This window comes from Bufo bufo, chromosome 8 (assembly GCF_905171765.1).
Source record: "Bufo bufo chromosome 8, aBufBuf1.1, whole genome shotgun sequence".
Classification (NCBI taxonomy): Eukaryota; Metazoa; Chordata; class Amphibia; order Anura; family Bufonidae; genus Bufo; species Bufo bufo.
The window spans coordinates 32,569,077-32,713,255 of NC_053396.1; positions in this window are offsets into that span (position 1 = coordinate 32,569,077).

Sequence of the window (144,179 nt, forward strand, 5' to 3'; positions counted from 1 at the left end):
AACCAAGAAATATTTGTAATTATTTCCAGGTCAGAGGTGTAGCTATAAGGAGTCATAGAGGTAGCAGTGGGACTTGGGCTGTGTGCCTGGTATCATAGGTGCGGACTCTATTATAAAATTTTACATTGAGCCCAGGAGCTTCAAGCTTTTGGGTCCAGGAGCTTCAAGCTAAGCTTCTTCTCAGGACAGCACATGACCTAAGAAGTAGGAAAAGTCCTGATATATAGGTATGCAGGAAATATCCTACAAAAGGTCCAGACTCTTTCTCACTTTGATCTATTGTATTTAGAGTCCTGGATGCCCTTCATGAGAAGCTACCATATATCATACTATCAAATTTCATGGGAATTTGTAATCATGGACCTTCTTCGTAAGCAGATACTGTACATATCAACCAAACATTCTAATGACCATTTCACGGTAACTTGGCCGCTACTGGGGGTAATTCTTTTACCCTTGTAGTTTTGCATCAGTGGAGACTTCTGACTCTGTTAGCTACAAGAAGCATTATAACTAATCTGAGTAGATATTCATGAGAGTTATCTTACACATAAGATACGCACAGATAGCCGAGATAAAATTGACTGTGATAACATGTCAGTGTTATCTCGTGAAAAAAGCCATTGAAATCCTTTGTAAAAGTCAATATTTTCTTGCCATTGTTTACTTAATTCGCTAACTAGGCTTGAGCGAATCCTAGATCCAAAGTCAATTCGTTCAAAAACTTTGTTTTTAATGCTGTTTCCATACAGCATTAAAATGTATTGCGCGAGGCTTCGGTGAATGAGTACGGTATTCCTATCTCCGTATTTAAAAACAATATAAAATGGGAATCCGAAATGGGCTTTGGTATCGAAGTACCAGCTAGTACCAAAGCCCACTTTGGATTCCTATTTAAAAATGTTTTTAAATATGCAGATAGGAATACAGTAGCAATTCTACGAAGTCTAACGCAATACATTTTAATGCTGTACGGAAACAACATTAAAAATGAAGTTATGGGCTATGCTGCAGTTCACTGCACAGCAGGTGTCCAGGCATACCCTGTATTGGGCTAACTGTGCACTTTCTGCCCTTCATTCTGATTATTGTCAGGACCCCCACAGATCAGGAGGTAACGGCACATCATACTAATATGCCATCCATTTATTCTAACATGTATGGTCATATTTACTCTCTTCACCAGTATAACAGACTTCAGGGGCGTAGCTATAGGGGGCGTAGTCGCTACCGGGCCCAGGATCCTGAGGGACACAAAGACCATTGTGCTTCATAAGAAGACACCAGTATTATAGAAAGTGCATTCTGGTCAAGTTACACCTCTGGTTGGAGGAAAGTGGTTAGGTCAAGAATTTGTCATGAGGTGAAGGGGTCGAAGGGGGGGGGGGGGTGCCGTTTCAGTTTTTGCCTTAGGCAGCATGATGGCTATGTGTTTCCTTGCCCCTGGCCACAAAGCCCTGAGGTAAGGGGGCCCAAGCTGAACTCTTTCACCAGGACCCATGAGCCTTTAGCTACGGCCCTGACAGACTGCAATTCTTATGGTCTCCTTTATAGCAATAGGGGAGCAAACCTCAGGGAACCAGTCACTACCATAATGGCCACTCAACCACCCAGAGTGCCTCACATCTCTGGTCATCTTGTTCCCAATTATGTTTTCGGGTATTTCATGAATATGATAAGTTAGCCGCAAAACCACTTAATTCCCTCCACAAATGGACTATTTGAAGTCAAGAGGACGGCGGACTTGAAGCTCCAAATCAAGTTTGCTGCCCCCCATCTTGTCTCTTCACTCTTCCTGAACATCTCTGAGCCTGTGCATGTCAGATGGGATCTTAGGAGCATCACGCCTGTTGTACACATGCTCAAAGGGCGCGCAAGCTTGACTTAGAGCATGGGGGGAATAAAGTGGTTTTACAAGTTATTCATAGGAAGAACAAGCCAAAAACATTATTGGTGCTGACAGATTCCCATTAAAGCTTTTCCTTGCTTGAATGAACCTAAAGGATTTTAAGGCCATGTACCTGTGTAGATCCTTCTAGGTTGAATTTATAGTAGTAGCATTTTTTAACCTTGTGTCTATAGCAATATGTTATTTGTAGGATCTATTCCTTTAGGAATAATCACACATTTCAATTCTCCTGAGGAATCTGTCAGCAGACTCCTGGCTGCAGTTTATTACAGTAGGTAGTATGGTAGGGAGCTTGAACATTGGGCGGCATACAGTGCCACAGCCTCACAGTGTTTTGAATAGTTTTTATAATAGGAAGCAGTTTTGTGTTTCTTGAAGTTCTGACGGGTCTTTCCCCAGGGCAAAACAGATTATTATAGTTACATTGCTGCCAATTGTAGTTTTTATATTGACTTAAATGAAGACTAATGGCTTTGCAAGTCTGACAGCTAGTAGATTACAGCATTGAAGAAAGTTTGAAGAATCTCCAAAATCTGTGACTGTTCATCTGTTGCTGCATAGCCAGTGATCTATAAATCCATCCTAACACCAGGGGGCGCAGTGAGGCTAATATATTCCATTTGAGTAACGGTTATGACCGGAAATCACAGACCAGGCGGGCAATGTAGAGTTGTGTCTTTTTTTTTTGTTTTGTGACATCCAAATAGGAAATATTCTAATGTTATCTCTTCCTTCACCATTTCCTTCTCTATAAATACCTATTTCCTTTCAGCCTTCCACCCCCAAAGTAGGTCAGACACATCCACCTCACACAGCCATCCCACACTTTAGCAGGTCCAAATCTGCAACACTATACTATAGCGGGGAAGACTAAAATCACATTACAGTCTTGGGAGTTTAGACACGGCAACGTTTCCAGAGGTCACAAGCAGTCTTCCAACACTTCAATATGACAAATACATCAACCCCATCCCCACCACATCTGGGCAGATGAGACCCATTCTTCATTCTTCCAGGTCAGACCCATCCAACTCATATGCCGGCAGACCAAACCCAACCAGACCTCTTTGACACATCAGCCACCCAACTTTTTCACAAGTCCAAGGTTAGGCATACCGCCACTCTAGAAGGTCAATTGTCCATGATTGTCTGGCAGTCTTACCTTGCTCTAAAGTCAGTGCTCCGATCCCATCCCTTGGTCTTACTGGGATCCTTATTTGACAGGGAATGAATTTCAAAGTTAGCCTCCAAACGGATCTATCATAACCTTAGAATTAGATGAGCATACCATTTTACCTAGAAGCACATACAAGTTTTTCTCATGGATTTTGTCAAAAGATCAATTGTACATCATATTACAGAAGTATTCTTCAGTAGAAACAGAAAATGATGACAGAGGAACCACGTTGCATCTGAAAAGTGCCTATAGGTTCATAATATGGATCCATGAGGACTCTCTGTGTCATAGTACAGGACCTCCGGTCACTGGAGGTATTGTTTTTCATGTGTCTATATAGTGGAGCTTGGGGTGGGAATTGGAATGACGGCTATTATCTGAGACAGGTTTTTGACATGTTCACAGATTTTTCGACTGAAATTGAGAAAATTATCGGCGTCTACCAGCAGAAGATAGACGACTGCCAGCTTGGGAACAACTCCAATAACTCTCCATTTTCTACCACTTTCAACTCAGGTTATTGTACAGGGTGGGCCATTTATATGGATACACCTTAATAAAATGGGAATGGTTGGTGATATTAACTTCCTGTTTGTGGCACATTAGTATATGTGAGGGGGGAAACTTTTCAAGATGGGTGGTGACCATGGTGGCCATTTTGAAGTCGGCCATTTTGAATCCAACATTTTTTTTTCAATAGGAAGAGGGTCATGTGACACATCAAACTTATTGGGAATTTCACAAGAAAAACAATGGTGTGCTTGGTTTTAACGTAACTTTATTCTTTCATGAGTTATTTACAAGTTTCTGACCACTTATAAAATGTGTTCAATGTGCTGCCCATTGTGTTGGATTGTCAATGCAACCCTCTTCTCCCACTCTTCACACACTGATAGCAACACCGCAGGATAAATGCTAGCACAGGCTTCCAGTATCCGTAGTTTCAGGTGCTGCACATCTCGTATCTTCACAGCATAGACGATTGCCTTCAGATGATACGAGATGTGCAGCACCTGAAACTACGGATACTGGAAGCCTGTGCTAGCATTTCTCCTGCGGTGTTGCTATCAGTGTGTTAAGAGTGGGAGAAGAGGGTTACATTGACAATCCAACACAATGGGCAGCACATTGAACACATTTTATAAGTGGTCAGAAACTTGTAAATAACTCATGAAAGAATAAAGTTACGTTAAAACCAAGCACACCATTGTTTTTCTTGAGAAATTCCCAATAAGTTTGATGTGTCACATGACCCTCTTCCTATTGAAAAAACAAAAGTTGGATTCAAAATGGCTGACTTCAAAATGGCCGCCATGGTCACCACCCATCTTGAAAAGTTTCCCCCCTCACATATACTAATGTGCCACAAACAGGAAGTTAATATCACCAACCATTCCCATTTTATTAAGGTGTATCCATATAAATGGCCCACCCTGTATATCCTTTAACAGTTATTTGCTTCTACAATTTTCTTCTTTTTTTTTTACACGTGAACCTGTAGTGTGGACACAATAAAAGGAAAATTCAGTAGGAACATCCATTGTTTTGTCTGCATACACGTCGCGCCATCAGAGACAATGCATCTGGTGTCAATGCTGGTGATGAGAGATTAACTGTTGTATAAAGAAAAGTGTCACAGAATGGATCTCATGTCTTGTTACCTTTGGCATCAGTCAGCGGAATATCATCATCATCATGTCACATTAGAGATTTGCTGTGGTTTTCTATAAGTTCTTTCCTAGTTAGTGCAGTAATGGAGCAAAACTGGGGCAATTCAGATACAAATAATAAAGCAAGTATTCCATGATGGAGTCTTTTCTGTACTATATTATTTACATATCATATATTACATTAGTCTATCTAGTGCAGGACTGGCACATATTATACCAAAACTGCCATCACCACTACCAGTAGGGTAGCTTTTGTGGTGCAGTTTCTGAACATGCCCCCACTGCTACTAAAGCTATTAGTTTTTGAGGCAAAAAGTGCCCATATAAAAAATATGCATACAGTCTCATATGTGTATTCAACTGCACTATGTGGGCTTGTGTAGTCAAAGCTTTACATGTTTTAATGGGGTTGTTCAGCTTTGGGACTTTGTTTAAGGAGCATTCCCACCTAGAACAATGATGGCATATCGCTAGGATATGCCATCAATTTCAGATAGGTGAAGGTCCCAGAGGTGGGACCTGCACCTATCTCCAGAACGAGACACCTGAAGTGAACAGAGTGCAGTCTTATGTGCGCGGCCAAACACTGTTCACCTTTTTGGGAGTTGTGAAAATAGCCGAGCGGTGGCTGGGACCCACACCTGTCTGACATTGATGGCACATCCTAGCGATATGCCACCATTGTCCCAGATGAGCCAACCTCTTTAACTGTTTGCAGCAGTGTGTTGTACATGTTGAACCAAAATCACCTGCTTCCCACCACTCCGTTCTAGCACTCTAGTTTCCTTCAATGGTCTTCTGTTCCATGTCCTGTAAAGTTCCAGATGGATAAGGTCGTGTGCTACTGCAGCCAATGACTGGCCTTAGTGGTGTCATGTCACGTGGCACATCACTGCTGGGCTATGTGCCACTTGGGGACCTAGCATTGCTGCTGTGACACATGTGACCCCGTTCCTCCGGAAGTTTGCAGAATGAGGACCATAAGACCAGTGGAGGGAGCCAGAATGGAGCATCAGGATGCAGGTACAACACACTGCTGACCACAGTTAAAAAAGTCCCACGGCTGGACAATCCCTTTAAAGTTGATTGTGGGTCCTACAGACAATATTTTCTTTCTGTAGCCCCCAGCATGGAGAGATAAAATTCCTATATAGATTCGGGATCCCACTGTCAGGTTACTGCTGTCGTTAGGGGAAGATGTTATCTGAAGGGTAATCCTCATGATAGTAATAGGTGTATAATTGGGGTAACAGTGTAGGGTGTCTGACTTGTTTTCCCTCACTGGCAGCAGGATCTGTGAAGCTAAATCTTGCTGATCATTCTGCTGTCTAGACTTCTGAAGCATCTTCGAAACAGTGTTTTTGATTCTGTCAATCTCCTGGAGTGAAAGTCTCACAGGAGAACTGGATATGGTCCCTTGGAGAAGGAGCTCTCCCATGTGCCTCCTTCCTCCACTCTGTCTGGACTCCAACTCTCCCTTGTGGCAGGAAGTAGAACAAGTCCACTTCTACCAAGGGGGGAGTAACAGGATGGTTAGCCCTGTTCCTGACAACCATTGTCAGCCATTACCTCCCCTGCTGGAGTGCGTACCGTCAATATAGGCAGACCACGCACTGGCTATGGGGCCCGTGAGGTTAGGGGGCCCGGCCAGTCTGCATGGCTCCGCCCCCTTTCCGACCTGAATACACGCTGCATTAGTTTACTGGCAATGGGGCGTTTGGGTCGGCAGCCCTGGGCCCAAACGCCCCAGTGCCATTACATATTTACATTTTCATTTGGCATTATGCACAGCGCTAGTGCTGCGCTGACAACAGCAGGAGGGAAGGAGCAGGGAGAGTGAGCAGGCGATTCCTCCAATCAGGAAGCAGCTCACTGCCTGATGTGCCCGCCCCTCTGTGAGGTCTTTGGTGGAAGTTTGCTCCCACAGCTAGCAGAGCGGTAAGTGCCAGCCCTGCATTTACTGTTCTCAGCAGTGATGTCCCACATGCTGACCCTCCTCTGGGTCCTCCTGCCCTTCTCTATGCTTGTTAACCCCCAGCACTGCCTTTACTATTCCTAGGCTGTGTGAGAGGGCAGAAGGAAGCAGAAGCGCTCTGCATGATGGAGCTGACAGGAAGACGGTCTGTTTGCTGCAGCAGTGGGACTGTACTTACAGCTGTCAGGGTCAGACAGGAGGCTCTGCTCACTGTAGGGCATATGTATTCTTTCATATGGGACCTGGCATGTCCTGGATGCTCCAGATAGACTACCTCTGAGGTAAAAGGATGGGACATGACTAAAATTGCTCAGCTCTGCTCCCTGTTAATAATAAAGGGAGAAGTTGAGCTGTGAGACAGATCTAATGCTGTGGACCTGCAGAAGATCTGTCCCAGGGGTCACATTGACCAATGTGGACAGTCCTGCTGCAGTAATTAAAGGGGTTATCCCACTTTGCGTTTTTATACTTACCTGCTGCCACCGCGCGTTCACTTCCTGGATTCTGGCTGGGGGCGGGCTTCATCTTGATTGAAGTCTTCTCCCGGCCGGGCCGCGCACTGGACTGAACGCGCACGCCGCTGCGCATGCGCCATGTGACTTATTTCTGGCCAGTATAGTACAGAGCCGGCGTGCGCGTTCGCAGCTCTGTACTATTCTGGCCGGGAAGAAGTCACCGTCGCGCATGCGCGGCAGCGTGCGCGTTCAGGACAGCGAGTGGCCCGGCCGGGAGAAAAGAAGGAGTCTTCTGGGCAAGCGCGACCATCGGGATTTTGCAGAAGAGCGGTGGTCGTAACCAGGGGAGACCGAGTCACAGCAATAAGGTAAGTGGGGATGAATTTTATCCTAATCGGTGGGAATTTGTTAATAAAGTATATTTACAAAAATGATCACTGTCAAATCATTAACAGATTTAACAGTGATCATTATGATGGGATAACCCCTTTAACCCTATAGGCTCTCCTCTGATTTACACCTATCATAAAATAAATAAAACTTAAAGGGTAAGGCCGAGTTCATGTCCCGTTTTTTCCATCCGTTTCATGTATACATACAGTGGCATCCTTCATCATAGCGTTTGAAAGAAAAATGTATATGTTAACCTATACGTTTTTTCTACTGGACTCTGCAGGATAGAAAAGCATAGGGTGCAGCACTTTTTCCCCCCCCCCCCCCCCCCAACATATAAGTAAAAACAGATGGCAAAAACGTGATGTGACCACAGCCTAACCTTTTATTTAGCTCCTAATGTACCCCGCACCTTCTCTAATCAGCTTTAATTATTAAACTTTTTATTGGGGGGGGGGGGGGGGGGGGGCCCAATTCTGAGTTTCGCTATGGGGCCCCATGATTTCTATGTACGCCCCTGGCTGGAATTAATGGCATAAAACATAATAATACATTTAAAGCAATATAAAACATTTGCAGATAACCTCAGGTCTGGGGTATTGCAGATGTTTTAAGGAATAAAACCGTAGCTTCTACCACGTCCGTAGACCAAGAAAATGAAGGGGTCACAATAAAACACTTTCTATAATCCCGCTCTTAACCCAGCCAGCTCCCCATAAGGAGAAATAATTGTAGGTATTATTGTAAGTCCTAAACCTTTTGTACTTCAAGTGCATCCCACACAAATACTTGATGCTAGGCTGAATGTCTACAGGGGAAATCATAGCTCAGCTCAAAGCCTCTCTTAAAGTTTCTTCTCTTTGTGGGAGACTTGGATCTGAATTAACCACAGAATCTAGAGGGATTCATCTGATCTAATACCTTGAAATAAAATAAAGCTATTCCATATGGGATGCTGCTTCACTTTAATCTGTCCCGATATCTGGGCTGGGATTTTACAGAGTGAATACATACGTGATGGAATATCTCCAGATTTAGAACTAAAACAATATCTAAACCTCATTAATTACAGAGAATTTGCATTTCTATGTTTAAAATAATTGTGTTCCCTCTAACTTAACTTTTTTTTAATCAGTTACCTGCACCTTCCATTGAAATGAATGGAACCCTCAAATTTTAAGTCTCATTCAAACATTCATATCTCTGATAACATCCAGGACAATATAGTCAGTGGTTCATCCGTAAAGATGTCCAAGAAGAATCCATGTTTGGCCTGTGTTTTTGTGTGTCATCTGCATGGTCTTCACAGACCCATAGACTATAATGTGCGTGAGGAATCCATAATTCCATGATCCATGGAAAACCATTGATGTGTGAATACACACGTTAAAGTCAATGAGTACGTGTGCTGGTCACACATGTCCACACACTGCGGACCACACATGTCTGTGATTCAGTGACGTGTGAAATAGGCCTTATGGTCACCAGTTCCTGGGGACGTGTAGAACAGGGGTTGGCAACCTGTGGCACGTGTGTCAGAGGTGACACGCAGACAGTGTTCTGCTGCCACACCAGCTGTCGTCAAACGATGGCAAGACTTTCCAGTCTTGTTGCCATTTGTTAGTTGCCCCTTTGCCACGCTGTACCAAAAGAAACCTTCAGATGCGTCACACATGATGCGTCTGCTAGGCCTGTCTCTCACATATCCTGCCCCGACCGCCAAAGAGGAGCAATAGCAGAGAGTGGGACTTTGCTACGCTACTGTCTGCCTGCGTACTTCAGGACGACCACTGATTAAAAGGTATGTGAATGGACTAGGGGTTAGGAGGGGGATGGTGAGCTTGGGAGAATGAGCACTGTGACCAGATTGGGAGTTAAAAGGACATGGAAAGGATGGGAGAATGACCACTGTAACCAGTTTGGGGGTGAGGGGAGAAAGATGACCTTGGGGGGATGTGGGAACAAGCATTGTGACCAGATTGGTGGTGGGGGGAAGATGGTGAGCTTGAGGGGATGGAGGAATTAGCACTGTGACAAGTTTGGGGGTGGAGAGGGTGGGGGCATGAGCACTGTGACAAGTTTAGGGAAGGGAATGGTGTAATGAGCACTGTAACCAGATAGGGGGTGGGGGGAGGATCATGAGCTTGGAGAGATGGGGGAACTAGCACTGTGGCCAGTTTGGAGTGGAGAGGACAGAGAACTTGGGAAGGTGGGGGAATGAGCATGTTGACTAGTTTAGAGGTGGGATGGCTGGGTAACGAACAGTGTGACTGGTTTGGGGAGGATAGTGAGCCTGCAGGTAACTGTTGAGGGGATGATAAAGAGCCGACTTTCTGACTACCTTGGGGATGGTGGTGGTGGAGGGGATCGTGATTGCTGTGGGGATGATGAGATGCAAGCTTTCTGACTACTTGGGAGGTGGAGGGCATGGTAAGTGTCACGGATGATGTTGCAGATAGCTGGAAGTTATGAATAAGCATCCGACTGGCTTGATCCCAAACTAAGGAGCATAAAGGTGACCCCTATAAAACCCTAAGAGCTCACCCTGACTGCTAAGCACATACAAGGGTCTCAGAGGTAGACGATTTCATGCCCTCGTACCTAGACTGTGTGACACCTGAAAACCCTATAATAGTGAGGGGACACGACCACCGGCTCCCTGCACTTAATACGGAGGGAGTCAGGGTCACCTAGAATCAAGCCTGCAAGGAAACACAATACATGAAAGGACTTATCTGAACAAGCAGCAACAGAAATCTCCAGCAGTGAACACTTCAATCCAGGAAGTAGTATAAACCGCAAAGTGAGGCAGTATGGGAGGGAATATAAAGGAAAGAGGATTAGTCTAAATAGGTGACACCTGGGAGAAGGAAATGAGATGACAAAGTGAAACCAAAACAAAGAACATCATGCAAGAGGTAGAAAAGGACGTCTGTCAGACCTTCTCACAGAAGTGGCGGTTACAGTAAGCCTGCATGTGATTGTTGGGGAAAAGGATGTGGCGGGAGGATAGTGAGCCTGAACGTGATTGCTGGGGAGATAGGGGAGGCTAGTTATGAAGGAAACAAGCTTTCTGATTACTTTGAAGGATTTGGGGGAAGGGGGGGGTTCTGAAAATCCTTTGGGGGTAGGGATGGTGAGTCTGAATGTGATTATTCTGTGTGTGTGGGGGGGGGGGGGGTGTGAGATCTGGATGTGATTGGTGCATGTGATGGGGGATGAGCTTTGATTGTTACTATTGTGGAGGTGACCAATATGGGGCACCGATGTATGGAGAACAGTGGTGGGAGGGGGCTGCTCACCCACCACCGTCAGTTGGTGGGACAGTCCCCCATTTACAGTACTTGTCCCCCATAAATTGGTCCCTTAGGCAGATTCAGTGGAACAGAGACATATTTTATTATCCATATATTTGCCTGTAGGCAATTTGTCTAAAAAGTTGGAAACCTCTTTAACCTGTGTGAGTCAAGCAGTGTTAAGAGTTTTAGGATGTAGCTAGTAAGTACCTGGTTTATGTCATGTTTGTGTTATATGACTTTCCTGTATGGCATGGCACACTGAGCACCTTAGCTTTTTTAAAAAAAAATTATTTGCACTCTGTACAAAAAAGGTTGCCGACCCCCAGGGGCAGACTGGGAACTTAAAGTGGCCCTGGAAAAAATACTAAAAGCGGTCCTGTTTTATAATCGGGTCCAATAAAAGTAGGCGGGGCCAGCAATACCATATTGTGGCACATTATACCACCCCAACAGAGTCAAATACCACAGTCCATCACAAAATACTGCCTGCAGCACACAATACATCCCCAAAAACTTAGATTGGCTGGCTGTGAGGAGGGCTCAGGCGGCCCCCTGGGCATTGGCCCACCGGCCCACATCGATGTAAAACAGTAAAATAAACACAATTCACCTACATATCAAGAGTAGGTTAAGAGGAGAGCAAAGACGTGCTTCTATATGTTCTTATGCAGGTGTGTGATTGAGTGACCAAAATACTCCAAAGTCCATAGCTAAAAAATGGCTAATAAGTCTGGGGGTACACAGCCATCTTGACATGACCACAGATCATGGTGTAGCAGTGCAGCCATTGAACTGAATAGAGTCGCAGCATGACTCGCAAGTTGCCACAACTGTAACCGCAGAATCGCAAAAATAAATCCAGGCATGGTGTGTTTTTCATGATCCTGGGGTCACAGCAACATGCACCTCAGGTTGCAACTGCCTTCAGTTCAATGGCTGCTCTGCTACTCAGTGTCATGTCCAAGATTGTGGTGTAGCCGCAGCCTAAAGGTTGTGACCCTCTCCTGAGTTAGGCCCCTTTCAGACGAGCATTGCACCCGCACATGAATGCATTGCACCCGCACTGAATCCTAACCCATTCATTTCAATGCATCTGTGTACATGAGCATTTATTTTTTCACGAATCAGTTCTGCGTTGCGTTAAAAACGCAACATGTTCTATATTCTGCAATTGTCACGCAGCCCTGGCCCCATAAAGGTGAATGCGCGTGTGAAAAAGGCCTAACAGGTAAAATGCTGTGCAGAATAGGAGAAGATGTACACATAAGTTAGGTTTCATTATAATGGGCATATTCAATAATTAGACATTTCTATAGGATTCAAGTACTAGATGTTCACATTATTTTGGCCTCTACATAACTCCGGAGGATCCACCGCCAGTTCAGGGGCTTATTAGGACCGGCGTCTAAAACGCAGATCTTAATAATTGTGCCCCTATGTCTGCATACGATAACTGCCGGAATATAGCTTTCTCCAAAGGAAATCACTTTCAATCCATGTGATAGACCATATCTGTGTCGGTTTCCACTTCCTCGCAATTATATCCTCCCGGTTTGCTGATCCCTCTATTTCCACAAGAAGAAGACAATGGGAAAGAGGGATTTTCCCTTAAAGGGAATGTCCCATGAAATATATTTAGAAGTTTTCAAACTAGCACTGGATCTGAATACTTTTGTAATTGAATGTACAGTAATAAAAATTTTTGTAAGGCCACTGAGTTATTCAATAAAATGTATCTGCATAGCGCCACCTGCTGTTTGTTCTTTTTCCTATTTCTCTGACCATCTTGCTGAGGTGGATGCACATGCTCATCCTTCAGCTGCCTCCTGAGCTGTAATAAGAAGAGATACCAAACAATAAAGATGGTGATTTCATCATGGAATTTTGGGTCAAGTACCTTTTGTTTAACAATATACACATACAAATAAAAGGTCAAATCACCAAATGTAATGCAGGCAATTGCCACATGTAAAGTGCAAATCTCTACAAAAATACTGCAGCAAGGCTCACCCATAGGGGCTTGTCGTTTGGTTTTTGTAATAGAGAGAGAACTGCAGCAGAAAGGACATGCCCCCTGAACTGCAGCAGAAAGGACATGCCCCCTGAACTGCAGCAGAAAGGGCATGCCCCCTGAGATGCAGCAGAAAGGACATGCTCCCTGACATGCAGCAGAAAGGACATGCCCCTGAGCTGCAGCAGAAAGGTCATGCCCCCTGAACTGCAGCAGAAAGGACATGCCCCTTGAGATGCAGCAGAAAGGACATGCCCCCTGAGCTGCAGCAGAAAGGACATGCCCCCTGAACTGCAGCAGAAAGGACATGCCTCCTGAGCTGCAGCTGAAAGGACATGCCCCATGAGCTGCCAGCTTGATTTAAATCTAGTAGAGCAACTGGAGCAATAAATGTGGAGATCTCTGGATCCATGTGAGGTACAGGGCTGGTTGTAGCTTTGTTAGAAAGAGGTTGTCATGTACGATATGATGTCTAATTTTCATTTTTTACACTAATCAGGGGTGGATTGGCCATAGAACTTACAGGGAAATTTCTCAGTGGAAAGATGCCCAGAGGGCCGCCTGAGCCCTCTTCATAGCTGACCAGTGAAAGTTTTTGGGGATGTATTTTGTGTTGTTGGCAGCAGTATTTTGTGATGGACTGTGGTATTTGGCTCTGTTGGGATGGTATAATGTGCCACAATATGGTATTGCTGGCCCTGCCTTCCATCAATTTGGACCCGACTACAAAACAGGGCCACTTTTAGTATTTATTCCAGGGTCACTTTAAGTTCCAAGTCCGTCCCTGACATTAATCATGGGATAACCCCTCTAACGGACACTGCAAATTGCAAGAGTGACTAGACATAGTATAAAACCCAACATAGAATCAGTTTTTTATTGTACTCACAAAAAGTAAAAAGAGGCATGGCGCCGCTGCACTACAGTAATACACTCGTATAGATCATATGAGTATATTACTATAGTGCAGCGGCGGCATGACGCGCACGCCGTCATAGCAACCAATGACGCCATGCGCTCCTGCTCTCAGCAGGAATCCAGTCAAACACGGCCGTGTGCATTCGGCTTTAGAGAGCATGACCAATTCAGTACTACATGGACCTGGCCTAAGGGTACTTCTACATGTGCCATTGATGCAGTTTTTGAAGCCAATGCCCTGGTGGATTTTAAAGGAAGGGGAAGTGCAACGGGCGGCCTCCCCCTAGGGCCCTATATATACTTGTCGTCCCAAGTGTAGGAATGCCGAGTGGTATAATGCGGCCTAAGGCTACTTTCACACTTGCGTTAGGTGCGGATCCGTCTGCACAGACGGATCCGCACCTATAATGCAAATGCTTGCATCCTTTCAGAACGGATCCGTCTGCATAACAACTTTTTTAGATCTGAGTTTTCACAATCGTGAAAACTCAGATCCGACAGTATATTCTAACACAGAGGAGTTCCCATGGTAATGGGGACGCTTCAAGTTAGAATATACTAAGAACTGTGTACATAACTGCCCCCTGCTGCCTGGCAGCACCCGATTAGGGGGCTGTGATCCACACAATTAACCCCTCCAGATCCCCCTCCCTCCCCAGTATTAAAGCAATGGTGGCCAGTGCGGCCCCCCCCTCCCTCCCTCCCTCCCCAGTATTAAAAGCATTGGTTGTCAGTACGGCCCCCCCTCCCTCTCCAGTATTAAAAGCATTGGTGGCCAGTGCGGCCCCCCCTCCCTCCCTCCCCAGGCTTTGGCTCTGAAGCAATAAATGGGGGGGGGGGGGGGAATAAGTGGAATTTGAAGAAATAATGGAGTCCAGACATTGTAAAAAGTTGACCAGCAGCTTTACTTTGCATAAACTTTCATCAGAAACAGTCTTCAAGCTTTGTCTTGGTCCCAGCAGGCTTTAGCATTAAAACTGGCAGGCAAACTCGACTCTGCTACCTCTGTTTCTTTCTGGCTCTGCTGTACTGACAGGCTGACTGTATGGATTTGCTTCCTCTTGTATGCTGCACTTCTCGTTGTCTCTAGATGAGGCCAGGGAACTTTCCTCCTGGCTCCTGAGGCTCTAAGCTTTGGCCTCCATAGCCAGCAGAGCTGAGGGTGATATGGCTGGCTTGGGCGCGTCCAGCAGAGACATGTTCCCCCTGCACACCTGTCCCCTAGCAGGGGTAAGCTAGACAGTCCTCTAACTAGTCCCCACCCTTCCTGCAGGAAGTAGGACTAGTCCACTTCTCCACAGAGGGGGGTTAGAATGGAATGGAAGGCTCCATTCTATCTAACTGTAGCTCTGCCTTGTTTGCTCCCACCTGCTGGTGAACTAGGCACATTACATATGAACAGTTACACAACAAAATAGGAAGGCACATTGTGGAGGACCTGGAATAAATACATAAGATGACATGGAGTTAGACCAATAAAGATAGTAGCAAGGTACAGAAGTGGTAACACCACTCTGGGGTGTTGCAGAAGTATCTAGGAAAGACTCCACTTCTCCTTCTACTCCTTTATGAATTCACTCACCACTTTTTGAAGCATAAAAAAATTGCATCAAAATAAAAGCACTCCCACAAAAATAATCCCCCCCCCCTCCTTATGTATTTAAGTATGCGGCATAAAAAATGATGTGGTTAAAAAACTTGCTTAGTGATAGACTAACGTATTTGATATAACACAAGGTGACTAGTGTTGAGCGAAGCGAAGCATCTGAAGAGGAATTCGGTCCAAATTATAAAAATTTGATTCGCCACGAAGTTGAATTTTCTAGCGTTTTGTGGTAACTAATCATTTTTCCTAATATGTCCGCTGGAGTTGTCTTAAAAATTTTGGTGGGGCTCAGTGGGTCCTGGGTTCGAATCCGACTAAGGAAAACATCTGCATGGAGTTTGTATGTTCTCCCCGTGTTTGCGTCGGTTTCCTCCGGATACTCCGGTTTCCTCCCACACTCCAAAGACCTACTGATAGGGAGCTTAGATTGTGAGCCCCATTGGAGACAGCCTGATGCTAATGTCTGTAAAGTGCTGCGGAATATAGTAGCGCTATATAAGTGCATTAAATAAGTAAATAAATAATAAAATTAAGAACGGATAAAAAATCTCATCCACTTGCTCGCACAGAAAAGGACTTGCGCTGAGTGTGATAACAGCATGATGACATCATCACGTTCAGTGCAGGTCCTTCGGCAGGTCTTTTCCACTTAAGAAAGGAGCGGACTGCAAGTCGATGAGGTGAGTGACCCAAAAGGCCATATTGCACTAGCGTATTACCGTTTATAACGCCCGTTAGACGGGTGCACTTCTATCTAAGGGTGGGTTCACATCATGTTTTTTGCCATTCGTTTGATGTATACATTGGGGAAATAAAGGATACGAAAGTGTAACACACCACGCTTTTCCATCCTGCCCGGTAAAAAAACGTATACGTTAACGTGTACTTTTTTTTTCTTCAATGGAACTTCATGGTAAAGGGATGCCACTGTATGGCATCAGTCTGAGGCATCCGTTAATGTATTGTTTTTTTGTATACGCAAAAATGTGATCTGAACCCAGCGTTAGCAGCCGTTAAAAAACGGTCCCATTGATTGATAGGCTGATTAGGGTTTTAACATAACCATTCATGGCAAATTATCTCGTAACGAATCAAATTTCTTGTCAAACTTCGTCGAAGCTGCAAATTTTTCAAAACTTCATTCATCTCTAAACGTGAGCCCCGATTACACTGGATCCCACTGTGTGGGCCTGTGATGAGCCTAATGAGGTGGAGCCGATCACCCGAAGAATAAGTGAAGTGCTCGTTCATTGGGTGGAACAGTTGTGCGGGCAACTAAACTATCGCAGTAGCGATGGCTCGTTCTCATATTGTGGAGGTGATCGCTGTATGTAAACGAGCAGCTGACTGTTGGGAAGGAACGCTTTCTTCCTGATAATCGGATTCTCCTCGGAGCACGTAAACCCCTCATTAGTCATGTGATAATCACACACAGCTTGTTGCAAATGTACGTCTAATAGCTGTACTGTAATACAATGTATTATACAATAAAATGTAAAACGTATTATACAATGTATACCATTTGACAATGTTAGCTCAGTGTAAAGACATTTGTACTGCCTTTATTTCTTGTTATAGTGTATAGTCTATAGTTGTATTCGTTCGCCTGATCCGTCAGGAGAAGAGAAAAAAAACGGATCCTTTATTTTGAGCATCCGTTGTGCTCATTTTGCATCCGTTCCGTCATACATCCGTTATTTTTGCCGGGAGAAAAAGTTCTGCATGCAGGATTCAGAAGAATGGAAACCAAAATCGTGATGTGAACAAAGCCATAGTATAAGTTATCCTTCTACACGAACCGATGCCGAGTAGTAAAAGAACACCAATCGACGATATACAAGTCGATCAACGCTTGTTTAAAGTGCCTTTCACACGGCCTGATGCTAAAAGAGGTGAACAAAGATCATTATCACAATCATTCATTCCCCATTTAGGCCTCTTGCACATGACCGTATGCCCTCCGATACATACGGTCCGTGAGCGGGCCATATGTCCCAGGGCGGCATTGATTGTGCGCACCGGAGTACACAGCATCATAGATTACAATGATGCTGTGTACGTCAGGCCACCCGCGGGGCTATTGTCCCGCACTCCTAAGTTCATATGAGTACGGGACAATAGCCCCGCGGGTGGCCCGACGTACACAGCATCATTGTAATCTATGCGCACGATCAATGCCACTCCGGGACATATGGCCCGCTCATGGACTGTATGTATCGGAGGGCATACGGTTGTGTGCAAGAGGCCTTACTTTGCATGTGGCCAGCAGCACATCCTATTAACAGGGGCAGACTGGGAACTTAAAATGGTCCTAGAAAAAATATATAAAAATGTTGTAGGTGGGTGCAAACTGACAGATGGTGGTGAAACACAAGTAGATGGGGCCAATACAAGTTGGTAGGGTCAGTAGTACCATAGTGCAGCACAGAATACCTGCCCAGAAGCTTCTCCCTCTGTTATTGCCATCAAAAGCTCCCATGTTCTGCCCTCCTCCAATTGTCTCTAATACAGGGAGTGCAGAATTATTAGGCAAGTTGTATTTTTGAGGATTAATTTTATTATTGAACAACAACCATGTTCTCAATTAACCCAAAAAACTCAATATTTTATATTAATATCAAAGCTGAATATTTTTGGAAGTAGTTTTTAGTTTGTTTTTAGTTTTAGCTATTTTAGGGGGATATCTGTGTGTGCAGGTGACTATTACTGTGCATAATTATTAGGCAACTTAACAAAAAACAAATATATACCCATTTCAATTATTTATTTTTACCAGTGAAACCAATATAACATCTCAACATTCACAAATATACATTTCTGACATTCAAAAACAAAACAAAAACAAATCAGTGACCAATATAGCCACCTTTCTTTGCAAGGACACTCAAAAGCCTGCCATCCATGGATTCTGTCAGTGTTTTGATCTGTTCACCATCAACATTGCGTGCAGCAGCAACCACAGCCTCCCAGACACTGTTCAGAGAGGTGTACTGTTTTCCCTCCTTGTAAATCTCACATTTGATGATGGACCACAGGTTCTCAATGGGGTTCAGATCAGGTGAACAAGGAGGCCATGTCATTAGATTTTCTTCTTTTATACCCTTTCTTGCCAGCCACGCTGTGGAGTACTTGGATGCGTGTGATGGAGCATTGTCCTGCATGAAAATCATGTTTTTCTTGAAGGATGCAGACTTCTTCCTGTACCACTGCTTGAAGAAGGTGTCTTCCAGAAACTGGCAGTAGGACTGGGAGTTGAGCTTGACTTCATCCTCAACCCGAAAAGGCCCCACAAGTTCATCTTTGATGATACCAGCCCAAACCAGTACTCCACCTCCACCTTGCTGGCGTCTGAGTCGGACTGGAGCTCTCTGCCCTTTACCAATCCAGCCACGGGCCCATCCATCTGGCCCATCAAGACTCACTCTCATTTCATCAGTCCATAAAACCTTAGAAAAATCAGTCTTGAGATATTTCTTGGCCCAGTCTTGACGTTTCAGCTTGTTCAGTGGTGGTCGTCTTTCAGCCTTTCTTACCTTGGCCATGTCTGTGAGTATTGCACACCTTGTACTTTTGGGCACTCCAGTGATGTTGCAGCTCTGAAATATGGCCAAACTGGTGGCAAGTGGCATCTTGGCAGCTGCACGCTTGACTTTTCTCAGTTCATGGGCAGTTATTTTGCGCCTTGGTTTTTCCACACGCTTCTTGCGACCCTGTTGACTATTTTGAATGAAACGCTTGATTGTTCGATGATCACGCTTCAGAAGCTTTGCAATTTTAAGAGTGCTGCATCCCTCTGCAAGGTATCTCACTATTTTTGACTTTTCTGAGCCTGTCAAGTCCTTCTTTTGACCCATTTTGCCAAAGGAAAGGAAGTTGCCTAATAATTATGCACACCTAATATAGGGTGTTGATGTCATTAGACCACACCCCTTCTCATTACAGAGATGCACATCACCTAATATGCTTAATTGGTAGTAGGCTTTCGAGCCTATACAGCTTGGAGTAAGACAACATGCATAAAGAGGATGATGTGGTCAAAATACTCATTTGCCTAATAATTCTGCACGCAGTGTATGGATATGGAGCAGGAGGCTTAGGAGGTGAGATGTGGGCCACCAAGCCTACTCTACCTTCAGCATGCTGCCTGGACTTCCTCTAATAATAACCCCTGTAGTTCTCCCAGTAGTATGTTCCCGGCCAGTGACAGAGAAGAGTGCTCAGGTGACCCTATGGGCATCAGCCCACCGGAAAAATTCCCTGTAAGGTCTGTGGCCAGTCTGCCCCTGCCTATTAAGCCATATGGATACCATGGAGTATTAAATAAAAAGAGGAGAGCGAGCACTCACAACACCTGTGTCATATGGAAATGATTTTACTTGGACCTGATAGGTCAGAAAACGTTATAACACTATTACATTCACTACTAAAATACATCCACATTAAAATACAATAAACATAAAATGGTACCAATTTGATTACACGACTGTGGTCGGGGTAAAGAATCCGTGGCCGCACTCCGTGACACTTATGAAATAGTGTCAGTGTCTATAAATTGAATAGATGGAAGTGTCCTAAAAGTTCCTCATGTGGGGCACTTTTCACGGCTTGTTTCCAATGTGAGCGGACACCATGTATATCAATTCCTGCAGAAAGGTTCGCTCCTGCCAGAAGAGTAAGGGCAAAGTCCCAAACTTATGATTTTCAGTTCCTACCTGGTTCCTTAGTTATGTACCTCGCTATGTGGCGTCTCCTCGAGGCGAGCGGTGCTGGCCGTCCGAGCGTTCTCCGCCGCAAGTCTCAGGCGGGTGACGACACAGTATCGCGGGATCCGACAGGTAGGATTCCAGACAGCAAAATGCGCTGAAGGCTATGTGCGTACTTGCTTTACTGGAGATTCATCCATGCATGGCCATGCAATCCATAAGAGGGTCCGGTATGTTAGGTGGGCGCTTTTCCTTCTCTTTCAGACTTGCGGCGGAGAACGCTCGGACGGCCAGCACCGCTCGCCTCGAGGAGACGCCACATAGCGAGGTACATAACTAAGGAACCAGGTAGGAACTGAAAATCATAAGTTTGGGACTTTGCCCTTACTCTTCTGGCAGGAGCGAACCTTTCTGCAGGAATTGATATACATGGTGTCCGCTCACATTGGAAACAAGCCGTGAAAAGTGCCCCACATGAGGAACTTTTAGGACACTTCCATCTATTCAATTTATAGACACTGACACTATTTCATAAGTGTCACGGAGTGCGGCCACGGATTCTTTACCCCGACCACAGTCGTGTAATCAAATTGGTACCATTTTATGTTTATTGTATTTTAATGTGGATGTATTTTAGTAGTGAATGTAATAGTGTTATAACGTTTTCTGACCTATCAGGTCCAAGTAAAATCATTTCCATATGACACAGGTGTTGTGAGTGCTCGCTCTCCTCTTTTTATTTAAGCTTTTATTATTCTTGGGATCGGGCTCCCAATTCAGAGTTAGTAGCACCCATCATAGCTATTAGGTGAGAGCCACCCACCTACATATATACAACCATGGAGTATTAGCCACAGTAAAAAGCCACCAACAAAGTGTAACTTTCACTTTAGTGGACCAGCTCATCTATGTATCACGTGGTTGGTCATTTTGGGAAATATAGGGTCAGCTGCAACTACTGAAACTCCTAACATTGCTCAGAATTTCAGCTGATCACTATGAATACTGTAGTAAAATGACCCTATTAACAGTCAATGATTAGGAATAAAACATTTGTTCATGACTGACGGGCAATTATCGAGAATGAGAGTTCGTAGGAATGTTGGTTTCCGATAATTGGCCCAATCCATGGAGTACATTCTTCATTACCAGGGCTAGAAACATGCATTGACTTTCAAGCATGGGCTAAGTGTATTTTTTTTGCCCAAACCAAGTTATAAATTAAATATGTTTTAATTCTCCAAGGAAAGAAGCTCTCACAGGCCACTGAAGTTCAATGAATTGCTAATGAATTCTTCCATCAAGTGGGACTATTGAAAGTGTATGCAATTAGATCAGGTTACACAACCAGCTGGAGACTGGTATTTCACTAAAAAACATAAGCATTATTTCCAAGAGAAGGGAAGCAGACGGGGTCACACCTCCCCTCCGAGGTACTGATGTTTGGGAAAAAATGTGGCCTGTGAATCACCAACAATTCAATCAGAAATCCAATTGTTCTTAGACCTTCTTTGTTAATATGGGTCACAACAAGAACCTTACATTTTACTGATCTACGTGACTTGTGGGAGTTACTGTCTCTCCTTAAGAAGACCACGTGTGTATGGAGACTAAGTAGCAAGGCTCCATGGGAAAATAATATGCAAAGAAATATTTCCTCTGGGTCCCTGGGTTCTAACAAACCCTATAAGTGGGTATTTAGTAATTGTGATGTTGGTACTTGGAAATTTACTCTATATAGCTGAGCGAAGCTGCAAATGGGAAAAAAAATTGAGTTGGGGGGATGTGGTATTTCTGGGACAGTGCTTCAAATGTCATAAATACTCCCTGGTCATATAGATCTCCTAAGATTTTAACTTTAGCTGTCTGCCATCTCTCTGCTCCCATGACCGCCTGCAGCTGCGGCAGCGATTGATTAGCCCATAGAGGTATGTCAGAAACCACCTCTGTGAAACAGGTTAGTGATTTGGCGTCACTCCACGTCATTTGCGCCAACTTGTGCAGTGGCAGCAACGGTCTTTGGAATTTAGGGGGTACTTCCAAAACTAACCATAGTGTGCAATAGGTAATGTTTTAAAAAGTATTCTGAAATGGGCAGATCATCAGATGAATACCAGGTGCTAATGAGCCTTAGCTGGTCTGCCAGATAATATATATAATAATCCGGCCAGTGCCATGCCGCCTTCTGTTTTAGGACGTTTTAATGTGTCAAGACTTACCTTAGCTTGGGATCTGCCCCAGATAAAAAACCCTGGTCAGGGAGTCTTTTTCTCTTAATATTGATTTGGGTAAATGTACCTCTGTGAGTGTCGCAGAGCGTAGAGGGTCTTGGGGAGTATAATCATTTTGATTAAGTTAATGCTTCCTGCCAAATAGGCAGTGTCTTCCAGTTTTGAAGTTTATACTGTATATTACCAATCAGGGGATAAATATTAAGTGACAAGGCCTGAGAGTATGTTTTAGTGATATTTACCCCAAGATATTTGAAAGTGTCCACTACCTTCAATCTCTCTACATGAGAATGACCTGACCAATTTGCTCTGCCCAGGGGCCTATACACGGATTTCCCCCAATTAATCCTAAAGCCTGAGAAGTCCCCAAATTCATCTATCAAGTCTATTGCACCTCTGAGAGATGTATTGGGCAAAGAAAGGTATAGAATCGTGTCGTCTGCGTATAATCCTATGCGGGCTTTTTTGTCTCCCATGGTCCCTCCAATTATTGTATTGCTGCTTCTTACCCTAATTGCCAATTTTTCCATCGCCGAGGCAAACAGGAGTGGTGATAGAGGGCATCCTTGTCTTGTGCCTCTATGTAGATGGAAGGTTTCTGATAATTCCTGTTTATTAATAACCTGCTTCTCGGATTGCTATATAAAATAGTGATCCATCTGAGAAACAGTGGACCGAAACCATACCTCTTCAGGCATTGAAGGACGTAAGCCCATTCTATAGAGTCAAATGCCTTGGCCGCGTCTAACGAAGCCAAGGCCCGATCTACATTCAGGGAATACCCCAGTTGTGTGACCGCTTGAACCCTTCTGATGTTTTCAGTAGTGGACTTTGCAGGCATATATCCTGTCTGGTCCGGGTGAACCAATGCCAGAATCACCCGGTTCAAACGTGTAGCTAAGACCCTAGTCAGAATTTTGTAGTCTACGTTTAACAATGCGATGGGTCTATAAGAGCCACATTCTAGGGGGTCCTTATCAGGTTTGAGTAGTAGTATGATTGTAGCATCCATAAAAGACTCCGGCAAGCAACCTGTTTCCATGGCTGCATTAAGGGTGGATAATAGTTGTGGGGCTAATTCTTCCGCATATTTGGCTTAGACTTCTTTAGGAAGCCCATCCTGGCCGGGCGACTTCCCTTTGTTGAGGTCTAATATGGCCTGTGTTATTTCTTCCAGCGTAATTGGTTGATCTAATTGGGCGCTTTGCGATGTAGTGAGTGTAGGAAGGGATATATTCTCTAGGTACATGGCTAGAATCTCTGATTCTGATTTAGTTATACTAGATCTATATAATTCTTGGTAGAATTGTGTAATGGTCTGAAGGAGAGTTTCTTGGGTGTGGGATTCTTGACCGGTAGGGTTCCTGACTGCTAATATTGTTGGAGATTGCGAATTATAACGGATTAATTGAGCCAGCAATTTAGCTGATTGATTCCCCAGCTCAAAGGCTGTCTGCTTTAGAAAAAACATTTTCCTGTTCGCTTTGTCCCTGAGTATTGTTAAGTATTTCCTGCCCGCTTGGAGCCAGGCATTTCTATTAAAGTCTGTCGGGTGATGGATATATTGCTTTTCCAGTGTATTACACTGAGATTCCATCTCCATCTCCAGGCGGTTGGTATCTTTTCTAATGTACGAAATGCTAGAATGTAATGACTCACGGAGGAAAGCTTTTAAGGTATCCTGACCCAGAGCCTTTTTGGGCTCATTCGCATGTATTTCCCGGAACTCTTTTAGCTGGTAAGGTGTCCCGTCTGCTGAGCCCAGCATATTCAGCCAAAACGGATGTATATTCATCCGATACATTACTGAAGACGTGCCACGTAATAGAATGGGGAGTGGTCTGATATCCCCCTAGGTAGGTACATTATGGAGGGGAGGTTTAACATCGCCGTCTCATTGCCTAACATGTAGTCAATTCGAGTTAGGGCGTTGTGACCCCCGCTATGGCAGGAATACATCCTGTCTCTAGGATGTTTGGTCCTCCAGAGGTCAGTCTATCTAAACTCAGACAAGAACCGATTAAGTCTCGATGGACTCCCTGCACTTATTAGGTCTGCTATGTCCATAAATCGATCTAGCGAGGAGTCCAGCATCATATTTAGATCCCCCATGCAGATTAGTCTGGAATGCAGGTAAGTGGCTGCATAGGTGGGGGCTAGATGTAGAACTTGCATAGAACCGGGGGGAGGGTTATAGATACCTAATAGTGTGTACTGTACGTACATTGTCAATGAGAGCAGGGACCAAGACATATCTGCCTTCCGAATCAATGACCAAGTCTTTTACCTCCCAGCGCAATTGTTTATGAATTAATAGGGACACTCCTCGTGAAGAAGAGGTGTGGTAAGAATGTGCAGCCCACTGGACCCAGGGTTTTAGCAAGATCCTGGAAGACACAGAATTTGTGGACTAGAATTTCTAATAAAGGCAAGACCCATAGATCGTTTCTGCAGTGTACCCAATCCCCTGACATTCCAAGATAATATTTATAACCATGGATTCCAAGGCAGGCATGTGTTTACATATGTGGAGCTTAGTGCAATGAGTGTAATTATATGCAACAGCCCAACATTAATAATTGCATTTAACCAATGAAACATTGTAATTTTAACACTAGAAAACAATCCGGAAAGATTAATGTTATACTTTCCTCACATATACCGTGTTTCCCTGAAAATAAGACACTGTCTTATATTTATTTTTCCTCAAAAAAACACACTATGGCTTATTTTCATGGGATGTCTTATTTATCAGGGATCCAGTGAGAACTGGGTCCAGTCTGCACACTGATGGTGATGCTGAGGAGACTTTTACTTTCACTTTCTCTCTCAGATTGCTTTGCACAGAACGACCGGGACCTGACAGGGGGACCCGACCGTGTTGATGGGGCTGCCCGCAACTCTCCCGCCACCTACAGATGTGGGGCAGATGAGACAGCACCTACAGCGGCTGTCACGATGCGGCAGATGAGCAGGGCTGCCCGCATCTTCTTTACCGCTCTGCGCCAGTACATAGCCACGCCCATCACTATGGCTTATTTTCGGGGTATGCTACGGCTTATTTTATGGGTATGTCTTATTTTCGGGGAAACATGGGTAGGCAGGGGCGGACATACCGCCTGTGAAGCTGGTTCAGCTACACAGGGGCCAAGCAAGGGAGGGGGCCCATCCCAGTGCCAGCAGAGGTGTTTATTTTTTTATCTTATCATATTTTTCATTCCCTACCTCTGCCAACAGGGTAACCTGGGCACCTTGGTGTGGAGGTTGGGAGGGGGCAGAGTTTTTTTTTTTTGGGGGGGAGGGGGGGCGCCTTATTAGCACTTACTGGCAATCTGCTGCCGGTTTGTGTCTACACTTTATAGCTGAAGGACCTTTGATGACATCATAGTCATGTGATCTTTTCAGCAGTGGAAGTGAAGGTAGGACCTGTGATGAGGTCACCGTCATGTGACCAGTGCAGAAAGAGGCAGCGCTCAGCAGTGGAGACCTGTGATGCCATCCAATGAATGTGTCAGAGAAATGCTGGGAGATGTGGTTCTCCCCATTATACCTCCTCCCTGCTTAGTGGGAGGGAAATATGTTATTTAACTGGGACTGTATGTTAGAGGCGCTGAAGGGAGGGGAGAAGTGTCAGTTATATAGGACTGTATGTTATAGAAGATTGGAGGGAGATAACTGGTGTTATTTATAGGGATGTCCCGATACCATTTATTTTAAGACCGAGTACGAGTACCGATACTTTTATTTAAGTACTCACTGATACCAATTACCGATACCAATTATGGTGTGGTAATGTTTTTACAGCAAATTCAAATTTAATTTAGTCATAGGGGAGATTTATCAAACCTTGTACAAAGAAATAGCGGCGCAGTTGCTGATAGCAATGAAAAAATGATGAAGGCGACTGAGTAGTCACAGACTGTACGAGTGCTCCCAGTCTGGTAGATCCTTGGTGACAACCACAGCAGCCATCATCACAGCCGTCACAGGGGTTGTCACCCACTTTCCCTGAAGTTCTCAATGCCAGATCCTCCCACTTCTGCTCTGGATGGCTCCGCTTATGATTATGAGAGGCGGCCATATTGGCTGTCACCCAGTTTTCTCAGAATCAGATGCGGCTGGCAGACATAAGAATGGACTGCAGTACCTGGGCTCCGGCAGCTCCTGCCATCTCTCCACCTCCAGCCCAGCTTCTTGCAGTCCCCTGAAGATAATATCCAGAACCCCAGCCAGAGGCGGCCTCCTCCTGCCGCTGCCGAGCCAGCACGTCCCCAGGTGGATAATATCTGCTGCCATCCCCAGGTCTGTGCGTAGTTGACATGAAACCGCATGGAACTTGAAACACCGCCGCAAAGAAATCCCGCCCACATGCCGAGCAGCTGGGAGCAGCGCCACCGCCGCCCGGAAGAAGATGGGACAAGCCGCCACCACCGCTGATCTGGGCCATGAGGTATCGGCTGTGGTATCGGCAACATTCGCACGAGTACAAGTACTCGTGCAAATGTCCGGTATTGGCCCCGATACCGATACTGGTATCGGTATCGGGACATCCCTAGTTATTTACATGGGACTGGATATTTTAGAAGACTGGAGGGCAAGGAGTGATGTTATTTATATGGGACTATGTGTTGGAGGGGGGTGAAGGATGGGATTTAAGTTATTTACATGGGACTGTATTTTATAGAGAACTGTAAGTAGGACATTTACATGGGACTGGAGGGAGAACTCTGGTGTTATTTACATGGGACTGCATGGTGTAGAAGACTGAAGGGGGAGGAGTGAAGTTATTTACATGGGACTGCATGGTATAGAAGACTGTAAGAAAGATAGGTTATTTACATGGGACTGTATCATATAGAAGACTGGTGGGAGACAACTGGTGTTATTTACATGGGACTGCATGGTATAGAAAACTGGAGGGAGAGGACAGGCATTATAATTTATGGGGGCACTACAGAGATGATTATAACTCTGGGGGGTACGGCAGGAGGTATTATAATTACAGGAAACCCTTGCACCGTCGTATTTAATTTCTTGTTTTCTTCTGGCCAGGGCTAATATTCTGTCTCTATCTTTGCAATTGAGAAACCTGGCAAGCATGGGGCGAGGCGGAGCCCCTGGCAGTGGAGGTTTTTCCTGTACTCTATGCGCCCGTTCTACAGCGTAGGCTGAGGAGAATTCTACCTCTGGGAAAAGTTCTTTTATCCAGTTTTCTATGAACTCGTCCTTCTGCTCTTTCCGGGAGACCGATAATTCTAATGTTGTTTCTACGAAGTCTATTTTATAAGTCATCTGCTTTCTGCTTCCATGTTTCTGCTTTAGTATTTAGATCAGATATGGACCTTGGGACTGTAGCTGTAACATCTTCTATGCGTGAAATATGTTCTTCAGCATGTTGGATTCTCTCCCGGAGATTGCATATCTTGACGTAACAGTCCTAGGTCAATTTTAACTTCATCTAGTTTCCCTGTGAGAGAGGTTTTACATGCCGTTATTGCTTCTAAAACTTGTGCAGAGACTTGTTTGAGCGTGAGTTCTTCTTGGTCCTCCTCAGAGGTGACTGTAGGCGCTGATAAATCCGACGCTGTTCATGCCCTTGTGTGAACATTCCGCTGCGGCAATGGTGACCTCGTTCCATCATCTGGTTGTCTGGCAAATTCACGCAGCTTGTTGGCAGCGTTCTGCGCTTTTTGCGGCCCCATTGTAATATCTGGATATACTGTATATCGGTCCTCTTTGTGATGGGAATTATCTGGGGCTTTATGAGATACAATATATTCCCTTAGGTAAGAGAAGTCTGCTGGGTAGCAAGAGGGTTGATTCTTCCCCCCACCCTGACTCAGCTTGTACCACACTATGCTGTGCTGTGATCTTTCTTGGTATTCAGCCGTCCACTGCTATCTCTTAGCTGGTATAAGCAGAGGTTCTTTCAGACAGTGGGAGACTTATTGTGCTCCAATCTGGTATAGGAGCTTATCGCTGTCTGTCTTTCTTCCCTCCTCACCGCTCTATGGAAGTGCGGTCAAGATGGCTGCGGGAAAGTGGAGGAACCCACGCAATGCTCCGGTTCCCGCTCCCTCGTCTTCCCTCTTCCCCCACTGACTCCCAGACCTCACTTCTGCCTCTCACCGGCTCCGGATTCCTTTTGGACCTCCTGATCCTCTGAGCAGGAGGATCGCTCGGTTCTCCAGCCGATCCTTCAGTGCGGCTCACAGCGCTGCTGCCTCATGCGCTCCGCAAGATGAGAGACACCGGTGGTGAGTCAGTTCTTCAGCAGGGCTCTTTGAGGAGTGGTGCTTTGCTAAAATGGCGTAGTAACAGAAGTATTTGTCCTGAAATATAGCCTTGGCCGCGGAGCTCTTGTTATCTACGTCCAGACATGTCGGCTGCTGGCCACAGTTGTCTGTGATCGGTATTCCTGCCTCACTATCTAGTTTTGTGTTTATTACACTCTGGATCGCTGACCTTTTGCCTGTTTCTCTTATATTGATTACTGATTATGCCTCTAACGTGACCTCCTGGTATTTGACTTTGCTTATTTGCTTGATTTTTGACTCGTGACCTCTGACGTTATCTCTGGGTTTTACTCTGCTTTGTATTTGACTGGGTGATTTGGCTTTTGGATCTGATTCTGGTTTTGCCTGTATGTATGGTTTTGAACTCTTTCTGTCTATTCTTTTACCCATTTAGGTTTAGGCCCCTGCAGTTTGTCAAGTTAGGGACTATCGCCAAGTTGTGGATTGCCATTTAGGGCAGATAGTGCAAATGGCGATGGTGGAGTAGGAGGACAGGACATGGGCCCTGGAACTGACCACCACAGAGGGGTAGCTTATGGGGAGCTTTTGTGCGGCTGGGACAGTATATTGTGATTCACAGTGGTATTTAGTTCTGGTGGGACAGTATATTGTGCTGCTGGGGCAATATATTGTGCTGTTGTGTACTGTGGTATTTGGTTTTGCTGGGTCAGTGTTTTGTAATGAACTATGGTATTTGGTTCTGCTGGGATAGTATATTGTGTTTCTGTGGCAGTATATTGTACTGTACTGTGTTATTTGGTTCTGTTGGGGCAGTATATTTTTACTGCACTGTGGTATTTGGTACTGCTGGGGCAGTATATTGTGGTGCACTATGGTTTTTAGTTCTCTTGGGGCAGTATATTGTGCTGTACTATGGTATTTGGTTCTGCTGGGGCAGTATATTGTGCTGTACTATGGTATTTGGTTCTGCTGGGGCAGTATATTGTGCTGTACTATGGTATTTGGTTCAGCTGGGACAGTATTTTGTGCTGCACTGTGGTATTTACAGTCAGGACCATAAATATTGGGACATCGACACAATTCTAACATTTTTGGCTCTATACACCACCACAATGGATTTGTGCTTTAACTGCCGACTGTCAGCTTTAATTTGAGGGTATTTACATCCAAATCAGGTGAACGGTGTAGGAATTACAACAGTTTGCATATGTGCCTCCCACTTGTTAAGGAACCAAAAGTAATGGGACAATTGGCTTCTCAGCTGTTCCATGGCCAGGTGTGTGTTATTCCCTCATTATCCCAATTACAATGAGCAGATAAAAGGTCCAGAGTTAATTTCAAGTATGCTATTTGCATTTGGAATCTGTTGCTGTCAACTCTCAAGATGAGATCCAAAGAGATGTCACTATCAGTGAAGCAAGCAATCATTAGGCTGAAAAAAACAAAACAAAAACCCATCAGAGAGATAGCAAAAACATTAGGCGTGGCCAAAACAACTGTTTGGAACATTCTTAAAAAGAAGGAACGAACCGGTGAGCTCAGCAACACCAAAAGACCCGGAAGACCACGGAAAACAACTGTGGTGGATGACCGAAGAATTATTTCCCTGGTGACGAAAACACCCTTCACAACAGTTGGCCAGATCAAGAACACTCTCCAGGAGGTAGGTGTATGTGTGTCAAAGTCAGCAATCAAGAGAAGACTTCACCAGAGTGAATACAGAGGGTTCACCACAAGATGTAAACCATTGGTGAGCCTCAAAAACAGGAAGGCCAGATTAAAGTTTGCCAAACGACATCTAAAAAAGCCTTCACAGTTCTGGAACAACATCCTATGGACAGATGAGGCCAAGAACAACTTGTACCAGAATGATGGAAAGAGAAGAGTATGGAGAAGGAAAGGAACTGCTCATGATCCTAAGCATACCACCTCATCAGTGAAGCATGATGGTGGTAGTGTCCTGGCGTGGGCATGTATGGCTGCCAACGGAACTGGTTCTCTTGTATTTATTGATGATGTGACTGCTGACAAAAGCAGCAGGATTAATTCTGAAGTGTTTCGGGCAATATTATCTGCTCATATTCAGCCAAATGCTTCAGAACTCATTGGACGGCGCTTTACAGTGCAGATGGACAATGACCCAAGGCATACTGCAAAAGCAACGAAAGAGTTTTTTAAGGGAAAGAAGTGGAATGTTATGCAATAGCCAAGTCAATCACCTGAGCTGAATCCGATTGAGCATGCATTTCACTTGCTGAAGACAAAACTGAAGGGAAAATGCCCCAAGAACAAGCAGGAACTGAAGACAGTTGCAGTAGAGGCCTGGCAGAGCATCACCAGGGATGAGACCCAGCGTCTGGTGATGTCTATGCGTTCCAGACTTTAAGCTGTAATTGACTGCAAAGGATTTGCAACCAAGTATTAAAAAGTGAAAGTTTGATTTATGATTATTATTCTGTTCCATTACTTTTGGTCCCTTAACAAGTGGGAGGCACATATGCAAACTGTTGTAATTCCTACACCGTTCACCTGATTTGGATGTAAATACCCTCAAATTAAAGCTGACAGTCTGCAGTTAAAGCACATCTTGTTCGTTTCATTTCAAATCCATTGTGGTGGTGTATAGAGCCAAAAAAAATTGAATTGCGTTGATGTCCCAATATTTATGGACCTGACTGTAGTTCCCTTGGGGCAGTATATTGTACTGCACTGTGGTATTTGGTTCTGCTAGAGCAGTATATTGTGCTGTACTGTGAACTTTGGTTCTGCTGGGGCAGTATACTGTACTGCACTGTGGAATGTGGTTCTGCTGGGGCAGAATATTGTGCTGCACTGTGGTGTTGCTGGTCCCACCTACTTGTGCTGGTCCCTCCTTCTGTCAATTTGGACCTGCCTACAACATAGGGCCACATATATTTTTTTTTTCAGGGCCACTTTAACCTAGTCCAAGTGTCTCCGATGTCTTCCAGGAGTAACATCTGCAATAGCTGGTGACTTTAAAACTGCACTCTAGGCAATAATAAGTCATTTGCATCTTTTTCATCCGTGCACACATCATTTCTGAGCTCCTGAAACATGACCTAAGATTGTTCACAAGAAAACAGATGTTGATTATTATTTCTTTCATAACTTGCCCAAGTATGATGAGGGGATGAAACTGGAGAGATTAAATTCATGTAATAGACATTCATCAAAGACCCACAACAGGGAATGTGAACACACAGAATACACGACGAAGACCACAAATATAAATCATCCTGCGCTGAAATAACGTCCCCCTGGAGCCACTCCTCGGTTCTACAAGTGTTTGAATGTTGATTATTAAATACCAAACAGATATAAACGGGGTTAGATTCGTGCGAACCTTGTAAAAGAGGACGGATATGCGGCCCACCCATTATGTGGTTTATATTGTACGTATATACAGTAACATTTGTTTGTTAGTTCAGTCATATATGAAGCTGTCCTCCAAATAGAGGATATCATTGTATCTGGGCAGAAAAGTGCAGAAAACATTATGGTTTATTTTATTGTACGCCAATAGTCTGGAAGACAGGCATTTGGATATTCTAGATCAGTGGCCCCCAACCTTTTGCAAGACAATTTTCCCATTGACCGGGGATGGGGTACACTGCTAGACACTGCTTGTCACACTGAAGGGAACCCAAATTTTAGGGCTCATGCACACAATGGTATGTATTTTGCGGTCCGCAAAAATGGATCCACGAAAAATACGGATGATGTCCATGTGCATTCTGTATTTTGCTTTACGGAACAGCTGGCCCCTAATAGAATAGTACTATCCCTGGCCGTAATGCGGACAATAAGAATATAAGAAGATTTGCCAGCCAGAATGTAGATATAAAATGTGATTTTACTCGAAGAAATGTGTTTCCACCTCACATTGGGGGCTTCATCAGTATATAGCTCAACCACATACCCCAGAACAGAGAATCCAAGGACAGACACCAAGCCTCAAGGGCTGTTAAAAAGTTTTTTACTTTATTTGAATGGATGGCTCAGTTACAAAAAGAGTGCCTAGTTCCACTGTATTTTGTGCAATTGTGTCTTTCCAATGGAAAAATAGACTCAATGTATGTTTCTACCTTCTGGTACGTCTAGACCACACAGGCTCCAACACTCTACATCCAGCATACAGATTCACTTTGTATAAGAAACAGAAGCACATGCTATGATGAGGATAAGATTACAAGATGAAGATAAGACCATTGTCTTTTGAAGACCTTGGGGACACAGTGATGGATGGCCATGCTGATGGATCTACACGTTGTAGGTAACAAACTGTCACAACATTAACTTGCAGCTTTCCAAACAAAGAAGAATGTTCAGATCAGTTAGCAGCTCTGGAAGTCATCCTGTAATGTCTTTTGACAGCAAGTCCCATTATTTCCTCATGTTGACTAAAGGGATGATATCCAGATATTTTAGGGAACTACCTGAATATATTATTATTTTAATCATTCTCACATGACAAAGCCAAAATGGACCAGGATAGGAAGGTGTGAAACAAAACAAAAGAAGCTACCATGAGACCTTCAAATGTAATAGAACTAGATGTGTAAAATATGTAAAAAGTTTATTAAGCAGGGTCTATTTACTGGTCTGTTCACTATACATAAATCCTGACTCCCTCTAATGTAATACAAAGGACTCTCCAACTCCATATGAAAAAAGGCTCCTAATAAAAAAATAAAATGAAGACAACAACAATTAAACAGCCAACAGTCAAACAAGACCTTATCTTCAGATTTCCCTCAAAAGAGCCTCAATGTATTTGGCTCCTCATCCTACTCTAAAGGCCCCCGTACACATAAGAGAAATTTAGTTGGTTGTGGTTGACTCTCATGTGTATGGAGGCCTACAAATCTTTCTCCAACAGATGATATTGGACAAAAAAATGATTGAGCATGTTGAACTTCAACGCCCAATCCTTTTGTTCCCAAGGCAGCTAAGGTGTCTGTAGAGGTTTCTAGCAGTGGCAACACATAAATGCTTGGCCGAATGCGTATATGTTAGGAGTAATAGCTGTCAACCGAAAGAGTGTTTTGCCCACGTCTATTGAAGATGTATAGCCAGCTTAAAATATTCATTTCGCCTGATCCTTGTCTCCTCTGACATCATCTGTCGGGGGAGAGTCAGGAGCTCCCCACACAGATTAATGTTTGTCCGACAATGGCATAACGTGTATGGTCTTGTATGGTCCTGCAGAAGTGGTAGCTGCAAATAAAGTGAAAGAGTTTAAGCATGCACTGGATAGGCATAAGGCCATCCTTCATATAAGATAGGGCCAGGGGCTATTCATAGTATTCAGTATATTAGGCAGACTAGGTGGGCCAAATGGTTCTTATCTGCCGTTTCTATGTCAGTGTTTTTCTGTGTTTCAGCTAACCCATGGAAGGCAGAGAGCTTCTGAAGTACTTACCATTCTGTTGTTCCTGCTGATTCTGCAGTCTCGGTTGTGATCTCATGACCACCCGATTGGCTGGGGGCCCTTCCACAGAGGTCTCTTGTTTCTTCCTGTTCAGCTCCATGTTGTCACGGTCCCTCAGGTGACTGGTGTCAGGAGATCAGAGAGAATGGCTGAGCGTGGAGAAATCTAACTGCCTCCTTGATTTTTCTTTATTAAGTGTTTATAAGGTTAATGACCACTTCCCTTTTCTCAACTGTTGCTCGGTGGTCATCACTTCTACCTTTATAGTCTGACCCCACCCTTCTGACTATGCGCTAGATAACTTCATTTGGGTTTGGCTGAGCTGGTGTGAGGTCGTCTCAGGTCGTTTCCTGTTCTTCCATCTCTACAGAAGTTAAGTGTTGCGTTTGTTTGTATTTGTTATATTCACTGTTGTTGATTCTGGGCCTGAGACTTCCATTCATCCATCTGGGGAGGAATGGGTTGTTTCTGGTCCTAAACTTATTCCAGGGCCTTATAGGGAAATCAGGGCCTAGGTATCCTGCATATAAATATTACTACCTTCAAGGTCTATTCATATTGTTAGGTAGTCAGGGCCCAGATTAGGGTTGTCTAGGAGGTGACCTGATTCTTCCCTAGTTTCCAGGCCCAGTTACTGTTCCCCTTCCATCCTGTGTTCAGTGTGGAGTTTCCCACCCACACTGATCGTGACACATGTACATTATACAGCTGATCAGGAAGAAACAGGAGAACATCCATTGCAGAATTAGCGGGAACAACAGTCACAAGATTGCAGAATCGACAGAGAAACAGAATAGTAAGCACTGCTGAAACCTTCTTCCTTCTACAGGTTAGCTGAAACAGAATTGAGTTATAGCCACAGAGAAACCCTTTGATGATGCTCTCTGCTGTGGAAACCCCTACTAGAAAGCAGGATCCTTTGACAATGAACTAATCACAAAGTGTTCCTCTGCTGTCACCTCCAGAGGTCAGCTGTAATCTATGGGAAAAATGAGTTGTCTTTGTAGTGTAAGACAGAGCAGGTCCTCCAGAGCGAAATATGCTCTTTGTAGCCACTTTCTACTGTGACCAAGAATTGAAGATCTCAAATAGAAGACCCTCCTGTTAACTAAAAATGACTCAATAGGGTATACTATATGTGAATGGGATCTGTAAGCTATAGGAAAGGTTCTTCTTTATTAGTTATTGCTCAGCAGGTGAAGCGGATAAAACAACGCATTTAGGGGCTGCATAGGTCCCCTTCATCAGAAAAAAAAGCCTTTTAACCTGATTAAGGGGACTTACACTGCCCAGTAATGCATTGTTTTATCCGCTTCACCTGCTGAGCAATACCTAATAAAGAAGAGCCTTTCTTCTGTCCTGTCCGGCATTTCTGTGCCTCAAACTGTGATCCTCTCTATCTAATACGTTATTGGCTCTGATGAATTTGGGCCCTTCCTGGATTAAATTTCGGATGCTACGACTGCACACCCGGTGACCGGGCAACTACTATATTCAGCACAACTGCTTAAGAAAGAAATTAATCCATATTAAAATCTAAATGTGACTGTGTTAAGAGGTAGGAACATTGACAGCGCAGATATGTGTAAGCGGTGAAGATTTGCTATTCTGGAAGAAATCTGTTAGAGAATTGTCCCAAGCAGATTGCTATGTTCAATTAAGCCTTCCTACTGCATCCCCACTACCTTCCAGGACAAAAGTTGTATATAACTCCAGAGACCCTGAATGGAATTAATCATTTCATTATCGAATTCATGGTGCAGTCAAGACTTGATAAAGGGGTCAGTGATACCCCGAAACGCGTTGTCGTTGAATAAATTGAAATTTGCTCAACAACCGGTTGTGAAAGTGCGCCCCTTGTTGTCCACACGCTTGTCCTCCATGGTCCAGTGTCATTTCATTTCTATTGAAATGAATGGGAGGCAGAAAGGAGGCAGCTGCCGAAAGGATTATGGCGCCAAAAGTTTGCTGAAGGAAGCATGATTATTGGGGCCCCTGTTGAAAAGACATACTTTTCATTCACTTCCACTTCATCCCCATTGCAACACTCCAATGAATGGTACCTTAGACAGCTGCCTACTTTGCCCTGCCCTTATCCCAGCCTTGTCAGTCACATGCAATTCATAGGAAAATTGCAAATGACAAAAGTCTATGGGGGAGATTTATCAAAAGGAAAACTTCCACTTCCAGTCTACTTTCACATGTAGTCATTTTTTTTTAACTGGGGTCACACGTCCATTTTCAGAACCAATTGAAGTCAATAGGGCTATTCACATAGCCGTTTTTTTAATGGCCAGTGAATAGTGGTCATCAAAAAAATAGGACATGTCCTATTTTTGGCTGTTTTCACGGCCAGACAGACCCCATTGAAATTAATGTGGCCATTTTTGATGGCTATTTAGACAGGTACACTACTCAATAATGGTATTTTAGGGGGGAAAAAAATCACCTCATCCATTTGCACTTGCAGAGACAGTTGCTTATCACTTGATGCAGAAGGACCTGCTCTCCCAGCATGATGACATCACCGTCAGCTCCCATTCACTATACTGAGGGCTACTAATGGGGGCATTAATAATACTGTAGGGCACTAATGAGACCATTCTTTATAGTGGGGGGGGGGGGGGTACCATGGGGCCACTATTTATACTGAGGGGGGCGGGGGGTACTATAGGGCCATGTGATATCCAGGAGACACTATGTATACATGAGGGCACCGCAGGGGTTAACAGGGGTGTAGATTCACACCGTCCGCTGCATTTACTATAACTTTCTCCAGAAAGTGGGGCAAGTTATAGCTGAAGTCTACGCCAGTATCTGGCACACGGCAGGGCAGAGATGCACCTCATTTGTTAAGAGGCATCCGCCTCTTAGTAAATTAGGAGCATCTGACACCAGTGCAAGGAGATCAAGACTGGCGGATGGATGCGCCAAACTTGATATATCTCCGTGTCGTGTGAACGCAGCCTTACACTGACAGCATAGACAAACGCAGGGCCTCTGTATCCGTTTTCAAGGGCTGCAGATGGAAGCGCTGCATATGCTCAGTGACTTTGGTAGTAGTTACATCATCCTATAGAAACTCTTTAATGTTTTTTTATGCGAGGACATTTGCCCTGTAATCCTCAGCGAGGCGTTTAATGCCATAGACATAGTAGAGACATAAAGACTCCATATCGTTTGATGTTTTTATGTTTACAGCAAACATTTCAGCTGCAAACTACAAAGTATTTTATGTCACCAGTGGATTTTTTCCATTATTAATCCCAATTATCACGGCAACTGTCATCCAGATGCATGAAAGCTCCTACTATTTCCACTTTACCGTAAAATGCAGACTAATATTTTGGACATTATTGATAGTATGCAGTGCAAAAGCAGATAATGCTGCACTGATCCTAGGGATGTGAGGTCCTCCAGTTCTAGGGTAGCTGTCACTAGTACAGGTTCCCGCTAAGGCTACTTTCACACCTGCGTTCGGTGCTGATCCGTCTTGTATCTGTACAGACGGATCCGATAATGCAAACGCTTGTATCCGTTCAGAACGGATCCGTTTGCATTATTCATTCGAAAAAAAGTCTAAGTCAAAACAAATCCGTCTTGACTTACATTGAAAGTCAATGGGGGACGGATCCGTTTTCAATTGCACCATATTGTGTCAGTGAAAAACGGATCCGTCCCCATTGACTTACATTGTAAGTCAGGACGGATCCGTTTGGCTCCGCATCGTCAGACGGTCACCAAAACGCTGCAAGCTGCGTTTTAGTGACCGTCTAAAAAACGCAACGGAGACCAAACGCAGCCAAACTGATGCATTCTGAGCGGATCCTTATCCATTCAGAATGCATTGGGGCTGAACTGACCCGTTTTGGGCCGCTTGTGAGACCCCTGAACGGATCTCACAAGCGGACCCAGAAACGCCAGTGTGAACGTAGCCTAAGCAGGACAAGTCTATGGAGTCAGTGATGATTTATGAAGAATAAATTGCATGTTTTTGACCCTGTAAAAAAAAATTCCACTGTAAAGACCCTATATAACTTAGTCAACGTCTCTGCTTCCTAAACCCCTCTATGAAAAAAGGCGAAAGGATAAGGACTGACATCATTTAAGCAGTCTACCCACTGTCTTCTCAAGTACACGTGTCAACTGTTCACAATCTGATATCCAGGTTTTCTCTTGTATCTAATATTGTCTCTGGCAGGGGTGGACTGGCCATAGACCCTACAGGGAAACTTCCCGGCGGGCCGATGCCCACAGGGCCACCTAAGCCCTCCTCTTGGCCAAAAGCCAGGTACATAAAGATCTGATGCACTCAGCATTAATTAATTTAGGCAGTATTTTGTGCTGAACTGTGGTATCTGGGGCCACTTTCAGTTCCCGCCCCTGGTCTCTGGTTTCAATATCGGATTGGTGGGTGTCCAACTCTTAGCACCCCCTCGATCAACTGTTTGTAGGGGTCATGGTTCTTGTGCCAGTGCACTGCAGCATCTACATTGATTAGCTGCCCACCACCAACTTAATAATAGCAGCTCTGGATATTTCAGTGGCATCGCATTCAAGTGAATGGGATGAGAAGTTGTTATTATGCTGCACCGCTGCTACAAGGGAGACAGCGCGTAGTTAAACTTTGAAGAGAACACAGCGCTCCCATGAGAGCCCCCACCACTTCAAACAGCTGAGCAGCGGGGTTGCTGAGAGTCAGAACCCACCGATCTGTTCTGAGGCCATCAATATTATACCACTGCACAACATTAAAGGGGTTATCCAAGACCTATAATGCCCCCCCCCCATATGCCCAGGCCCCTCACACAGATTGTACTTACCTCGCTCCCTGGCACTCGCGTTGCTCCTGATGTCCGCATCACCCCGTCATGGGGATCAAAACATCCGGCAAGGTAGGGGGAGAGGATAGACAATAAGAGGTCACGACGCGAACAAGCCTCCCTAGGATCGCGGGTGATGCTAGGGAGGCTCGTTCCCGTCGTGACCTGCTATTGTCTTCCCCCGACCCCGGATGTTTTCGCAGCGGGGACATGCAGTCATGGCCATTCCTGCATCAGAAGCGACGCAGGGGCCGGGGAGCAAGGTAAGTACAATCTGTGTGAGGGGCCCAGACTTTTTTTGGGGGGGGGACACATTACAGGTCCTTTAATTAGCACAGTAGTTTTGACCTAAAAGCAAAATGGCGTTAAGAGGTAGAGATTCACTTTAAGCCAGTATCGGGCTACTTTCACACTAGCGATTTGGCTGGATCCGGCAGGGTTCAGCAAAAACGCTTCCGTTACTGATAATACAACCGTCTGCATCCGTTATGAATGGATCCGGTTGTGTTATCTTTTTTTTAAATCAGACGGAAAGCAAACCCCAGCATGCTGCTCTCCGGTATGAGAACGGAACGGAATGCATTTTGGAGCATTCGATTCCGTTCAGTTACGTTTTGTCCTCATTGACAATGAATGGGGACAAAATGGAAGCGTTCTTTTTTCCGGTATTAAGCTGCTATGATGGATCTCAGTACCGGAAAACTAAAACGCTTGTGTGAAAGTAGCCTCAGTCATTGGTGGAGTCTTTCTATGCTGTTATGTAGTCATAGTAGATGTTTCCCTTGATAAACGAGTCCATATGCTAATATGAAAAGCACAAGGATGTGTATCATAAACCACCATGTTTTAATATCCTCTCCTCTGTTGAACTTTAACAGTAATTAATGAGAAACTGCCTCAGGGGGATTCTTGGAGGATGGCAGTCATTGTCGCCCCTCTGGAAAGCCCAAGAGCCACACATTGTACTAATCTCACATGCCTGTGGCTTTAGATACTGTTATTTCAATCACCCTTCCAATGTCTTGTAGTCTTGGTCTGGAAAAATTAAAATGGCTTAAGCAGACTGAAGTTTCTCAATCCATAGGATGTGTGCGGATCCTCGTGTTCTTTGTGTTCATTTTGTCATAAGACAATAGCGTTTGCATGAAGGGTGTATTGCAGTCACTCATATCTCTGTTCTACCTGAGCATTAATGGGGTTTTGATGGAGCGGTCATCAATATCAGGTTGGAGAGGCTACGACACCCGGCGATTCAACCAATCAGCTGTTTCGGCCAGCTGACAGCACTGGAAACCATATAGTGCATGGAAGGCGCCATTCCTTGAGAAGTTTTGGGCATCAGCATAATTAAGTTCACTTGAATGGGAGCTGAGCTGCAGTACCCTTGTATAACCACTACACAGTAGGCAGAACCTTGTGCTTCTGGCTCCCTCTACTCTTCTGTCTCCACAAATGGCCGATCTTAGGGGTGCAGAGTTTTGGATCCCCACTGATCTAATATTGAAGACATATCCTGAGGATAGGCCATCCATAGCTAAGTACCAGAAAACCCCTTTAAAGAGGACCTTTCACCGATTCTTACCCTATGAACTAACTATACAGATATGTAGAGCGGCGCCCGGGGATCTCACTGCACTTACTATTATCCCCGGGCGCCGCTCCGTTCTCCTGCTATGCCCTCCGGTATCTCCGCTCACTAAGTTATAGTAGGCGAAGATACCAGTCCCTAAGTTATGGTAGGCGGAGTCTGCCCTAGCGCTGGCCAATCGCAGCGCAGAGCTCACAGCCTGGGAGGTTATTTTCTCCCAGGCTGTGAGCTCTGCAATGCGATTGGCCAGCGCTAGGGCAGACTCCGCCTACCATAACTTAGGGAACGGAGATATCGGAGGGCATAGCAGGAGAACGGAGCGGCGCCCGGGGATAATAGTAAGTGCAGAGAGATCCCCGGGCGCCGCTCCACATGTATGTATACTTAGTTAATAGGGTAAGAATCGGTGAAAGGTCCTCTTTAATGCATATCTAGAAGGAAGATAAAAGTGTTTCCTCGTGGCTTTCAAGATCTCTGCTTGAGGTTTTCACATGAACCTTCATTATGTACCTCTAATGGATAAAAATGATCCTGATCACTCTGTAAGATGCTAGGGCCAACAGGACATAAACTCTGGACATATGTGGGACTATCAGGAATGGTTTAAATGGTTCTACAAAGATTGAAATGTTGTGTGTGATCAGTTTGAACTGTAATAAACATAGGCTGGAGCGGAGAAGCACAGCCTAAACAGAAACGTTACAATTTCTGTCTGTCATAGACTTGTATACAGCTTCAATACAAGGCAAAACTGCAGATACCACACATGTAATACAGAACACATCGTTATGTCACATGATGAGACGCACCATACATAAATATCCATAATGGTCATTAAAAAGGTGCTGAGAGAGTGAACCCCACCATCTCTTGGTCTGTATATTCACCTACCTCAATGTGATTTTAGTGGGAATTTTGTGCATGCCATGTGACTGTAGGTAGGGAGGGACTTCTGATCCCCCCTCATGGTGACTTATGGTGTTAATTTGGATTCAATAAGATGGAAGGAATAGACCATTACACCATTTACTGTCAACATTTGGGCACTAAATGTGGGTGAATAATCCCATGCATTGCCATGCACTAGGGACTTTTTTGATCCCATGAATTATGTTACACTTAGGCTACATGCACACGACCGTGCCGTTTTTTGCGGTCCGCAAACTGCGGATCTGCAAAAACGGAAGCCGCCTGTTTGCCTTCCGCAATTTGCGGAACGGAACGGGCAGCCCATTGTAGACATGCCTATTCTTGTCCGCAAAACGGACAAGAATAGGACATGTTATATTTTTTTTGCGGAGCCACGGAACGGAGCAACGGATGCGGACAGCACACGGAGTGCTGTTCGCATCTTTTGCGGCCCCATTGAAGTGAATGGGTCCGCACCCGAGCCGCAAAAACTGCGGCTCGGATGCGGAGCCGAACAACGGTTGTGTGCATGAGGCCTTACAAACAAGTAAGCAATTTGCATGGGGACCTAGCGACTGGTGGGGTTCACTCTCTCAGCACCTTGTCTGCATCTGTTTTTAATGACCATTATTGATATTTATGTATGGTGTGTCTTATCATGTGACAAAATAAAGATGTGTTTTGTATTACATGTGTGGTATCTGTAGTTTTGGTTTCTTCAGACATGTTCCCAAACATGATTTTTTGCTATATGGTTCTATTTTGGTTTTCTAGCTTTAATACAAATCTATCGAAATTAATAACCAGTGTTTCCAGATATAAACATAAATGGCTTCAGACATAAACAACACAGCTATCAACATAAAGTCCACAAATGTCCACAGTCCAGAGTACCCTTGCAGAGCACTAAACATTGTTAGCAAACAAGTGTTGAAAAATTTAACTAAAATATCATGGAAGATCGTATCTCCGTAGGTGGTGGAGGGCATTGAGGGCCCTCTCAGGCAAAAATGGCTTGAGTGGAACTGCTCCCTATTCAGCCCCTATAGCTATGGGTCCACAATCACCCTTAACATTGGAACAGATTTTCTTACATATAATAATATATGATGATTTTAGCAGTGTAATGGTCTATCAGATAAAATATCTTTGGAAAAGGAAGTTCTACACATTTCCACCTTAATTCTTCATTTGTAGTGAAATCTCTAGACTTCCTTGATTTGCAATTTATATGTCAAGCATTGCGTCCACATGCCAGCAGTCTGAGTTATTATGTGACGGGGCCACTCATTAAATGGACAGATTGGGTTTGACCATAAATAAGCCAAGACGTGGATATCCGCTAGAAGCTCTTTAATGTCAGCGTATATTTGGATGGAGACACATTGTGAGATGACACAGATGTCATCAATTTTAAAGAGGAAACATATTGCTTCCTTTAGTATTTTTGGCATTAATGACCAATGTATTGTGCGTATAACAGCCATGGAAATCATTAGTCTATGTTTCCATGTAATTCTCTATCCAAATCTTTGTTTTCATTTTTAAAGAAAACTAATAATCTGCTTGTTCATTCAGATGATAAGAAGTGCAGAGCTGGTCCAATTAAGGCTAAAGAGAAGAGGGGAATGACGTGATGTCAATTATATAGATCACAAAAAAATCCATAAAACCAAAACAGAAATAGTGATCAGTTGTTAGCTCAAAACATAACTTTTAATCGTGTAGTATTAAAATGATAGGCCCTTGGATAATAATTGTAATAGGTTAATCACAAACTTTAACAGCAGTAGGTAAAGCACGGCGGCACCAGAATAAGTGGATAGAAATAAAAGTGCACTGCGGCACTATAAAGAGGCAACCATAGTCCTACCGCTCTGTCGTCAGGATCCAGGAAACAGCCCGTGTCCGGATATCTAGGGGTAGATTCTCTTCAGTGGGACCGCTGACAGCTTGGGGTAACGGGGTCTAATATAACCCTAATATAGCCCTGTGGTAAAGGAACAAAGCTGACCCTAACTTCTAGAAATCAGAGCAACCTCACCACAGGGCACCTGTCCTTAATAGGGTGACCCCGTCCGGAACCTTTCCCTGTGTACTGGCCCTGGTATAGCCCTATCCTAATTCCGATTGGTTGCTCTGATTTCTAGAAGTACCAATTCCGCTATTGAGATCCGTCATAGGATCTCAATAGCGGAGGAAAACTCTTCAGTTTTGTTCCCATTCATTGCCAATGAACGAAACGGAATGCACCAAAATCGTTTTGTTTGGTTGCAAACATCGCGGACAGAATAACGCTGCAAGCGTCCTGACACACAATGTAAGTCAATGGGCACGGATCTGACACAATAGACGACGGATCCGTCCCCCCCTTGACTTTCAATGGTGTTTAAGAGGGATCCGTCATGGCTATATAAGACATAATACAACCGGATCCATTCATGACGGATGCAGGCGGTTGTATTATTGTAATAGAAGCGTTTTTTGCAGATCCATGACGGATCCGCAAAAAACGCTAGTGTGAAAGTAGCCTAAAGCTATCCCTCCTGATACCCCCCCAGCAGATACAAATGCCTGCTCAGTTCAATAAATTGTGCATGTGTTCTGAATGGGGTAAAGGGTAGTAAGCTGCTACCAGACAGGTCTGGCGGCAGATTATCTCCCTTGAGATCAGATATGTTAAAATTAGAGATGAGTGAATAAATTAGTACAATCCCGTGCCTACACCGCCTTCCAAGTAGTGGCGCAAGCTCAATGGTTGTGCTTCTACTTCCGGAGCAGCGAGTGTTCATGTGCCGCTACACTTCTGAGCAGCGGCGCATGTACAGTGGCTGCCAGCACTAGACTGCCTGGACCAGATGAGATGTCCACCCCTGGACATTTGCTCATCTCTAGTTAAAATGAAACAGCAGGTCTGCATTGTGAATTTGTGCTACAAAGTTCCACTTTTGTCTCCATAGAATATTTTCCCAAGAGCACTGTGGAACATCCAGGTGGTCTTTTGCAAAATTGTGAATGAGATACTTCTTTTGTGGTTTCCTTCTATGATGCTATGTTCGGAGGGAAAAGAATGCTACACACATCAAAACCTCATAACAACAGCATGTTTGAGGGAGCATCATGGCTTGGCCACAAGGCCTGAATGCCTTGCATTCATTGAAGGAACAATGAAGTCTAAAGAGTATCAAAACATTACAGGAGAATGTAAGGGCAGCTTCCATGGCTTCAAGCTGAAGAGACATCTGGTGAAGCAATAAGACAATGACCAAAGCACACAAGAAAACCAATTAAGAATGGTTAAAAAGAAGATTTTTAAATAGCTAAGTCCAAGTCCAGACTTTGGTGTGGCATGACCTGAAGAAGGCTGTGCACCCAAGGACTCCTAGAACTACTAATGCATTAAAACACATTTTCAGGGAGGAATTGTCAAAAATTCCACCTCAACATTGTACAAATCTTATTTGCACCTACCGAAAACACTTGGTGGGGGTGGTCGCTGCAAAAGATGGATCTACAGGTTATTAAATTCAGGGGTTCACTTACTTTTTCTCCTTGGCTATTTTCGGAATTCCCATATTAGTCAATGGAGAGCAGGTAGCTGATGCGAGGTGTGCTCTCCTTCACTTTAGGAGCCCCCTTCTTGAAATAGAGGTGTAACCTTACATTGATGCCATATCCTAGCAACATGCCATCAATGTCTCAGATGATACAACCCCTTTAGGCAAGACTATATGTTGTGCTAACAGTCGAAACAAAGAGGAAGCGAAAGAGTCAGGAGATTAATTAGAATACATGGAGTGACTAACGATTATGTCCATAAGACCATCAACCTGTTTTTTAGACAAAAAAAATGATGCAGAATATTCACATATAGGTTTTTATTAGGTAATGCAAAAATATTTGATGGAAGTGTCCCTTTAAATGTCAAGGATTTACCTGTTAAATATTTACCTAAGCAGCAGATCTATAAGTACAAAAGGCAAACAGGGTTCAGTGTCAACTTAATGAAAGCTCAAACAAATAGAAGAAAATACAATAGAATAATAGAAGAAAAAGAAAAAAAAATCATGGATAAGTTTGAACTACAACCCAATTTGACCATTGACCTTGAGTGAAGACTATCTTTGTATAAACAGATTTTCCCATTCTTCCACTCATCAACTTTTGTATTGAGTACAATAGAGGGTTTGAACTGATGAAGTATATAGATTAAAATACCATACATGCTTTAAAAAAATGGCACCACAAAGGGCGTCTTTCTGTGGAGACATATATAAACACTTGAACCTTACTACAGTGCCTCCATCTCTCCTGGCTATATCAATTAAATATTTGAATTGTCAAAAAAAAAAAAAAAAAGTTTTAAGGTACATTGGAAGTTATTTTCAACACTTCTATACCTAGAATTTCTCTCAGGAAGATGGCAGACGGTGCTGAACAGATCAACTTTTTAATAAAGTAGTTTAGAAGAAAACACAGGATATGATTAGCAGGAGACATTTTGCAGTTTTTCTTTTTTCTCCTGGACTTAATTAAACAAAATTACAGAAAATATTTAAATATTATCATATTTTTCGCCCCATAAGCACACTTTTTCCCCCAAAGTGGAGGGAAAGTGTCACTGCGTCTTATGAGGGCGAATATTAATGAGCGCTTCCATTATAGAAGAGCTCATTAGTACATGAGGATCAGGAAGCGGTGAATGCAGTGCTCTCTGGGCTCTGTACTCACCGCTTCCTAGTCCTTTGCCATCGGCTGTGCCGTGACTGCGCACAGCATGAGGATGCTCTGTGACCTCACACTGTTATCGAACGCAAATACTTATACCACATTAGGGCTAGTTACGGTTATACAATATCTGTCACGACTGTGACTGATCCAGACAGGTCTGGGAGGAGAAGGTCGCAGCGACTTGCTACTCACGATAGCTTGTGAGTTTGCTCCGTGGTTCAGGGTATGTCATCCGGGTTTTGCCTTGTGAACCTTTTTGTCCTGACTGGGAGTTTGTAGGCATCCTTCTCAGGTGAGTCCTGTCTGCCACTCCCAGCTACTATATTAGTTTCAGTTTCACTTGCAGTCATTGCCAGATATAGTCCTTACATCCAGTGCTATTCTGACCTTTGAAGGAGATCGTTTGACGGTGTTGCTGTGGAGCTCTTGTCCGGCGTGGACTGTCGTGTTTGGGATCGCCTTCTCTGCTCGTGACTGGATAAGTCTATCTCTGCTATAGATTGTTTGTTTGTTGCTGTCTTCCCCTGTTGTTCTCCTAGACCTGAGTGATGGTGACTAGTGCTCCCATCGGCCTTTCCCCAGTCTAGTCTTGCTAGGGTGACTGAGGGTTTAGGCATCCTGCTCGCCGCACGGGTTCACACCCCGTCTAGGGTATCAGGGAAGACAGGTGCCAGCTTAGGGTTAGTCAGGGGTGGCCATTCTATTTCCCATCCGTAGATAAGGGTCCCCCTTCCCCTCCGTCTGGTGCGACACGACTGCTGCTGGGATAGCGGTCGTGACAATATCAGACTTTCTGTGCAAAAAATGAGACATACATTTATCAGCACACCAGGCAGTTTCCATTTCTCGAGAATAGCAAAGGTGGGGGCTAAGTTAGTCCTTTCTGCATCTGCAAATACTGACATGCACACACAAAAGTCACGATCTCTCAACTTCAAAAAAGGTCATACAATGTAAAATTGCCACTGCAGACACAAAGATGGAGTCTCATCCCTCACAAGAGGTAAGTGGATTTTAAATTTTATTTTATGTGCTCTGAGGCTGGAGGCTGATCTGAGGCTGGAGGCTGATCTGAGGCATGGGGATCTGATCTGAGGCATGGGGTCTAATATGAGGTATGGGGGTCTCATATAAGGTCGGAATAGGGGTCTTATTTATATTGGGGCTCTTATTTGAGGTCTGATTGGGGTTTATTCACATTGGGGTCTGATCTGAGGTCTGATGGAAGGTCTTATTAACATTGGGTGTCTGTTGTGTATGGCAGCAGCAATATATATTTTTAGCGCAACCTGCGCTAAATAGCGTGCAATAGTTAGGCTGCTGCAGACAGCGACATTATCTGCGCTACATCTCCTGTGCAACGTGTGCGCATCCCAAAAATATCTGTGACATCCAGTGTACTTTTTCCGTAGACGTGTGTAACGTTTCCACATCCCAAATACCTGTGACATTCCATGTAAATTTGTATTAGCCGCTGGTGACATCAACGACATTATCTGCGGTATTTCTCCTGTATAACGTTTTCACATCCCAAATACCTGTGACATTCCCTGTAATTTTTTATTAGCCGCTGCTGACATCAGCGAAATTATCTGCGGTATATCTCCTGTGTGACGTTTCCACATCCCAAATACCTTTTTTTTTTTTTTTTGTGCATACACTTACACATCCTACGCTACTGTATGTGTGACACCCTTTCAAGAATATACAGTATGCAATTTAATATCAAGAAGGCGAGCAGTAAGGGACAGGGAAGTGGCCATTATGCTGATGGTGCACGCAGAGGCCGTGGCCCTGGGCGCGTTGAAACTGTGCCTGCTGCCAGAGCACAAGAAAAACAATCATCCACGATACCTAGCTTCATGTCCCAGTTTGCAGGGCGGCACAGGACAACGCTCTCGAAGTCAGACCAGGTGCGACCAGGTGGTCGGTTGGATTGCAGCAGATAATGCTTTCAGTCGGTTAAGCACCACCCTGTCTTCCACCAAGTCCAGTCTCAGTAGCCAAGGGTCTGTTCAATACAATCCTCACCCTGATCCTCCTTCCTCCCACCATGGAGTCTTGCCAAACAAGTGATCCCCACACTCGGATATTCCGAGGAGCTCTTTTCAGTGCCATTCCTTCATTTGGGCCTCTCGACATGCCTGCTTGAAGAGGGACATGAGATCTTGTGCCCTGATTCCCAAACACTTGAGCCTCCACAGTCACAAGAAGATGACAGTGGGGAACGCCAATTAGTGTTTCACGAGGTGGATGATGATGATGAGACACAGGGTATATGGTTTAATCTTCCTTTTCTCGTCCTCCTCCTCTTCCATCATATCAACATGCTTATTAGTCTGCCCTCGCTCCTAATGTTTTAGAGGATCAGCTCACCTGCAGGCACTCACCTACAATCTTTTAGAGGGTCAGCTCACCTGCAGGCCCTCGCATGTAATGTTTTAGAGGGTCAGCTCACCAGTAGGCTCTCACCTATAATCTTTTAGAGGGTCAGCTCACCAGCAGGCCCTCGCATATAATGTTCTTGAGGGTCAGCTCACCAGCGGGCCGTCAACCATAATGTTTTACAGGGTCAGCTCACCAGCAGGCCCTCGCCCATAATTGTTTCAATAGTTAGCTAAGCAGCAGGCACTCGCCCATAATTTTTTCAATGGTAAGCTCAGCAGCAGGCAATCGCCCATAATTTTTTCGATGCTCAGATCAGCAGCAGGCACTCACCCCTAATGTTTTAGAGAGTCAGCTCTGCAGCAGATCTTCACCCGTAATGTTTTAGATGGTCAGCTCAGCAGCAGGCCCTTGCTACTAATGTTTTTGAGGGTCACCAGTAGGCCATCAATCATAATTTTTCAAGGGTGTATGATGCCCTCCTTTACGTGTAATAAAGGGTGTATTGAAATTCCAGTTCCTTGTAATTTTTGGAAGCCCTTTCACTTGGTGCATAGGCTTTATGAGTGTAGGAGTCCCACTACCTGAACAATTGTACCACAATGGAATGTGATATACAGGTTGTATCGAAGTGCCTCTTGTAATTTTTGGCAGCACTTGTGTAACATCCCAGAGTATGTCACTAAACTCTGTCACCCAGCTTCATTATGTTAAGATGTGAATGTGTTAATATCCTAGGTAATCTCAATGTGCATTGCCATGTTTATGTCTGTATTTTATATATTTGCTGTAATTTCCATGTACACCAGCAGGTGGCAGCAGTATGTAGCAGATAGTCTGTAGGAAAGTTAGTATACCTAGACTGGAATAGACCATTCCAGCCTAGCTTCCCCCATCTGAGGAGGAGTGGAATGTTCCCACTCTTACTTCAGAGGGAGGACAGAAGGTTCTAGGGAGTGTGTGCAGTGTGCACCAGCCCCCCTGTTGGGGTAGGCTGTGTGTGAATAGGAGCTCCCAGAGAAACAGGGATCCCAACCAAGGATTAAGGCCTAACCTGAGGCCCAAAGCAACCTTCCCAGCCTGAGTTCCTTACCTCAGCTGGATGACAAAAGAAAGCAGCAACTGTAGAACTTCTAGATCTCCAGGACGAAACCACCATTCCCTGCGAGCAGTCCTGTAAGTAACAGATTCCAGAACAAGGAGAAGATAAGTACCTCCATAGCTAGTCAGGCCCAAACAAAGCAGAACCCAAGACAGAGCAGAAGACAGATACCTGCCAGATCTATAGGCGTATGTTCAGATGCAGAATATATAGATATAATTCCTGCCACATATTGCCAACACCTGCTGGGACCCTAGACTATTGCTGTAAATTGTATGGATCTAAAGCTGCATAGAATAACATCAAGTAAAGACAAGTTGGACCCTATTATCTGTGTGGAATTCCATCATTCCTCAGTTACTCCTATTTACAGCACTCTCATTTTATTGCATGTGAGCCAGGATACAGGAGTTCAGCCGTACTAAGGTAGGAGACACCGTTGACACTACAATATCTACCACACAGAGATAATATCCCCCTCTGGCATTCCTAACCTAGTACGTGAGCTATAACATCTTAAAGGGCCCTGTTACAGTACCTGCGCAAGCTGCAATTGGCGTCACAAACTCAAAACCATTAATATTGCGCCAGTGTGCATCTGTCCCAATCCGGCTTACTGCACTTGCACTTTATATACAAGTAAATATACAGGAAAGAATGTTTCCTAACAATTTTTCCTCCAATTTATCTTCGGTTTTGTGCATATTATTGTCAGTCTGTAAAAGTGGCGTACTACTCGGACAACATCGTTCCCTGCAGCGACCTGGGAGTCCAAGATGCATCCAGACATCCTCCCATGCTGTTCCCGAACCATTTCGGTGGATGGAAACACCACCGAAATGGTGGTGTTTCAGAGCAGGGGGTGCCTGGTTTAATGCTCGGGTTCTCCTATTGACTTCCATTGTGCTCGGGTGCTCAGTAGAGCACCCGAGCATCCTGAGGTGTTCGACCCTAACATGGCATCAATAAAAATTTCAGATTACCCTGCAAAAAATTAGCCCTCACACAGCTCTGTAGACATCTAAAAGAGTTATAGGGGTCAGAATGTTTTGATTAAAAAAAAAAAAAAAAATGTTATTATTAGTTTTTATTTTTTAAAAATATTTAAACAGAAAAACTATAAAAATGTGGTATCGCTTGGCACAACCCCTTTAAGATTGTAGAATGTAGGTCCTAAATGTGTTAAAATGTGATATTGATGTTTTTTTTAAAAACATAACCATGGATGGTCTGTGGATAGAGATTCCGACAGCATAGGATTAACCTTAGTTATTTACCTATAAGGAAATGTACGCGGGAAGGTATGACTATAGGCTTACTCCAGCAGGACTTGCTGCTTCTGTCCCCATCGTTCATAGAGAGTCCTTGTTCTTCCCCTGTAATACAAGACAATTTCTTTCTCAAATAGAAGCTAAGCTGCTGACCTCTGCCCCCTGTGAAATGAGAACACTTTCTGAGGGTCAGAGGGCTCCTGATCATTGTCATTGGCAAATTAATGGCAGATTTACCAGGGAACAATAAAAGGCCCAACTTTTGCAACACGTATACTTTTATTACATTTTTACGTAGCTGCTCGTTGCTAAGATTTAGTTCGAGGTTTATTGGAGAATTAATAGAAGCCAAAATGTTGTTTTTTATGGCAGATTTCTAACCTAATATACAATGTTCATGAACCATGGATCTCCTGTTATTTTATTATTGACTTTTTATTTTATATTTATTAGAAATGATTTTACAACAATATGATTATACATTTACACAAAATCTTTATTTATATAGTGACTACACATGTCACAGAGCATAAAGCAGTTTGTCTATGGCCAGCCTATATATCGTCTAAAACGTATCATGTACCTTCCCATTTCATCCCTATCCACATTAGTCTTTACTGAGTTAAAGGGGTCGTCTTTCCCGCTACTGTTACCGCTACCGCTCTATTTACTTCCATTGGGCTGTGCTCGGCTATTTTCGGCGTTCCCATAGGAATGAATGGAGGGCGGCCGCACATGCACGGTGCATCCTCCTTCACTTTGCAGGCTGTGTTCTAAAGATAGGTGCGAGTCCCAGAGGTGGGACCTACACCTATCAGACAGACATACAGGCATATGCTAGTGATATGCCCCCAATGTCTGAGGTGAGACGACGCCTTTAATGGCAACCTATAATTTTGTCACCAGTTTTTTCTGTCCGTTAAAGGCTACGCGCACACTACCATATGTAGTTTGCAGGCTGCAAAATACAGATACCATCCATAATGCAATAAAGCAAATCACCAGCTAACCGACAGCTGAATGCAGGAATGTGCAGGAAAAGCAGCAAGGTGAGTAACGAAAAGTCCAGTATTTATAAAATTTGGAGTCTTTATCCAAACGAATTTAAAGGGGTTTTCTGAGAGTTTTATACTGATGGCTAGTTGATCAGTATCTGATCAGTGGGAGTCCAATCACCAAAACCCCCACCGATCAGCTGTTTGAAAAGGCATCGGTGCTCGCAGTAACACGGTGGACTTCTCTCAGCAAACCAAGCACAGCGCCGCACATTGTATAGTGGCCGTGCTTGGTATCGCAACTCAGACCCATTCAATGGGGCTGAGCTGTGCCTAGGCCATGTGACCGATGAACGTGACGTCACTTGGCCTAGGAAAAGATGGAGAAGCCTTACTGCGAGTTCCGCTGCCTTCTTAAATAGATGATCAGCAGGAGTTCTGGGTTTTGGACCCCCACTGATTAGATACTGATGACCTATCCTGAGGTCATCAATATAAAACTCCCAGAAAATCCCTTTAAAATCCACCACAGGAAAGTTACAAAGAGAATAACATCAATCTGTCTTGTTTCGACCTATGAGTAAGACTAGTGTTGTGCGAATTGAAGTGTCCGAAGAGGACTTCTACCCAAATTTCAGGAAAAATTTGATTAGCTGCAAAGCTGAATTTCCTCACGTAAGTAGTAGCAGTAAAAACGAAAAAATACATACTGACGTCATCCATTTGCTCACTAAGAGGGCACCACGGCCATCTTGATTGAAGATACCGCACAAAATCTCACATGCGGTGCTGTATGAAGTCCCCACCAGCTGGCGTGATGATGTCATCACGTCACCGCACGAGATTTCGCGCGGTGCCTTTAATCAAGATGGCCGCGGCAGCCTCTACACGATCAAATGGATAAGGTGAGTATTTTTTTTTTTACTGGATTAACCTCTGAAAGCCCTCAATGTTAATCTCAGATGCAATGATCAGAGATGAACGCGGCATCTGAGGGGTTCAATTATAGGGGGCGGTGCCATCACCGTTCCCCGTCATTGCACCCGCTACATACTAAGAAATATGCTTTGTGACAAAGTAATTCATCGCAAAGCGAATTTCTTTGTGAAATTCGGCGAAGCAACCAAATAAAATTTTCCATACCTTCACTCATCTCTAATTAAGTACTTTTTAAAGGGAACCTGTCATCAACTTTATGCTACCCATACTAACGGCAGAATATAGTAGAGACAGGTGAGTTGATTTCAGCGGTCTGTCATTTAAAAGTTAAAAGTAAGTGGTTGCCGAGAACCAACATCACAATCCTTGCAGACTGGGCCTGGAGAAGAGTCACGGCCACCTGAGAAGAGTCCTGGTTATTCATAAACTCCTGCTCTCCTGCCCACCTGCTCGTGACTGACAGTCTTCTACCTAGTTTTCTCTCTTTCTCTCTAGGAGAGAACTGCCAATCATCAGCAGATGGGCGAGAGAGCAGGAGATTAGGAATAACCAGGACTCTTCTCTGGTAGATTTGACTCTTTTCGAGGCCTGAGCTGCAATGATTATGAGGCTGGTTCTCGGCAACCACTGACTTTTAGCTCATGAGTTACACACCGCTGAGATCAGCATTTCTGTCACTATTTTATGCTGCCCTCAGTGAGGTCAGCATAACGTTGATGACAGGTTCCCTTTAAAATTGAAACGTATCATATTAATGCTACTCTCTTTATAACTTTCCTATGATCGATTTTAATTTAGCTTTAATAACGTTTTAAGGATGCTGGACTTTGCATTACTTACCATCCGTATCTGGTATTTTTGCAGGCCCCCATGGACTTCATTGGGTATGTGGTCTGCATTTTAAAGCCAAATACAGAACATGTTCGATCCTTTTGCGGAACAGACATGCTGATGTATAGTGCACATGGATCGTATGTGTGCTTTCCGCATCCATATGTCCGTTCCGCAAAAAGATAGAATATGTCTGCAAAATGCGGACCAGGGACCCATTGACATCAAGAGTCAGCAAAAAAGAAAAAAAAAAAGCTGACTGAAAAACGGACACAGTCGTGTGCATGGAGCAAAAACCAGCGACACACAACCTTTTTTTTAAATCAGTTTTTATTTTCCGATTGGAGATTTTTTATTTTGTTTCCTGAATATGATTATGGTGGCGCCCATCTTGCCTGAGCTGTTGTTAACAGCCTTTAGATATATGCTTGACAGCAGCTACCATGGGCCATAGACACAATGGACAGGGGGGGACCTCACTAATAAGCAGTGATATCACCTATTGTGAATGGTGGATCTTATGTTATCTGTACCCAGTATATGCTATCTGACATTGTAATCCCGCATGTGATGATACCAAGATAACTGATCTGTACAGACCAAGAAGTGGAGCCTATTATTAGACTATTACTATTCTTCACCAGTGCAAAAGTATTCAGTATCAGTATTTTAGGACTTTTTTTTTAATATAGATAGTGAAATGGAAAATTAAAAATAACATCACAAAAAAATATGTTCCGCATAAAAACTTTGTTTAAACGATAGGCCATTTCCTGATGACACATCCCCTTTAAGAGTCATGTTTTAAATGACATGGATAAAGTTAGCTTTTGATTAATACAGAAAAATTTAGACATTTAATGGGAAATGTCTGTCTTGACTCAAGAGACAGGGGGTGAAATACTATTAAAGTGTTTTTTTTTGCTAACCATAACAAATACACTGGAAATTGCCTCATCATAATGTATTGTGTCACTTTCAAAAAATGTTAATGTCAAACGATCAGATGTTATACCCTACAGAGCTCTTCAGGAGTTATAATTTCAGCTGTGGGTATTATGTTGACCGTGAAAGAAACTGGATTATGCTTCTAGAGAAATGTTCTTCAGTTCAGGCAAAATGTGCATACTTTTTTATTGAGGTATAGTATGCACTTGAAAAAAATTGAAATGTGGATGGGGCTTATACAATTTAATGGATGGAAACAATGGTATGGGGTACTTTTCTATCACTGAACTTTAGGTATATTGTTGTGCTTTCTTCTCATTGCAGTACTGATCTATTGTACTATCTCTGGAAGTGGAGCACAACGGCATGGAGTACTTTCTTCTCATTTGGACCTACGGGAAAGATATTATTTTTTGCAGGTTATTGAGTTCACCAACCTACAGATGGAAATTGACAATCACAGTCACGGAGCCTGTGTTCTTGTTCCTTTTGAAAACAAGTGGAAAAACTGGTGAGTGCTTCTACACTGAGTTGCCTTTTTGGAACCGTTCTTAAAGGGGTTGTCTTATCTGAGACATTGGTGGCATGTCGCTAGGATATGCCACCAGTGTCAGATAGGTGCAGGTCCCACCTCTCTGACCTGCAGCTATCTCCAGAAAGGGACTCCTTAAATGAGCAGAGAACAGCCGCACATGCGCAGCCACCCTCTATGCATTTCTATGGGACTGCCGGAAACAGCCAAGGGCTGGCTCGGCTATCTTTGGCAGTCCCATAGAAGTAAATGGAGCTCAGTGGCCACGCTTGCGCAGTGCACTCTCCATTCATTTCTATAGAGTTCAGAAAATTTTCAGATGTTCAGTGCATTCTCCTTCACATTTGGGGGCCCGTTCTGGAGATACGTGCAAGTCCCACCTCTGATATGACATCAAGGTCCCATAAGACTCTAGAGGCAACAGCTCTATAAAAACCCAATGGGTCACCTGGAGGTAACGTGTAGGGCTGCCACTTGTTCTCTCTACTTTGTCCCACCTATAGACTTGTGAGAGTTTGACTAATTTCTAAATAATTCTTTCAATTTTTAAAGATATTTTTCCAATAGCCTGTATTTTTTTTTTTGCATTTCATAGATCTGTCACATCATATTATGCACCAGAAGACCTCCAAGTTCTAATCTGTGTGCTACGTAAACTCCTTCAGTCCTTGGCCGATGTGTCCATGGGCGCAAGATGGTGTCAGTGATGTTATTCCCCAACATCACCACTTTCTGTGCTATCCCTGTAAAAGCGTAGAAGAGGATCCATCCTGAAGAATGATGTGGGGATTTGCTGAAGAGTTATGCAGTGTCCCACTATGTGCTATAGGTGGGCACTTTAAATTGCTGCCAAATGTCATATTTAATGTATTTAATATATTATGTTTCCTAATATCAGGCTGGCATTGTCAATACATCTATTAGCCCTTAGGTGGTGCTGGCGCCACATATTATATATAGCTGGGGTTTGCTAATAAAGTTAGTTCAGAGTCAGAAGAAAGAGAGAACAGGAGGTAGAAGTGTATGGAGGAGAAAAGCAGGCTTAGTCCAAGATGTAGCTGCCTTTCTTTCCTCATGGTCCTTATCAAGACTGGAGATGACAGACCAGGTAGTCACAGCAGCCCAGCACAAGACAGTATGTCCATGTATGGATATAAAGCAAGTCTAATGAAGACTAGAGCTGAGTCTAACCAAGGGACTTCACAAGCAACAGTGACCAGGAGAAACTTAAAGTTACCTGGACACAACTGGATGATTAGTGTGCAGAATTATCTCTTTTCACTTAATGCCTTCTGGAAACATAGTGAATCTAAATATTTCAGGAGAGCATCTTCCATCAAATAATGTAGCAGAGAGTTTGCCTGCCACGAGGGAGAACGCCCTTATTGGATTGCTCAACTTAAAGTAAGGAAATCATTATATTCAGTACCTGAGTGCTAGAAAGTGGACTTACTACAAAATTTACCAATTCTTTGCTTGTAAAGTAACAGCATTAAGAGAACTCCTCAACTGACAATTGCCAGACCTATTATAAGGAATTACGGTTAAACCAACATCTGGATTATTGCCGTTGATATATAAATGAGCTGTAACAACTGTCCTGAGACTATTGATTCAGTAAAAGTTCAACTGTGTTTTACTACAACTGACTCCTCATCCTTTCTACTACTGTCAACATTTGCACCTTATGGTGCTGGCATCACGAACGCAGGGGCCCAGCCACCAAAGCACCTTAAACACCTATACCATAAAGGACACCTCAACTTCTATCTGACTGGTGTTCCCTGCGATAGAGAGTGTCCCGGAGGATTCAGTGCTGTCTTCCCCATCACTGCACTGCTGGCCCAGGGATGCTCTGCTAACCGTGAGTAAATGAACTACTACCCCCATCGGCCCACCGTAGCCTCACGTGTTGCCCCTGCGGCCCGGTCGCTGCGGTTATACACCTTTTTTTGAGGTGAAACTGGAGGACAGCAGGTGTTTGCTTGTTTCAGTTTAGAATTTTTTTATATGCCCAAGAAACATGTCCCAATGTTGTTCTCTCTGCTCTGTGTGATGCATGGTATGTTCCTGCTCATCATTTATCCAGCTGCAGAAATACAATGGTGACATAATGTTTCATGGAGGTTACCATGCTGTGTGTGCTTTAATGCAAAGTAAATAGATATCTTTGCTATGAAGATTTGTCTACAGTTTGCCTAATATTTGTCCGGTGATTAGCTCCCCTTTAATATAGTGGTTGTACAGTCTGCATCACCTAAGATCTCTTTTTCCAGTGAGGCTCACAAAGTAATTTACTTATCTCCTCACACACCACACCGTAAGAGTATACAGGGACAGTCCCGTGTGAACTATGTGTGAATGAGGCCCCTGCTTTTATTCCCCATTTCCCTTTATTGTCACTGTCTTCAAAGGTCACAGAGTGAAGTCGTGGTAAAAATTTTGATATGTCATATAGACATATGAAAAGTTTTGATCAGTGGGGCTCTGTGCGCTGAGACCCTTACTGATCTCTAGAACGAGGAGAGAGAAGTATGCGCTTATCACGCTCTCTCCTTGCCGCAGGAAACTGTCTCAATAGAAGTCTTTGTACCCAACTCAATTCTGTCCTCTGCGGTGAGGAGAGATATGCAGGTTCTTCTCTCTCCTCATTCTAGCAATCGATGGGGGTCTTAGTGCTCAGACCCCCACCGATAAATTTTTTTGATATGTCTCTATGACATATCAAATGTTTTACTATGACTCTGTGACCCTTTAAGGCAGTGACGTTATGAAGCCACCATAGCATCCATAAAAACAGTGGCCCCCATAAACATTAGGCTGAACTATGGGAATGCCATGAGGGAGGACAGCTCTAGACCATTGTGCCCTGGGATGTAGGGGTAGAATGGCATAAACCAGCACCCTAGGGATTCTAATTCTTTAGGCTATGGACCCCCCTTTGCTCTATGTATACCACTATGTCCTCTAATAAAGGGGGCCTAAACCTTTGGTGAAAGCATGATTGTGCAGCCGTGCTTCTCAGAGTTCTCTGCACCATTGGGCTTCTTCTGCTCTACTCAACTTTTTCAGCATGCGGAGTATGGATCCACAGAAGTTACATGGGATCCATACTCCACATGCTGGAAAAGCAGAGGAGAGCCTATGAAACTCGATACAGAGCGCTCTGAGGTCACCTTTAAATAACCATTTTGATTTTCAAAATCCATGTCAGGATTATAAAGTTTGAAGCTTTTCAACAACCATAGAGTTTATATCATATGCTACACAGACATAATAAACAGGTACCAAACGTAATAATAACACTATAATAATATGCTTATAATAAGATGCACCCCTCCCTCTCCAAAAGTGGGGGACAAAATGGCAGTGCATCTTATGATGCATAGGACCGGGGAGCGGTGAATATAGGTCTCCTGGTGCTGACTGTTCGCACTGCTCCCTGGTCTTCTGCTGGGCACCTGCTGTGCTGTGTCCCTACAGCATCAGGACGTAGTGTATTATGACCTACCACTGTGTGACGTCAGATCACAGTGTAATGTGGCACTGGAAGAAGTGGTGAGTTCAGGAAGAGCGCTGGATCTCATGAGTGGCAGTGCCATCTGGAGCAGGAGAGGTAAGTTAATTTATTTATTGCATGCCTGATCTGAAATCTGATGAAGCTTGGGTTCTGATCTGAGGTCTGATTTGAGGGTCTGATCTGGGGTCTGATGAGGAATAGGGGTCTGATCTGAGGATCTTCTCAAAGTTGCCGCAGGGACCGCCATATTCAGTTATCTGGTAGCATCTTGCTGCTGTGTGACCAGGTAATATTTGAATGTATCCATACGGTGGACCCCAAAATAAATTTTACTGGTGGGCCCTATGCACCCCAGCCTGAACATTATGATTCTAGGGGGCAGCATCCTATAGCCCACCTAAAGGAATTCCATTGTATTCAACTATTTTACATACAAGTCATACATAGTCACTTCTCTGTATTGAGGGCCATAGTGTGTTCCTCATGTAAAGCAAAGTGGAAACTTGCATTCATTTTTCACCAGATGGAATATTTTTCTTGGTCATCGATGGCCGCTCATAGTAAACCTCATGATGATTAATCCTGTAGTATCATCTTAAAGCCCCATGTTTTTCTCGCTGTTGGTCCTGGGTTCTGAAGTACAGGAAGAGTAATGACATTTCACTGAACACGGACAATGGTGTCTCTCCTTGCAAGTTCAAAGCATTAAGGCTCCTCAAAGTGCCATTATGTCCAATGAGAACTAGCCGCCTAAGAGAAACAGCAATTCTCAGTAGTGCTTGAAGAAGTGCACTAAACGAAACCGTTCCATTTTATCTTTAATTAACGACAAAAATGTCTGAGCCACTTACATTGTCACTGCATTCATTCCTTTCATGCACACAAAGTAATCTCTGGCAAGAGAACCCGGAAAAAGTTTTAATGGCATCTGGGAGTTTGGGGTGGGGAGGATTATGAAAGCACCCTGTAGTCCTTCAGTACCGTATACAATACATTCCTAAATGGCTGGTGTGTGCAGATATTATTTAAAGGCCTCCTGCATCCTTCCATCCTTAAGTATCATGTACATATTAAAGGGGTTTTCTAGGATTTTCCTATTGATGGTCTATCCTCAGCACCCCTGCCGATCAGCTGTTTGAGGAAGCCGCAATGGTCACTTGAGGAAGACACGAGCGAGCCTCTGTACTGTACTACGCCTGAAGTGAATGGCGCGAGTCTTTAGAAGAATTTGTGGCACCCCTGGGTGTAATGGCACTGCCCTCGTGGCACCTAGGGGCTCATTGGCATATAATTTTCTCGGCAATGCAGGCACATATGAAGATGGGACCAACACAGATACATGGATGCAAATGACACCATTCAAAACATAACAATTTCCTAATAATAAATAAAGACAAACAAAAATTTGTGCAATAAAAATGGCCGCAATGCTTTATTAAGGGTAACCTTAAAATATATACTTCAATAAATAACTGAACCACAAATACAACCAATAGATCATTAAATAAACCCATTCAAATTGTACTAATCACCGAAATCCACTCAGCAATAGCTGAGTGACACAGCCCTACAAGCCAAGCCTCAACAAGGCGAGGCCCCCCACAAGCAATGCAGCCATTTCTCAACCACGTTCTGCAAACCCACATTAAAAATGTCAAGACCCACCTCAGACAAATGCACGTTATCCGCTCTATACAATCCCGACTCAAAACCTTCCAGATCAACGTGCCTGTAACTAAAACCACCCAACAGTGGCAGAAATTTCGCCATAGCCCTATTTACCCGCTTCCTAATCCTCTCAAAAAAGGCACAGTCCGCTCGCGCCCAACACAATCTCGGAATTATCTCAGAAAAGACTAACTTAGTATTCGGCAACATACACTGCAACAGGGAAAGGTCCTTCTTCACCTCCCACAACAAGTCACATGTCTTAACCTTGCCAATATCATTACCCCCGACATGAATAATAATCAAACCAGGCAAAGGCCACATAGCAATAAACCTCCAAATCTCCAACATCACCCTTTTCCAAGTCAGGCCCCGAACACCCCACCAAAATAACTGCAACGAAGAACTGTCAAAAGCCAGATTCGATGAATAAGATCTCTTTTCCGCTCGCTTCTGAGCCCAGTATATAAAAGAATGGCCCAGAATCCAGACCACAACCTGGCTACCTGCAAAGAACAAACACATATTAGCTGGAAATCAACAAATCTGGTCTTACATAAAGCTTGACTCTATGAGAATCCCAACGCCCGATCCTGCGAATTACTGACTCATCAAGACCACACCTGGCTGCTTCAGTAGTTGCGCCAATTCTAAATGAATGCGACGAAATCTTAAGAGAACTAAGCCCCAGAACACCCAAACATTTCTTTAAAACTGACCCAAACTGAAATCTAGTCAACGGGGAACAATCCCTATGCAATAAAAACGGGCCCAACTTAGAAGGACAAACTGCTATCCAAGACTTAGCCACCGACACTGGACAAAGCACCGAACCCGGCCATTGATTCAACTTAATAACCCTTCCTCTCCCAAACTGATCCGTCTTAGAGAACCTCAATAATACACACAAGCCAGCCACAAATAACAAACCTTTCCCCAGAACACAACCACCCCCCTCGATGCCACAGGAAAATGACAACCAAGCGCGCCATGCAGCCGCATAGGCGGCCCATGTTCTCACGGCCAAAGACCGCACAATATTGTCAGTGATTATTCCCAAATCAGGTCCCACAGATGACGAGGACATGGAATCCCTTGCTGATTCGCCTCCGGAGCGAGCTCCCGGAACCGCGTAAACTGCAAGCTAGACAAAGAATCTGCCAAACTATTTGCTGCTCCCTGCACATACTTTGCTTTAACCCAAATATTAAACTTCATGCAAAACAAAACTAAATGCCTTAAGAGCTTAACTACTAAATCGGATTTGGATGACAGCGTATTAACTGCGAAAAGCACTCCCTTATTGTCCGTATGAAATAAAATTCTCCTATCCCTAAACTCCGAACCCCAGATGACAACCGCCACGACAACTGGGAACAACTCCAAAAACACGATATTCTTGGTGACACCACACCCGACCCATTCCTCCGGCCACTCCTCCGCAGACCACTCACCGTTCCAAAAAACACCATATCCGCAACTCCCTGCTGCATCAGTAAACAAGCCCAACACCTCAGAATCAACAAACCCATACTGCCATAAACTAGAACCATTCAAATCCCGCAGAAATTCAAACCAAATAGCCAGATCATCCTTCAAACCCCTAACTAAGCGGATATGAGAACCAGGCGACTTCAACCCTCTAGTAGCAAAATACAAGCGCTTAGAGAAGACTCTCCCAATGGGGATAACTCGGCTTGCAAAATTGAGCGAACCCAAAACCGACTGCGTCTCCTTCAAGGTACATTTCTTTTTCTTCAATAACGAGACCACCAAATACCTTAGCTTGTCCAACTTAACCTCCGACAACCGAAATTCCATCCTAACTGAATCAATCGTAATACCCAAAAACTCAAGACAGCGACACGGTAAAACGGTTTTCTCCTCCGCTACTGAAATACCAAATGAACTACACATGCCAAAAAATCCTAACAATAACTCTGAACAAGCACTAGAACAAGGGGGGCCAACAAACAAAAAATCGTCTAGATAATGTAAAATCCCACCCGAGCCACTCTGACAATGCAAAACCCAATGAATAAAACAAGAAAACGCCTCAAAATAAAAACAAGATAACGCAAAACCCATAGGGAGACATTTATCAAAATAATAAAAACCGTCAAACTGAAAACCCAACGAACTAAAACCAGACGGCTTCACTGGGAAAAGGCGGAAGACTGATTTAATATCGGCGTTGGCTAATAAGGACCCTTCCCCATAACACCTGAGCAACGCTAAAGCATCATCAAATGAAGAGTAATTAACTGAGGCAACCGATTTATCCACCATGTCATTCAAAGAACCCTGCTCCGGGAAAGACAGGTGATGTATCAGCCTAAATTCCCCCGGCTCTTTTTTCGGTACAATACCTAACGGGGACAGTCTAAGATTCGCAAAAGGAGGGTCTCTAAACGGGACCGTGATCCTTCCCAATTCCAACTCCTTCTGCAACTTCAACCTAACAACATCCCTATGGACAGCACTGATTTCAAATTACCCAACAACAGCCAGTGCCAAGGAACTCAGGAACCTCAAACCCGTCATTGAAACCATCAAAAATCAACTTAGCTTTCTGCCGCTCTGGGTAGCGTTCTAACCAAGGGCGCATTGCGGCCAATTTCCCTGGACTCCATGCTTTTAAGTAACTGTTCCTTGGCAGGGGAGCACCCAGGAATTTTGTTTAGGGGGGGTCCGAAAGGCAAAAAAATGTGGCATGTGTAGTGTGCTGTGCTAATTCAATTTTTCAAAGCCCCCTTTATATAAAAAAATGCAGGGAAAGGGTGTAGTGTGTTGCGCTGATTCTTTTACTTGGCGATCCTAAAAGCCCTGCCGGAAAATAACAATGCGGCAATTTTTTGGCCCCGCCCATTATTAAAAGCCCCTCCTACATATAATAGGCCACTCCCAACAAACACTGTACAGCTGACATTCTATAGTTGCGGGCTGTCTCTACAGATCATACGGAGAGGGGAGGGTCTGTCCTGGCTGCACTGCCTGCTTCACATTATACAATAGACAGCCGGCTACAGCCAGGGAGCTCCTCCGCTCTCCTCCCTCCCCTGATCCTGCTCAAGGCCTGTGGTTCCCCCCACCATCTGTCATCCGCCCGTGGCCTGCTGCCCCCCTTGACCGTCCTCACCCAGCTCTGAATCCTCCTTCTGCAAATGGCAGGGGGAGGAGCCGGAGCATCTCCTCTCCTACATAGCACCACATACCTCTTACATCCAGTGATGTCACCTTTGTTGTAGACGTTCTCTTTCCTCATCTTCTCGATTCAGACCAGACCGCCATGATGATTTTTCAGCCATCTCCCATCTCTGCAGAGATTAACAAACAGACATTAGTTTCCCACATTTCCATCATCTTCACATCTTTTGAACACCCTTTCCTGCCACCCCCAATACTGTGCCTGCTGTGCCCACAATACTATACTGCAGAAACAGTCCCCCTGGAAATACTACTACCACACAGATAGTGCCCCCTCAACAATTATTGGCACACAGTGCTCTAAAAAAATAACTGCGCCCAGACACTAATAGTATAAAGATTATGTCCCCCAAAAATTATTGTGCTAAGCTGATACTGTGGCAGGGTGCCCCCCAAAGTAACAGTGCTCCCCAAAATAGAAATAATTCTCTGCCAGAGCACACTTAGTAGTAATAATGCCCCTATAGTGCCCATACTAGTAATCATGTTCCTCATAGCCCCCCAGTATTAGCAAAGCTCTGCATAATGCCTCCTAGTACTAATAATTCTCCCTACAATATGACAGTACACAAAATACCCCCGCTTAGTGCCCGCTGTTGAGCTAATGTCCCCATAATGTATGCCAGTATAAAATACCCCTATATAGTGCCCCAGTAAATGCCTTCATAGTGCTCCTCTCACCCTTCCCCATAGTGTCCCCCATAATATGCCAGTAAAAAATGCCACTTCTAAGTGCCACCATATGCCCCAAAAGTGCTCCACTCCCCCATAGTGCCGCTCTCCCCTATAGTGCCTACCATAATGTGCCAGTAAAAAAATGCCCCCTTAGTGCCACCAGATGCCATAATGCCCCCATAATGTGCCAATAAGAATAAAGGCCCCTTTAGAGCCCCCACTTCCCCGTAGTGCCCCCAAATAATGCCCCTATAGTGCCACCAGATGCCCCATAGTGCCATTCTCCCCTATAGTGCCCCCATAATATGTCAATAAAAAAATGCCCCTTCAAAGTGCCACCATATGCCCCAATAGTGCTCCACTCCTCCATAGTGCCGCCCTCCCCTATAGTGCCTCCCATAATGTGCCAGTAAAAAATGCCCCCTTAGTGCCACCAGATGCCATAATGCCCCCATGTGCCAATAAGAAAAAAAGGCCCCTTTAGAACCCCCACTTCCCCATAGTGCCTCCAAATAATGCCCCTATAGTGCCACCAGATGCCCCATAGTGCCGTTCTCCCCTATAGTGCCCCCCATAATGTGTAAAAAAAAAGCCCCTTTAGAGCCCCCATAGTGCTCCTCTCCCCCATGGTGCCCCCCAAATAATGCCCCTATAGTGCTACCAGATGCCCCCTAGTGCCGTTCTCCCCTATAGTGCCCCCCATAATGTGTAAAAAAATAAAAAAAAAAGCCCCTTTAGAGCCCCCATAGTGCTCCTCTCCCCCATGGCCCCCCCCCATAATACATAGTACATAACATAGTAACATAGTACATAAGGCCGAAAAAAGACATTTGTCCATCCAGTTCGGCCTGTCATCCTACAAGTTGATCCAGAGGAAGGCAAAAAAACCAGTAATGTGCCAGTAAGAAGTGCCACCTAAAAAAAAGTACCACCAGATGCCCCATTGTGCCTTTCTCCCCTTTAGTGCCCCCATAGTGCCAGCTCCCCCCCTCCAAAAAAACAAAACAAAAAAAAACAAAAAAAAAATACACTGATACTTACCTCCATCAGCAGCGATGCGATGCAGGCTCTTCCGGCCTGTGTCCCTGCTGTGTGCTGCCCGGCTCAGGCGCGTGATGATGACGTCATCGCGCGGCCTGAGCTGGCCTCTGATAGGCTGCAGGCATTAGTGCCTGCGGCCTATCAGAAGAACAGGGGAGGGACACACCTCTCCCTCCACTGCCGCAGCACAGCACAGGCATCTGTATCGCTGTCCTAAGGACGGCGATACAGATGGATTAGATATAGAGAGGAGCGCTTCCACAATGGAAGCGCTCATCTCCTAGTACTCATACTGCCCCCCCGGCCCCCCCCCCCCACCACCGCCGCGGCCGCAATTACATCCAGGGCCGCACCGCCTGTGGTGATCGGCGGTGCGGCCCTGAAGGATTAAAAAATAATAATTTCGGCTGGCTGTTCTAGAGGGGGGTCCAGACCCTCTGGACTTCCCCTGTAGGTGCGCCACTGTTCCTTGGTACCGGGCTGCTGCTGACTTGTTTGAGAGTTTCTTTTGAAGCAACGCACCATGGGATGTGCGCCCCCACAAAAAGAGCACTCGTGCCTGTAACGACAATTATTTAACCATTTGCATGAACTTTCATTAAATGCAAAGCAAAGACCTTTCCTTATAGCAAGCTGAGCCGTATTCGCAGTCCTGACTGGGGCCGATTGCTGCGGTAGCATTAAATTCACCCACAGACCAATGTCCTTCACTCCGCACTTAAGCGCAGGGTGAACTGCCAATTTCTGGCGAAACGTCTCATCATAATAAAAACAGGCTAAGCCCCCAAAAAAATTGCGATACGCTTCAATGATGATATCCAGGTGCTGAAACAAACCAGTACAGAATTCCGGGTGCTTCTCACCCAAGACAGCTGAAAAAATACAAAACACCTGAATCCAATTATTAAGTGATCTAGGCACAGTACGTCTCCTTTCCTCATCACCATTGTCATCCTTTTTATCTAACCTAGCTACTTGCTCCTTAACAGAAGGCAGTAATGACATAATATCAATATACTCAGCACGCCAAATCCTCTCCTTAATGCTGATGCTTAAATGAAACCCAAGGGGCGACACTTCACAAGCCAGCGCCTCCTTAACACACGTTTCTCTGACACCACTGCCTTTATCCAACAGCGGAACATAAACATCAGCATTAAGAGATTTGGAGCCAGCGCCCCATACACCCGCAGCAGCATTACCTGTCAACTTGCTCACTGCATTAACCCTCTGACTACCAGCCCAATCCATAACTAACTGAATAAAACCATTCAAAGTTTCAGGGACAGGGATATCCTTCTTACCAGTCTGATGCACCTCCAGAGGTTGAGGGTACCGCTCGTCCTGCAGATTCATGGGGGCCCGGAGAAGGCTCAACCACATACTGTGGGAACCCCTCGACAGGCAACCTCAGCGCTTCCTGACGTCGGCTGCCAGCTCCCTGAACAGGATCGATCGAGACAGCTTCCTGGCTCCGCTGAGAAATGATGTCCCTCACACAGCTGCCGGCTTCTCTATCGTTCCAGCCCCTATGCACAGACCTCTCCATGGTGCTGGAGGACCGGAGACTCCGCGGACGAGACTGCGCTGAAGTCTCGCGAGAACCGCTCCTCCTACGGCCAGCAGCAGGGGGAGGGGTATAGGCAGCCCTGGCTTTACGGGCTCTCTTGGCTGGGCGCACCACTGCCCCCCCCCCCCCCCCCCCCCCCCTCCCCGCTCATACCGGGCACAGACATCACAGGCAGGACCGGACCGGCACATGAGGCAGCGCGACGTCCTCTCTCCCTGGATCCCGGAACTCCGGACAGCGACACCGGCGATGAAATCAGTAGAGGTGATGACATCAGCCCAGCAGGAGTCAGCGATGTAGGCAGCGGTGAAGGGAGGACAGATGGATCAGCCGGCGACGGACGAGGAGGTGAGTTAAGCGCAACAGCATTCGGCACATAACACGGCGGCATCTCCAGGCAGGCTCTCAACCATTCCTCCGCTCCGGCCCCCTCTGCTTTCTCAATCAAGCGGCGAAGTAAGGCTTCCATCCTGCAGACAGGTGCAACGATCCGGTCTTGTCAACTGGCCCAGAAGCACCGCCGCACCTGCAATATAAAGACAGGGCACTTCCCGCCACAGCAATAGCCACCAACCAGGGTCCCTGAATCCCCTCAGCAACAGCAGCGGCCAAGCAGCTGAGGCCCCAGCTGTCACCAGGTCTCACAGGTAAACCAAAACAACTCGGCCTGAGGTAACCTGTAAGAAAAAGCGGGAAAGAGACAAGAGAACAAGAAAAAGGGAGAAGGGGGGAGAGAGAGAGAGATGGAAGCCATACTAATAATGTACTATACACATATGTGAGGTGCCATTGCCCCCATGTGTCCCCCAAGCAAAACGCTCTGGGGGGCCCTCTCATGCAGATGACAAGCGCATATGTCTTAGGTTACCTCGTTTTATTGCGACATATCTGGTGACAAATGTCCTTTAAAATGGTTTACCCGCCAATAAAAATGACAGATATATTGTAAATGTTTGCCATTTAAAAGCTGTTAAAAAATTATTCATGATTCATACTAATGAAATCTTTTTTTCATAGTATGGCGCCACCTTGTGTTCAGTGTCCATGTACATGTAGTGAGCTGAATGCTGGTGGACACACATGCTCAGTCACTCTCCCAACAGCCAGGTCTCTCCCTAATGAGTCTCTGTTTATTGCAGAGCAACCAGTAGAAATGACTTTCTCCCCTGTCGGAGAAGTGCCTGAGCCTCTGCAGTAGTATACAGTTGTGTTCAAAATTATTCAACCCCCACTGAAATTGAGTGTTTTGGCCAGTTTGACATTGATTTTGATCATTTCAGTCATCTTGTTTACAATTAAATCAAAGAGGCCCTTGTAAGTCAGACAAATATAACATAACATTTATAATGAAATAACCACAAATGTCTTTTCTGTGCTCACATCATTATCAGTTTTATTCAACCCCCAAGTGACATTCAATCTTAGTACTTAGTACAACATCCTTTTCCAGTTATAACAGCTTTTAAACGTGAAGCATAGCTTGACACAAGTGTCTTGCAGCGATCTACGGGTATCTTCGCCCATTCTTTATGGGCAAAAGCCTCCAGTTCAGTCACATTCTTAGGCTTGCGCCCTGCAACTGCTTTCTTTAAGTCCCACCAGAGGTTCTCAATCGGATTTAAGTCTGGTGACTGCGATGGCCACTTCAAAATGTTCCAGCCTTTAATCTGCAACCATGCTCTAGTGGACTTGGAGGTATGCTTGGGATCATTGTCCTGTTGAAAGGTCCAACGTCTCCCAAGCCTCAGGTTTGTGACGGACTGCATCAAATTTTCATCCAATATATCCTGGTACTGAAGAGAATTCATGGTACTTTTCTTCTAAGGCATGTTCTTCCTCCTCCAAACATAGCGTTGATCCATGGGCCCAAACAGTTCTAATTTTGTTTCATCAGTCCACAGAACACTATCCCAAAACTTTTGTGGTTTGTCCACATGACTTTTGGCATACTGCAGTCGACTCTTCTTATTCTTTGGAGACAGCAAGGGGGTGCGCCTGGGAGTTCTGGCATAGAGGCCTTCATTACGCAGTGTGCGCCTTATTGTCTGAGCTGAAACTTCAGTACCCACATCTGACAAATCTTTTTTCAGTTCCTCAGCAGTCACATGGGGACTTTTCTCCACTTTGCGCTTCAGGTAGCGCACAGCAGTCGAAGTCAGCATCTTCTTTCTGCCACGACCAGGTAGCGTTTCAACAGTGCCCTTTGCCTTGAATTTGCGAATGATGCTTCCTATGGTGTCTCTTGGTATGTTTGAAGATAAAATATAAAAAAGTGTGCTGTGGGGCTTGCCCAAGGATAGTGGGCAGTTGCACAGGGGCGCCAAGGTGAAGTGAAGAAAAAAAAAAAAAAAAAAGTCAGGGCGGTGTAGTCTATGGAGGGCTAATACTTTGCTAGTTGGATTAGTGCTTCTGCTACACAGTATCGATATATTGCAGGGGCATATATATCACTGTGTCTGTATAGTTAGCGGTTCTATTTCGCAGTCTCAGTATATGGTAGGCCTATATATCACTGTGTCTCTTTATATTTTGTTATAATGGTTCTATTTCACAGTATCGATATATGGCGACACATGTGTCACTGTACGGGTATTTAAAAGATAATAAATAATATGAATAGTAATAAATAATGTTAAAAGATTTATATGAGAAAGAAACGGAAGGCGACTTACTTTACCAGGGAGGGAGATATAGGATAAGCAAAATACACCTATACCTGCTCCTCCCCCGCCGAGATCGCTTGTCAGGTAGTATAACCTTTCCTCCACGTCCCAAATGATGGTAGTCGGGGTTCCAAATGGAGAGTTTTTTATTGCATAAATAGATAGAAGCTCAACGCGTTTCGGGGTGTCTTCCCCTTTCTCAAGAGCAGTGTTGGTTAAAAACACATAACCATCTTGGTATGTTTAACATCTTTGCAATCTTCTTATAGCCATTGCCCTTCCTGTGAAGAGAAATCACCTCTTCTCTTGTCTTCCTGGACCATTCTCTTGACTTCACCATGTTTGTAAACACACCAGTAAATGTCTAGAAGGAGCTGAGTATCACAGTCATTTTAAATCTGCCTAATTGGTGCTTATTATGCTTGATTGCTGCTCCTTGAAATCCACAGGTGTTTTCAATACCTGATCGAAAACACTTGAATGAACCTCTGTTCTTAAGGGTGGTAGTCTTTAAGGGGTTGAATAATTGTGTCAATGAAGAAATCACAAAAAAAAAAACATTTAATACTGTATTACAAAAACAATTGATGTCATTTTAGTTGCATTTGGTTCTTTAAAAAGTCCTTGTAAGATTTCATTCTGAACACAATTACAAATGTACACTAAATTCCCTAAAACCCTTTACAGCATTGGGGGTTGAATAATTTTGAACACAACTGTAGCAGTGCATGTGAGACAACCCCTTCTGCAGTGTTACGTTCTCACTCGGTGAGGTGGATCCTTTTAGCCTCTTGTCTGGAAGAGCAGGTCTTATGCTGCATGGACAGGTGGCGCTGATGCAACAGAATTGTAGAGATGATGCGAGAAGATGATGAGTTTTCACAGAGCTGATGATGTAGCTAAACCAGTGGCGGATCCAGAGCCTGGTCTCGGGAGGGTCACCTTTTCTGGCCTCTGGTGCTGCACTGTGGCTGCAAAAACAAAACAAAAAAAAAGGCACATATATGTGTCAATCCCCCTTCGTGATCGTTACCTTGTCGTGGTGAAGGGGCTTGCGTATCACAATGAAGCGATCACCTCTATGAGTGTGTTGGCAATGGCAATGTTGGCACACCCCAGATGATAAGGTCGTTGCTTTATTGTGAACAGACCAAAAGCGATCGGCTGGATAATTTTGCATAGAAAAAACATTAATTTTCTTTGTGATCATCTAAGGCAGCGGTTCTCAACCTAGGGGTCGCGACCCCTTTGGGGGTCGATCGGCCCTTTCCGGGGGGTTGCCTGAGGCTTCCTATTGTGGGTCGCCCGCACAACGGCAGCGGCCCCTTATCCTCGCGCACAGGAAGTGATGTCCTATCACTGCCTGTGCTTAAAGGAGCCTGACGTCTGGACGGGTAAGTCGGGCCGCCTGTCTGCTGAGGTCCGAGTTTTTTCGTTAATGACACCGCCGCTGAGCACCACTGCCACCAATGATTTAATTGAGCCTGGCTGAGCCTGGCTAATATTATTTTAATTATTTGGCTGAGCAAGGCTTAATTTATTTGGGGGGACATGAAGCACCGCTGATTTATTTATTTGGGGGACCCTGAGCACTTCTGATTTATTTATTTGGGGGACCCTGAGCACCATTGATTTATTTATTTGGGGGGGGACCTGAAGCACCGCTGATTTATTTATTTGGGGGACCCTGAGCACTTCGGATTTATTTATTTGGGGGACCCTGAGCACCATTGATTTATTTATTTGGGGGAAACCTGATGCACCACTGATTTATTTATTTGGAGGTACCCTGAGCACCGCTGATTTATTTATTTGGGGGGGGGGGACCTGAAGCCCCGCTGATTTATTTATTTGGGGGACCCTGAGCACTTCTGATTTATTTATTTGGGGGGGACTTGAAGCACCACTGATTTATTTATTTGAGGGGTACCCTGAGCACCACTGATTTATTTTGAACTACCTCAGCACGACCATAGGCTTTGAAAAACCGGGACGTAACAGGGATTAAACTGATACGAATAGTAATTAACATACCACTCATATAGGGTAGCACAGTACATTGCACGGCGCACGCGCAGTGCCCCAAATTGTAAGTAAGAGGACCGACCAAGCATCTTTTTCCATCTCCCGGTTCCTAAAATCTATTCCATACACCGGCCCCTGATAGGGGACGTAACAGGGATTAAACTGATAGGAATAGTACTACTTAACATACCATTCATATAGGGTAGCACAGTACATTGCACGGCGCACGCGCAGTGCCTCAAATTGGAAGTAAGAGGACCGACCAAGCATCTTTTTCCATCTCCCGGTTCCTAAAATCTATTCCATACACCGGCCCCTGATAGGGGACAAAACAGAGATTAAACTGGTAAGAACAGATTTTTTTAATAATAAAAAAAAAGAGGACAGCCTCTGCGGAGCTGGGTATTTTTTGGGCGCGTTACTGAACGCTCATGCACAATGGCTGTAGGCTCATGCGTCCTTTTGCAGAGGTGACAAACCTGGTCAGTCAAACCCAAGGCAACATCATCGACCTCATCCCATATGTGTTTTTTCTGGAGGGTGCCCTGCGAAGAGTGCTGGATCAGGCCGTAGATGAGCATGAAGAGGAAGAGTTGTGGTCACCATCACCACCAGAAGCAGCCTTGTCGTCGTCGATTGCTGGACCTGCGGCAACGCAGAGAGAGGAGTCTGAAGAAGAGGAGTCAGAGGAGGAAGGTGGCTTTGAGGAGGTGGAAGACCAACCACAGCAGGCGTCCCAGGGGGCTTGTTGTCACCTTTCGGGGACCCGTGGTGTTGTACGTGGCTGGGTGGAGGAAGAGACCTTCAATGACGTCAGTGAGGACAAGGAACGGGACATGCTTGGTATCCAACCTTGTGCAAATGGGGAGTTTGCTGTTGTGCAAATGGACTGTTTGCGGTTGTTTGCGGTGCGTTAAACGGGGAGTTTGGTCTGTCAGAGTTTGGTCTGTCACTGTGAAGCGGGCGTAACCCTTACACTACCTGATCGATACAACATCATACCTGATGTTTTAAAGCACGTTATTCCAAACAATTTAGGAATGTTAGGTGATTTATGCCCTTTATGGATTAAAACCCGACTCTGCGTCAACTACGTAATTTTCCATGGGAGTTTTGCCATGGATCTTTCCCCCCCCCGGCATGCCACAGTCCAGGTGTTAGTCCCCTTGAAACAACTTTTCCATCACTATTGTGGCCAGAAAGAGTCCCTGTGGGTTTTAAAATTCGCCTGCCTATTGAAGTCTATGGCGGTTCGCCAGGTTCGCCCGTTCGCGAACATTTGCGGAAATTCGCTTTTGCCGTTCGCAAACTGAATATTTTATGTTCGCGACATCTCTATGCGTGATCGCACAAATCGCCACTATTGATTCGAATATTTTAGCGCAATACATACAACTTCACCTTTAATCATATTATGGCAACATAATACTGATTGTTGAACTTAGTATTGTTGGGACATCACAGCCCTATGTCTGTAGCATGTAGGTATGGACAGCAGAGAAATCTCTCACATGCACATTTATTTCCCTGCCACACACTATAACCTATACTATCTAACACTAACTATCTGGATTCTATATTCAGCTAACTATCTCTATAACCTACACTACACCCTGCACTGGACCCTATCAGCTATTCAGCTACACAATTCCCTATTACTATCTAACACTAACTATCTGGAATATTTATATGCGATTTGGAATGTAATTTGAAAAAGCACAGCACAGTATTCAAGCTCCTCTCCTCACATGAAACTCCACAAAATGGGTGCTGGGGAGTGTCTTAATTTATATAGTAAGGGGTAGGCAACTTTTCTATTGGTTGCTAGGGATGTTGCTAAGCTGTGACAAAGCCTTCTCATTGGCCCACAAGCTAGAAGAAGGGAGAACAGAATATTCGTCATTACGAATATATAGCACTATATTCTAAATATTCGCAAATTCTCGAAGAGCCGATATTCGCGATAAAAATTCGTAATACGAATATTCGCGCTCAACACTACTCATGCTACTGCATTCGGGACAGGTAAGTAACATGCAGGGGTAGTAAGAAGGGACTATTTTCAGCTGCCAGAGGGTGAAGCATGCTGATTCTGCCAATGACCTACCCCCTTCATCACAGATGATTAGTATCAAGGGAACACCAAAAACATTGAAAAGATTTTTTAATGACATACAAATTGATTTGATTTGGCTTACACCTTACAAGAGAGTTGGTATGAAAATAATTTATGGGATAACCTCTTTAATATGGATTGCATAGCAATATGTAGAGATGAAGTCAGCTCTTTCCTGCTGTGCTGGTGATCACAACAAAATCCAAAAAGGCAAAAGTAGGTCACAGCATTTCAGGAGGTTTTATTGAAGCAGGTGTATCCCAAAAATGTAACGTTTCAACAGGAGACCCCATCTTTCTCCAGCATATTACAAATTGTAACGTGTATATATATATACTGTATATATTGTGGCAATGTGAACATTGAGGTGTTGTTTGCACCAGGAGCGTGTCACCAAGGGGCTAGGCCTTGGTGGAGTAAAAGCCCTAGTCCAGGTGTCCACTAAAGTAGTTGGGGGACACCATATAGATAGTGTAGCTGGTTCAGCTATTTCAGGGCGGGCTTTTACTGGGAACAGGCAATGTATTGGGTGGGTGCCTGTTCCCCATGCTCCAGTCCGGGACTTAGGGCATGCTCACATCCAGGGATTCCATTTAATCTGGTTTCTGGAAGTGGGTGTGTCTCACTCTGGAGTGTTTTGTGAAGCAGAGTCCTGGTGAGGGGCCACGAGGCTAGGCGATAGCCTGAACTTTGGGGGACGCGGTGACGCCTGTGAAACAAGGATCACGAGGCCAGAGTCGGGAGGACTACTGGGCCACAATCCCCCAAAAGGTATTGAAGTGTCACAGCCTGGAGGTTGCTGGACTGAATGGCTGAGGAAAGCCGCATTTGTGTTCCATGTGTGAACAGGGCTCTCTAGGTGAGTCAGGGATACGCTTATGTGTTTTGTTAGAGCCTAGCCGGGCAAGGGTTTGTTATTTTGTGTGGATGTCACGCGTGATAAGTTGAAGCTGCGACTTCGTAACCTGTGCTTTGCTAAAGTGTCTGAAATAAAGCAAGAGTTTGGACATTATAATCGTGTCTGCGAAGATATCTGTGAGTGTGACCCCCTGAAAAGAGATGATCCCTTACAATATATCCCTCCTAATTTCCACTGGATAAGGTACATGTTTACAACATACATAAATCATCATAAAAATATATAAAACACTATTCAGTTTGTTATATAAAACATTCAATAATTCAGAAGTAATAATTTCAGTTTGAGGACATCCACAAATATATGTTGACCAATCATCCTTATAAATGGGGGTTATATAAGTGGATGGTTTTCTGGATATAATGTTTTGAAGTCACTGGATGTATTCTATTCCTGGCTCTTCAACTTCCTTCTTTGTTTTGACTTTTAGCACAGTAGACAGCCTCATCTGACTTTTTCAGTCAGACCATTCACTCTGACCAGAGAGGGAAGTTGGATGAATGACTCAATTAGAGCATCATACATTACATTACAAGAGAACATTAGAGCTGTTATACAGTTATCCAGATTCTACAATGTACTATTTTACTAACAGATTACTTTTCCTTCTCAGCAGTATTAAACAGACAATGGGTTACCTATCTATATAGGAGTTTTATATCTCTGTTCTGACTACTACAGAAGGACAATATTTTGTATTTCATTTTAAATTGTATAGTACTGCTGAAACAAAAAAGAAAAACTGCCCAAAATTCTAAAAAAACAATACCCCTTTCTGATGGAAATGTCCATATAAGCTTTATTAAGGGCCCCTCATAGTTAACAGGTACAATTTTGATATTAACATTATATAAAGAAATTGCTGGTTACGAATTCTCTGTGGGGGGAATTTATAGGACTGACCCCTCAAAATATATCAGGCACATTCTCCAGCAGTTTTTCCACCTAAACAGGAGACTCCGAGCTGCAGTAGATTTATTTCTTCATTTATGCAAAAAAAACTAGTATAAATGAAGATATATTTTCCAGGCCTGCTGGCCCACCCCCTCCACATCTTTGCCTTGTCCCCTTTTTGGAAAGTGGCAAGAGCAGTGTACAAACGCCACTTGTGATGATTTTTTGTCGCACTGGTGTTTAAAAAGTTTCACAGGGCTTGCAACTTTTTTACGTTAGAAAAGTGGCGTTGAGGGAGTTGAATGATAAATTCAACCCTATGTTTTCCAAGAAGAAATATCAAGCCTTAAATGGGTATTCCATCTGGGACATTTTTGGCATATCAAAAGGATATACCATAAATTTCTGATAGGAACAGGTCCCACTTCTAGGACCTGCTCCTATCTCAAGAACAGGAGCTGTCCAGGCATGCGCAGCCAGCCAATTATTGTGAACGAGTGTTTCTATGAACGTTTCTTTGCAATACTTTGCCAATAATCATGTTGACTAATAGGCCCTTAAAAGTGAATGTTTATGTCTATGCTGGAGAGTCAGGCGAGCACAGGCAGACAGGCTTATCTTGGTGAATAGCATTTGCCAGATCAATATTTCCCTGAGAATAGTTTGGAGGGTTGGGGGGCTTCAGTCTTACAACATCCATAGACATGGCAACTCAGAGGTAGGGACTGCAAGTGTGAAACAAGACCTACAGAGTGGAACAGTCTAGGCCTGTATGAAACTTTGGGATTACGTAAATTACGTTGCATTTACATGCAGCGTCATGCAGTAGTCAGGAAGAATAAAAATACTTAAAATTTGCACATTTAGACTGTTTATATGAGGGGAAAAAATTCTGATGGTAGTGTCCCTTTAAGTATTCATTGTGGCCAAGATTGTACAGTAGAGACTGAACACTAAATATAAAGTGGAACATGATATCACCATGAAACATAGCAAGCAGGCATGAAATCACAGTATAACATTCTCTCTGCTGGCATGCCTGGCAGAGGGCAGAACTATAGCAGGAATGCCGAATACTAGGCTAGGGCTGTCCAATAGTTACTCCTTGGAAGGTGTTAATGAGAAGGCTGATATTCCTCTGGCATTGTGCCAGTCTCCGAGTGCCCCTGCCAGGCGTCACTCTCATCCTGTCAACTGTTTGACCGTGGTTATTGAAGAGTCGCTGGAATTCATGCATTAAGTTTGACCCTGAAGTTCACCCAGGTTACATATCAGGGCGTTCACATTACCAGGAACCCTTTAGACATGTCTTTACTAGACTTGAAGTTCTCTGCCAGGTGAACGTACACTAAGATTACTATATGTGTCCTTCTTTATATATGCACTCCCATATGTCATAATAACCACCTTTATTTCTACAGCACCAACATACTCTGCTGTGGTTTACAATCAGGGGGAGCAGCGAACAAACAAAATCACAAATGGGCAACAAACCACGAGAGAAAACAGAGGAAACCTTGAGAACCTGAGCTTACAATCTAAGCATTGCACTGATCTAGCCATTCTGTAATACATGGAAGTATTATTTGTATAGACATCACATTCTTATATCAGAGCCTGACAATTACACATTGAAGAGCAGCTCTACGTGGATGCTACTTATTAGTGATAAGTGAATTTGTGGACATTAGATTTCTCTCTATCTCTTTTGCAAAAATTCTGGTCGAATTTTGATTCTAGGAAATTGATTCGTTCATCCGACTCTAGTTCTCTACTTATTTCTTTCTGCAAAAGTGATCTGTTGCAGACCACCTTTGTGAGAAGTTAGTGTCCCTTTTTTTGTTTTTTTAAAAGAGGTTCTTCAGCAGCTGAAGCATCTGGTATATTCTGTTCTGTGGCTTAGATGCTATCTCAGATACTGAAGACAGTGGACCACATTTACTAACTCACATTAGTGTAGCAATGGGGTGCAATTTGGCATATCTAGGTTTAGAGAAATTATCTGCATCTAGTCCCACAGAGGTAATGCCTATCAGGAAAGAGGTGTGGCTTCATGGGAAAGGGATGTTACCTAATATGTAGCATTTTACCATAATTGCGCCACTGGTCTCAAACTAACCCAACCAATAGTTGGCATAAAGTTAGACAAAACTATCCATGCACCAGTTTATCATCCAGCCTGAGGCACCTTGATAAATCTGGTGCAGGTCTAGGCAGTCTGTCTAAGTGGGTAATATATTAACATGCTACTTTTTGCCCTCACTTTTTTTAGTGTCTGTCATGGGTTGTGCATTTTTTGTGACAAATTCACCCTAAAAATTGTTCAAATTTCATCCTAAATTTGGGCCAAACTAGAGGGTGTTGGGACTCTAGTTCGGCTTAGAAGTCCCTGCTCTGACTCCATATATAGCTATTTCTATATATGGAGTCAGTGCTTGGGGATTCAAACTCACAACCTTCTACATTACAGCCAAGAATCTTAACCCCTTAAGGACTCAGCCCTATTTCACCTTAAGGACTTGGCCATTTTTTGCAAATCTGACCTGTGTCATTTTAAGTGCTGATAACTTTAAAACGCTTTTACTTACCCAGGCCGTTCTGAGATTGTTTTTTTCGTCACCTATTGTACTTCATGACACTGCTAAAATTGGGTCAAAAAAGTTAAGTTTTTTTCATAAAAAAATACCAAATTTACCAAAAATTTGGAAAAATTAGCAAATTTCAAAGTTTCAGTTTCTCTACTTCTGCAATACATTGTAATACCCCCAAAAATTGTGATGACTTTACATTCCCCATATGTCTACTTCATGTTTGTATAATTTTGGGAATGATATTTAATTTTTTGGGGCTGTTACATAGATTAGAAGTTTAGAAGCAAATTTAGAAATTTTTTAAGAAATTTTCCAAATCCCACTTTTTATGAACCAGTTCAGGTCTCAAGTCACTTTGTGAGTCTTACGTAATAGAAACCATCCAAAAATGACCCCATTTTTGAAACTACACCCCTCAAGGTATTCAAAACTGAATTTACAAACTTTGCTAACCCTTTAGGTCTTCCACGAGACTTCATGGCAAATGGACATAAAATGTAAGAATTTCGATTTTTTTTGGGGAGAATTTTCCAATATAATAAATTTTTTCCAGGAACAAAGCAAGGGCTAACTGCTAAACAAAACTCAATATGGGTTGCCCTGATTCTGTAGTTTGCAGAAACACCCCATATGTGGTCGTAAACTACTGTTTGGCCAAACGGGAGGACATAGAAGGAGGGGAACGCCATATGGTTTTTGCAAGGCAGATTTTGCAGGACTGGTTTTGTTTATACCATGTCCCATTTCAAGCCCCCCGTTGCACCCCTAGAATAGAAATTCCAAAAAGTGACTCCATCTAAGAAAGTACACCCCTCAAGATATTCAAAACTTGGTTTACAAACTTTGTTAACCCTTTAGGTGTTCCACAAGAGTTAATGGCAGATGGAGAAACTATTTTGGAATTTCAATTTGTTTTTAAATTTTCAATTTTAACCCATTTTTTCCAGTAATAAAGTAAGGGTTAACTGCCAAACAAAACTCAATATGGGTTGCCCTGATTCTGTAGTTTGCAAAAACACACCATATGTGGTCGTAAACTACTGTTTGGCCAAACGGGAGGACATAGAAGGAGGGGAACGCCATATGGGTTTTGGAAGGCAGATTTTGCAGGACTGGTTTTGTTTATACCATGTCCCATTTCAAGCCCCCCGTTGCACCCCTAGAATAGAAATTCCCAAAAAGTGACTCCATCTAAGAAAGTTCACCACTTAAGGTATTCAAAACTGGGTTTACAAACTTTGTTAACCCTTAAGGTGTTCCACAAGAGTTAATGGCAGATGGAGAAACAATTTTGGAATTTCTATTTTTTGGAAAATTTTCCATTTTAACCCATTTTTTCCAGTAATAAAGTAAGGGTTAACTGCCAAACAAAACTCAATATGGGTTGCCCTGATTCTGTAGTTTGCAAAAACACCCCATATGTGGTCGTAAACTACTGTTTGGTCAAACGGGAGGACATAGAAGGAGGGGAACGCCATATTTGGTTTTCGAAGGCAGATTTTGCAGGACTGGTTTTGTTTATACCATGTCCCATTTCAAGCCCCCCGTTGCACCCCTAGAATAGAAATTTCAAAAAAGTGACTCCATCTAAGAAAGTACACCCCTTAAGGTATTTAAAACTGGGTTTACAAACTTTGTTAACCCTTTAGGTGTTCCACAAGAGTTAATGGCAAATGGAGAAACAATTTTGGAATTTAAATTTTTTGGAAAATTTTCCATTTTAACCCTTACTTTATTACTAGAAAAAATGGGTTAACAGCCAAACAAAACTCAATATGGGTTGCCCTGATTCTGTAGTTTGCAGAAAAACCCCATATGTGGTCATAAACTACTGTTTGGCCAAACGACAGGACATAGAAGAAGGGGAACGCCATATGGTTTTTGGAAGGCAGATTTTGCTGGACTGGTTTATTTACACCATGTACCCTTTCAAGCCCCCTGATGCACCCCTAGAGTAGAAACTCCATAAAAGTGACCCCATCTAGGAAACTACGGAATAAGGTGGTTGTTGTTTTGGGACTATTTTAGGGTAAATATGATTTTTGGTTGCTCTATATTACACTTTTTTGAGGCAAGGTAACAAAAAAATTAAATTCTAAAATTGTTTCTACATTCGCTATTTAGTTTTGTGGAACACCTAAAGGGTTAACAAAGTTTGTAAAGTAACTTTTGAATACCTTGAGGGGTGTAGTTTCTTAGATGGGGTAACTTTTTTGGAGTTTCTAGTCTAGGCTACATCAGGGGGGCTTCTAATGGGACATGGTGTAAATAAACCAGTTTATCAAAATCTGCCGTCCAGAAACCATATGGCGTTGGCTTCGTTCTATGCCCTCCCGTGTGGCTATATAGCCATTTACGACCACATATGGGGTGTTTCTGCAAACTACAGAATCAGGGCAATAAATATTTAGTTTTGTTTGGCTGTTAACCCTTGCTTTATTACTGGAAAAAAAGGATTCAAATGGAAATTTTGCCAAAAAATTGGTGTTTCGGCACCGTTTTTATTTTATATTTTTAACGCTGTTCATTCGAGGGGTTTGGTCAAATGTTATTTTTATAGGGCAGATTCTTACGGACGCAGCGATACCTAATATGTCTACATTTTAAAATGTATTAAGATTTTACACTATATTATCATTTTAGGAATCCAAAAAAAATATTTTAGTATCTCCATAGCCTGGGAGCTAGTTTTTTTTCTTTTGTTAGGCGACTATCTAATGTAGGGGCTCCTTTTTTGCGGGATGAGATGGCGGTTTTATTGGCACTAATTGTGATGTTAGGTGACAAAAAATTGCGTTTTTTACATGTTTTATTTTTTTCTTTAACGTTGTTCATCTGGGGGGGGGGGGGATTACATGTTATTTTTATAGAGAAGTTTTTACAGACGCGGCGATGCCCAATATGTATGGCTCTCAGACTTTGGAGACACTAAGCAGGCATCCTCAAACTGCGGCCCTCCAGATGTTGTAAAACTACAATTCCCACCATGCCCTGCTGATGGCTGTAGGTTGTCTGGGCATGCTGGGAGTTATAGTTTTACAACATCTGGAGGGCCGCAGTTTGAGGATGCCTGCACTAAAACTAATATTTTTTGGGGAAAAAAATGGTTCCTTGTCTCCAAAGTCTGAGAGCCATAGTTTTTTATGTTCTCTAGGGGACTGTTGGGGATTATAAAAATGTTGTACTCCATGGAAGTGTGATACTCCCTGAAGCAATCGATAACACAGAGGCCCGGATGATCGGGGCACGTGTCGCACTGAGTGGTGGTGTCCTTCCGTATCCCCCTCTTGTGACACACTCTGCATCTTTTTTGGGTTCGTCCCTTCTTTCCAGTATGGGGGACCACACCTGGAAAATGTTGGCCAGGGACGATCCGGGCGCCTCCAATTCCCTAGGTTCTCCGGCCTGCTCTTTCCCGGTCTGAAAAAATCAGGTCCTTGAGGACTGCCTCATAGAATTGGAGGAATGTCCCTGTGCTGCCAGCGCTTCGGGACAGTACAAAAGAGTTGTACAAGGCAACCTGTACCAAGTAGACCGCAACTTTTTTGTACCATGCCCTGGTTTTGCGCATGGCATTATATGGCTTCAGGACTTGATCAGAGAGATCATCTCCTCCCATATACCGATTGTAGTCAACGATACAATCGGGCTTGAGAACCGTTGCCGCGGTACCTCGCACAGAGACGGGGGTGGTGCTGTTGCCGTGGATTGTGGACAGTAGAAGGACATCCCTCTTGTCCTTATACCTGACCAGCAATAGGTTTCCACTGGTAAGGGCACGGGTCTCACCTCTGGGGATAGGTACCTGGAGGGCGTAGGCAGGGAGGCTGCACTGATTTTTCCGCACGGTCCCACAAGCGAACGTGGATCTGGCGGCAAGGGACCTGGACAAGGGAATGCTAGTAAAAGTTATCCACGTACAAGTGGTAACCCTTATCTAGCAGTGGGTACATAAGGTCCCACACGAGTTTCCCGCTAACACCCAGAGTGGGGGGACATTCTGGGAGTTGAATACAGGAATCTCGCCCCTCGTACACACGAAATTTGTAAGTGAACCCTGAGGTACTCTCACAAATTTTTTACAGCTTCACGCCATACCTCGCCCGCTTAGTGGGAATGTATTGGCGGAAACTGAGTCTCCCCTTGAACGCAACGAGAGACTCATCAACCGCGACCTCCCTTCCAGGTACGCAGGCCTGTGCAAATTTAGCCCCGAAGTGATCGATGACCGGCCGTATCTTATACAGACGGTCATGGGCAGGATCACCTCGGGGGGGGGACATGCTGCATTATCTGAATAATGCAGACATTTCCGGATGGCCTCAAACCGGGGACGTGGCATGACCATACTGTGGAGTGGGGTCTGGTAGAGGACGTCCCCACTCCAGTATTGCCTGACACTGGGTTTTTGCACTAGACCCATGTGCAGCACGAGGCCCCAAAATGTCCTCATCTCGGCTGCACTGACCTGCGTCCAGCCACCGGGTCTAGCCAAAAAGGAGCCCGGGTGCTGAGCAACGAACTGTTGGGCGTACAGGTTTGTCTGCTCCACCATCAGATTCACAAATGGGTCACTGAAAAAAAACTAAAAATGTCCATTTCAGTAAACCCCACTGCGGGAATCTGGATTCCTGGATTGCCAACAAAATCCGGAATCTCTGGCTCAAAATCCACTGGGGGACACCAGCTAAGTTCACCGGCAGGGGGCTCCGGTGGGCTTATTTGGTGGGCCGGGAAACCAGTACGAGCCCCAGGGCGGCTCGTACTAGGGTGGGCCACAGTGTCCCTAGCATGTGGGGCCCCTGTGGCAAGTGGCAGGGGGGGGGGGGGTCTATGGTCTCAAAGCTAGAAAATAATAAGTTTAGATAAACAGTTTTTTTTTTCCTAACCAACTTTTTCCTTCTATCCCTGCCTAACGGTGCCTCTCCCTCACTGACCCTAACCTACCTGGAGGGTGATGGGTGCAGGAGGGTGATTTTGCGTGGTTTCTTCAATAAAGATTACCACAACGTCCTCTCCGTGAGCAAATTAATAAGATGAGTATGTTTTTTTTACCGCCATTTCAGGAAAAATTGATTTGTTATCACAAAGCGTGAGGAAATTCAGCTTTGTGGCGAATCAAATCTTTCCTAAAATTCGGATTGAAGTTAATTTGTTTGACTTTGATTCGCTCAACACTGGTTGTTGCTTTATATGCAAGCAAAATCTAATATATAAAGCTGAGTGTATGTATGTGTGTGTGTATGTCCGATAAAAAGAATCCGCACCGTCGCATTTACAATCATGAAATTTGGCACTCAGGTACATCAGGTGTCCGGGAAGGTTTTAGCCCGGGTCTCAGCTCACTAGCACATACCGTTCCTGAGATATTCCCCAAAAATGCATTAGCCAATAGAAGCCTGGATTTACTTCAATAGCGATTATCCTTGTGACATATTTCCTTTAAAGGGGCAGGGTGCTGTGGATGACACTGTTAAGGGAGCGGAGTGCTGTGGAGGTCACAGTTCAGGGGGTAGGTAGGGTGGCTATTCAGGCCACCCTCAAAAGATCGACTTAAAAACCCCGCCCCCAGGTCCCGCTAAGACACCCCCCCTGACTCGGTTAGGCCACGTCCCCTCCTACTCCGCAGCCGACCGGGATTGAAAAAATGAAGGTAAAAATCAACTTCGTCAGCCGCAGGGGTGGGAGGGAGTGTGACTTTCTCCCTGCAGCTCACACTCAGACAGCACTGTGCTGCTGTCTGAGAGTGAGCTGTTCAAAAGGACATCCCTGTGTCGGTCCATGCCCTGCGACAGAGGACAGGGAGTCTGAAAGCCGGACTGTTCTGCCTAAAACCGGACCTCTGGCCAGGCCAGTGTCGGATCCGGGGGGGGCAACGGGGCAATTACCCCCCCCCCCCGAGCTGGCGGCGGCGGCTGGGCACAGGGAGATGAGCGCTTCCATTGTGGACGCGCTCATCTCCCTAGTCATCTGTATCGCCGTCCTCAGGACAGTTATTAATACTGCCACATGGGGGGGCTGTTATTAATACTGGCACATGGGGGGCTGTTATTAATACTGGCACATGGGGGGGCTGTTATTAATACTGGCACATGGGGGGCTGTTATTAATACTGGCACATGGGGGGCTGTTATTATTACTGGCACACGGGGGGGCTGTTATTAATACTGGCACATGGGGGGGCTGTTATTAATACTGACACATGAGGGGGCTGTTATTAATACTGGCACATGGGGGGCTGTTATTAATACTGGCACATGGGGGGCTGTTATTAATACTGGCACATGGGGGGGTCGTTATTAATACTGGCACATGGGGGGCTGTTATTAATACTGGCACATGGGGGGCTGTTATTAATACTGGCACATGGGGGGCTGTTATTAATACTGGCATATGGGGGGGCTGTTATTAATACTGGCACATGGGGGGCTGTTATTAATACTGGCACATGGGGGGCTGTTATTAATACTGGCACATGGGGGGGCTCTGTTATTAATACTAGCACATGGGGGGCTGTTATTAATACTGGCACATGGGGGGCTGTTATTAATACTGGCACATGGGGGGCTGTTATTAATACTGGCACATGGGGGGCTGTTATTAATACTGGCACATGGGGGGGCTGTTATCATTGGCACATGGGGGGGCTGTTATTACTGGCACATGGGGGGCTGTTATTACTGGCACATGGGGGGCTCTTATTACTGGCACATGGGGGACTGTTATTACTGGCACATGATTGGGGGGGTTGCTCTTGTTACTGGAACATCATTGGGGGCACTATAGGGGCATCTACTGAGGCCACAAAGAAGGGGTATTTTATATGGGGGGCTCTGTACAGTACTATTTTATACTGGGACAAATTATGGTGGGTACTATGGGGAAGGGGGCAGAGGAGTACTATGGGGTCATCTACGGGGGCACTAAGAAGGGGTATTTTATACTTGCAAATTATGGGGGACACTGAGGGCATCTACTGGAGCATTTTATACTGGTACATTATGGGGGCACTAGGAGGAAGGAGGGTGTGGAGCACTATGGGGGCATTTACTGGGGGCACTATATAGGGGTATTTTGGTGGGCTTTATTACTCCCCCATGGTATGACCCCCTAGTAGCAGCACCAGCCTCTCCCTGCTCTGCTATCCCTCTGCCCCTTCTCCAAATCCTTATTATGAAATCTTTCTCATTAGGATAAAACACATCAGCTCTGCCGAGCCCCCGGCCAAAGTGTTGAAGTGGCGTCCGAGATCCCCAAGGGCCAAGCCAAGTAATTGTAAGTTTTCATGTGGAATATGTTTGTTATACACATATATCCTACACTGTGCCACACAATATACAGTATACCGCTACACTGTGTAGTCTGTTCTATAAGCACCATTGTTTTGTGGCGGCGGACAGAAAATAATCGGGAAGTGCCCCTCCCGAGACCAGGCTCTGCATCCGCCACTGGGCCAGGCTGCTGTGGAGGTCACAATTAAGGACACGGTCTGCTATGGAGGTCAGTGTTAAGGGGCAGATTGCTGTAGAGTCCACTGTTAAGGGGGCAGGGTGTTGTGGAAATCACTGTTAAGGAGATGGGGTAGTGTGGAGGTCACTAATAAAGGGCCGGGTCGCTGTGGATTTCACTGTTAAAGTGGCGGGTCGCTGTGGAGGTCACTGTTAAGGTGACAGGATGCTGTAGAGGTCACTGTTAAGGGAAAGGGTGTTGTGGAGGTAATTTTTTAAGGAACGGAGCTCTCTGGAGGTCACTGTTAAGGGGGCGGGTTATTGTGTAGATCACTGTTAAGGAGACGGGGTACTGTGGAGGTCAATAATAAAGGGGTGGCCGCTGTGGACGTCACTGTTAAAAGGGAGGGCGCTGTGGATGTTACTGTTAAGGGGGCAGGCCGCTGTGGAGGTCAATGTTAAAGGGGCGGGCACTGTGGAGGTCAATGTTAAGGGAGGAGGGGACTGTGGAGGCCACTATTAAAGGGTCACTGTTAAAGAAGCGGGGTACTGTGGCAGACACTGTTATAGGGGCAGTCGCTGTGGAGGTCTCTGTTAAGGGGGCCGGGAATGGTAGAGGTCACAGTTCAGGGGACTGTAACCTATGGTTAGTGTTAAGGGGCGGGTAATGTAGAGGTCACTGTTAAGGGGACGGGCCTCTGTGGACGTCACTGTCAAGGGGGTGGGGTGCTATGCGGGGGTCAGTATTAAGGGGTGGGGGGCTGTGGAGGTCACTGTTCTAGTGGATACTGTTGATATCTTTTAACAACACACACAAACATTAAATGAAATAGATGAAATATACCCAAGCGAAGCCGGGTCCTTCAGCTAGTATATAATAAAAATGAATCAAGCAAGATGGATGTTCCTACATATTTCCTCCATATATTTTCCATATATACTTTAAGAAGATGAACTGACTCGGGTACCCCATCCAAGCACCACACACACTACCGAATTTTTGCAAAGCAGTATAGGCATTTTCCGCTTTACTTACAGTATATTATTCGATATTCTGTAGATAAAGACCAATCAGCCATAACATTAAAACCTAATGTTGTGTAGGTCTAAGCAGTGGAGAAATGGACTTTACAAGACCTCAGAAGGTGTCCTGTGGTATTTGGCACCAAGATTAGCAGCAGATCCTTTGCTTCTTGTTAGCTGCAACATGTGGCCTTCATGGATTGGACTGGCTTTTCCAGCACATACCTGAGATATGCCATCAGCTTGACGTTTGGTGAATGGTTGTTCCTCAAACCATTCCTGGATACTTTTTGCAGTGTGGCCACTCTATTATTCTGCTGAAAGAGGCCACTGCCATTATGGAATACTACTGCCATGAAGGGGGGTATTTGGCCTGTACAGTTTTTAGTTAGGTGGTACGGTCACATCCATATGAATTCTAGGACTCAAGGTTTCTCAGCAGTACATTGCCCAGGGCTTGCTTTTTTTCCATAGCGCGTGATGCCATCTCTTCACTCTGCTGAAGCCAACCACAGGCTTCAGTGGTGACATCTCTCTTGTGGACACATCACTGCTGAAGCCATCATTGCCCAGGAGGAAGTAACCAAGCTGTGAAACAGAGGATGGATATGTGTGAGACACGGTGCAGGACCGGAGCCACAGGACCAGGTCAATATGAATCTTTTAGTAGCGAAGGTAGGCTGCGGGCTTCAGTTAAAAGTTAGGTATTCCAAGACAACCCCTTTAAGAGATTCGAGAGTCCATCACAGAAACATCTGCTCTAGATCAAGTATAGTCTTCAAGTATGGGATTCATTCAGATTTCATTGGGATTGTCCCTCCTGTTGTGGGCCATGCAAGCTGCATATATACACGTTAATCAACAGACTGGAGAATATGAAAAATTATAACCAGCCTACTCAATGGTTATTTTTGGTCTTTGACTACATTGTTTTCAAATTTTCCATGTGAAGGTCAATGAATCACATCAAATTGTAGTAGCACCATTTATTTGAAGAAATGCATGGTTGGATACATCCAGACCAATGATGCTTCCTTTCTATTACAGTTTCAAATAGAGCCAGCTATAATAAGGTACAAGAGTGCGCAACAGGAATTCAACTTAACCTCATGGCCTTTGTAAAGTGTGAAGGCAACCAGCCCGTATGTTTTCTCAGCCACTGTAATCCCAGCCCCTGGTGTGATTAGTCAGACGTTGTACCTAGATTTTTTAGACATTTAGCAATTTACAACCCCCCTCCTGCTAGGGAAGATACCCTGCTGAGTAGAGCAATGACCTGGAACGCTTTGGGCCTAGTAGAGTTACATGCAATGCTAAGTTAAACCAAGACCAGAAACCACCAGACCAGAAACCAACTAAAGAACAATCACATGGTTTAAATGTGTAATGATTTGGAAAGGCCTTTCCAAAATTGTTCTGCTCAAGTGCTATATACTGTGTGCTTCATTCTTAATTATTTTGGGCTTCATAACAGCTTGGTAGGGGGCACGCGTTAAAATTCCCCTTGTGTAAAACTAGGATACAATAATAGGCCCGAACTTCCAAAAAAGGACTCATAAATCACAATAAATGCTGGAATGGTTCAGCTATATTCATGATACATTTAATAATGTTTGCACTGGTGTCACTAGATATCATTCCTTGTACTTCCAGCTTGGCTGGAGATCCAAATGAGCTTTAAATCTGCCAGTCCTCAGTAATATCAGATCTTCATATTTTCTTCTATGTAGCTAGGGTTGGAAAGATGTTGGGCATGCAATTTTCTCAAAATAATTCAAACAACTGTTCTACTACAAAAATAATTGTCTATAAAAATGTTGGGTTCCATCTAAGGTTTTTGACCATAGATGACCATCAAAGATTTACTTGGATATTTGGTTTGGACATGCAGCTTCTGTCAACAATGATATTCTGCATTGAAGAACAGTTGAATTCAGAGTCCTGGTGTTAACCCCATAAAGACTGGGCTCATTTTTGTTCCTGCATTTTAGTTTTTTCCTTTCCTCCTTCCAAAAGCCATAACGTAGACATATGAAGCCGTATTTTTCACAGAAAAAGTAATATTTTTGTTTATGTCAGCATCTCATTTACCATATTTTGTGTTGGAAGACAGGAATATGGCTTGTTTCTCACTTGCGTTAAACAGATCAGGCAGGCTGTTCCAGCCGGGAACAGCCTGTAGGATCTGTCTCTGCCGGGCACAGCCGTGCGCTGCAACCCGGAAAATATGCTGAGGAGTGACCGGACAAGTACCGCTGCGCGCAGCAAGTGTGAAACAGGCCTTTGGGTGGTAAAATAGGACAACACTGTCATTTTTAGGCTTTTTTTTTATGGCAGTCTGTATAGCGGTAGTAGCAGGTTTCTTTGCTGACTCCTATGCTTGGCCATGCAGATTCTAAGTTCTTCTTTCTCTCTCTTTATTGCTGTAGCAGAAGCAGTAACTTTGACAGAGACCTAAGGAGATGTAGCACATGGGCTTGCTTCCTCCCTCCTCATTCACTAGACTAGAACTCCCCCTCCAGACAGGAAGTCGGACCAGCCCACTCCTGCCAAGAGGGGAGGAACAATGTGGTTACCTCTGTCCCTGCCAACCATACCAGTTCATACTTCGGTGTTCATTACATTATAGAACAGTACATAATATTACAAACCGGATTCCAAAAAAGTTGGGACACTATACAAATCGTGAATAAAAACTGAATGCAATGATTTGGAGGTGCCAACTTCTAATATTTTGTTCAGAATAGAACATAAATCACGGAACAAAAGTTTAAACTGAGAAAATGTACCATTTTAAGGGGAAAATATGTTGAATCAGAATTTCATGGTGTCAACAAATCCCTAAAAAGTTGGGACAAGGCCATTTTCACCACTGTGTGGCATCTCCCCTTCTTCTTACAACACTCAACAGACGTCTGGGGACCGAGGAGACCAGTTTCTCAAGTTTAGAAATAGGAATGCTCTCCCATTCTTGTCTAATACAGGCCTCTAACTGTTCAATTGTCTTGGGCCTTCTTTGTTGCACCTTCCTCTTTATGATGCGCCAAATATCTCTATAGGTGAAAGATCTGGACTGCAGACTGGCCATTTCAGTACCCGGATTCTTCTCCTACGCAGCCATGATGTTGTGATTGATGCAGAATGTGGTCTGGCATTATCTTGTTGAAAAATGCAGGGTCTTCCCTGAAAGAGATGACGTCTGGATGGGAGCATATGTTGTTCTAGAACCTGAATATATTTTTCTGCATTGATGGTGCCTTTCCAGACATGCAAGCTGCCCATGCCACACACACTCATGCAACCCCATACCATCAGAGATGCAGGCTTCTGAACTGAGCGTTGATAACAACTTGGGTTGTCCTTGTCCTCTTTGGTCCGGATGACATGGCGTCCCAGATTTCCAAAAAGAACTTGGAATCGTGACTCGTCTGACCACAGAACAGTCTGTGTCATTTTGCCACACTCCATTTTAAATGATCCCTGGCCCAGTGAAAACGCCTGAGCTTGTGGATCTTGCTTAGAAATGGCTTCTTCTTTGCACTGTAGAGTTTCAGCTGGCAACAGCGCATGGCACGGTGGATTGTGTTCACTGACAATGGTTTCTGGAAGTATTCCTGAGCCCATTCTGTGATTTCCTTTACAGTAGCATTCCTGTTTGTGGTGCAGTGTCGTTTAAGGGCCCGGAGATCACGGGCATCCAGTATGGTTTTACCGCCTTGACCCTTACGCACAGAGATTATTCCAGATTCTCTGAATCTTCGGATGATGTTATGCACAGTTGATGGTGATAGATGCAAAGTCTTTGCAATTTTTCGCTGGGTAACACCTTTCTGATATTGCTCCACTATCTTTCTGCGCAACATTGTGGGAATTGGTGATCCTCTACCCATCTTGGCTTCTGAGAGACACTGCCACTCTGAGAAGCTCTTTTTATATCCAATAATGTTGCCAATTGACCTAATTAGTGTTAATTGGTCTTCCAGCTCTTCGTTATGCTCAAATTTACTTTTTCCAGCCTCTTATTGCTACTTGTCCCAACTTTTTTGGGATTTGTTGACACCGTGAAAATTGGAATCAACGTATTTTTCCTTTAAAATGATACATTTACTCGGATTAAACGTTTGATCTGTCATCTACGTTCTATTACAAATAAAATATTGACATTTGCCATCTCCACATCATTGCATTCAGTTTTTATTCACAATTTGTTTAGTGTCCCAACTTTTTTGGAATCCGGTTTGTACATTACAAATCACTTGCAGATGCCCTCTGTGCTGGAGTACTGCAGAAGGACAACAATGTAATGGATTAACCTACTTTTAATGCAACTGTATTACTTATTACATTAACTTACAGCACACTGATTAACCCTTTTTCTACCAGCACAGTACATGTACGGCGCTGGAGCGATGTGTAAACATGGTGCCCACTCGCGCGTGCAGCGGGCGCCATGGCCGCAGATCTCTGCTGTTTCAAACAGCAGAGACCTGCAGCTCATTACCCTGACCGGCAATAATGCCGATCACAGTAATTAAATGTGCAAAAACCCGAAAGCTTGCGCTTCCCGGCTTCCTAGCGAAGCTCCGTGTGGCCAAATGGGACTTTATTCTTATTTTGACCACCAGATGGCAGGCCAGAATAAGAAATTAGCAAAATCGACTTTAAATGGCATTTTAAAAATCCCTGATAGACCAAAATTAAAAAGTAAAAAACATAATTTTTACGCTCATGTATAAGCCAAAAAATCATCGCAACAAATAAAAAATGTAAAAAAAATATAAAAAATTAAAAAATATTAAAGCTTAAATCACCTCTCTTTCCGTATAATTAAAAAATAAATACCTAAATAACAATAAATATAAACATCATGGGTATCACCGCGACTGAAAACGCCCATACTATTAAAATAGAAAAAAACTAATTCAAATACGGCGAATGGCGTAATGGAAAAAAGGGTGAAAATGGGCGATTTGCAATTTTTTCGTTGCTTCTCTTACCCAAGAAATGTAATAAAATGTGATAAAAAAGTCACGCATACTCCAAAATGGTATCAATAAAAACAACAGATTGTTCCGCAAAAAATTTGACCCTAAACAGCTCAGTAGACATGAGTATAAAACAATTATGGTGGGTCAGAATGTGGTGATGTAAAAATAAAATGTATCAAAGTTAAAAAAAAATTTACACTATTTAGACATAAAGAACTTATACATATGGTGTATCGTTGTAATCGTACTGACCCAGAGAATGAAGGGCTTGGGTCAGTTTTGCCATAAACGAAACGCCGTGGGAACAAAACCTGTAAAACGGTGGAGGAAAAGCTTTTTTTTGGTTCCAATTCCACCCCATTAGAATTTTTTTTTACCGCTTCCCACTACAGTTTATGCCATAATTAATGGTGGTATTAGAAAGTACAACTTGTCCCGTAAAAAATAAGCCCTCATACAGCTATGTGACCGGAAATATAAAAATGTTATGGCTCACGGAAAATAGGGAAGAAACATGAAAAAGCAAAAACGCAAAAAAACCTCCGGTAGCCTAAGGGTTAAAAAAAAAGACTGGAAAATATTATGTCAGCAGAATGGATCTATCATACCGAAAGAATGTTGATCTCCAACCTAAACATGTTCTTCTCTGCATGCTGCATCATCTACAGGCATGGATAAAGAGATTCTCCATCCATGATTTCCAATATGCATGATAAATAAACACAGCCTTTATAATCCCTGAATTGTTTTTCCATCAGAAGGGCTCAGGGAGCGTTGAATTCTGATCACAAAATTCCAATGCACTTGGATCTTGTATCTATTATTGTTTTGAGTCACCAGAAGAATTTAGTCTTACCGGGGGGCTTGAGATGAAAATTACAGTGACATTCCCTCTGTCCTGGGGAGATTGGGACAAAGTGGTAGAGATATTTCCCCATAATGAAAAGAGCCTTGAACATCAAGCAGTCAGCTTGGGACGATGGCCAAGTAACAGCTGGATTTTCCTGCTATACATATTCTAGTATAAGGGAATGATACCGTAATCAGGGCAGAAGTGACCCATTTACTGCTGAGAGATGCAGATAATCACTTTCTAGCAGGACATCTTTAGGTCTTGCTGATCAAGCCGAATACACTTCTTCGGAAGAAACACATCTTGTCGACACCTGTTCCTGTTTTTCTTGGGACTTCCTTGGTTTTCAAGTATTTATCGTAGCTTTTTTGTTTTAGAATTCAATGTAAGCTTCCCTACATCTCAAGTAAATTAAGAGCTTATACACACCACCTTGTCCGCAATAAATGGATCAGTGGAAATGTGGATAGCTTCTGTGTGCATTCCATCTTTTGTTCGCTTCCATCAATAGAAATGGCTATTCTGATCTGTAAAAGAGGACCAGAATAGGAGATTCTCACAGCGGACACACAGATCCATTGACTTATAAGGGTCTGTGCTGTCCTTTTTAAAACTGAATAGCACACAGTCGTGTGAATAAGCTCTTAGACGGGTTGTCCGGGTTCAGTGCTGAACCCAGACATACCTCCATTTTCATCCCTCCGGCCCCTATGATATGAGCATCGGAGCATTTCAGGCTTCCATCCAGCATTGTTGCCGGTGACGTCACCGGCACTGATAGGCCAGCTTTAGCGCTGCCCTAGCGGTTTCACAGGCTAGGGCAGCACTAAAGCCCACCCATTAGTGCGGGTGACATCATCGGGCTCACTGCTGGACAGAAGCCTCGTCGATTCGCTCATCCCTAGACACTACATATAAATTTGATGTCTTTTTTTACTTTATTGTTTATACTGTGCATGGGCGTAGCTATAAGGGAGCAGGGGAAGCTGATGTTTTGGGGCCCAAACTCAGAAGGGGCCCACCCAGGATGAAGACTAAAAGACTTTATTGTCAGGGCCCCTGCAACAGTATTTTACAATGACATTATATACCGTGACACCGTGTAGGAAAGGATGCAGTGGCTGCTGGGCCTCGTCTAAGAGACAGCGATCTTCACTAGCTACAGGAGTCGAACATTGTCACACGGGAGAACGGGGTTGCGAAGAAGTTTTTCGGGGTGGTGGGGGGTGGTGGTCCCGTTCAGAAATTTGCTGTGAGTCCCAGTCATTTCGAGTTATGCCATTGATGCTGTATATATTTCACAATGAATAGTTAACTGAGTTGTTCAGGTTATTTTGGTTGTGTTGATACCTAAAGTGTTGTTTTTTTGCTTTTATGTAATGTATATACAATAAAATTTATTTTATGTAAAAAGAAAACACCTATTAATTATTATTTTGCACCTTTTTTTTTTTACATATTTTTCATTACATTTTTAAAATCCCATTAAGAATTACTGTCTTACAAAATTATACTACTGTCTTACAAAACAGTCTCCTCTCAGATGACCAAGTACAGCGCCGTCCATTCGAGTGCATGTGCTTAAATTACAGCTCTGCCCCATTCACTTAATTGGGACTGAGCAGTGCCAAGGCCACGTGACCGATGAACGTGACGTCATTGGCCTAGCAATCGGCTGTGGAGCTCAGCTGAGTCCCATGGCATCTTCAAACAGCTGATCGGTGCAGGTTCTGGGAGTCGAACCCCCACCGGTCATATATAATACACTTCTTTTAAATATGTTCATACTGAGTTTTCTCTGCGCTGAAACAAACCTGATGCAGAATCCACATGAGGTTTTTTATGATGCATTTTTTCTGGAGCGTTTTTTCACCCTTTTTTTAAAATCTGGCTTTGATGTGCATTTTCACTCCTTCCCATTTCAATAGGAATTCCGGATGCGGATTCCACACGGAATCCATGTAAAAAATGGACAGGACGGCGTGGTTTTACAAAAATGCATGCAGAAAAAAACTGCTTAGTCAGAATTAAAATATGGACTCCCTATTGAAATCACTGGTTAAGATCTGCATGCCTTTTTGGTGCAGATTTTCGACATGGGATCCACGCCAAAAATCCATTGTGTAAATATGCCCGTAAACTTCCGTGGATAAAAAAAATTATGAACTTTCAGTATAGGTGGGGCTTATTCTGAGTTTTGCTAGGTATGCGCCACTTTTTTTGCACAGACAAGATAAGGGGGCAGTATTACTGGGGGCAGTAATGGGGGCATTAATAATATTGGGGGATCTAATAGGGCACTATTAATTCTGGGGGCGCTAATGAGGGCAGTATTAATTCTGGGGGAACTAATTGGGGAATTAATAGTATTCGGGGCACTAATGGGGGCATTAATATTATTGGGGGCACTAATGGGGGCATTAATATTATTGGGGGCACTAATGGGGGCATTAATATTATTGGGGGGCACTAATGGGGGCATTATTATTATTGGGGGCGCTAATGGGGGCACTAATAATTCTGGGGCACCTTAATGGTGGCATTATTCATTTTGGAGGGCACTAATGGAGGCATTACTATTACTGGGACACTAATGGGGGCATTATTGTCACGGAACCATGAACCAGACGTACAACAAGAGATAAGTGAAAATAAGAAGGCTTTATTGAAAATAAAGCTGTGAAGCAAAAGTCCAAACGAATGGTGAAACCGAAGCAGAGTCTTTGAGAGGCCAGAGATCAGGAACCAGAAGGGTAGTCAGACGAAGCCAGGATCAGGAACCAGCAGGGTAGTCAGACGAAGCCAGGATCAGGAACCAGCAGGGTAGTCAGACGAAACCAGGATCAGGAACCAGCAGGGTAGTCAGACGAAACCAGGATCAGGAACCAGAAGCAGCAGCAGTCTTAGAAGCATGTGAACACAGGAGGACCAAGCAAGGAACTGAAGCCACAGACCTCCTATATATATGAGCTAGGCATCCAGCTCCTCCCAGTGGGAAGGAGGAGCCGCAGGGTGGAAGGCTACAAGAAACCCAGAAACCAAGATGGCCGCCAGCACATGTCAAACGAAGGAGAACAGCAAGAAGGTAAGACCATGACAGTACCTCCCCCTCAAGGGCCCCTCCTCCGCGGAGCAAAAAACGGTTTCTGAGGGAAGCGTGCGTGGAAGGCTCGGAGCAAGGCAGGAGCATGGACATCTGCGGAGGGAACCCAGGAACGCTCCTCTGGACCATAACCACGCCAATGGACCAAAAACTGCACCCGACCGCGGACCAGGCGTGAGTCCAGGATATTGCTCACCTCATACTCCTCACGATTGCCCACTCGGACCGGACGAGGCCGAGGAACCGAGGAAGTGAAACGATTACACACCAGTGGCTTCAACAGGGAGACATGAAACACGTTAGAGATCCGCATGCCAGGAGGAAGCGCAAGGGCATAGGCTACTGGGTTTACCCTGCGAAGCACTCGGAAGGGACCAACAAAGCGAGGCGCCAGCTTGGGAGTGGGCACTCGAAGGTTGAGGTTGCGGGTGGACAACCATACACGGTCTCCGACCTGGTAGGAAGGAGCAGGCGCCCGTCTGCGATCAGCCTGGAGTCTCTGGCGCTGCGCAGAGGCCTCAAGGGACTTCTGGATCTGTACCCAAGAAGCACGTAGGACGGAAAGGTGATCCTCCACCGCCGGAATATCCTGGGGAGAGAATACCTCCGGTAACACGGCAGGTTGGAACCCATAATTGGCCATGAAGGGAGACGTCCCAGAGGAAGAGTTCACCGCCGTGTTCCTGGCAAAACTCAGCCCAAGGCAGAAGGTCAACCCAATTGTCTTGGTGATCGGAGACATAGCAACGAAGGAATTGCTCCAAGGCCTGATTGGATCGTTCTGCGGCCCCATTGGACTGAGGGTGGTAGGCCGAGGAGAAGGAGAGATGAATCCCCAACTGGGAGCAAAAGGCGCGCCAGAACCTGGACACAAACTGACTCCCCCGATCCGACACAATCTCCTTGGGCAAACCGTGCAACCGGAAGACCTCCCTGGCAAAAATCGTGGCCAACTCTTGTGCAGAGGGTAACTTCTTGAGAGGAACACAGTGGCACATTTTGGAAAACCGATCCACAATCATGAGAATGACCGTATGGCCTCGGGATGCAGGGAGGTCCACAATGAAATCCATCCCCAGGTGTGACCATGGACGCTCCCCGGTGGCTATGGGTTGCAGAAGGCCCAACGGAAGGTGCCGAGGGGACTTACTCTGGGCACAAACGGAGCATGCCGCTACATATGCGGCGATGTCGGAACGTAGGGAAGGCCACCAGAACAGACGTGAAACAGCCCAGGACAGCTGATTCTTTCCAGGATGCCCCGCGGTCTTGGAGTCATGGTAGGTTCGCAACAACCGAGTGCGCAACTCCTCAGGCACAAAACATCTGCCGTTGGGTCTCCCAGAGGGAGCACCAGATTGAGCCGCCAAAATCTGCTCACCCAGGGGAGAGGTCAGGCTGGTGCGAATGGCGGCCAGGATCTGATTCGGAGGTATGACCGAAGTCGGAATCGACTCCTCCCTGGACAGCTCGGAGTACTGCCGTGATAGGGCATCCGCCCTGATGTTCTTGGAACCGGGTAGGTAGGAGACCACGTAATTAAAACGTGACAAGAACAGAGCCCATCTGGCCTGACGTGGTGTCAATCTCTTGGCCTCAGAAAGGTAGGTCAGATTCTTATGGTCCGTCAGGATGAGAACCGGAACCACCGAACCCTCGAGCAAGTGCCTCCATTCTTTAAGGGCCTGCACGATGGCCAATAACTCCCTGTCACCAATCTGATAGTTGCACTCCGCGGAAGACAGTTTCCGGGAGTAAAACCCACAAGGAAGCAGAGGACCCTCTGGTGTTCTACGCTGAGACAGAAGGGCGCCTACTCCCGTCTCAGACGCGTCCACCTCGAGGACAAAGGGCAACCCAGGGTTGGGATGCGACAGAATCGGAGCCGACACAAAAGCGGACTTTAGGGCCTCAAAAGTTCGGATGGCCTCGAGCGGCCAGACCTGGGAATTACTGCCCTTCCTGGTCAGATCCGTGAGAGGCTTGGCCAGCATGGAAAAGTCCCTGATGAACTTCCGATAATAATTGGCGAAGCCCAAAAAGCGCTGCAGGGAACGAAGACCACTGGGCTGGGGCCACTGTAAGACAGCCGAAACCTTCTCAGGATCCATGGAGAACCCCTCAGCGGAAATGATGTAACCTAAGAAGGTTACTTGGGATCGGTGAAATTCGCATTTCTCAAGCTTACCGAACAGCTTGTTCTCTCGTAACCGTTGCAACACTCGTCTGACATCCAGAATGTGGGCCTCCATGGATTCAGAATATACCAAGATGTCATCCAAATAGACCACCACACACTGCTGCAACAGGTCACGGAAAACATCGTTGATGAATTCCTGAAAGACTGCGGGCGCATTGCACAACCCAAAGGGCATAACCAAGGATTCATAATGACCGGTCCTGGTGTTAAACGCGGTCTTCCACTCATCGCCCGCCTTGATCCTTACCAGGTTATATGCCGCCCTCAGGTCGAGTTTGGTAAAGACCGTGGCCCCTTTAAGGCGATCGAACAGCTCGGAAATCAAGGGTATCGGGTAAGCGTTCTTGATCGTGATGCGATTGAGACCCCTGTAATCGATGCAAGGCCTCAACTCACCGCCCTTCTTTTTCACAAAGAAAAATCCAGCCCCTGCCGGGGACGAGGATTTGCGAATGTGTCCGCGTGAAAGCGCCTCCCTCACGTACTCCTCCATGGCCTCATTCTCCGCTACCGACAGTGGATAGACTTTGCCACGAGGAGGAACGGCACCAGGTTGTAACTCTATGGCACAATCGTATGGGCGGTGCGGAGGTAGGGCAACCGCGCGCACCTTATCGAATACATCCCGGTACTCCTCGTATTCAGGAGGCAACAGAGAGTCCGAGGAAGTACACAGCAACTTGACAGACCCATGGATGCAACTAGCCCCACACTGCGGTGACCACGAGAGGATCTCGGCCGATCTCCAATCGAAAGTCGGATTATGCTTCTGGAGCCAGGGGTACCCCAAGACCACCGAGTAGTGTGGAGACGAAATAACCTGGAGACAGACCGACTCTCTGTGAACGGCACCAATGGCTATCCCCACTGGAAGGGTCTCATGAGTCACGTGTGACGACAGAAGGGGTCTGCCGTCTATCGCCTCAAGAGCCAGTGGGGAACCTCGAGCCTGCAGAGGAATGGAATTGGCGGCAGCGAACACACTATCAATGAACAAACCACCAGCACCAGAGTCCACCAACGCCTGGGTCGTCACCGAGCCCCCGACCCAGGAGAGGACAATAGTGATCAGTGGTTTGTCAACACGGGAAACCGGGGACGAGGAGACTCCACCCAAGATCTGCCCCCGACAGGATCTCAGGTACGAGCGTTTCCCGGACGGTTCGGACATGTCAACCGAAAATGCCCACCGAGACCACAGTACATGCATCGACCCTCGCGTCTCCGGAGTACCCTCTCCCCCTCAGACAGGCGAGCAAACCCCAGCTGCATGGGTTCACCCCCAGACAAGTCATCCCCAGGAGGCGTGGGAGGAGAGGGAGGCACGGGTGGGACAGCAAACGTAGGCGCCAATCTGTTAGAAGACCTCCGCAGACTCTCCTTAAAGGAAGGTCTCTCCCTGAGTCTGGTGTCAATCAAAATCAGGAAAGAAATAAGAGACTCGAGCTCCACTGGTAGGTCCTTAGCTGCAACCTCATCCTTCAAGGCATCCGAGAGACCATGAGAGAAAGCAGCGACCAGAGCCTCATTATTCCAGCCCACCTCTGCTGCCAGGGTACGAAACTCAATGGCGTATTCAGCTACGGATCGTGAACCCTGTCTGATGGACATAAGGAGCTTCGCAGCAGAGGCAGCACGAGCCGGCACATCGAATACCTTCCGAAGAGAAGCAACAAAACCGGAAAACTCGGCAACCACCGGATTGTTGTTCTCCCATAAAGGGCTGGCCCAGGCCAAGGCCTTGTCCGAGAGCAGCGAGATCAAGAAGCCCACCTTTGATCTCTCAGTAGGAAAGGCATGTGGCAGCAACTCGAAATAAATGCCCACCTGGTTAAGGAAACCTCGGCACTGAGTTGGCTCTCCCCCAAAGCGCTGTGGAAGAGGGGCAGAACCGGTCATACCCCGAAACACCGCAGGCGCAACAACAGGTGTCGGGGTAGACTCTGGCGCAACAACCGGAGCGGCAGTAGGAGCGACAACCGAGCCATCGGCAACGGGAGCGAAATGAGCCGTTCGTTCAAGCAGGGTTTGCAACGCCACAGCGAACCGACCCAACAGGTGATCCTGCTGATCAAGTCTGGCAACCAGCATGGGTAGCGAGGATGGCCCTGTACCGTCAGAACTCATGGCTTGGTCCTAATGTCACGGAACCATGAACCAGACGTACAACAAGAGATAAGTGAAAATAAGAAGGCTTTATTGAAAATAAAGCTGTGAAGCAAAAGTCCAAACGAATGGTGAAACCGAAGCAGAGTCTTTGAGAGGCCAGAGATCAGGAACCAGAAGGGTAGTCAGACGAAGCCAGGATCAGGAACCAGCAGGGTAGTCAGACGAAGCCAGGATCAGGAACCAGCAGGGTAGTCAGACGAAACCAGGATCAGGAACCAGCAGGGTAGTCAGACGAAACCAGGATCAGGAACCAGAAGCAGCAGCAGTCTTAGAAGCATGTGAACACAGGAGGACCAAGCAAGGAACTGAAGCCACAGACCTCCTATATATATGAGCTAGGCATCCAGCTCCTCCCAGTGGGAAGGAGGAGCCGCAGGGTGGAAGGCTACAAGAAACCCAGAAACCAAGATCGCCGCCAGCACATGTCAAACGAAGGAGAACAGCAAGAAGGTAAGACCATGACAATTATTTATTCTAGGGGGGGCGTTACTATTACCAGGGGCACTAATGGGGGGCATTATCCATTTTGGGGGCACTAATGGAGGCATTAATATTACTGGGGGACTAATGGGGGCACTATTAATAATGGGAGCCACATTATGACACATGATAAGCCACGCCCCCAAAACCACACCCCCTTTGGCGTGTGCCTTAACGTGTCCGGTTAGTTTTTGCTTGGAAAGATGGCAACCCTATTTGCCATGGAATATTTGATTTTTGTATATGCTCCTGTTCCTGTCATCATTTCCTGTGTTGCAGTTGTTATAATTTTAAGTAGCTACTAATTCTACGATGTTCATATTGCTTTATACATAACTGTATTTTTTCCTCTACGCAAGGTGATGCAAAAGCTCCAGCTTGCTTTACCTTCCTACTACTCTACTGTACATTCAGATAAACAGTCATGTTGATATGTTACAGATTCTAAACATTGCCATCAAATTTATAGGTGTTTATACTGCCAAAAACTAGATTTATGGTTTTTCACATAAACACATATTTTCCATGAGGTTAACAAAATATATTTTTTTTTTCCTAGGGATTAAATGAGTAAATGACTCTCCAAGCCATAGAAGGAGATTCTGCTTTTTAGCATTTTAATACTTGTCTTAAGCCCTTTATGCGTAAAAAAATGTCTTGCGTCCCATAAAAGGAAGCAAATAATAATGATGGATTCCTGAGATGCTCAAGACGTAACATGGCATATAATGAGAGGATTTGCCATGTGTATTTTTTAGAAGCAAGATTAATTTAGTGAAGTAAATTTATTGTAGAGTCTGCAAGTGTAAAGACGGTCTTCACTTTGGTTGAGATTCCTCTGTATAGGTTCACAACTGCAATAACATTGGTCATTGGTGAACTCTTACGGGGAGATTTATCAAGACCTGCTTTACCGGCGGATGTGCCTAATTTATGATGAGGTGCAGGCCTCATCATAAACTAGGTGCATCCTCCTACAGTCTATGCACCTAAACAGAAATCTATGACAGCTCAGAGCTGCTGTAGATTTCTGGCTGCATTTGCACCAGAAAACTGCTGTGAATGCATATAAATTTGACGTGAGGCAGTTAAAAAATTGCAAATACATAGTTTGCGACTTTTAACACCACTTTTCAGGAGCAAGAGAGATGATAATTCTCCCCCTTAATGTATTACAGAAGACCTGTCCCCTCTCCTGACATGCCTGATGTAGTAACTACTTACATTCCCCATGTAGTAACAATTTTGGAGCATATGTTCTTATGACTATGTTGTGCTATTCCTTTATCATTCCTGCTAGAAGTTTATGAATGAATTGCTAGCAGTCTGCAATGAAGATCTACATGGGTGTTACCAGTTTGGGGTGTGTCCCTGGACAGTCTGACGCTATCCAATCAGAGCTGCCAGTATCAGACTGTACAGTGACACACCCCCCAACTGATAACACTCATCTGGATCTTCTTCATAAACTACAAGTAATGAATTCATAAACTTCTAGCAGGAATAATAAAGAAATGGCACAACATAGAGCCAAACAATAGATGCTCCAGGTTCTCTTTAAAGGGGTTCTCCAGGACATTTAAAATTGCTGAGCAAAGAGATCCCAGTCACTGCTGATGCCGGCAACTGCCATGTATGGAGCGAGCTTAGCTTGGGATCATGATTACACATTTGTTGCCAAACCATCAGCCAATGACCAAACACTTTGATCTACAAGGTTGTAGCACTGAAAAATGAGGCCAGAGTTGAACCTAACAAAGTCATTTTTACTAAGTGCAACATAGAATTTGAAAATACATGCAGTAGCAGCAGGCTTTACTGCAATTCTTCTCTGACACCAGTTGAGGAGGTATGTTGGCTGGTTGGATGGCTGCAGTTCTGCACTTAGATGCTGTAGCCAAGTGGTATTTTGGTGATGGGTGTCTTTAGCTGTAATCCTTCACCTCACAGCAATGTCTGTAAAACTGATGTTGCAGTTCACTCTGCTGTCTTGGACCTCAAGGCTTTAGTGGAGTCCTTCCTTCAGTTCTTGAGAGTGGGTGCTCTACGAGCTACTTCCCAACTCTATGGCTGGAAGGGATTTCCTTCAGAAGGGAAACAATATGGTTCTTAGGAGTTGGTGCTCTATGAGCTACTTCCTCACACCCCCACTATCTGGACAGGACCTCTCTTATCCCCTCTCTGTCTGAGGGGATGACTGAACTACACTAGAGTTCCCCCTCCTGGCAGCCTATTCTACTAGGAGGGGTGGAACATGGTGGTTAAGCCCTGTTACAGCCAGCCATTGCCAAAAAAATACCTCCCCTGCTGTGACATACACAACATTACATTGAATTGCATATAAGACATATACTAACACAGTAATTAAAGAAAACAATAGTAATACTTTCAGGTCTGGGTATTACACAACCTGACCTGGTTGCATACACCTCCTGTGATGAGCAGTGGGTGTGGACCCACTGCGCCAACTAACGAGTTTGACTTTGGGCTAAACCTAAGGGAATTGTCCTGGTGGTTCCCTGGCATTCACCCTTTAACCCCTGTACAGGGATCTAGACTTCGCAATGGGGAACCAATCAGGCTGCTACCTCCAGTAGTCCTGCTCTAGTTGACTGCTAACGCACGGGGGTCAGAGACACAGATGCACCAAAGACTCAGGCAAAAAGCCGATATTGATGACATATCCTCATATCCTCACAAGTGAGACAGCATGCAGGTAATATTGAGGTGGAAGCAGTGCTGTGCTGTTCAAAAGGGTGATCATCAGGGGTGCCGGGAGTCAAACCTCAATCGATCTGATATAGACAGGTCATCAATATCTTTGCACTTTACAACCCCTTTCATAAATATTATCTCCTATCCATTTGTCCTCTATAAAGAGTTGAATTCTAGTCTCTAGCAGGTGAGGTAAAGGTGTTATAATCCTAATATGACAAATTGGATTTTAAGAGACCCTGTCAATGTGATATTTCCATGTGTGGGAATGTGGGAACATTGAACAGATACGAGATGTTACCTTCACATCTGGTGCTGTTTCATTTATGTCAACAGCTTATCCAGTATCTCTAGATAGGTCTTTCAGCACCATATCTATCATAACAATGGCATGCTATTTAAACTCATCAAGAAATACAGCTCTGTCTACAGCTTAAATATGCAAAGAAAAAAAAAATACTTAAAAAACATAAAATGAAAAACAAAAAAAATGTTCGCAATGGTTCTTTTTCTCATTTCTGCCCATAATCTCTCAGTTGTGTTCATACTCCCAGACTGTTGCCTGGCTAGGGTAACAATTCAATATCATGATGCTCATGAAAAAAAGTCACTTCACAACCCTTATGACCTGGGGCACCATTGTACAGGAAGGTAAGGCCTACCTTCCCTGTAAATCCTTTCTTCTGTGCCCAGTCACCCAGCTGAGGAATCAGATGTTGCTTTAGTACAGATTTGTACTGTTGCTGCTTCATATTACTCTGCACAATGTAGAGGCTGCCTGTCCCAGAGATGCTCATGATGCCCCATATCATGGCCTGATTGGGGTGCATGACTTGATGAACAATGCAGACTTCCCTCATTTGTTCTCCATGCTGTAGTTGACATATTGTATATGCTGCTTGGACCATTGGATGTAGATCCCATCCCTTGAAGGGGTTCTCCAGTAATAATGCCATTTTACCAAGTGACTGCAGCCTGTCCCACTAAGCTAAGCATTCATACTTATCTGCTCCCTCTGCCTCTGGTGTCTCCATCTTCCGGTCCTCACTCTTGTCTTTTCCCGGCGCTACATGAGCATGGTCACATGCTTTGCAGCAGCCAATGACAGGCTTCATTGGTGACATGGTGCTTGTGGTCACGCTACTGCTAAAGCCAGTTATTGGCTGCAGTGGAGCATGTGACCATGCCCACGCTGTGGTAGGACAAAACAATGCAGGAACCGAAAGATAGTGACACCAGTAGCAGCAAGAAGAACCGGATCGGCAGCGACCAGGTAAGTATGAAGCCTTAGCTTAGTAGGGAAGGCTACTGGCATTTGGCAAAACTGCATTATTTCTGGAGAACCCCTTTAAAACAACTTCAGCATCATTTATAATTTTTAAAAGTAAACAAAAATATACAAAAGATATTTATATCATTTTTTCTAATATAATTAAATAATAAACATTAGAATAGTTAACAATTAAAAGAGTCTATTGTTGACCAATTTTCATGTCATTTTGCCTTCATTTGTTTAGTCAATTTCTATTTCTCAAAGGTCTTCATGCTCAAAGTCCTGAATCCAGAAGTTTCATTCAAACAGTTCTCAAAACTCCATGTTGTTCCAGCCAGGGGCGTAGCGAAAGGCTCATGGTACCTGGTGCAAGAGTTGAGCTTGGGCCCCCCTTCCCTCAGTGCTTTTGTAACAGTTACGTCCACACACACACACAGGGGGAAGGATAGTGACCACTGCGCTCCACCCTCACCCCTGGCCCTGCCTACTTGCCTCACGAGTCTTGATGACAGGGGACAACTGGAGTGACAGTCCCTTATTTAGGATATGTGCAGGGAAGACAGACAAGACAAAATAAGGAACGTGAACGGACCAGGTCAGAACCAAGAGAGCTACGCAGTACAAAGGGTTAAGCAAAGAATGGTCAGGAGAAGCCGGGGTCAAATACCAGGAGAGTAGATAAGTACCAGAGGAGTCCGAAAAGAGTAGTCAGGTGGGAGCCGAGGTCACAATACCAGGAGGGATGCGCAGTACAGGAGGAGCAGGCAAAGGATCGTCAGGGAACAGGATCGGGTGAGTATTCAGTAGTCCAACAAATAGCCAGGAACCTAGAATTAACAGGCAACCTGTGGCTAGCAGGCTGCCTGTATTTATAGTGGGGTCTGAGGGTCATGTGATGTGGCCAGCGTCACATGACCGACAGACAGACAAGTCGAGCACCGAGTGATCAGCTCGGCGCTCAAGGCAGACCTAGGAGCAGGGAGCCTCCCAGCTAGCAAAGCCGCCCTGGGAACGAGGCCAAACACAGATCCTCGCTCCCGAAGCTAAGCAGCAGGTCTGTGGCTGATGGGAGACCGAGTGTGCCTTTGGCGCCCCGTGACAGCTTTGCTGCAAAGGGCAGGGGAGCACATAGCCTTTCTGCTTTCTAAGGCAAAAATTGAAAAAGCAACCCCACATGCCAAATTACCCCTTCCCTCCAGCTATACTGTTAAAGACATAATTGAAAAACAGTACATATAGTGTGTTGAGGAAGGGTTGAGACGCATGCATATATATATACATACATACATGCAAACACGTGCGTGCATGTATGATATATATGCATGCATTAATCACGTTATAGGAGGATGTGCGCGGATGTTCCCAGCATCTGCGCACATCTGCCCTTAGTGGCCCACAGGGGCTCATGAAGGCCCCCTGTGGGATATATGTGATCCCTTTTAATATATGTAGGGGCTTGTGCCCCCTTATGATGTAGGGGCTTGTGCCCCCTTATGATGTAGGGGCTTGTGATGTGCCCCTTATTATATGTGCCCCCTTATATATATATATTAATCCCCCTTAGAAGTATGATTAATGTATACATGTGTATGGATGTGCCCCAAGCATCGATACACATGTATATTCATATTATGCCCCCTTGTCATATCCCCATACCATATAAACCCCCCCCCCCCCCCTTACATGGACACAGATGCATCAATGTAAATGTGCCCCAAGCATTTACATTGATGTAATCTGGGTGAAGGCGCCAGGATGACCGGACAAGGTCCGGTCATTCTGGTGACCTCAAAAGGATTCAAATTCAATAGAATTTGAATCCTTTTGTTCTAATTATCTGCAGTCCTGCTGGAGATAATTAAGCATAATAGAGAGAGAGGAGATACCTCCGCTCACTCTATTATGTGCATTCTGGCATCGCAATTCCCTTGCGATGTCCGGAATGCTGGGAGCTACAGGCAGGAGATCAAAGGATCTCCCGCCTGTCAGCAAGTGCACGCGGCGCGCGTGCAGGGACGCGCGGGCAGGCGCGGTGACGTCATCTCACCGCGCCGGCCCACGTGTCCTGCACTGTGGTGTGGGTGCGCGCGCGCGCCCCCTGGTGGCGCGGGAGTGCGGGCCGCCGGGGGGATAAATATCCGGCGGCCCCGGCACTCAGGAGTTAGATCGGGGGCCCCCACCTGGAAGAGGAGCGCGTCCTGCGCTCTGTTAGGAGAGGACCCCCACCTTGATAAGCGCATCGGCGCTTAGGACATGGCCCCTGTACTCGTGGTGGAGGATCGGGGCCCCCACCTGGTATAGCGCATCGGCGCTTAGGACATCGGGACCCCCCCTCCCCCGCCGGCATAAGGACCGACCGGACCCCCACCTGAAGAGAGCGCGCCCTGCGCTCTGGGAGAAGGACCGGACCCCTGCCGCCCCCACCCCCCAGATGGAGGCCCCCTGGCTTGTGAGGATCACCCTGGACAACGAGCAGAAACCCTAAGTACCTCAGCAGCATTGCTGCTGTTCTTAACCCCTTCCCTGCCAGACTATCCCCTACGGCTCTCTCTCCCCTGGTGTACCCCTGGTCCCTTGCCTGCCAACCCTTTCCCTACACCCCTGATTAACCCCTTGTTCCTGTTCCCCTGTTGTATTCCCTGGTGCACCCCTGATTCCCTGATCACCCCTGATTAACCCCATTGTGACCCCCCTGGTAACCCTAGACACCCCTGGTTACCCTAGGAACCCCTTCCCTGCCAGGCATTAACCCTTAAGTCCCCTGTGCAGCCTGTTCCTGTGGCCCTATTTGTACCCCTGATCCACCCCCATCCCACCAACGATCCCCTACTGACCCCTGGAACCCTAACCCTGATTAACCCCTGGTGGTTACCCTGGTCCTCTGCAGAGCATGCTTCTGTTCTGCAAACAAATCCTCTGTAGAGCATGCCTCTGTTCTGCAAACAAATAATAAACCCTCTTGTAACCCCCGTAGGGACAGTGAGTGCAGATGGGTGGGATATTGTTATATACTTGTATGTGTGAATTGTATAGTTAGTTGATGGGTGGAATTTGGGATTGTGTAGTGTAGTTTAGGATTGTATATTTAGTGCTGTATTGTAGTGTACTGCGTGCGTAGTGTACTGCGTGCGTAGTGTATTGTTAGTGTATTGCGTGGTGTAATAAATACCGTTATATTTGTACCCTTTTGTGTAGCGTGTACTTGTTAGCGGTAGCAAGTTAGTAAGGCGCATGCAGCTAGCATAAGTGATCAGTGTAGAGCATAGCGAAAGTATTGTAATTGTTATTATATAAAGGCATAAATGGGCGGAGTTATCACTAGGTGGCTCCTCCCATTTATGAATATTAATTATCGATATTTGCATAAATATTGGTAATTAATATTCCCCCTTTACATTGGCGAGCCAGGCCCACTGCGTGGATTTTGCGCTTATTTTTGGTCTTAAGGTTGAGGGTCGCTAGTACTGTGAATTAGCGGGCAGGAGAGACGCGGTCAGCGGAGTGTCTGAGCGTCTAGGACCCGATAATTCGTACAGGAGAAGCGATACTTCCCTTAGAGTACCAGAAATAAAACAAAATCTTTTGCAGAGAATCTATAATTGTTCTGTGAATTAATACTTTTGTATTTGCTTTACACGGTCACTGTTGCTGGGGTAAGAAGACACGGAAAAGTACAGCACCAACAAGCATCGCTCAAGTGATTGCAAGGGAGAAGAGCACACGTCACTGAAGGAGATCCATCTTCGTGGGAGCGGCGTACAAGTCAGGCTGGTCGGGAAGAGGCGATCCGGGAAAATGGACTTCTTCCAAGCAGCTGCGAGATACGGCGCCAAGGAGAAGATGGACACTCATCAAACGGTGAGTATGGACTTCCCCACACTGCAACACTTGAGCAAACACAGCACATTTAACCCCATCCTCCCCACTACATACAAGTCAGCAGAAATGCTGTGGTCCGATTTGTTAGCACAGGCTTGTAGTTACGACAAGCTTTGTGTTAACAAACGGACGGTTTTGAACAAGGCCACCAAACGGCTTCGGATGCTGGCCAAACTCGTTCATACGTTTGAGGCTAGCATCTGTAAGCCAAAGGAAGTTGCGCTGGTGTCTCGGTCAACGGAGACAATTCCTCCGGCCATTCACTGCCAGTGCTGTGCCAGTAATTCGGACCAGGTTTCGGCATTGCGGGCACAGCTGGCAGAGAATGGGCAGTCTACTGTTGAGCAAGATGCGCAGGTGGCTAGGATAGAGTCACAGTTGGTAGAGCTGCAGAGGCAGAAGGAGGAAATTGAGGCTAAGTTGACTCAGTCTTATACTGAAGTCAATGCCTTCAAGGAGCGGACTGCCTCTACTGACGTGACGGTAGCCAAATTGAAGGCTCAGGTTGCTGTAAGGTCCCAGCTAATGTCTGGCATGCAACAGGTTATCACCAAGTTGGTGCCGGCCCTTTCTTTTTCCGTAAAGCCAGGGTCGGAATCTCCCAAAACGTTGCCCTGTGCAGGGCCACAAGGGGGGAGAGTAGTCTGTGACCGGTCTGATCATCAGGTCAAGCCGGTCCAGACTAACAGAGATTTTTCCCTGACTTTGGGAAAAACAACTGTGGTGAAGAGTGCGTCCCTGAGGATGGAACAATTCAGGAGAAGGGAGCACGGATGCAGTGTAGATGGACCTGGGCCATGCAGAGCAAACATCAGATGTTTTGCATGTGGTGGCCTAGGTCACATAGCGAGACACTGCAAAACACACAGGACAGGAAACCAAGTCACGTGTTTCAGGTGTGGGAACAAAGGACACATTGCAAGGAATTGCCCTTGTGCAAGTAATTGCAATGTGTCCAACAGTATCAGCCAGGTAACAAATTGTGCAGTGGGGTCTAGTCAGTCTGGCCATAACGGGGTTACCTCTCGGCAGCATCACCAGCTGCTGAGGGGTCAGAGTGGCCAGGCTAGGCTAGGCAACATTTGACACCCCTGTACTATTTGTTACACCGTGTGTTCCCTGTGTATGTCCATGTTGTGTGTTTTTGTTATCTGTTTGTAAGTTCTTCTTGATGTTGATGGTGGTAGTCCTTGTCTACGGATGTGTTCTACCATGCTGATTTATGTAGTGTTCTTGTGTTGTGGGGTCCTGGGGAGCCAGGGCATGCCTATGCCATTGGTTCTGCGGGCCTCCACAGGATGGGATCACAGGGGGAAATCGGCCTGGGTACACACGAGCGGACGGGGATACGGTGCCATCAATAACAAGATGGTGCTTTGTCCACAGAGCTCCAGTTATCCCAACCTAGTAGGGTGGCCATCCTTATCTGTTGGTGCAGAGGGATGTGCAGCAGAGGATGCAATCCTCTGAAGGTACGGTGTTAAGACACCAGTGTTGGGATAACGAGGGGTCCTGTGAGATAAAGGGCAGCTCAATGCCTTTCTCTACCCATGGGTCAAAGGTATTGGTGCTGGAAATTTTCACATTAATTGCACTGTTAGGGGAGAAATTCCCCTGGGAGCGCCTGGTATTTTCTTCTGCCATAGGTGTGATTTTATATGGAGCGGAAGAAAAACCTAGGAGACGCCACAGAAGAGACCAGCTATTCCCCCTGACACTGTTGTGAAGCTCCAGAGGATCCCACTGGATTTTGGCAACAAAGCGACCTCTGTCTAGAGGTGTTCTAGAGAAGACTGTGCCACAATCCAGCGGGAGCATTATTTAAGGCTCTGGAGGAAGACTTGGGAGACGTTCGGGTGGAAGAACTTATTCAATTGTTTCACCCAGTGAAACTTCTTCTGGTTCTGGTCATCGTAATCGGAGGGTCAAGGGACTTATTGACCAAATACACCAGAACCAGACAGAACTTTACAGAACTATCCGGAGGAGGAGGCTCAGGACATAACTCAAACATTGTTCCTGTAGCCAAATATTGTATGGACACACTTTGTTTCCTATGAGGGTTCGGGACGTATAACTTGTACTACCCTGAAACCCCATAGCACATTGTATTTATTGATTGATTATGTTGGTTGATTGTGTACCCATAGAGACTTTAGGTACAAATGTGTGACAGCCTATACCCAGGGAAACTCGCCCAACGCATTGCGGTGAGTTATTATTTGGCTGTACACATTTGCATCCTATAGTAGTTTCCCATTGACACAGGGGTCTGCGACCTACCTGTGTCTTTGGAGGTGTAGAGATATGCCAGGTTGCATTAGTCTCTATGGGTACACACATTTAATGGAATTTGGTGGTGTTGGGAGGGATGTGTATTTTGTGTGAATGGGGATAAGGTTAGGTCACGATAGGGACAGGCATAATTCATTTGCCACCTTGAACCCTGGAACGGTGAGGTTCTTAAGGGAAGGGCTGGAGGTGTAGTGTGGCGGAGGTGTTCTCCGCAGTAGAATTTAGGTACCATGACATCACCGCTTAAGAGTTTGACCTGCCTTGTAAAGACCCATTAATCTGTCCACGGGAGAACCGCACCCATCAAGAAGGAAAACAAGAAAGTTGGGCAAAGACTGTAAGGGTGAACCCGCTCCAGAATTGGGGGGGGCGAAGATACCTGAAGATCGGCAGAATGACCGAGAGACCGTGGGGGTGTGGCCACTCCAAAGTGGGGGTGGCCAACACCAAGAGACTGTTATAGAAAGGTAAAGACTGTAAGGGTGAACCCGCTCCAGAATTGGGGGGGACGAAGATACCTGAAGATCGGCAGAATTACAGAGAGACTGTGGGGGTGTGGTCACTCCAAAGTGGGGGTGGCCGACACCAAGAGACTGTTATAGAAAGGCCAGTTAAAGACTGTAAGGGTGAACCCACTCCAGAATTGGGGGGGGACGAAGATACCTGAAGATCGGCAGAATTACCGAGAGACTGTGGGGGTGTGGTATGTGTATCCTGTGGACGGAGGAGGAGGTTACGGTGAAGGGCAGGCCGGAGGAAGCTGGATGAGGGATGTCTAAGTACCTAAAGATCAGTGTGCACTACAGTTCTTCCTGAACTTCCACCAAAGATGGGGTTGAAGGGGGGCAAATATATCTCAACCCGTTCCCCCATTATATTGTCGTATTAAATAGTCCGACAACAGGGGGATTGTTGAGGAAGGGTTGAGACGCATGCATATATATATACATACATACATGCAAACACGTGCGTGCATGTATGATATATATGCATGCATTAATCACGTTATAGGAGGATGTGCGCGGATGTTCCCAGCATCTGCGCACATCTGCCCTTAGTGGCCCACAGGGGCTCATGAAGGCCCCCTGTGGGATATATGTGATCCCTTTTAATATATGTAGGGGCTTGTGCCCCCTTATGATGTAGGGGCTTGTGCCCCCTTATGATGTAGGGGCTTGTGATGTGCCCCTTATTATATGTGCCCCCTTATATATATATATATTAATCCCCCTTAGAAGTATGATTAATGTATACATGTGTATGGATGTGCCCCAAGCATCGATACACATGTATATTCATATTATGCCCCCTTGTCATATCCCCATACCATATAAATCCCCCCCCCCCCCCCTTACATGGACACAGATGCATCAATGTAAATGTGCCCCAAGCATTTACATTGATGTAATCTGGGTGAAGGCGCCAGGATGACCGGACAAGGTCCGGTCATTCTGGTGACCTCAAAAGGATTCAAATTCAATAGAATTTGAATCCTTTTGTTCTAATTATCTGCAGTCCTGCTGGAGATAATTAAGCATAATAGAGAGAGAGGAGATACCTCCGCTCACTCTATTATGTGCATTCTGGCATCGCAATTCCCTTGCGATGTCCGGAATGCTGGGAGCTACAGGCAGGAGATCAAAGGATCTCCCGCCTGTCAGCAAGTGCACGCGGCGCGCGTGCAGGGACGCGCGGGCAGGCGCGGTGACGTCATCTCACCGCGCCGGCCCACGTGTCCTGCACTGTGGTGTGGGTGCGCGCGCGCGCCCCCTGGTGGCGCGGGAGTGCGGGCCGCCGGGGGGATAAATATCCGGCGGCCCCGGCACTCAGGAGTTAGATCGGGGGCCCCCACCTGGAAGAGGAGCGCGTCCTGCGCTCTGTTAGGAGAGGACCCCCACCTTGATAAGCGCATCGGCGCTTAGGACATGGCCCCTGTACTCGTGGTGGAGGATCGGGGCCCCCACCTGGTATAGCGCATCGGCGCTTAGGACATCGGGACCCCCCCTCCCCCGCCGGCATAAGGACCGACCGGACCCCCACCTGAAGAGAGCGCGCCCTGCGCTCTGGGAGAAGGACCGGACCCCTGCCGCCCCCACCCCCCAGATGGAGGCCCCCTGGCTTGTGAGGATCACCCTGGACAACGAGCAGAAACCCTAAGTACCTCAGCAGCATTGCTGCTGTTCTTAACCCCTTCCCTGCCAGACTATCCCCTACGGCTCTCTCTCCCCTGGTGTACCCCTGGTCCCTTGCCTGCCAACCCTTTCCCTACACCCCTGATTAACCCCTTGTTCCTGTTCCCCTGTTGTATTCCCTGGTGCACCCCTGATTCCCTGATCACCCCTGATTAACCCCATTGTGACCCCCCTGGTAACCCTAGACACCCCTGGTTACCCTAGGAACCCCTTCCCTGCCAGGCATTAACCCTTAAGTCCCCTGTGCAGCCTGTTCCTGTGGCCCTATTTGTACCCCTGATCCACCCCCATCCCACCAACGATCCCCTACTGACCCCTGGAACCCTAACCCTGATTAACCCCTGGTGGTTACCCTGGTCCTCTGCAGAGCATGCTTCTGTTCTGCAAACAAATCCTCTGTAGAGCATGCCTCTGTTCTGCAAACAAATAATAAACCCTCTTGTAACCCCCGTAGGGACAGTGAGTGCAGATGGGTGGGATATTGTTATATACTTGTATGTGTGAATTGTATAGTTAGTTGATGGGTGGAATTTGGGATTGTGTAGTGTAGTTTAGGATTGTATATTTAGTGCTGTATTGTAGTGTACTGCGTGCGTAGTGTACTGCGTGCGTAGTGTATTGTTAGTGTATTGCGTGGTGTAATAAATACCGTTATATTTGTACCCTTTTGTGTAGCGTGTACTTGTTAGCGGTAGCAAGTTAGTAAGGCGCATGCAGCTAGCATAAGTGATCAGTGTAGAGCATAGCGAAAGTATTGTAATTGTTATTATATAAAGGCATAAATGGGCGGAGTTATCACTAGGTGGCTCCTCCCATTTATGAATATTAATTATCGATATTTGCATAAATATTGGTGATTAATATTCCCCCTTTACATAGTGCTACAAAATATACAGGGTAATACAATGCCACATACCTCTAGCGATGTCTCCTCTGATGAAGATGTTCTCTTTCATCATCTTATCCATTCAGACCAGACCACCATGATGATTTCTTTCAGCCATGTCTCATCTCTGCAGAGTTTGACAAACAGACATCTTAGTTTCCTACTTTTCCATCATCCTCCCCACCTTTTCAATGCCCCATCATATCATTCCTAATACTCTGCACACTGTCCTCCCCAATACTATACTGCAGAAACAATCCCTCTGTAAATACTAGCCTGACACCAATAGTGTAAACATAATTTCAGCATTGTGTGGAAGTAACCAGATGGTGCAAGGGGGTGAAAGTGAAGAGCAAGAGTAACAGTCAGGAAGAGAGAATTGACAGCTAGTGGAGAACAGAGTAGTGAGTTGGAAGATGGCAGCCAGATGAGAGGGTTGACTGTGTTGGAGGAATGTCTGTATAGAAAAGTAAAGGACTAGATGTCTAAAGAGAAAGACACGAGTGGTCTGAGTATGGCAGAGACAGAGAGAGGCAGATCGTTAAGTGGCTAAACTGACCAGTGAGAAACATGTGTAAAGAACCAGAGGAGTGGATAGTGTCACATCAGCCAATATCCAGTGGTTTATAATAGTTATATTTCTTCATTTGGATGTGCCTCTTCATCTTGAAGAAGATATTAGAGGTAGAGTTCAGTTTCAATACAAGACGTCTGTCAGGTATTAAAAATAAAGTAAAACCAGTGCAGTCCCATTATCGTCCCATCTAAATCTTGTCATAGTGCTGACAAGATAAAAAGGACAGAGTCACTTAGCAAGGATTACATGACGGAACAAGTGCAGAGAACCTCATTGGACTATCAATAAGCAGTCACACACTTCCATCTCCTGAAAAACAAATGGAGCATGAGATACAGGGAGTGCACAAAAAAAGAGAAACTAGAACCAGAAGCCATAGTTCCTCAGTAAATTGCAATTTGCAGCTGAACTGTACTGAAATTTCTGAGAGCAGAGATTAAAGTGACCCTGAGGTGGGCCATCGGGAGAAGAAATCTGACCGTGACGAAAGCCCAGAACAAGGTAACTGCAAAAGGGTTTGTTGTCATGTTAATTTGTTTAATGTAGTGTTCTGATTTATGGATAGGGCAGGGTTAACTTTCCTGACACCCCCTTTTAGGATGCTAGGAGATGAACTTAGGTCCACTCCTAGTTTAGTGTGGGAGACGTGTGTGTTAGCTGAGAAAGGGAGAGTAGCTACACATCTCAGAAAGCTAGATGTGAGTCCCAGAGAACCATCATCTCTGAGACATTTACAGCAAGAAAGCCATTGCTACATTAAAGTACTCCAGAGTGAGAAAAGGAAGAACTAGAAGCTCCAGGATCTGCAAGGCCATGCACTGGAGTCAGCCAGAAACATATTGTGCTCATGCAATACTGATGGAGACTTTGCTGCTGTGAAAGGGAACATTGCCAATACACTCTTCCCCATTGTGACACAGTTTTGCCCAGTTGTATATTAATCACGTACCTCTTAGCCTGAGAATTACAGAAAAGTTTGCAAGAACCATACTTTCAGTCTTAGGTTAGTTTCCCCACTATAAATTTTTCCGGCAGGCTGTTCCGGCGGAGGACAGAGGAAATCCTGCAGTTTTTGCACTGGCCACTAAGCCTAATAATTGGTCTGAACAGATCACTTCACTACAGTTATTTTCCCTTCATCACAGGCAGGATTACAATGGCAGATATCCCCTATATATACAGCAGATAACACAGGATCCACAATTCACAGTAGGTGATATCACAGCTCATCTACGCCCTCCTGACCTCTGCACAGATCGAAGAGCATGACTGGAAAACTCTCCCATAGAAATCAATGAGGTGCGCTCCTGTCCATTGTTTCTATGGCTCATGGTGGCTGCCGTAAAGCATATCTCTAAATGCTGTTAACAACAACTCAGACAAGATGGCCGCCACCATAATCATGTTCAGGAAATCAGAAAATAAAAGGATATATGTCGCTATCAGTTTTTAACTGGCAGAAATTTTTAAAATCTGTTTCGTATCTAGTCTGACACTTGGATTTAGACTTGCTCTCCCTTTTTGTCTCCTTTTGTGACTTCTTCGGTATTCATCCCCCCTCCTGTTTTCCTCCAGTCTGGCACATCTTACCTGTCAATCCTTGTCAGTTTTCAGTCTGTTCTTTTCTAACCCGATTTCATAAACAAGATATATTGGATTATGAATAATTGCTTGTCCATACTAGTCCCGGTATGTTCTGCCTCTTACAGTCTGTTAGCTACTGCTGAAACTTGCAGTTTTAGAATGAATGGACAGCCAAAGTCTTCTGCATGCTCTTTTTTGAAGTGGAAAATTGATGTTTCCCGTTAGAGTTGAGCAACTTCAATGACAGGTAAGGAAAGTGTTGGATCTTGTATATAATATGTAAGGCCTTTCACAACACGTTCTGATTTTAGCCCCATCCAATGATATTTAATAACATATATATCTAAATTTAAGATGAAAATTATGGTTGCAACTGAAAATTAATAGTTGCCCTTCCACCCATACTCATACTGATTGGTGGGACCCCTTTTTTTGAGATTGTCACTGCTGGGATTCTTCCGGGACTCTTTGGTCGTAGAAGTGACTACAACACCAGAAGGTGTACTAATTGGCTGTAGAAATGTGACACTATCATCATTACAGATACAGATCCTCCCAGAGGAACTTGACCCAATGCCTATATGTTAATGGCCTCAAATAATAATGCATTACTTACTTTTTTTTATTTATTATTATTATTATTTTACTCACTTATATTGAGCTTTTATATTCTGCAGCGATTTACAGACATTAGCATTGTGCTGTCCCCAATGGGGCTGACAATATAAGTTTCCTATAAGTATGTCCTGGAAGAAACCCATGCAAACTCAAGAAGAACATACAAACTCCATGCAGATGTTTTCCATGGTCAGCTTCGAACCTAGGACCCCAGTGCTGCCCCATCACACAACTTGCCCATAGATATATACCAGGACCTCCTCACTCACGTTGTGGATCAATGTTTATTCGACACTTGACGTGTTTCTGGGAGATCAACTGCCCTTCATCAGGAGAAAAAAGACTACAATAAAACATACTCACTTATATATAGACTAAAGCATTGTCACATCAAATTCTCACAAGAAGTTCACGCATGGTACTCCTATAGCCAGGAGAACTTACATGATGTCATATCCAGTCTCTATGCCAGAAAGGCAGAAGTGCGTTCCACTGTGGAACGCATAATGAGAGTGAAATACATGTAATATCCAGTGTGGACTCCATGAACTGGAAATAGGACCGGAAACTAGGCAAGAGTTCCATTATGGAATGTACAAAAATGAAAGTGAAGCCTCAATTGAAGGGACAAAAGATGTGCTAAACACAAAATACAATGCTAAATACAATGGGCAAAATCAATTGTTTAGAACCCCAAAATATAATAAAATGGCAGGCATGAATGATACAAAATATTTTGGAGTTTTTTTAACTACATAGTAAAAAGCCTATAGGATACAAACCTAGGCTATAGCATAAAATATTCATCAGAGATGACTTAGATAATACTGCATAAAAATTATGGTAGATACCTATCAGTTAGTGCAAAAAAATGTACCTGTCAGAATAAGGGGATACCTATGAGCAAATATAAACATTTGATGTAGGACATATGGAGAAGAATAAAAATGAGCATCTACTGTAATAGTTGCTATACTTGAGCGACTCATTCTGACCCAAAGGTGATAGTGAATTGAATCTGAAGATCCAATAGATCTCCTTCCAGCACAGCTGGTGCACCGACACAATAGGGGTCAATCTGAGGAGAGTCGAGTTTCTGGAAATGTTTAAAGTGCCTTCACACAGAAGTTTCACATATTCTCGACTGATATTCTAACAATGTTGATTAACTCTCTCCCTCACTATTTGTGTTGTGTGTCCTCTATACAGGAGACCACATGGGCATTGTAGCATGGACAGTATATGATTACATGAACTACAATCCATGTAGTGTTGGAGTAGGATGTTCTCGCCAGTAGTAGTAATGGTTTAACATTATTTGATACAGAGGTGCAACACAACATTTAAATGACCCCATACCTACATTTCTAAACTTCTTCAAATTCTGATTTGTCAGCTTCCTATTGTCTATAACCAGAGGGCATGGGCGTCCGCAGAAATTTTTCCAGGGGCTGGCATAATTTTATTGACATCCATGCTCTGCTTGTTTCTGAGAATGTAATGAAGGGGAGGGGCATATTCATTATCACAAAGTATAATAATGCATGAGCTGTGTAACATGATGGAAAAGCTTAAATGGATATTATAAGTGCCAGGAATACAAAGTTGTATCCACATTGTCATATGTAACTTGCAAGCAGATGGTCTGCAGAATACCAGGCCTACCACCAGTATTACCCCTTCATATATCGCCTGCCTGGTCACCCTGACCAGGCGGGCAGGCGGTATATGATTGAAGGGGCAATACTGCCTGGTATATGGACAGCAGAGATGGCATCCTCTGGGCAGTACTGTCTATGGTCATCCTTCACCAGCACCCTGACTGCCACCTGCTTGGCCTGGCTCTCATGGCACTTCACTGCCTGCTGCTTGGCTATCAGTGACTCACCCCACACCTAACACTCAGGGTCAGGGAGTGACTCAGTAGTCACACTGTGACACTGACTGACTGTCACTCACTGATAGCCAAGCAGGTGGCATTCAGGGTGCTTGTGAAGGATGAATTGACCATAGACAGTACTGCCCAGAGGATGCCATATCTGCTGTCCATATAATACGAGTATTGCCCTTTCATATACTGCCTGGTCACCCCACACCTAACACTCAGGGAGTACTCTCATCAATAAAAACAATAATAGGTTTAATCGTGGCTGGCCCACACATCTGGTTCATCAATCAGTTTGGAGATTTCATTTGTGGACGTTCATACAGAAGAAACTGTATATTGTGTGGCACAGTGTAGAGGTATACAGTATATTGTGTGGCACAGTGTAGAGGTATACTGTATATTGTGTGGCACAGTGTAGAGGTATACTGTATATTGTGTGGCACAGTGTAGAGGTATACTGTATATTGTGTGGCACAGTGTAGAGGTATACTGTATATTGTGTGGCACAGTATAGCGGTATACTGTATATTGTGTGGCACAGTGTAGAGGTATACTGTATATTGTGTGGCACAGTGTAGCGGTATACTGTATATTGTGTGGCACAGTGTAGAGGTATACTGTATATTGTGTGGCACAGTGTAGAGGTATACTGTATATTGTGTGGCACAGTGTAGAGGTATACTGTATATTGTGGGGCACAGTGTAGAGGTATACAGTATATTGTGTTATTTTTCATAGACCCTTTTGGACCCAGGATTTTGAAATTATATAGTTCAAATAATTTCTTGAATATAGAAATATTGGAATTAATATTGATATATACATTTAAATAATACGAAAAATTAAACTATAAGGTTAACTTACCTGGAGAAAATGAAGGAGGAAACCAATCCTTTCCGGTATCTTGCAAAAAACGCTTACCTCTACCTCTAAAAAATGAGGAGAAAAGGAATAATAAGAAGATATGAAATTTTACAATTAAATATATGTTACAACCAAGCCCCTATATCTATATAGTCAGCAGACAAGCCATAATATCGTGTCCCTATCGAGGTACTATAAGACATAGCCAGACATCAATACAGGCCTTTGGAGCATACATAGCGGTACTTGTGAATTGTGACCTAATCTAGCTCTTGAAATGTTGTAGAATCTATTTTTTAATAATAACCCACATACAGATGTATAGCTATATATGAAGAACATCATAAATAGGATGCATATAAAGGCCTAATTACACCTTGACCGTGCACCTTTAAAATAGATAGGGACATATGAAGATGAACAGGGTGGCAAAATTCAAATTGCCAGGCAAAGTTTTGCTGCCAATATAAAAGAGATATAAATTTCAAAGTGCCGGCGCATGCGTAGAGACGTTACCTCGAGTGAAAAGCAGAGAGCATGCGCAACTTTATACTATAGAGAGGGTAAGTCAAAGAATCTGGGACAAACTGCAAAGGCAGTGCTAATAATCTAAGTCCCAAGACATGCGCAGCAGGGACCTAAGAAATAGAACCGGAGGTAAAGTATTCACGCATGCCCAATATACATCTGAAAGTGTACCGGAGAGTAAGAGAAAAAATCTCTAAGTATGGGGGCATGCGCAGTAGCTGCTGTCGAACAGGATGCGAATAAGAAGTATTGACGCATGCGCATGCCCAATAGACATCTGGAATTGCACCGGAGAGTAAGAGGAAAAATCTCTAAGTATGGGGGCATGCGCAGTAGCCGCTGCCGAACAGGATGCGAATAGAAGTATTGACGCATGCGCAAAAGGTATATGGACGAATAAGGGAGGAAAAATCTTTGAAGTTCTGACGCATGCGCACTTGAAGGGGTGACGCGAATACATGACGGAGGAAAAATCTTCTAAGTTCTGACGCATGCGCACTTGAAGGGGCGACGCGAACACATGACGGAACAGAAGCTTCTAAGGTACCGGATTGGATGATCATGCTGCCACACGAGTTCTGAGCAGGGATTGGACAGAGGATTACTAATGGCCCACCCCTAGCAGTTATAAACATCCACGTACTAAGCACTCGTGTTGACAGTAGCTCCATCCCCTGATGAAGCCACATCTAGTGGCGAAACATGTTGGGGGAGCTCTAGTTTGATCTTTTAAAATAGGTGTATGATAGATGCTGTGTCTGAGTGGTGAGAACTGCAGACTCACCACACTTGGACACACCAGCGGCAGCAGCTGCACCTAGAGTGGCGCTAATAGGGAATCATTCCAAGTGATATACATGAGGTTATCCTTGGACACTCTATGTGGCAGCAGTTATACCTTAAGTGGCGTTAAGAGGGAATTATCCCAAAGTAAATTAGGACGCGCTTATGGGAATCATATCCCAGTCTACTGCCGCGAGTATCATCATAGCACCTTTACTTTTTAAAATAAGCATTTATTTTCTTTTCTTTTTCTCCTGTTCTGTATTAGTTTTATTGATAGAAATAAACGTTACGTTTTACCTGACCAGAAACAGGAGATTTGTAGCCTTAGGCTATTTGAACTATACAGTATATTTTGTGGCACAGTATAGAGGTATACAGTATATTGTGTGGCACAGTGTAGAGGTATACTGTATATTGTGTGGCACAGTATAGAGGTATACAGTATATTGTGTGGCACAGTGTAGAGGTATACTGTACATTGTGTGGCACAGTGTAGAGGTATACTGTACATTGTGTGGCACAGTGTAGAGGTATACTGTATATTGTGGGGCACAGTGTAGAGGTATACTGTATATTGTGGGGCACAGTGTAGAGGTATACTGTACATTGTGGGGCACAGTGTAGAGGTATACAGTATATTGTGTGGCACAGTGTAGAGGTATACAGTATATTGTGTGGCACAGTGTCGAGGTATACTGTATATTGTGCGGCACAGTGTAGCGGTATACTGTATATTGTGTGGCACAGTGTAGCGGTATACTGTACATTGTGGGGCACAGTGTAGGCTATATGTGTATAACATAAATATATTTTACATGAAAACTTACAATTACTTGGCTTGGCCCTTGGGGATCTCGGACGCCACTTCAACACTTTGGCCGGGGGCTCAGCGGAGCTGATGTATTTTATCCTAATGAGAAAGATTTCATAATAAGGATTTGGAGAAGGGGAAGAGGGATAGCAGAGCAGGGAGAGGCTGGTGCTGCTACTAGGGGGTCATACCATGGGGGAGTAATAAAGCCCACCATAATGCCCCCCCAGTAGAAATAATTCTCCTTATATTAGACAGTGCAAACAATACCCCCTTGTAATGCCCCCAGTTGAGCTAATGTCCCCATAGTGCCACCATAATGTACCAGTATAAAATACCCCTATATAGTGCCCCCAGTAAATGCTGCATAGTGCTCCTCTCCCCCTTCCTCCTAGTGCCCCCATAATGTACCAGTATAAAATGCCCCTATATAGTGCCCCAGTAGATGCCCTCAGTGTCCCCCATAATTTGCAAGCATAAAATACCCCTTCTTAGTGCCCCCCGTAGATGACCCCATAGTATTCCTCTCCTCCTTCCCCATAGTACCCACTACCCACCATAATGTGTCCCAGTATAAAATACTACTGTACAGAGCCCCCCATATAAAATACCACTTCTTTGTAGCCTCGCCCTCAGGAGATGCCCCTATAGTGCCCACCAATAATGTGTTGGCAAGAAGTGCCCCCAAATAATCTGCCAGTAAGAAGTGACCCCATAGTGCAACCTAATAATGTGGCGGAAAAAATTGCCCCCAATGATGCTCTCCCTGGGCCCCGGCCTTAATGTCACATTTCTCCCCCTCCATGTCACGTGACCCGTCATCACCCCCTTCTTTTTACATCACCCCCTTCGCGTCACATTATTTCTCCCCCCTTCCATCATGGCAGCACACTCTCCCCCCCCCCCCCTGAATGGCACATTTATCCCCCTCCATGGGCCAGTGGCAGCAGCACATCTCTCTCCCCTCCCCCCCATTTCTCCCACTCCATGGGCCAGTGGCACTTGACAGCAGCACATCTCTCCTCCCCCCCCCCAGCCCCATGGCACATTTCTCCCCTCCATGGGCCAGTGCCATATGGCAGCAGCACATCTCTCCTTCTGTCGCCCCCCCCCCCCCCCCCATGGCACATTTCTCCCACACCAGACCATCTCATGGGCCAGTGGCAGACATGGGATCCATCCACTTGTTGTTATCTTTCTTTTTCTTTGTACCAAATATAAATACCTGTAATAACGTTACTTCTGTGACTGTTGGAATAGGAAACTTGGAAGTTGGAACTTGAAGTTGGAACCGAACTTGGCTCAGGGAGTGACTGTGACACGCAGGCAGGCCCTTGACGCGCCACGCTCGCTCGTCGCTCCTTCTTCTCTCTGGGGGCGGAGCTCAGTGGCAACGTCACGTGAAGACGTGCCTGTGCGGCAGCTGCGAGCCTGCGGCACACTCCAGCAGCCACTGCAGAGTCTAGAGACAGACAGGCCAGGCAGCGGAGCTCAGAGAGGCCGCAACAAAATAATAGCACTAGTAAGTAGTAGGGTTAGTTTAAGGCGGGCCACCCCCTTGCCCCTCCCTGCGGACGCCCATGCCAGAGGGCCTTGCTTGGTCAGTAGTAGTTTAAGCTTTGGACAGGCTTCTAGGGCTAGTAGGTTCTTCTTCAAAGTACAGGATCTACAGAACGCTAAATAAGGTTGTTTGGGAGATCTCTGCCTAATACTGTATCTTTCAACAGGACCGGCCAATTTTTCCTCAGAATCAGTCTGATTTCATTAAGTTGTACATTGTATCAGGTCATAAAATTATAGCCAAAGAGTCCCTTGCTTTTCTCTTTTGTCGTTTTAGAGAACCGTTTTAGACCCTCCTCCTGACTCTCATTCTTTTCCCGTACAACAGAGTTCTCAATTAGATCATTGGGTAACCTTTGTCTATAGCTGTTTGCATCGACACACTTAAAGTGAATCTTTGAATCCAGAGGGGAAAAATGCTGACTGGTTTGGAGCTAGCTGGGAATAGCAGCTTTATAAGCAGACTGAAACAGCGAGTTTGCGGGCGTGCAAGTGTGTTTACATCTGAAGTGTGTTTTGTTTTAAGTGTGACTTGAAATAAGGTAGCTTTAGATTCAGGGACTGTAGGAGAGAACTGCATTTATTCATTCGTATATAATTTTCTTTACGTCGCATAACTTACCTTGCTTTTTTTTCTATTGTAAACCCCATTAGCAATTGAGTGCTCCATGATTGACAATGTATTCCAGTGTGCGTCTTGTGCAATGTATGCAGTCCTGGAACAGCCATTTAAGGATGCATATTGCTATGCAAAATGTGAGCAAATTGCAGATTTGGAAGCCCATATCCTGTATCTAAATGATGCAACACTAGGATGCCTTGACAATATGGAAAAGAGTCTGTTGCTCACTGCGCAGACACTCAGTGGAGTAGATGAGGGTGGTAGTATGAAGGAGCAGAAAAGACAAGTAGCTAGCTGGGTAACATTTAGAAAGCGAGGCAGAAGGAAGAGTACCAGGGAGGCTAGCCCTGATCTGACACACCCCATCAACAGTGGCGTCTCTAGCTTTCAAATTTTGGGGGGGCACACTGGGGGCCAGGACAAAAGTAGGGGGGCAGCTATAACAATGATACATTTACACAAGTACGCTTAGAAATGCTGCAATACTTTACCCAATACCTAAAACCGCAACAGGGAAGAAAAGTCCAGCTGTCTGTGGATGACACTTTTATAGAGAGGGGGATCTGTGGATGACACTGCTATGGGGGGGGGGGGGGGGGGTCTGTGGATGCCGCATACCGTATATAGCATCTTATGCTATATGTGTCATCCACAGATCCACCCCATGACAGTGTCATCCCCATTTCCCCCTCCATAACAGTGTCATCCACAGATCTCCCTCCCTATAACAGTGTCATCCACAGATCTCCCTCCCTATAACAGTGTCATCCACAGATCCCCCTCCTTATAACAGTGTCATCCACAGATCTCCCTCCCCGCCTCTCACAGGAGTGTACATATATAAAATAAACATATTTCACATGAACACTTACAGTTACTTGGCTTGGCCCTTGGGGATCTCGGACGCCACTTCAACACTTGGCCGGGGGCTCGACGGAGCTGATGTTGTGTTTTATCCTAATGAGAAAGATTTCATAATAAGGATTTGGAGAAGGGGCAGAGGGATAGTAGAGCAGAGAGAGGCTGGTGCTGCTACTAGGGGGTCATACCATGGGGGAGTAATAAAAACCACCATAATGCCCCCCAGTAGAAATAATTCTCCTTATAATGTGCAAAACATACCCCCTTATGCCCCCAGTTGAGCTAATGTCCCCCATAATGGGCCAGTATAAAATACCCCTATATAGTGCCCCAGTAAATGCCTCCATAGTGCTCCTCTCCCCCCTTCCTGCTAGTGCCCCCCATAATGTACCAGTATAAAATGCCCCATATATCGTGCCCCAGTAGATGCCCTCAGTGTCCCCCATAATTTGCAAGTATAAAATACCCCTTCTTAGTTCCCCCCGTGGTTGATTCCATAGTACTCCCCTCCCCCTTCCCCATAGTACCCACCATAATGTGTTCCAGTATAAAATGCTACTGTACAGAGCCCCCCATATAAAACACCCCTTCTTTGTGGCCTCAGTAGATGCCCCTATAGTGCCCACCAATAATGTGCCAGTAATAAGTGCCCTCAATAACGTGCCACTGCCAGTAACAAGAGCCCCCCAATGTGCCAGTAATAAGCCCCCATCACGTGCCAGTAACAAGAGCCCCCATCACGTGCCAGTAATAAGCCCCCCATCACGTGCCAGTAATAAGCCCCCATCACGTGCCAGTAATAAGCCCCCCATCACGTGCCAGTAATAAGCCCCCATCACGTGCCAGTAATAAGCCCCCCCCATTACGTGCTAGTAATAAGCCCCCCATTACGTGCCAGTAATAAGCCCCCCATCACGTGCCAGTAATAAGCCCCCATCACGTGCCAGTAATAAGCCCCCAATGTGGCAGTAATAAGCCCCCCATCACGTGCCAGTTATAAGCCCCCCCCATTACGTGCTAGTAATAAGCCCCCCATTACGTGCCAGTAATAAGCCCCCCATTACGTGCCAGTATTAAGCCCCCCATCATGTGCCAGTATTAAGCCCCCCCATCATGTGCCAGTATTAAGCCCCCCCATCATGTTCCAGTATTAAGTCCCCCCATCATGTGCCAGTATTAAGTCCCCCCATCATCATGTGCCAGTATTAAGTCCCCTCATCATCATGTGCCAGTATTAAGTTCCCCCTATCATCATGTGCCAGTATTAAGTCCCCCCCATTGTAATAAGCCCCCCCCCCATTGTAATAAGCCCCCCCAATGTGCCAGTAACACTATTGTAAAAAAAAACAACAAAAAAAACCACTTATACTTACCTCAGTGTCAGCTATGCGATGCAGACTCTTCCTGTGTCCCGCGATGTAAGGCTCAGGCGGCGCGATGACGTCATCGCCCCGCCTGCGCCGGCCTCTGATAGGCTGTCGGCCTAGTGGCTGCAGCCTATCAGAGGAAGGGGAAGGGACACACCTCTCCCTCCCCTGCAGGTTACAATGGAGATGAGCGCAATGGAAGCGCTCATCTCCCTGTGCCCGGCGGCGGCGGCGGCTCACTTGGGGGGGGGGGATTTTAGTTGGGGGGGCACAGCATGATGTAGGCGGGGCCGTGGCCCCCTCTGGCCCCCCCCCTGGCGACGCCACTGCCCATCAAGTCTTCAAAGTTGGCAGATGAGGGGGATGTCAGTTCACAAATAGCACTGATGCAGCAAGGCACTTCCTCTGCCAGTTTGGGGAATGTCAGCTCCAGCAAGGAGAGGACTAGGAGTGTAGGGTAGGCCAGACAGGTGTTTGTAGTGGAAGACTCAATCAGTAGGGGTACAAATAGGGCAATTTGTCACAAAGACCTGGATTGTCGAATTGTGTGTTGTCTTCCCGCTACTTGAGTTCGACATATTGCGGATCGGGTTGATAGATTAGTGAGAGGGCATGGCAAAGACCCAGTAGTCATGGTCCACATTGGCACCAATGACAAAGTTAGAGGTAGGTGGAGGATCCATAAAAATGATTTCAGGGACGGATTTTTCAAGCTCAGGACAAGGACCTAAAAGGTAGTATTCTCTGAAATACTATCGGTACCACAAGATACACCAGAAAGGCAGCAGGAGATTAGAGAGGTAAACAATTGCCTCAATAACTGGTGTAAGAAGGAGGGGTTTGGGTTCCTGGAGAACTGGGCTGACTTCTCTGTCAGCTACAGGCTCTATCGTAGGGATGAGGTGTACCTCAATGAGAAAGGTGTAGCTATTTTGGGAAGAAAAAGGGTACGGGTCTAAAGCCCACACCCTGGGGAGATATAAGTGAGGGAAATTAACATGTGGAGTAACTCTGGGTCGAAATACATGGTGGGAAAACCAATAATAAAATACTGATAGGGGTTTGTACAGGGAGGCACAAACATACATAATTTCAAAAAGCAAAATTCGACCAGTTCAGAGAGGCTATTAGTCTCACCAGCTGGCACAATGTCCTCAAAAATTAAAATGTAGGCAAAAAATTTGATATTTTTAAACCATCCTCAACTTTCATTTTGAGTAGTGTTGAGCGAGCATGCTCTGCCAAATACCAGTTCGGCTTGAGCATCGCTATGCTCGGCACATGGTGGTACTGGGACGAGTACCGCATGTGCTCAAGCGCAGTGCTCGAGTCTCCTCCCTGGTCCCTGCACGCTTTGCGGCTGCTAAGCAGCCAATAAACGTGCAGGTAAGTACTGCCCTCACTGTAATGCCAGTAGCCATGTTGGCTACTGGCATTACAGTGATTGGCTGGCCGGAACGCTATATAGCACCCGATGACGCGTGTTCGGCTCATTCTAAGTCAGGGAGAGCTGAGCATAGGAAAGGACAGAGAGTATAGGGAGTGTAATTGAATTAAATTTTTCTACAAAAACGTTTCATAGACCCAAAAGTCCTTGTAAGGACTACTGTGTGTGACAGCAGCAATATATATTTTTAGCGCATTCTGCGCAAAATACAGTGTAATAGACCGATGCGGACAGTTAAATTATTCATGCCACATCTCCTGTGTAAATTGTGCGCATCCCTAAAATATCAGTGACATCCAGTGCACTTTTTCCGTAGACGGTGTCCTCTGCGGACAGTTATTATCCGCGCCACATCTCCCGTTTAAAGTGTGCACATCCCTAAAATATCTGCGATATCCAGTTCAGTTTTTCCGTAGACTGTGTCCGCTGTGGACACTTAAATTATCTGTGCCACATCGCCTGTTTAAAGTGTGCACATCCCTATAATATCAGTGACATCCAGTACACTTTCTTTGGAGACGGTATCCCCTGCGCACAGTAAAATTATCCGCGCCACATCTCCTGTTTAAAGTGTGCGCATCCCTAAAATATCTGTGACATCCAGCACACTTTTTCCGTAGACGGTGTCCTCTGCGGACAGTTAAATTATCTGTGCCACATCTCCTGTTTCAAGTGTTCGCATCCCTAAAATATCAGTGACATCCAGTGCACTTTTTCCGTAGACGGTGTCCCCTGCGGACAGTTAAATTATCTGCGACACATCTCCTGTTTAAAGTGTGCACATCCCTAAAATATCGGTGACATCCAGTACACTTTTTCCGTAGACACTGCGAACTGTGACATTACCTGTGGTACCCATCCTGTATAATGTTTCCTCATCACAAATACCTTTGTAAAAAATTTTGCACATACACTTCCAAATCCTACATTACTGTACATGTGACATACTTTCAAGCATATATCACATTTTAAATGAAGAAAGCGAGCAGTAAGGGACAGGGAAGTGGCCCTGATGCTGATGGTGCACGCAGAGGCCGTGGCCCTGGGTGCGGAGAAACAGTGCCTGCTGCCAGAGCACAAGAAAAACAATCATCCAAGATACCTAGCTTCATGTCCCAGTTTGCAGGGCGGCGCAGGACACCACTTTTGAAGTCAGACCAGTGCGACCAGGTGGTCGGTTGGATTGCAGCAGATAATGCTTCCAGTCGGTTAAGCACCACCCTGTCTTCTACCAAGTCCAGTCTCAGTAGCCAGGAGTCTGGTCAACACAATCCTCACCCTGATCCTCCTTTCTCCCACCATTTACAGTCTGGCCAAACAAGGATCCCACACTTGGATATTTCGTAGACCTCTTTTCATCGCCATTACTTGATTTGGCCCTCTCGCAAAGCACGCTTGAAGAGGGACATGAGATCTTGTGCCCTGATTCCCAACCTCTTGAACATCCACAGTCACAAAAACATGACAGTGGGAACGGCAATTAGTGTTTAATGAGGTGGATGATGATGAGACACAGTTGCCAATGAGTCAACTGTAATTACTGTCTCAAGAGGTTGATGAAGAGGATGAGACACAGTTGTCAATCACTGAGGTTGTGGTTAGCTCAACAAATAAGGGGGGATGATCAGAGTGAGGAAGTGGAAGAGGAGGTGGTGGACGATGAGGTCAATGACCGAACCTGGGAAGGTGGAAAGCCGAGCGAGGACAGCAGTACAGAGGGGGAGGGATCTGCAGCACCACAACAGGCTGGAAGAGGCAGTGGGGTAGCAAAAGGGAGAAGGTGGTTCACATCACACAGGCCCGCAACTGTTCCGCAACCCCTTGCGGAAATCTCCCTTGTCAAGGGGTAGATGTTCCGCAGTATGGCGCTTTTTTGAGGAAAGTGCGAACAACAAAAGAATAGTAGTTTTCAACTACAAAAATGAGCCGGGGCGTGAACACTAGCAACCTCACCACCACCAGCATGATCCGCCACATGGCATCCAAGCACCGTAATAAGTGGGACAAACGCCTGTGTCCACAATCTGTGTCTGCGGGTCACACCACTGCCTCCTCTTCCCCTGTGTTACGTGCTGGCCAATCCCCTGTCAAAGGCGCAGGCCCGGATGCATCCCGCCTTGCACCTGGACCTTCGCAAGGACCATCAGTGACCACATACACTTCCGTGTCCCAGCGCAGCGTACATATGTCCTTAGCCCAGGCATTTGAGCGCAAGCGCAAATACCGAGCCACCCACCCACAGGCAATAGCACTAAATGCGCAACTATCCAAATTACTGGCCCTGAAAATTTTGCCATTTAGGCTTGTGGACACTGAGGCCTTCCATAGCCTGATGTCGGCGACCGTCCCTCGTTACGCAGTCCCCAGCCGCCACTATTCTTCACGGTGTGCCATGCCCGCCTTACACCAACATGTGTCCCGTAACATCACACGTGCCTTGACCAATGCAGTTACTGGAAAGATCCACTTAACCACGGACACATGGACATGTGTCCCCTGAACGTTGTGGAGGCGGGGAGCGAGTCGTACCCTGGGATGGCACAGGTGCTACCGACGCCAAAGATTGCGGGCCCTATGTCGATCAGGGTTTCCGCCAGCACCTATGTTAGTGGCTCCAACCCCCACTTCTCCTCCTCCGCCCCCTTCTCCACTTCCACCTCCGAATTATCCACATGCAGCACCAGTCAGTCATCAGTTGGTAGCTGAAAGCAGTGTAGCACTGCAGTGGGGAAGCGGCAACAGGCCGTGCTGAAGCTGATCTGCTTAGGTGACAAACAGCACACCGCCGCAGAGCTGTGGCAGGGAATAAGAGACCAGACTGAGCTGTGGTTTCGTCACTGAACCTAGAACTAGGCATGGTTGTGTCTGATAATGGCTGTAACTTGGTGGCGGCTTTAGAGCTCAGCAAGCTCAGACACATCCCATGCCTAGCCCACGTGTTCATATATAGAGATAATCCACGGCACACCAATGTCTTTTACTTTGCAAATTTATTATAGGTACAAAAAAGTATTCACAAGATTTGTCAATATATGACTGGTCGCGCCATGATTATAATATGAGCATTAATCACATATATTTGTAGGCCATAATATGTCCCAACGTTTCGGTCCTGTCAAAGACCTTTCTCAAGGGATCGTGGCCGGGTAGCAAACGGCATGATATAGGCGCTCTATAGCCCACGTGTTCAACCTTGTGGTTCAGCGGTTTTTCAAAACCCCAATTTGCCTGAGCTACTGGTGAAGGTGCGCCGCGTGTGTGCACATTTCCGCAAGTCACCGACAGCTTCAGCCGGTCTGTCAACACTGCAGCAGCGCTTGAAATTGCCAGCTCACCGGCTGTTGTGCGACGTGAGCACGCGCTGGAACTCCACGTTCCACATGTTGGCCAGGCTTTGTGAGCAGCAGAGGGCAGTAGTGGAATACCAGCTGCAACATGGTTGTCGCCTTTCCAGACAGCTTCCGCTATTCACAAGCGAGGAGTGGGCATGGATGTCTGACCTCTGTGTGGTTTTAAGAGACTTTGAGGAATCAACACAGATGGTGAGCGGCGATAACGCTATTATCAGCGTCACCATCCCACTTCTGTGTCTACTCAAACGCTCGCTTCTCACTATTAAGGACAATCCTTTGCATGTCGAAGAGGTGGAAATGGGGGAAGACATTACACAGGGTGATAGCCAGACCACCCTCAGTTCATCTTCTCAGCGCTAATTGGACGATGAAGAGGAGGAGGAGCAGGAGACGGTTTCCTCCGCTACAGAGGGTAGTACCCATGGAAATGTAATTCCATCTGTTCAGCGGGGGTGGGCAGAAGAGGAGGAAGAGGATGAGGAGATTGAGAGTGATCCTCCTGATGACGACAGTGAAGTCTTGCCTCTTGGTACTCTGGCACACATGGCTGACTTCATGTTAGGCTGCCTTTCCCGCGTCCCACGCGTTATACGCATTTTAGACAACACAGATTACTGGTTGATCAGCCTTCTCGACCCCCGCTACAAAGAGAACTTCTTATCTCTCATTCCTCTGGTGGAGAGGACAAGCAAAACGGTGGAATACCAGAAGATCCTTGTTGAAAAATTGCTCCAAAAATTTCCATCTAACAACGCTGGCGGCAGAGTCTGTAGTTCCTTGGCCAACCGAGGCGGGGATATGAGGGGAACACACAGCCGTTCCAACAGAGGCAGGGCAACCCTCTCCAAAGTCTGGGACAGTTTCATGACACCCTGCCAGCACCCTCACCCTGATGTGTGGCCTAGTGTCACAAGGAGGTAAAAATTTTGGAAGATGGTGAAGGAGTACATAGCAGACCGTGTCAACGTCCTCAATGATCTCTCTGTGCCTTACAACTACTGGGTGTCCAAGCTGGACACGTGGCATGAATTGGTGCTCTACACCTTGGAGGTTCTGGCCTGCCCTGCCACCAGCGTTTTGTCTGAGCGGGTATTTAGTGCTGCTGGTGGCATTATAACAGATAAGCGCATCCGCCTGTCAACTGAAAATGCTGACAGGTTGACTCTTATAAAAATAATCAAGGCCTGGACTGACCTTGACTTCTCGACTCCACCAGAGGAAAGCGGCTGAACATAAAGGCACTTTAAATGTGTTGTTTATAATGTACTGAATATACTATTCCCATGCACCCCTTCCACCACAAACAAGGGTATATGGTTGAATCTTCCTTTTCTCATCCTCCTCCTCCTCTTCCATCATATCAACATGCTTATTCGTCACATATAATGCCCTCGCATATATGCCCTTCGCATATAATGTTTTACAGGGTCAGCTCACATGCAGGCCCTCGCATATTATTTTTTAGAGGGTCAGCTCAGCTGCAGGCCCTCGCATATAATTTTTTAGAGGGTCTGCTCACCAGCAGGCCTTCACCTAAAATCTTTTACAGGGTCATATCACCTGCAGGCCCTCACCTAATTATACCTAATAGGTAATTTGCGTACATGCTGCCTTGCTTGGATGTGGTAGCCGTAGCTGTTTCTCAGGCTCCCTCTCCGGAATCGAACCATGATTCCCCCGTTAGCCATGATCTACATGGTTTGGGCTGAAAATATCATCGAAAGTTGATAGGGCAGACATCCGAATGGATCGTTGCCATCACGGGGACATAATGTTTTAGATGGTCAGATCAGCAGGCCCTTGCAACAAATGTTTTTGAGGGTCACCAGCAGGCCATCAATCATAATTTTTCAAGGCTGTGTATGATGCCCTTCTTTATGTGTAATAAAGCGTGTATTGGAGTGCCGGTTCCTTGTAATTTTTGGCAGCCCTTTAACTTACTGCATAGGCTTTATGAGTGTAGGAGTCCCACTACCTGAACAAGTGTACCACAATGTGAATGAGGCCCTCTTTCATGTGATATACAGGTTGTATCAGAGTGCCTCTTCCTTGTAATTTTTGGCAGCACTTGCACTTTATATACAAGTAAATATACAGGAAAGAATGTTTCCTATCAATTTTTCCTCTAAAATCAATTTTTTTCTTTGGTTTTGTGCGTATTATTGTCAGTCTGTAAAAGTGGCGTACTATTCGGACAACATCATTCCCAGCAGCGACCTGCGAGTACAAGATGCATCCAGACATCCTCCCCATGCTGTTCCAGAACCATTTCGGTGGTGTTTCCATCAATTTCTGACATTTTCCTATGAACCAGGCACCCTCCCCTCTTAAGAGCAAGGGGTACCTGGTTTAATGCTCGGGTTCTCCCATTGACTTCCATTATACTCGGGTGCTCGGTCGAGCATCCTGATGTATTCAGCCCGAGCACCCGAGCACTACGGTGCTCGGTCAACACTAATTGGGAGAGGTACATATGACAAAAAAAAAGCAAGTAAATTACTAAAAAATAGCACTAAGAAGCTATAAGGAAAAAAGCTGAATACAGGGAGTGCAGAATTATTAGGCAAGTTGTATTTTTGAGGATTAATTTTATTATTGAACAACAACCATGTTCTCAATGAACCCAAAAAACTCATTAATATCAAAGCTGAATATTTTTGGAAGTAGTTTTTAGTTTGTTTTTAGTTTTAGCTATTTTAGGGGGACATCTGTGTGTGCAGGTGACTATTACTGTGCATAATTATTAGGCAATTTAACAAAAAACTAATATATACCGATTTCAATTATTTATTTTTACCAGTGAAACCAATATAACATCTCAACATTCACAAATATACATTTCTGACATTCAAAAACAAAACAAAAACAAATCAGTGACCAATATAGCCACCTTTCTTTGCAAGGACACTCAAAAGCCTGCCATCCATGGATTCTGTCAGTGTTTTGATCTGTTCACCATCAACATTGCGTGCAGCAGCAACCACAGCCTCCCAGACACTGTTCAGAGAGGTGTACTGTTTTCCCTCCTTGTAAATCTCACATTTGATGATGGACCACAGGTTCTCAATGGGGTTCAGATCAGGTGAACAAGGAGGCCATGTCATTACATTTTCTTCTTTTATACCCTTTCTTGCCAGCCACGCTGTGGAGTACTTGGACGCGTGTGATGGAGCATTGTCCTGCATGAAAATCATGTTTTTCTTGAAGGATGCAGACTTCTTCCTGTACCACTGCTTGAAGAAGGTGTCTTCCAGAAACTGGCAGTAGGACTGGGAGTTGAGCTTGACTCCATCCTCAACCCGAAAAGGCCCCACAAGCTCATCTTTGATGATACCAGCCCAAACCAGTACTCCACCTCCACCTTGCTGGCGTCTGAGTCGGATTGGAGCTCTCTGCCCTTTACCAATCCAGCCACGAGCCCATCCATCTGGCCCATCAAGACTCACTCTCATTTCATCAGTCCATAAAACCTTAGAAAAATCTGTCTTGAGATATTTCTTGGCCCAGTCCTGACGTTTCAGCTTCTGTGTCTTGTTCAGTGGTGGTCGTCTTTCAGCCTTTCTTACCTTGGCCATGTCTCTGAGTATTGCACACCTTGTGCTTTTGGGCACTCCAGTGATGTTGCAGCTCTGAAATATGGCCAAACTGGTGGCAAGTGGCATCTTGGCAGCTGCACGCTTGACTTTTCTCAGTTCATGGGCAGTTATTTTGCACCTTGGTTTTTCCACACGCTTCTTGCGACCCTGTTGACTATTTTGAATGAAACGCTTGATTGTTCGATGATCACGCTTCAGAAGCTTTGCAATTTTAAGAGTGCTGCATCCCTCTGCAAGATATCTCACTATTTTTGACTTTTCTGAGCCTGTCAAGTCCTTCTTTTGACCCATTTTGCCAAAGGAAAGGAAGTTGCCTAATAATTATGCACACCTGATATAGGGTGTTGATGTCATTAGACCACACCCCTTCTCATTACAGAGATGCACATTACCTAATATGCTTAGTTGGTAGTAGGCTTTCGAGCCTATACAGCTTGGAGTAAGACAACATGCATAAAGAGGATGATGTGGTCAAAATACTCATTTGCCTAATAATTCTGCACGTAGTGTATGTAAAAGACAGATAAATGCTTTCAAACTGGAGATAGAGAGGGTCATTGCTAGAGTAAAACTAACCTGAAAATATTCTTTAATTATATAAATGGTAAAAAGTTTAAACCTGAAAGTGTTGGCCCTTTAACCACCTCCGGACTGCCTAACACAGGATCGCGTTCCGGAGGTGGCAGCCCTGCGCAGAGTCACGCATATATGCGTCATCTCGCGATGGCCGAGATTTCCTGTGAACGCGCGCACACAGGCGCGCGCGCTCACAGGAACGGAAGGTAAGAGAGTTGATCTCCAGCATGCCAGCGGCGATCGTTCGCTGGCAGGCTGGAGATGTGTTTTTTTTAACCCCTAACAGGTATATTAGACGCTGTTTTGATAACAGCGTCTAATATACCTGCTACCTGGTCCTCTGGTGGTCCCCTTTGTTTGGATCGACCACCAGAGGACACAGGTAGCTCAGTAAAGTAGCACCAAGCACCACTACACTACACTACACCCCCCCCCGTCACTTATTAACCCCTTATTAGCCCCTGATCACCCTGATCACCCCATATAGACTCCCTGATCACCCCCCTGTCATTGATTACCCCCCTGTCATTGATCAACCCCCTGTAAAGCTCCATTCAGATGTCCGCATGATTTTTACGGATGCACTGATAGATGGATCGGATCCGCAAAACGCATCCGGACGTCTGAATGAAGCCTTACAGGGGCATGATCAATGACTGTGGTGATCACCCCATATAGACTCCCTGATCACCCCCCTGTCATTGATTACCCCCCTGTCATTGATTACCCCCCTGTAAAGCTCCATTCAGATGTCCGCATGATTTTTACGGATGCACTGATAGATGGATCCGATCCGCAAAACGCATCCGGACGTCTGAATGAAGCCTTACAGGGGCATGATCAATGACTGTGGTGATCACCCCCCTGTCATTGATTACCCCCCTGTAAAGCTCCATTCAGATGTCCGCATGATTTTTACGGATGCACTGCTAGATGGATCGGATCCGCAAAACGCATCCGGACGTCTGAATGAAGCCTTACAGGGGCATGATCAATGACTGTGGTGATCACCCCATATAGACTCCCTGATCACCCCCCTGTAAAGCTCCATTCAGATGTCCGCATGATTTTTACGGATGCACTGATAGATGGATCGGATCCGCAAAACGCATCCGGACGTCTGAATGAAGCCTTACAGGGGCATGATCAATGACTGTGGTGATCACCCCATATAGACTCCCTGATCACCCCCCTGTAAAGCTCCATTCAGATGTCCGCATGATTTTTACGGATGCACTGATAGATGGATCGGATCCGCAAAACGCATCCGGACGTCTGAATGAAGCCTTACAGGGGCATGATCAATGACTGTGGTGATCACCCCATATAGACTCCCTGATCACCCCCCTGTAAAGCTCCATTCAGATGTCCGCATGATTTTTACGGATGCACTGATAGATGGATCCGATCCGCAAAACGCATCCGGACGTCTGAATGAAGCCTTACAGGGGCATGATCAATGACTGTGGTGATCACCCCATATAGACTCCCTGATCACCCCCCTGTCATTGATCACCCCCCCTGTCATTGATCACCCCCCCTGTCATTGATCACCCCCCCTGTCATTGATCACCACCCCTGTCATTGATCACCCCCCTGTCATTGATCACCCCTCTGTAAGGCTCCATTCAGACATTTTTTTGGCCCAAGTTAGCGGAATTTATTTATTTTTTTCTTACAAAGTCTCATATTCCACTAACTTGTGTCAAAAAATAAAATCTCACATGAACTCACCATACCCCTCACGGAATCCAAATGCGTAAAATTTTTTAGACATTTATATTCCAGACTTCTTCTCACGCTTTAGGGCCCCTAGAATGCCAGGGCAGTATAAATACCCCACATGTGACCCCATTTCGGAAAGAAGACACCCCCAGGTATTCCGTGAGGGGCATATTGAGTCCATGAAAGATTGAAATTTTTGTCCCAAGTTAGCGGAACGGGAGACTTTGTGAGAAAAAAATTAAAAATATCAATTTCCGCTAACTTGTGCCAAAAAAAAAAAATTTCTATGAACTCGCCATGCCCCTCATTGAATACCTTGGGGTGTCTTATTTCCAAAATGGGGTCACATGTGGGGTATTTATACTGCCCTGGCATTCTAGGGGCCCCAAAGCGTGAGAAGAAGTCTGGTATCCAAATGTCTAAAAATGCCCTCCTAAAAGGAATTTGGGCACCTTTGCGCATCTAGGCTGCAAAAAAGTGTCACACATCTGGTATCGCCGTACTCAGGAGAAGTTGAGGTATGTGTTTTGGGGTGTCTTTTTACATATACCCATGCTGGGTGAGAGAAATATCTTGGTCAAATGCCAACTTTGTATAAAAAAATGGGAAAAGTTGTCTTTTGCCAAGATATTTCTCTCACCCAGCATGGGTATATGTAAAATGACACCCCAAAACACATTCCCCAACTTCTCCCGAGTACGGAGATACCAGATGTGTGACACTTTTTTGCAGCCTAGGTGGGCAAAGGGGCCCATATTCCAAAGAGCACCTTTAGGATTTCACAGGTCATTTACCTACTTACCACACATTAGGGCCCCTGGAAAATGCCAGGACAGTATAACTACCCCACAAGTGACCCCATTTTGGAAAGAAGACACCCCAAGGTATTCCGTGAGGGGCATGGCGAGTTCCTAGAATTTTTTCTTTTTTGTCACAAGTTAGTGGAAAATGATGATTTTTTATTTATTTTTTTTCATACAAAGTCTCATATTCCACTAACTTGTGACAAAAAATAAAAACTTCCATGAACTCACTATGCCCATCAGCGAATACCTTGGGGTCTCTTCTTTCCAAAATGGGGTCACTTGTGGGGTAGTTATACTGCCCTGGCATTCTAGGGGCCCAAATGTGTGGTAAGGAGTTTGAAATCAAATTCTGTAAAAAATGACCTGTGAAATCCGAAAGGTGCTCTTTGGAATATGGGCCCCTTTGCCCACCTAGGCTGCAAAAAAGTGTCACACATCTGGTATCGCCGTACTCAGGAGAAGTTGGGGAATGTGTTTTGGGGTGTCATTTTACATATACCCATGCTGGGTGAGAGAAATATCTTGGCAAAAGACAACTTTTCCCATTTTTTTATACAAAGTTGGCATTTGACCAAGATATTTATCTCACCCAGCATGGGTATATGTAAAAAGACACCCCAAAACACATTCCCCACCTTCTCCTGAGTACGGAGATACCAGATGTGTGACACTTTTTTGCAGCCTAGGTGGGCAAAGGGGCCCATATTCCAAAGAGCACCTTTCGGATTTCACAGGTCATTTTTTACAGAATTTGATTTCAAACTCCTTACCACACATTTGGGCCCCTAGAATGCCAGGGCAGTATAACTACCCCACAAGTGACCCCATTTTGGAAAGAAGAGACCCCAAGGTATTTCGTGATGGGCATAGTGAGTTCATAGAAGTTTTTATTTTTTGTCACAAGTTAGTGGAATATGAGACTTTGTAAGAAAAAAAAAAATCATCATTTTATGCTAACTTGTGACAAAAAATAAAAAGTTCTATGAACTCACTATACCCATCAGCGAATACCTTAGGGTGTCTACTTTCCGAAATGGGGTCATTTGTGGGGTGTTTGTACTGTCTGGGCATTGTAGAACCTCAGGAAACATGACAGGTGCTCAGAAAGTCAGAGCTGCTTCAAAAAGCGGAAATTCACATTTTTGTACCATAGTTTGTAAACGCTATAACTTTTACCCAAACCATTTTTTTTTTACCCAAACATTTTTTTTTTATCAAAGACATGTAGAACTATAAATTTAGAGCAAAATTTCTATATGGATCTCGTTTTTTTTGCAAAATTTTACAACTGAAAGTGAAAAATGTCATTTTTTTGCAAAAAAATCGTTAAATTTCGATTAATAACAAAAAAAGTAAAAATGTCAGCAGCAATGAAATACCACCAAATGAAAGCTCTATTAGTGAGAAGAAAAGGAGGTAAAATTCATTTGGGTGGTAAGTTGCATGACCGAGCAATAAACGGTGAAAGTAGTGTAGGTCAGAAGTGTAAAAAGTGGCCTGGTCTTTCAGGGTGTTTAAGCACTGGGGGCTGAAGTGGTTAAAGAGTGATGAGCGAGGAGTTGTATAGACCTATGAGGAGAAAGCAAATTTATTAAATAAATTTCACTGAGGAAAATGAAATGTCAAATGAAATGCAGGGTGTCAAAATAAACTCCCCATTAAATGTGGCCTGTCTGACCTAGGAAGAGATAGAAATAGACAAATTACTGGAACCAGATGGCATAACCCCTGTATCCTAAGAGAATTAATGTCTTAAAACAGTGTTCCTCAACTCCAGTCCTCAGGGCCCACCTACCTCTCATGATTTGAGAATATCCCACAGAATAAATACCTGTGGTGAGTCCTGATGCATGGACACTAATTATATCACCTGCTGAATACAAAGAAAATCCTGAAAACATGACCGGTAGGTGGGTCCCGAGGACCCTTATTTCTGATATTTAATGATTCTATATTGACAGGGATAGTTCCATAGGATTGGCGCTTAGCAAATGTGGTGCCAATATTTAAAAAGGGTCCAAAAACTGTGTCTGGAAACTATAGGCCGGTAAGTTTAACATCTTTTCAGGGTAAACTGTTTGAAGGTTTCCTAAAAGATGCTATCAATGAAAATCAGTGTATAATGCCATATCAGCATGGCTTCATCAGGGCTTGGTCCTTTCACGCTAATTTATTCAATTTCTATGAGGAGGTAAGTTCTAGACTGGAGTGGGGTAAGTCAATGGATGTCCTATATCTTGACTGCTTGATTTGATACTGTGCCACATAAAAGGTTGGTACATAAAATGAGAATTCTTCGACTTGGGGAACATGTCTGTATGCGAGTAAGTAACTGCCTCAGTGACAGAAAACAGAGGGTGGTTATTAACGGTACACACTCAGATTGGGTCACTGTCACTAGTGGAGTACAGCAGGGGTTAGTATTGGGCCCTATTCTCTTCAATATATTTATTTATGATTTTGTAGAAGACTTGCAAAGTAAAATATCAATATATCAATATCAGCAAACTTAATTGTAGAAACCAGTGTCAGGCAGCTGCTGTCAAGGACAATAAGATAATGGGTTGCATCAAAAGGGGCATAGCTGCAGGTGATGAAAACATAGTCCTACCACTTAACAAATCACTAGTCAGACCACACATGGAGTACTGTGTACAATTTTTGCTCCTATGCACAAAAAGACATAACAGAACTAGAGAGGATTTAGAGGAGCGGAGGGCAACTAAAGTAATAACTGGAATGGGTAGACTACAGTACCCAGGAAGATTATCAAAATTAGGGTTACCAGCTAAATTTCTAAAGCGAGTAGCTTATTATGCTGTTTTTTTCCCCTGAGAGACAGGTTCATTAACTGTAAGGTGATCACTAGGTGTTCTGCTGGACTATTCAGACGTCAGTTTTAAAGGGGTGGTCTGGGAATACTTAACTTTTAGAAGTAGGAGAACATGCCAATGCCTGAGAGGAAGGGGACATGAAGATTGACTCATGGGATCCAGGGCCTAAAATTGGAGCACTCAAATCAAAGGGTTGTTTGCAGTTTTTAGGACAGGACAGGTCCTCCAAAGCAAGAGATACTGTACTCTTTGTTACTGCTTTCCACTCTGACAAGAGATGAGGATCCTGAACACAGGACCCCTCTATTGATGCAGAATTCCCTAATAGTGTATTTAAAATTAATTTTCTAAACTGGACAACTCTTTTAAAAAGGTTTTCCCATGTTGATAGTGTGACAGAGGTATATAGAATGATTCTCTGTAGACCCATTATTGACTTGTCAGCTCCAGATGCTTCCAGTTCCAGCTATGTCTGATAGGATTGGGATTGGCAGTCCAGAAACCTTTAAATACCAAGAATGAAAAATACGTTCCTTGCCTGGAAACCTTTGTATTTGATTGACCTGAGAATAAACCACTATTTTACACAAGTCTCTCTTCCCATGTAGAACAACCACATGCTTCAACATAGACAATTGTTCTTGACTGATAGCCCTTCTCACCATCAGTGTGAGGCGTCCTGGCAACTGGGGTCAACATTTAACATGATTTTTTTTCTTGGTATTTTCATTCCAGCTTGATGGTACACATTGTCGGCCATCAGTCTATTTGTCAGCATAAGAGGTCAATAGCTAAAGGCTCATACAGAACAGTGCTCTGCATGGCTTATTGTCCTTGGCTGAGGGTTGGTATTTCTTAAATTTAAAAGATGTTAATCAAAAGTTTTTGTATATAAATTGCTATCTTCTCTGTGAAATAAAAGGTATAAAACTAAAATGTAGACTCAATTGGGGTCAAAGTAGAAATGGCTTAGTTGCCCATAGCAACCAATCATATTCCACTTTTCATTTTGGACAGCTACTTTGGAAAATAAAAGGTGGAATATGATTGGTTGCTATGGGCAACTAAGCAAGTTCTACTTTAAACCAGTCTGATAAATGACCTAAATATGCAACCCATATACAAAATAAAGTTGATAGGGAAATTCTAGTTTTGTATCAAAATGAAGCTCCATATTGCTGCCACTTTAAAGCTCTAAAGTATCCCTTTAAAGGTGTTGTCCGAGGGATGCTGATGACCTGATGACCGATTAATACTGATGACCTGTCCTCGTAATAGGTAATAGGAAAACATCCAATGGCAGGCAGTGACAGGGACGAGAGTGGTGTAATGGCCTATAATTAGAGTTGAGCGGACACCTGGATGTTCGGGTTCGGCAGGTTCGGCCGAACTTGAAAAGAAAGTTCGGGTTCGGGACCCGAACTTGACCCGAACTTGACCCCGAACCCCATTGAAGTCAATGGGGACCTGAACTTTTGGGCACTAAAATGGCTCTAAAATAGTCCTGGAAAGGGTTAGAGGGCTGCAAAAGGCATCAAAATGTGCTTAAGAGCATGGCAACTGTTCTGCAAACAAATGTGGATAGGGAAATTACTTAAAATAACATAAAATACAGAAAAATTAAAAATAACTATCTGGATCTAGGAGTAGGAGGTTGAGGAGGAGGCGGTGGATGGGTGGATGTGGCGGTGTAGGCTGACGTGGCGGTGTAGGTGGAAGCGGCGGTGAAGGATGAATAGGTAGTTAACACTGATTTGTGTTATTTTTTATTTTTAAAATATTGGGACATATAGCAAAATAAAACAAAGAATAAGTGCACTTGAGTACAAGAATGGATGGTTGAGGCTGGTATAAATGTCTATTCTGCACAAGGTACGGACAAGTCCTGTGGGATCCATGCCTGGTTCATTTTAAGAAACGTAAGCTTGTCCACATTGGCTGCGGCCTGTGATAATGCTCTCTGCCGTGCTAAACACACGTTCACACTATACACTGGCTGCAGGGCAGGTCAGCACCTCCAAGGCTGACAAAGCTTTTCCACACTTTGGCCATGCTAACCCTGCCTTCTCAGGTGCTGGTGGTGCCCCAGCTGCGTTGGCGACCTCTTCCTCCTCCTCTGCCTTCGCCTTGTGCTTCCATTGTGCGCCCGCTGTCAGGTGGGAATGCTATCATCAGCGTGCTCTTGTAGTCGCGCATCTTCCGATCAGTAACAGATGATTTCACTAAATTTAGTTCCCTGTCAGCAATGCAGAGCAGGGGTTCATTCACGGCAAAAGGGGGTTCATGTCACCCAGCAATAGAACAGAGGATTTTGAGAGATTTAGGCCCCTGTCACCCAGGCACAGCAGGGGTTCATTCACGGCAAAAGGGGGTTCATGTCACCCAGCAATAGAACAGAGGATTTTGAGAGATTTAGGCCCCTGTCACCCAGGCACAGCAGGGGTTTGTATACGCCAAAAATGGTAAAATGTCACCCGACAATTGAAAATAAGATTTTTTTCGGGCACTAAAATTGTCCTTGAAAAGGCTAGAGGGATGTAAAAGGCAGTAAAATGTGCTTAAGAGCATGGCAACTGCTCTGCAAACAACTGTGGATAGGGAAATAACTTAAAATTAAATAAAATAACAAAATTACAAATTATTAACCTGCAACTCAGAGAAGGAGGTGGATATGGAGTCGGAGGTTGAGGAGGCGGTGAATGTGGTGTTGTAGGTGGAGGCAGCAATGGAGGAGGAGGTAGCCAACAATGTTTTTTATTTTTTATTGGGGTAGGTAGCCCCCAAAATATTGGGACAAATAAAAAAATAAATAAAACAAAGAAGAAAAATCATTGCACTTGACTTGAGTACAAGAATGCATGTTTGATGGTGGTATAAATGTCTATCCTGCACAAGGTACAGACAAGTCTTGTGGGATCCAAGCCTGCTTCATTTTAATGAACGTGAGCTTGTCCACGTTGGCTGTGGACAGGCCTCCTGCCGTGCTAAATACACGTTCAGAGAGTACACTGGCTGCAGGGCAGGCCAGCATCTCCAAGGCATACAGGGCAAGCTATGGCCATGTGGACAATTTGGAGACCCAGAAGTTGAATGGGGCAGAACCATCAGTCAGTACGTGTAGTCGTGTGCACAGGTACTGTTCCACCATGTTGTTCAAATGCTGCCTCCTGCTAACACGCTCCATATCAGCAGTTGGGGCCGGTTGTTGCGGCGAGGTGACAAAGCTTTTCCACATGTCGGCCATGCTAACCCTGCCTTCTGAGGTGCTGGCGCTGACACAGCTGCGTTGGCGACCTCTTCCTCCTCCCCTGCCTTCGCCTTGTGCTTCCACTTGTCCCCCGGCGTCAGTCGGGAATGCTCTCAGGAGCGCGTCTACCAGCATGCGCCTGTAGTCACGCATTTTCCGATCACGCTCCAGTGAGGGAATTAAGGACGGTACTTGTCTTTGTAACGGGGATCCAGCAGGGTGGCCACCCAGTAGTCAGCACACGTTAAAATGTGGGCAACTCTGCAGTCACTGCAGCATGTAGTCGCTCATGTGTGCCAGGCTGCCCAGAGGTAAGGACAAGCTTTCCTCTGTGGCAGGCGTATCGTATGCGTCCTCCGTATCCCCCCCAGCTACGCACCAGTGATTGGCCCGAGCTGCATTGGATGCCACCCCGCTGTCAACATGCTTCATCCCCATCCTCCTCCTCATCCTCCAGTACTGAGCCCTGGCTGGCCAAATTTGTACCTGGCCTCTGCTGTTGCAAAAATCCTCTTTCTGAGCCACTTCTAAAAGACTGGCCTGAAAGTGTTAGAGATGACCCTTCTTCCTCCTCCTCGTCCTGCGCCACATCCTCTTCCATCATCGCCCTAAGTGTTTTCTGAAGGAGACATAGAAGTGGTATTGTAACGCTGATATGGCGTCATCGCCACTGACCATGTTGGTGGAGTACTCGAAACAGCGCAACAGGGCACACAGGTCTCGCATGGAGGCCCAGTCATTGGTGGTGAAGTGGTGCTGTTCCGCAGTGCGACTCACCCGTGCATGCTGCAGCTGAAACTCCACTATGGCCTGCTGCTGCTCGCACAGTCTCTCCAGCATGTGCAAGGTGGAGTTCCACCTGGTGGGCACGTCGCATATGAGGCGGTGAGCAGGAAGGCCGAAGTTAAGCTGTAGAGCAGACAGCCGAGCGGCGGCAGGATGAGAACGCCGGAACCTCGCACAGACGACCCGCACTTTATGCAGCAGCTCTGACATGTCGGGGTAGTTGTGAATGAATTTCTGCAC